The sequence below is a fragment of the Mustelus asterias genome, chromosome 15 (genome assembly GCF_964213995.1).
Source record: "Mustelus asterias chromosome 15, sMusAst1.hap1.1, whole genome shotgun sequence".
NCBI classification, from domain to species: domain Eukaryota; kingdom Metazoa; phylum Chordata; class Chondrichthyes; order Carcharhiniformes; family Triakidae; genus Mustelus; species Mustelus asterias.
The window spans coordinates 101,925,312-102,069,490 of NC_135815.1; the positions used below are offsets into that span (position 1 = coordinate 101,925,312).

Below are 144,179 nucleotides of genomic sequence, written 5' to 3' on the forward strand. Positions count from 1 at the left end.
TACCACATGAAAAGAGAAGCTATGCTGTAAGGCTGAAATAGATGGAATGGGAAACTGCCAAAAACAGGGAGAACGTGCAAACTCCACACAGACGATGATCCAAGCCGGGAATCAAACCCGTGTCCCTGGGGCTGTGAGGCAGAAGTGCTAACCACTGTGCCACCGTGCCAACCAATTACTTCCAACAGTTGACCATTTGAAACCTGCACAAAATTATTTTAACAGGTCATGCATGATTTTAAAAAAGCAATCTGAAATTGGTGTAGAATATTGAGAACTCGTAAGGACTATTAACATTTGCAAGGCGACTGGGAAATGGCAGGGGAGCAGGATAAGGAGATGCTCTTCCAGAGGGCTAGCATGTACATGATGGACCAAATAGTCTCCTGTGCTGGAAGCATAAATATTTTCTCTCTACCACATGAAATGTTCTGTCTTTGATTATTTATAAAGTCCTTATTAGTTTTGTTTTTTGGCCAATTGAAGATTCTTTTGGGTCGAAATAAAAGTTACCAAATACCATCTTGCAGACCAACAACCAGAATAACTTGTATTTATATAGTGCTTTTAGTGTAATGAACCATCCCAGATGATCCCAAATGGAGAGAAGCATCAATAAAACAGATATCCACTCCATCTGACGAAGGAGCTGTGCTCCAAAAGCTTATGGTATTTGCTACCAAATAAACCTGTTGGACTTTAACCTGGTGTTGTGAGACTTCTTACTGTGCTTACCCCAGTCCAACGCCGGCATCTCCACATCATGAGCATCAATAAACCCAGATTTGCAGTTTGAGTGACAGATGATTCTCGTCTGAGGAAGTTTTTAATGAAAGCTGACCCATTGACCAATGCTGTTGATTTGTTTATTTTGTGTTTATTTTAACTGAAATTCATCAATGAGAAATAATTGGCTTTGAAGGAATGTAAAAATAAAATCGCATTGTTCCAAAGGGGTGATCGAGTGTTATAAATAAATAATTAAAAAGTCCAAAACTCATTGGTTGATTCTGGAATGAACAATGGAGAGACTGCGATGCGGCTGAATATGATGTGAAATAATCTTAGAATTGTAAATTGAGGATGATTTGATGAAAGAGTAGAGGTGGAACCAATGGAGGCTTAAAGAGAAAACCAAGAGGTTTTCAGAAAGAATGGAAGAAGCAGAGTATACAGGTCAGACAAAAAGACAAAGAAGAAAAGAACAAAAGTAGTGGAGGCAAATAGTTGGGATTCTACAAAAGGTCGTGAATGAAGCCCAATCCATCACGCAAACCAGCCTCCCATCCATTGACTCTGTCTACACTTCCCGCTGCCTTGGCAAAGCAGCCAGCATAATTAAGGACCCCACGCACCCCGGACATTCCCTCTTCCACGTTCTTCCGTCGGGAAAAAGATACAAAAGTCTGAGGTCACGTACCGACCGACTCAAGAACAGTTTCTTCCCTGCTGCTGTCAGACTTTTGAATGGACTTACTTTGCATTAAGTTGATCTGCCCCTACACCCTATGACTGTAACACTACATTCTGCACTCTCTCGTTTCTTTCTCTATGAACGGTATGCTTTGTATAGCACACAAGAAACAATACTTTTCACTGTATGTTAATACATGACAATAATAAATCAAATCAAATCAAAAATCTTTCAGGAAAGCAGACTGACGTGAGTGAAGATGTGCTGTAAGGCTGAGATGACAGAAATGGAATGGGAAGAGACCCATGTGGAACATAAGCAGCAGCACAGACTAGTTGGGCTGAATGGTCCATTTCTATCACGTACATTCTGTGTAAAGGGAAAGGCTGATAGGAAAATTATTTCCATTAATAGCTGCAAGAATCGGGAGAGAGTGAGAAAATTATCACATTTTTCTGATGCAAGCTATCAACGCATGAGAACACAGAAGCAGAAAATTTAAAACTGCATGTGGCATTAGAGGCTGGAATGTTGTTTTGTCTTTTAAAACTTTGACTTTCAGTACCAATAATTTGTGCAATATTTCTAACTTGTCTGTCAGACATTGCTTCAGTAAATCTGTTTGTGTTGTGTAAGGAGGAAGTACTTCTCGCAGAGGGTGGTGAATTTGTGGAACTTGCTGCCTCAGCGCGGTGGAGTCTGAATCATCGAATGGTTTCAGGAAGGAGACAGATATTTTAAAAAGGGATAAGGGGATATGGGGAACAGTTGGAGAGGTGGATTTGAGACCAGGGAGAGAACTCTTTGCCGCAGAAGGCTGTGGAGGCCAGGTCATTGAGTGTCTTTAAGACAGAGATAGATAGGTTCTGGATTAATAAGGGGATCAGGGGTTATGGGGAAAAGGCAGGAGAATGGGGATGAGAAAAACATCAGCCATAATTGAATGGCAGAACAGACTCGATGGGCTGAGTGGCCTAATTCTGCTCCTATATCTTATGGAATGGTGAAGCAGGCTCTTTCAGCTCCTAATTCCTATATCACTCGTGTTTAAGCTTCTGTGAGACAAACCACAGCAGCTCTATTCATCAAATAAATTGCTCTCCAGAAATGATGAGGGTACATATAAATTAGTGACAGAGTCATCGGCCTTTATCTTTAACTCTCTTTCTCTCCCCGTAGATGTTGTGTGGTCTGCAGAGTATTTCCAGCATTTTCTGTTCTCAAAATGGTTTGCCAAGAACTGTAATGTTTCTGAACTATCTGACAAGGCAGTTTATTTTGTGTCAGTGTCACGTGATGGATGCTAGTTTGAAATATATTTAGAAATGATTGCACATGAATCATTGTTACTCAACATTTGCAATAATTATCACTGCATTACGGTAGATTAATCAGCTTGGTGTTCTGAAAGATATCAGATTAGTGACTTCAGTCTGCTTCAGTCACTGGGGATCAGGTAAAAGTCCCTGTTTGAAATGTCAACAATTTATTACCTTCCACACAAAAGTGATAAACAGGCACAAAGAGCAGTGAGACTTACCCACCTTGCTGGATTCCTGCAAGTACAGTGCATGGACTGCATTTGCACATTGAACCCCAACTCTGAATATCAACAGGAAAATTCACTCAATGTTGAGCCTGTTTATATCTATGGGCAGTGAATGGTACATGTGTGGCACTGATGTTGCATTAATACTGCAAGAGTTTTAACAACACCAGGTTAAAGTCCAACAGGTTTATTTGGTAGCAAATGCCATTAGCTTTCGGAGGGCTGCTCCTTCGTCAGATGGAGTGGAAATCTGCTCTCAAACAGGGCATACAGAGACACAAAATCAAGTTACAGAATACTGATTAGAATGCGAATCTCTACAGCCAACCAGGTCTTAAAGATACAGACAATGTGAGTGGAGGGAGCATTGAGCACAGGTTAAAGAGATGTGTATTGTCTCCAGACAGGACAGCCAGTGAGATTCGACAAGTCCAGGAGGCAAGCTGTGGGGGTTACTGATAGTGTGACATAAATCCAAGATCCTGGTTTAGGCCGTCCTCCTGTGTGCGGAACTTGGCTATCAGTTTCTGCTCAGCGACTCTGCGCTGTTGTGTGTCGTGAAGGCCGCCTTGGAGAACGCTTACCCAAAGATCAGAGGCTGAATGCCCGTGACCACTGAAATGCTCCCCCACAGGAAGAGAACAGTCTTGCCTGGTGATTGTCAAGCGGTGTTCATTCATCCGTTGTCGTAGCGTCTGCATGGTTTCCCCAATGTACCATGCCTCGGGTCATCCTTTCCTGCAGCGTATCAGGTAGACAACGTTGGCCGAGTTGCAAGAGTAGGTACCGTGTACCTGTAGACAGTGTTCTCACGTGAGATGATGGCATCCGTAAAACTCTTACTGTGTTTACTCCAGTCTAACGCCAGCATCTCCACAGCATTAATACTGCACCAGCCCTCGTTAAGCTGGTGCAGTATTAATTACTCGAAGGGGATATTAGGCAGGGATTTATGGAGTTGGGGTGGAAACTAAAGGCCAAGACTGACAGAGTGGTTATCTCTGGACTCTTGCCTGTACCACGGGATAGTTTAGAGAGGAATAGGGAGAGGGAAGGTTTGAATTCATGGCTGAGGGGATGGTGCAGGAGGGAGGGGTTCAGGTACTTAAGCAATTGGGGCTCGTACTGGGGAAGGTGTGACCTCTATGAGAAGGATGGTCTACACCTTAATCAGAAGGGGACCAATATCCTGGGGGGTAAATTTGCTAAGGCCATGCAGGGAGGTTTAAACTGATTCGGGGGGGGGGAGGGATCCTGAGTAGTGGGGCTGAAAGTGAGGGATGCATGGATGGGGACTGCAATGCACGGCATTGCAGAGGTGGGGTGGAGCAGGGTTTGAAATGTGTATACTTCAATGCCAGGAGTATTCGCAATAAAGTGGGTGAACTTGCAGCGTGGATCAGTACCTGGGACTTCGATGTTGTGGCTATTTCAGAGACATGGATAGAGCAGGGGCAGGAATGGATGCTGCAGGTCCCGGGGTTCAAATGTTTTAGTCGAAGTAGGGAAGGGGGTAGAAGAGGGGGAGGGGTAGCATTATTGGTCAGAGATTGTATCACAGTGTCAGAGAGGAGGTTTGATGAGGACTTATCTGTTGAGGTAGTATGGGCGGAGATTAGAAATAGGAGAGGAGAGGTCACCCTGTTGGGAGTCTTTTATAGACCTCCTAAAAGTTCTAGAGAGGTTGAGGAAAGGATTGCGGAGTCAATCCTGCTTAGGAGTGAAAGTAATAGGGCAATTGTTATGGGGGATTTTAACTTGACTAATATTGACTGGAATTGTTATAGCTCTAGCTCGTTAGAGGGGTCAGTTTTTGTTCAAAGCGTGCAGGAAGGTTTTTTAACTCAGTATGTAGACAGGCCAACTAGAGGTGAGGCTATATTGGATCTGGTGCTGGGAAATGAGCCAGACCAGGTGCTAGACTTGGAAGTTGGTGTGCATTTTGGTGATAGTGACCACAATTCGGTTACGTTCACCTTAGTGATGGAAAGGGATAGGCATGAACCTCGGGCCAGTGGTTTTAGCTGGGGGAAGGGTAATTATGAGGCTATTAGGAGAGAACTAGGAAACATAGGTTGGACTAGGAGATTACAGGGACTGGGAACGTCCGACATGTGGAGTTTTTTCAAGGAGCAGCTACTGCGAGTCTGTGATAGGTATGTCCCTGTCAGGCAAGGAGGAATTGGTAGGGCTAGGGAACCGTGGTGCACCAAAAAAGTTTCTTTGTTGGTTAAAAAGAAAAAGGAGGCTTATGTTCGGATGAGACGTGAGCACTCGGGTAGTGCACTAGAAAGCTTTAGATTGGCTAAGAGGGAGTTGAAGAGCGAGCTTAGAAGGGCTAAAAGGGGACATGAGAAGACTTTGGCGGATAGGGTTAAAGAGAATCCTAAGGCGTTCTATAGGTATGTCAAGAACAGAAGGTTGGTTAGGGCAAGTTTAGGGCCAGTTATAGATGGCAGAGGGAAGTTATGTGTGGAACCGGAGGAGATTGGTGAAGCATTGAACCAATATTTCTCTTCGGTGTTCACGCAAGGGGACATGAATATAGCTGAGGAGGACACTGGGTTGCAGGGGAGTAGAATAGACAGTATTACAGTTGATAAGGAGGATGTGCAGGATATTCTGGAGGGTCTGAAAATAGATAAATCCCCTGGTCCGGATGGGATTTATCCAAGGATTCTCTGGGAGGCAAGAGAAGTGATTGCAGAGCCTCTGGCTCTGATCTTCAGGTCGTCGTTGGCCTCTGGTATAGTACCAGAAGATTGGAGGTTAGCGAATGTTGTCCCATTGTTTAAGAAGGGGAACAGAGACTTCCCCGGGAATTATAGACCGGTGAGTCTCACTTCTGTTGTCGGCAAGATGTTGGAAACAATTATAAGGGATAGGATTTATAGTTATTTGGAGAGTAATGAATTGATAGGTGATAGTCAGCATGGTTTTGTGGCAGGTAGGTCGTGCCTTACTAATCTTATTGAGTTTTTTGAGAAAGTGACCAAGGAGGTGGATGGGGGCAAGGCAGTGGACGTGGTATATATGGATTTTAGTAAGGCGTTTGATAAGGTTCACCATGGTAGGCTTCTGCAGAAAATGCAGATGTATGGGATTGGGGGTGATCTAGGAAATTGGATCAGGAATTGGCTAGCGGATAGGAAACAGAGGGTGGTGGTTGATAGTAAATATTCATCATGGAGTGCGGTTACAAGTGGTGTACCTCAGGGATCTGTTTTGGGGCCACTGCTGTTTGTAATATTTATTAATGATCTGGATGAGGGTATAGTTGGGTGGATTAGCAAATTTGCTGATGACACCAAAGTCGGTGGTGTGGTAGACAGTGAGGAAGGGTGTCGTAGTTTGCAGGAAGACTTAGACAGGTTGCAAAGTTGGGCCGAGAGGTGGCGGATGGAGTTTAATGCGGAGAAGTGTGAGGTAATTCACTTTGGTAGGAATAACAGATGTGTTGAGTATAGGGCTAACGGGAGGACTTTGAATAGTGTGGAGGAGCAGAGGGATCTAGGTGTATGTGTGCATAGATCCCTGAAAGTTGGGAATCAAGTAGATAAGGTTGTTAAGAAGGCATATGGTGTCTTGGCGTTTATTGGTAGGGGGATTGAATTTAGGAGTCGTAGCATTATGTTGCAACTGTACACAACTCTGGTGCGGCCGCACTTGGAGTACTGTGTGCAGTTCTGGTCCCCACATTACAGGAAGGATGTGGAGGCTTTGGAGAGGGTGCAGAGGAGGTTTACCAGGATGTTGCCTGGTATGGAGGGGAGATCCTATGAGGAGAGGCTGAGGGATTTGGGATTGTTTTCGCTGGAAAGGCGGCGGCTAAGAGGGGATCTTATTGAAACATATAAGATGATTAGAGGTTTAGATAGGGTGGACAGTGATAGCCTTTTTCCTCTGATGGAGAAATCCAGCACGAGGGGGCATGGCTTTAAATTGAGGGGGGGTAGTTATAGAACCGATGTCAGGGGTAGGTTCTTTACCCAGAGGGTGGTGAGGGATTGGAATGCCCTGCCAGCATCAGTTGTAAATGCGCCTAGTTTGGGGGCGTTTAAGAGATCCGTAGATAGGTTCATGGACGAAAAGAAATTGGTTTAGGTTGGAGGGTCACAGTTTTTTTTTTAACTGGTCGGTGCAACATCGTGGGCCGAAGGGCCTGTTCTGCGCTGTAATGTTCTATGTTCTATGTTCTATGTTCTAAGCCTCCTGCTTCACCAACATCCACTGGCTGGTGAATCCAGACAGGAACCCGGGTACAGGTTCAGAGCAGCAATGAAGCCAGAACCATCCAACAATCAGTTCTCAGAACAAAGGATTAGCGCCTTGAAACAAATCCTACTGCCTCATCAGCTCAGGAAGAATCCTTCAGGAGAGCCCAGAGCCAGTGTCCACACTTGTTTGCCTTTGCTGCATGCTCTACAATGTTGCAATGCAACAGAGAGTTGCCTTGGAGCCTGCAGAGGTGGAAGAGATGGATGAAGATGATGAAGAGATTGTGGAAGAGGAGGATTTTGTGGAAAAGCAAGATTCAATAATAATAGACTGCCACACCGGCAGCAAATTATTGAGGAAATTCTCTCCTGTTCCTACTGAAAGGCAGGGGGGGGAACAGATTTAAAGAAATTGACAAAATAAGCAAAAGCAATATGGGAAAAACTTGGGTTAATGTAAACCTTCTCCAGGAGCTTTCTTGTTGCAATCTTCCTCCTTGTGTGAGGAAGGTCAGGACTCAGAGCCAGGGCTGTTGAGTTGAACAGAGGGTACCGAAGATAAAATGCTTTGTTGTGCTGAGCTGGGTGTCTCCCAAGACTGATGCACAGTACTCTACAGTCGAGTAGGCAACGGCAAAAAATTAGGCCATTAAAATTTGAGCATTTGTACCCCATGAATAGCCAGCAAGTTTGCTGAGGAGGTGATTTCGTGTTTTGATCTTTGCTCATTGACTCTGTCTACACTTCCTGCTGCCTCGGCAAAGCAGTCAGCACAATCAAGGATCCCACGCACCCCGAACATTCTCTCTTCCACCTTCCGTCGGGAAAAAGATACAAAAGTCTGAGGTCACGTACCAACCGACTCTAGAACAGCTTCTTCCCTGCTGCCATCAGACTTTTGAACGGACCGACCTCGCATTAAGTTGATCTTTCTCTACACCCTAGCTATGACTGTAACACTACATTCTGCACTCTCTCCTTCTCGATGTAGGCACAGTAAGTAGTCACAACACCAGGTTAAAGTCCAACAGGTTTATTTGGTACCCCGAGCTTTCGGTGAGTCAGAAAAAAGGATAAGGGGATATGGGGAACAGTTGGAGAGGTGAATTTGAGACCAGGGAGAGATCCCTGGTCTGTGAAACTCTTTGCTGCAGAAGGCTGTGGAGACCAGGTCATTGAGTGTCTTTAAGACAGCGACAGATAGGTTCTTGATTAATAAGGAGATCAGGGGTTATGGGGAAAAGGCAGGAGAATGGGGATGAGAAAAATCTCAACCATGATTGAATGGCGGAGCAGACTCGATGGGCTGAATGGCCTAATTTTGCTCTTATATCTTATGGTCTGATGGAATGGTGGAGTAGGCTTGAAGGGCTGAATTAACCTGGTATGAAATTACTTCCTGTGCCTACCCCAATCCAACGCCAGCAACTCCACATCTTCTCTATGAACGGTATGCTTTGTCTGTATAGTGCACAAGAAACAATACTTCTCACTGCACGTTAATACATGTGACAATAATAAATCAAATCAAATCAAATCAGATGGTTTTTTTGTATGTCGGTATTTGGTCATGTTTGGTAATCACCCCGGCATTATCCATGATCGTAGTAACAGGACAAATGTTGGTGGGAAGATTGGGAATCCTCCTTGATCAGCAGCAAGGGAGAGCCCGGAGCATTTCTGACATCCACCCGCAAGAGTCAAAACATCGAAACCCTACAATGCCCAAGGAGGCCATTCAGCCCATTGAGTCTGCACCGACTCTCCCACCGAGCATCCCGCCCAGGCCCTACCCCAGCAGCCCGGGTGCCAATGGCAGTACAGCACTCCCTCAGCAATCCCTACCCCAGCAGCCTGGGTGCCAATGGCAGTACAGCACTCCCTCACCAATCCCAGCAGCCTGGGTGCCAATGGCAGTGCAGCACTCCCTCAGCAATCCCAGCAGCCCGGGTGCCAATGGCAGTGCAGCACTCCCTCAGCAATCCCAGCAGCCCGGGTGCCAATGGGAGTACAGCACTCCCTCAGCAATCCCAGCAGCCCGGGTGCCAATGGCAGTGCAGCACTCCCTCAGCAATCCCAGCAGCCCAGGTGCCAATGGCAGTGCAGCACTCCCTCAGCAATCCCAGCAGCCCGGGTGCCAATGGCAGTGCAGCACTCCCTCAGCAATCCCAGCAGCCTGGGTGCCAATGGCAGTGCAGCACTCCCTCAGCAGCCCGGGTGCCAATGGCAGTGCAGCACTCCCTCAGCAATCCCAGCAGCCCGGGTGCCAATGGCAGTGCAGCACTCCCTCAGCAATCCCAGCAGCCTGGGTGCCAATGGCAGTGCAGCACTCCCTCAGCAATCCCAGCAGCCTGGGTGCCAATGGCAGTGCAGCACTCCCTCAGCAGCCCGGGTGCCAATGGCAGTGCAGCACTCCCTCAGCAATCCCAGCAGCCCTGGGTGCCAATGGCAGTGCAGCACTCCCTCAGCAATCCCAGCAGCCCGGGTGCCAATGGCAGTGCAGCAGTCCCTCAGCAATCCCAGCAGCCTGGGTGCCAATGGCAGTGCAGCACTCCCTCAGCAATCCCAGCAGCCTGGGTGCCAATGGCAGTGCAGCACTCCCTCAGCAATCCCAGCAGCCCGGGTGCCAATGGCAGTGCAGCAGTCCCTCAGCAATCCCAGCAGCCTGGGTGCCAATGGCAGTGCAGCACTCCCTCAGCAATCCCAGCAGCCCTGGGTGCCAATGGCAGTGCAGCAGTCCCTCAGCAATCCCAGCAGCCTGGGTGCCAATGGCAGTGCAGCAGTCCCTCAGCAATCCCAGCAGCCTGGGTGCCAATGGCAGTGCAGCACTCCCTCAGCAATCCCAGCAGCCTGTGTGCCAATGGCAGGGCAGCACTCCCTCAGCAATCCCAGCAGCCCGGGTGCCAATGGCAGTGCAGCACTCCCTCAGCAATCCCAGCAGCCCGGGTGCCAATGGCAGGGCAGCACTCCCTCAGCAATCCCAGCAGCCTGGGTGCCAATGGCAGTGCAGCACTCCCTCAGCAATCCCAGCAGCCCGGGTGCCAATGGCAGTGCAGCAATCCCAGCAGCCTGGGTGCCAATGGCAGTGCAGCACTCCCTCAGCAATCCCAGCAGCCCGGGTGCCAATGGCAGTGCAGCACTCCCTCAGCAATCCCAGCAGCCTGGGTGCCAATGGCAGTGCAGCACTCCCTCAGCAATCCCAGCAGCCTGGGTGCCAATGGCAGTGCAGCACTCCCTCAGCAATCCCAGCAGCCCGGGTGCCAATGGCAGTGCAGCACTCCCTCAGCAATCCCAGCAGCCTGGGTGCCAATGGCAGTGCAGCACTCCCTCAGCAATCCCAGCAGCCTCATTGTTGTGGTTTCAAATGAAACAAAATCCCACCACCTTTCTGCCCCAGGGGAGAACCTGGATCTCAGGCAGCCCAAGGCTGGATGTACATTGACCTGAATCTCTCTATTCCCGCCGCCATCAGCCCCACATTGGGTTTGTTTTATGTAAATTTCTGAATCTATTTCCCCAATCAGTTCCTCGACAACATGCCTGCGGATCTCTGATTGGCTGGATCCGCCTGTCCATCAGGCGAGAACACGTGATGAGCCCGCCCCCTCGCAGTGCCTGCTGGGCCGGGTCCGGCGGCTGGGAGGACCCACGGTGGCTCTGCGCGGTGCCTGCTGGGCCGGGTCGCGAGGCTGGGAGGACTGATGGCGGCTCTGTGCGGTGCCTGCTGGGCCGGGTCGGGAGGCTGGGAGGACTGATGGTGGCTCCGCGCGGTGCCTGCTGGGCCGGGTCGGGAGGCTGGGAGGACTGATGGTGGCTCCGCGCGGTGCCTGCTGGGCCCGGTCGGGAGGCTGGGAGGACTGATGGTGGCTCCGCGCGGTGCCTGCTGGGCCGGGTCGGGAGGCTGGGAGGACCGATGGTGGCTCCGGGCGGCAGAGCCGGTGTTGAAGCGGCGGCGACAGTGGGTGAGGCGCTCGGTGTCTCCGGGGGGGCGGATGAGCGAGTGACGGAAGCGGGGGCCGGGAAGCCGAGCGGGCTTGGGTTGGGAGCCGGCGTGTGGCGACGGTTTAGTGGCCGCTCCAGGACGGGAAGCCCGGGCTCCGGGCCGGTCTAGGCCGCGGCTTGTTTGTGTTCCTGCGGCTTTAGGGGCAATGTCAGCGGGGCTGGATTCCAGATCCCTGCGGCCTGAGGCAGTGGCCTTCACAATGACCCAGCCGTGCGGCTGCTGGATGTGAGACACACACCAGGGCCACACAATCAGCAGAGAGCGGTCACTCGGCCCATCTTGTCTGTACTAGCCCCCGATGGCAGCCTTCTGTTTATGATTCTCCATGTAGTGCCTTTGTAATCACCCGTCCAGCCAAGCAGCCCCATTCTGTGGGGAGGTTCTGCCTCAGCCAGCCATTCTCTGTTGCTCCTGATTGATGATTTTTTATTTTGGATAATTTAACTTTCAACAATTCATGGAATGCCTCAGTGAAGAAGGATAATCTTTGGCCCATCGTGCCAGTGCTGGTTCTTCTAAAGAGCTATCCAATTAGTCCTACGCCCCCGTGCACCCCATCCCCAGTTCCCCTACAAGTATCTATCCAGTTACTGCTCACACCACCACCTTCATCCGTCAAATTATACATCATGAAACCTCAGGCATTCCGCCCATTGGGCCTGATTGCTTGCCAATTACATTAGCAGAAAAGACCCTGTTACAGATGCACGATAATGGAAGCATTCCTAATGCAGAAGTTTTTAAAAAAGGATTTCCAAGTTCACGCATTAATAACCGTGTGTTGCTCTCATATATAATTCAGTTATTTTGCTTCTAGATTTTAATTTTGCTTTTGAGTAAGGTCCAGAGGCCAATTTAATGTTACATTTGTCCTACCTGCTGCAGAATGCTTAAAGATTTCTGGTTGTATGAATGCAGGTCATCAGTGAATTGACTTTGTGTTTGAGACCTTGTCACAAAATGATTTATTAGGGCAGTGATCAGGAGGAAAGCGAGGGAGAGGTTTAGAGAGGGAATTCCTGAGCTTTGGGCTGAGGCCGTGGCATCAGTCGTGGATTGTTTAAACTTGCGGATGCTCAAGCAGCTAGATTTGGAGGATTGTAGATACCTCAGAGGGTTGTATGGCTGAAGGAGATTGGCGAGATGGAGACAGAGAACTATCGACTGATTTAAACACAAGCAAGAGAACTTGAAAATTACTTCAGTAGGAACCAGTGTAGGTTAGTGAGCATGGGACTGATGGGTAAAAAGGGACTTGGTGCATGTTCGGACATGGGTAACTGAATGCTGGGTAATCTCGGGTTTACAGAGGGTAGAAGGTGGGCGGCTGCCCAGGAGCTTGTTAATACAGTCAAGGCTAGAGGTAAGAAAAGCATTGATAAGGGTTTCAGCAACTGGCGAGCTGTGGCTGGGAGGGAGTTGGGCAATGCTGCAGAGTTGAAAACCAGAGTTGCTGGTTTGGCGATAGTAAAAATATGTGGTTCAAATATTTATTTAATAGTTGATGTATTCTAAGCTTGTGACTATTGAAAATATTGGTGTTTGAGAATGTTTTAGTCGGCATTTAGATTGAAATGGATCTTTTGTGGTTTGAGTTTTGCTAAATATATCCATACCTGGTCTATTTTCCTTTAAATATAATTGGCACAAACACAATGGGCCCAATGGCTTCCCTCTGTTGCATCGTTCAAAAATCACAAGAATACATCTTGGTCCTGTAACAATCCTTTTTTTAATTTTGATTTTTATTTGCTTTATTGTCACATATATTAGCATACAGTGAAAAGTATTGTTTCTTGTGCGCTATACAGACAAAACATACCGTTCAATGTAGCCTTGTGAGGTGAATGTATTCATCAAAATTTATACTGCACATGATGCCACTTCTGATTTTTTTCCATGATATAAATGGGAACAATTGATAATAAATATCAGTGTGCGTATCAGATTAACATTTGCATTTTATGCCCAATTTGAAGTATTAACAACATGAAGAGAAATGGCTATATTTTTGGCGTATGTGCCTGAGAGTTATGATGTGTATGCAGCTTCTCCGTACGGATGTTTTGTGTGGCTCACAATCTGATTTTACCACCTGGGCTTGAGGTGGAATGTTGGTAATCAGTGCAGGAATTCACAAGCGGCACGGTGGCACAGTGGTTAGCACTGCTGCCTCACAGCGCCAGGAACCCGGGTTCGATTCCCGGCTTGGGTCACTGTCTGTGTGGAGTCTGCATGTTCTCCCCGTGTCTGCGTGGGTTTCCTCCGGGTGCTCCAGTTTCCTCCCTCAGTCCGAAAGACGCGCTGGTTAGGTGCAGTGACTGTGCTAAATTCTCCCTCAATGTACCTGAACAGGCACCGGAGTGTGATAACCAGGGGATTTTCACAGTAACTTCATTGCAGTGTTAATGTAAGCCTACTTGTGACAATAAATTAACTTTAAACTTTTTAAAATCACAGTATGAACTGGGCTGGTCCGGGTAGCTCAGTGTGAGGAGACTGCAGTGTAGCAAACCTCCATGGAGCTAGCTTTGATACAATTCTTAATAAGTTATTCATTTATTGAAATTTTGCCAATGTTTTACATAACCTGACTTGTCAAAGGTCCAATGAGAGTTGGAATATGTCCTCAGTCTGCCATTGTGGCTTAGATTTCTTCTGTGTTCTGAAAAAAGAGTCAGTACTTGTGGACTCTCCTCTCAGCCAGTGCTTGTTATCCCTAATATCATCTTGGTGGAATCTCTTCTCCATGGTCCTGACATCCTTCCTCAAGAAAGGCCCCCAAAACTGAACAGCATCTTTGCACTGTGATTAATGAGTGATTTGTTTCAATGCAATATTGTAACTGAGACATAACCAATGATTTTTATAGACTTTGTCTTACTCATTAGTCACATATATACCCTGTGCCCATATTTAACAGCCCATATGCTATTTAAAACAGTTTGACCAATCTGTCATTCCAAGTGAGAAGTTTTGTATTTGAGCTTAATTTGGAGTTTAATTTGGACAAATGCGAGGTGATGCATTTTGGTAGATTGAACCAGGGCAGGACTTACTCAGTTAATGGTAGGGCGTTGGGGAGAGTTACAGAACAAAGAGATCTAGGGGTACAGGTTCATAGCTCCTTGAAAGTGGAGTCACAGGTGGACAGAGTGGTGAAGGAGGCATTCGGCATGCTTGGTTTCATCGGTCAGAACATTGAATACAGGAGTTGGGACGTCTTGTTGAAGTTGTACAAGACATTGGTAAGGCCACATTTGGAATACTGTGTGCAGTTCTGGTCACCCTATTATAGAAAGGATATTGTTAAACCAGAAAGAGTGCAGAAAAGATTTACTAGGATGCTACTGGGACTTGACGGATTGAGTTATAAGGAGAGGCTGGATAGACTGGGACATTTTTCTCTGGAGCGCAGGAGGCTGAGGGGTGACCTTATAGAGGTCTATAAAATAATGAGGGGCATAGACAAGGTAGATAGTCAATATCTTTTCCCAAAGGTAGGGGAGTCTAAAACTAGAGGGCATAGGTTTAAGGTGAGAGGGGAGAGATACAAAAGTGTCCAGAGGGGCAATTTTTTCACACAGAGGGTGGTGAGTGTCTGGAACAAGCTGCCAGAGGTAGTAGTAGAGGCGGGTACAATTTTATCTTTTAAAAAGCATTTAGATAGTCACATGGGTACAATGGGTATAGAGGGATATGGGCCAAATGCGGGCAATTGGGATTAGCTTAGGGGTTTTTTTTTTTAAAAAAGGGTGGCATGGACAAGTTGGGCCGAAGGGCCTGTTTCCGTGCTGTAAACCTCTATGACTCTATGAGCGCTCTGCTGCTTCTAAAGTTTTGTCCTTTAGCGTATATACCATCTCCTTATTCTTCCTCATAAAACATATCACTTCATGTTTTTCTGCATTTAATTTAATCAGATAATTATCTGCCTGATCAGCTGAGGAGTCAATATCTTCACACAATTGATTACAAACCTCTTCAGGCAATCACGTTTCTTACTTGTGTGACGTATGCGCATTTTGATATTCATCACTAAATCCCTGCGTTCAGTTTATTGATATATATGTATGTAGAGAAGAGGAATAGCTCCAATACTGACCCCTGGGATATATCACTGCTTACTTTGATAAAATACTATCATTGTCGCTGTTTACAGCATTCATACTGTGAATTTCAGACAGGCTGATGGTTAAATTACTATTCCTCTGGTTCTGGTTTCAGTTCGGATTGTACTGTTCCATTTTTAGTACACCGGAGAGCTCTGGCTGTATCTTATAACAGCTTAACTTGGCATGGAGGTGGCCTTTGTTCATTATTAATTTACCAACATGCTCAGACCTGGGAATCTTATTATTTATGTTTCTGAATGAAAGATAATTTTTGAAAAAGCAAGTGGAGTTTATGCGGTTTGCTTTTTTGATGTTTGGTGACATCAAGAGATGTGGTTTCCATTGGTCTGTTGTAGAATGTGGTGTTATAAATGTGCTTCTTTAAGATACTAAGTGTGATTTATTGTTTGATATTATTCCTTGTATGATTTATGCACAGACTTGTCAGTGTTTGTTTGAACAGGTAGTGAAAGAACCAACAGGGTTCCTGAATAAGTTATTCTTAAACCTTCTTGGATGCTCACGAAAGCGTTGTCTCAGACACTGGGACAGTTTGGTGTAGCCCCCAAATGTTTGTTTTCTTCTTGTTCTGGGTTGCAAAACAGAAGGGAAAGATCAATAGGCATTAAGATACTTTCAGTGGTTTTTAAGAAGAGGTAAAAGGGAAGGGGCACAGAAGGTTCACCAGGATGATACCCGAATTAGATGATACCCTTTGTACAATATTGACAGCTTGATGCTCTTTTCTCAAGAGGTGGCTGAGGGGTGACCTGACAGAGATTTGAGATTATGAAGGATTTTGATAAGAGTAGGCTTTGAGAAGATGTTTCCATTTGCAGAAAAAAACCAAAATTATGGGTCTTAAATATAAAATGACCACGAATAAATCCAATAGGAACTTCAGGAAAGTGGTGAGAATGTGGAACTCGCTTCCAAAGGGAGTAGTTTAGGCAAATAATATGGATGTATTTAAGGGGAATCTGGAATGAGTGGGAAAGGAATAGAAGAATGATGTAGGGTCAGAGGAAGCACGTGTGGAGCATAAACACCAATAGACACCATTTGGGTCAAATGGTCTTTTGCTGAGCTGTAAATAAGGTAACTCTAAATTTTGTCTATTGGATAAAATAGTTTCACCTGAATTTGATTTGATTTATTATTGTCACATGAATGAACATACAGTGAAAAGTATTGTTTCTTGCGCGCTATACAGACAAAGCATACCATTCATAGAGAAGGAAACAAGAGTGCAGAATGTAGTGTTACAGTCATAGCTAGGGTGTAGAGAAAGATCAGCTTAATGCAAGGTAGGTCCATTGAAAAGCCTGACAGCAGCAGGGAAGAAGCCGTTATCGAGTCGGTTGGTACGTGACCTCGGGCTTTTATATCTTTTTCCCGACAGAAGAAGGTGGAAGTGAGAATGTCTGGGGTGTGTGGGGTCCTTAATTATGCTGACTGCTTTTCTGAGGCAGCGGGAAGTGTAAACAGAGTCAATGGATGGGAGGCTGGTTTGCGTGATGAATCGGGCTACATTCACGACCTTTTGTAGTTTCTTGCCGTCTTGGGCAGAGCAGGAGCCATACCAAGCTGTGATACAACCAGAAAGAATGCTTTCTATGGTGCATCTGTAAAAGTTGGTGAGAGTTGTAGTTGACATGCCAAATTTCCTTAGTCTGAGAAAGTAGAGGCGTTGGTGGGCTTTCTTAACAATAGTGTCGGCATGGGGGGGACCAGGACAGGTTGTTGGTGATCTGGACACCTAAAAACTTGAAGCTCTCGACCCTTTCTACTTCGTCCCCATTGGTGTAGACAGGGGCATGTTCTCCTCTACGCTTCCTGTAGTCGATGACAATCTCTTTTGTTTTGTTGACATTGAGGGAGAGATTATTGTCGCTGCACAAGTTCACCAGTTTCTCTACCTCGTTCCTGTATCTGTCTCGTCATTGTTTGAGATCCGACCCACGACAGTGGTGTCATCAGCAAACTTGAAAATTGAGCTGGAGGGGAATTTGGCTGCAGAGTCATAGCTATGTAAGGAGTATAGTATTGTGTATATATATCCACACTGTACTACACAAAAGAAAGGAAGTGGATGCTAGACAAACATGATTTAAAATTCAGCTGAAGTTGTAATGTTTAAATGTCTATTGGTATTTTACCTGTTGCTGATGGAAGCGTATAGATGTAAAAATAGAATGAGGTTACAATATAATGTACTTGCCTATTGTGTAAATACAAGCTCTGTGAAAACCCTGAGCTAGTATTTTTCTGTTTTTTAATCAATGCTACATTAAGTTTGACTCAGTCTCTGGTTGTTTCAGTTTGCCCGGTGCAGAGACTGCGTACGGCAGCTTGTTTAGAAGATGTGTGCAGTTTTTCAAACTTGTAAACTAGACCCATGAATCACTTACAGCCTCTACAGTTTGCCCTTTCTGTGTGACATTCACTCTCTTTCTCTAGATTTTCATTTATGGTCCATTTTCCTGTGGGATGCTGGTGAAGTTGGGATTCAGCACTTTTTCTCCCTGTCTTTCAACAATAAAACATGAGTTAATGGCAGAGCAGAGTGAGCTGAAATAGCCAGTTGGCAATTCTCTGCTGAAAGACAATTCATATAAATAACTTGATCAGAGACACAAGGGGAATAATGAAGTTTGCTGATGGTAGCAAATGTGAGGACATGGCAAACTGTGGGGAAGAGAGAAGGATTTTTGGAGGGCAGACTGGTTATTGAGATGAATGGGATGTGGTAGATGCAGAGAAATATTAATATATTTTTATATAGTGAAAGAATATATACAAATGGGCAAACCTTGATTTGATTGTAAATACATTGCAATGTAAAGGTGAGAGTCCAACCAGAAAATATCAAATTCATTTGAGGATCTAGATTTTATGTTCACAGCTATTTGACAATAGCAACAAGGGAGTTTTCCAAGACATTGGTTCACCCAGGTAATTATCAGAATAGTATAAGATTAATTGAACATGTAAAGCTTCATAAGAATGATACCCGAAGTGAATGTTGTGGGGAGAAAGGAAACCTAACTGAAACAGAAAGCTAAGGAGGATCGAATGAAATAGTTTCAGAATAATAATGCATTTTGAAGAAAATAGTTTCTGCTGGTTGGTTAATTGAAAGTGAGGGGAAAGAATGAAAAGAAAATCACCACTTTTTAAAAATGGGAAGCCATTATGACATGGAATGCGATAGCTCACAGAAAATATAACACAACTAGAAATGGAATTGGACAAGTATATGGCAAGGATACAAGCCCAATGACATTAGAGTGGACAGCTGCAAGTGAATAGCTGCCTCCTATATACACCTTGGACTAAATGGCTGCCTTTTGCGCTATAATTTGTGATTCTGTTTGAAATCCGGAGCTCACTATGGGGAATGACTGGCTTTATTATTGCTTCCCTCTTTTTAAAATGCATTCATGGGATGTGGGTGTCGCTGGCTGGGCCAGCATTTATTGCCCACCCCGAGGGCGTTTAACATTCAACCAGTTCGCTGTGAGTCTGGAGTCACGTGGGCCAGACCAGGTAGGGATGACAGATTTCCTTCCTGAAAGGACATTATTGACCCAGATGGGTTTTTACGACAATCGACAACATATTCATCAATATTCATTCAGAGGGGCGGCACGGTAGCACAGTGGTTAGCACTGTTGCCTCACAGCTCCAGGGACCTGGGTTCAATTCTCAGCTTGGGTCACTGTCTGTGTGGAGTTTGCACGTTCTCCTCGTGTCTGCGTGGGTTTCCTCCGGGTGCTCCGGTTTCCTCCTACAGTCCAAAGATGTGTGGGTTAGGTTGATTGGCCATGCTAAAATTTCCCCTTAGTGTCCTTAGATGCGTAGGTTAGAGGGATTAGCGGGTAAAATATGTAGGGATATGGGGGTAGGGCCTGGGTAGGATTGTGGTCGGTGCAGACTCGATGGGCCAAATGGCCTCTTTCTGCACTGTAGGGTTTCTATGATTTTATGATTCTATGACTTAGATTTTTAATTCCAGATTTTTATTGATTCAAATTTTGCCATTGTTGTGGTGGGATCCGAGCCTACCGTCTTCACTCCCCCAGCTGGGCATAGAACTATAAAACATTACAGCACAGATGGAGGCCATTCAGCCCATCTTGTCCATCCAGCCCGAGGACAACCAGGTGCCCTTCCTAATCCCATCTACCTGCACCTGGCCCAGAGCCCTGTAGCTTACAGCACTTAAGGTGCGGATTTAGCTATTTTTTAAATAGGGTAGAGCCTCATGTTGGAGTATTTCTGGCAGTGACTCTGAATCAAGCCTCAACTCGCGTTAGAATGATAACAGACTAAATAATGAGAACAAGTTGCACGGTCTTGCCTTGTATTTCCTTAAACAGGTGATTAAAGATGGCCTCGTTTAAGTTTAAGATAATTGTATAATTTAATAGGTGAATGGCAAGAAACTTTTTCTTCTGGTGAGGGAGTCCAGAACAGGAGGGCATCATTTCAGATCAAACAAAGGCTGTTCAGATGAAGTCACAAAGCACTTCTTCACATTAAGGGTAGTGGTAATCTGGCATTTTCTTCATTTTATTAATTATTCTCACCTCCTCCTCTTTCGCTGCGAATCTTCCAAGGAATGGCAGTCATCATTGGATGGCCACTCCGCTCTTATTTTAACCCAAGTCAGAGCTCCGCATTCCTGACCCAGACCTCTGAACCTGTTCAGGAATGATGTGGAGATGCCGGCGTTGGACTGGGGTGAACACAGTAAGAAGTCTCACAACACCAGGTTAAAGTCCAACAGGTTTATTTGGTAGCAAATACCATAAGCTTTCGGAGCGCTGCTCCTTCGTCAGATGGAGTGGAAATGTGCTCTCAAACAGTGCACAGAGACACAGAATCAAGTTACAGAATACTAATTAGAATGCGAATCCCTAAAGCCAGCCAGGTCTTAAAGGTACAGACAATGTGGTGGAGGGAGCATTAAACACAAGTTAAAGAGATGTGTATTGTCTCCACCTAGTGAGATTCTGCAAGCCCAGGAGGCAAGCTGTGGGGGTTACTGATAATGTGACATAAATCCAACACATGAGGACACACACATGAGGACGGCCTAAACCGGGATGTTGGATTTATGTCACATTATCAGTAACCCCCACAGCTTGCCTCCTGGGTTTGCAGAATCTCACTAGCTGTTCTGTCTGGAGACAATACACATCTCTTTAACCTGTGTTTAATGCTCCCTCCACTCACATTGTCTGTACCTTTAAGACCTGGCTGGCTTTAGGGATTCGCATTCTAATCAGTATTCTGTAACTTGATTTTGTGTCTCTGTGCCCTGTTTGAGAGCAGATATCCACTCCATCTGACGAAGGAGCAACGCTCCGAAAGCTTATGGTATTTGCTACCAAATAAACCTGTTGGACTTTAACCTGGTGTTGTGAGACTTCTTACCCTGTTCAGAAATGCAGAGCGTACCTGTTCTGGGAGTCCTTCTGCGTAGTGTAGGATCATCGGAGAAGCTAAGCCATGGCCCCCTTTCCAGCACTAGCTGCAGTATTTTGGTAACTCACTCGCTCATTTGCAGTGAAAAGCTTTGGGACATTTAAATAGCTTTCCCCTGTGTTAGTTAATGAGTGTGAGTGAGGTAAACGGGGTGGCACGGTGATAGGGTGGTAAGGATTGAGGGCGGACTTGGAGTTCTCGGAGGAGAGGGAGGCAGAGGGTCACGGTGGTGGGGAGTCAGGGGTGTCAATTCTCTCGTTACCCAGGAGAAAGTTATGCTTTGATATTTCTTGGGTAATGATTCAGGAAAGTGAGTTGGAGACAATTTTGGACGGTTTTGCACACAAGAATATTGCCCATTGGAATTTGAAACTTGCATTGGGAATTCTGAGGAGCAAGTCCTGGGATTTGACCATCTGGAGATTGGAAAATCAGGGCCTAGATAATAGAATGCTTGTTTTCTCATGTTCGTTCACATTTTCATTCCAACATAAATTACTGTAGGGTTTCTATGAGTCCATTCTTCATTGAAGAAAATTAATGTATTTCATTAACTTGGTCTCTTTATTGGCTGTTTTTATCTTCTGTCCTTTGAATGACTTCCTCTGTGCTATAAATTTCCTGTGTTTCATTCCAAGCATCTTAAAGGAAAACAGACTCTTTTTTTTGCCAATCATGGTATTTTCCTCCGAGTAATTTTTTTTATAATCAGAATTATTTATAGACTTGAGGCTCATTAACAAACTGCAGTTAAATCTCCCCATTTGGATGCCTGACTGGAGGAGCAATACAACGAGAAACCCACGAGTATTTCAAAACCGTGACTTTACATTTTTGAAGTGTGACCAAGTTTGACATCCTATTTCAATCCTTTCAATTCTCGAGGTAGATCTGTGTACAAGTGTGGCAGCAGCATCCTGATACCTGTATGCAGTACTTAGATTCAGAGATTTGACTTTGTGATGGACTCTAACTGGGAACTGAAAAAAAATATTTAATATCCTTGTGTAAGGTATTAAACTTGGAATACAATTAAAAAAAGATGCTGCTGTCAGCTTCCTATTGTGAACTTAAGGACCTTTTTTCCTTGTGCTTCACTAACTTCCTTTGTTTAAACACAATACTGGAAAATACATTTTAGTTATGTCGTTTGGAGAAAATGAAGAGTGTGAGACCCAGCTAGGTTTTATTTTAGGTGTTAGTTAAAGCAAAATTACTACAAAGGGAAAGTTGTAACTGCAAGCTAAGTTTCTGATTGTTAATTGAGTTGCTTTTTCTTTCTATTTGCACAGCTTGGCATCTCCTTGGGATGCCCTTATGCAATGGCTTCAAGCCATAGCTCCCCAGCTGTGCTTCGACCCAGCGGCAGCGATGGAAAGTTCAGAAAAGAAATGGACCCATCTAAAAAACCCTTCAAAACTGTTCGATCATTGCCAGATGTCTGTCCCAAGGAACCAACTGGTAACCCACTTTTAGTTCTGATTTTCTCTTTTGCTGTCTATTTGCAATGAATACTCACTCAGAACTATACAGATAGTTTGGGATACTCTGCTGGGAATTCCAGGCATAAACCTATTATGTTTCACAGAGATTTTTAAAAGTGCATGAGGGAAGGACGGGGGGGGGGGATTGGAATAAGAGGATCTCTCTTTCAGGAGAGCTGGCACGGAGCAGGATCAACCTACCAGGCTGTAACATTTTCAATGTATTGTTAACGCTTTCAAAAGACCAGCACTGGCACAATGGGCTGAGTGGTGGCCTCCTGTGCAGTGCGATTCTATTCTGGTGCAACTTGTAGGTACTGAAAAATACAGCACTGTCCATGGTTGTACAGTAAGCTTTCTCTATGGGGAATTGTACTGAGGGACTATATGTTCTTGAAACTCTGCAGTGCAGAGACCTTGAGAAATTAGACAATTTAGGTGAAGTATACGATTTTTAATCGCAGCCTTGTTGAATCTATTGCTGTGTTTGCCAAGATTGTTCTAAATTATTCCATGTTTGGCCTAATTCAATATAATTGAACTCGAACATGGCACTCGAAACCAACCTGACCTTAACCATGAGTTTATAACCATGGGCTGCCATGCCAGGTCATCTATATTATATTTGCAGTCAGAGGCATTACTTCCTTACTAGCTCCATACTATATGTAGGAACAGTCTGACTGAGAGATCTGACCAGATCACCTCCATCCGAGCATAGTGCCTACCTCTGAAAACTGAAACATATTTCATTCAAAATGATAAAAGTGCCTTGAAATAAAACTAGCTGATGGAACACAAGCATGAATGTTCTCACTGTCACAATGATACTGGTTTAATAATTTATGAATTCATGCTCGTTAGTTTCCAAATATTGGAATGATCCCAGTGAGAGATAAAATGTAGTAATTTCTGATAAAGTAACCTGTATATATTCGTATGGTCTGGTCTTGTTGCCTTCCATTTTAGTATCTCCTAACATCCGATCCAGTGACATTTGCATTCTTCCCAATGGAGAAAACATGCTTTGAAGCATGGCTGTGGCTTTCTTGTTAAAGTGCAATAATGTTGGTGGCTTTATATAGTATTATTCAAATTCTTTATTTGCTCGAATTTGGGTAATGTATTCTGTCTTTACAGGAGATTCCAGCAGTTTATGTGATAGCCCATCAGTAGTGGCAGATCAGCATAGGTGGACTGTTTATCATTCCAAAGTGAACCTTCCAGCAGCGCTGAATGACCCCAGGCTATCCAAAAGGGAATCTGATTTCTTCACTAAGACATGGGGACTGGATTTTATGGAGACCGAAGTTATGCCTTCCTTCTACCTCCCACCAATCACCAAGGAACACTTTGCACCCTACCTACAGGATATAACTTCTGTAAGGATTGGTAACATCATTTCAGCCTTTTGTAACACATTGCAATTTAAACATCACTATATCTTTAATTGTTAGTTATCGGTAATTATACACCCTCCTGAATCAACCTTTCTAACTTTCTAAAAAGCAATATTTTTGAAAAATGTTGTAGGATGTTAATGAAGACCGCTTGCTTGAAAGAATTGAACTCCACAATTCCTTTGAGCAATTCCAGTCTTAAACCAGAAAAACAGCTGAATATTCTTATCACCATCTACAACCATTTACCCTTTTATTAATTTAAGTTTTAAACTTTGTTTCTTGGAATCGGTTCATCTCATTTAATATGATTCTCATTGCTAGCGACAAAAGATTCATGAGAAGTGCAAGAAAACATGCCCACTTAAGGATGGACTAGATCAAACACTTGCACCTGTTGTACACAGCCACGGTAAGAGCATGTCCATTAGCTTTCTTCACTAAATATTTGATTAAAAAATCAGGGCATTTGCTTTTCAAAGCTGTGAACTCACTGTTTCTGCAAGTTAACATTGAGCTGTAGGAAAGAGAGAGATATTTGACTTGCCAGTTGTGTTAGACCAGGGGTTGAAAATCTTTTTCAGGAAACCTGCAGTTTTGGTATAAAAACATCACAACTTAATGATTTTTAGAAACTTGCGAGGCATCCTGGGCATATTATGCAGACTGTGTCTAAATTAATTTGAAAAGTCAGCCTGTGTTTGAATGCAGCACGTTAAAGAGAGGCGTCATCTGGGATAGTGTTTTGATCATTCCTAACACAGTTGACCTTTTGTTTAAGTCTTGGACAGCTGCCTGTGCTACACCCGGCAATCGAGAAGACAGGCTTGTTAGAAACAAGAATGCAAATTGGGTCCTTTGAACTGGTCTGCTGTTTCCAGTTTTTCTGCATGATATTCGTGCAATCCCAGTTAGTATTTGATCTGTTTCAGCTGTTGTCTGAGCCAGTGTCTTTATTTCCATCTTCTCCCAATTATAAGATGCTTCCATTAAACCCAATTTCTCCTTTATTAAACATCCTGCATCAAACACACTTTATGGCCCCCAGTTGACTTGTACTTCTCTCTCATTTAGTTTTAAAACTTATTTCTGTTTCTTTCTTTGACCCGTTTGCCTGAAGTTTGATTTCACTTGGTACTGCTTTCATTATATTTCTTGTTCCATTTGAACTGTTGGTTCCTCAGGATTGATATTAGATAAACTTTCCCTTTATTTAACTTCCCTCCACTTTTCCCTTTGACTTTGATTTGCTTCTATGTTTAAAGCTCTGTGACAGAGATCCATCACTGCCAACCACCTTTCCCCCACACAAGTCCAGTGACATTACCACTACAGCACCAGCTCACCTCAAGGTATACGTTATTTTTGTAAAATAGTGGAGTGAATCTCATTGTTTTGAAAGATCCTTCGGAATTCTGTACCCTAGAAGGGTCCAATCACTGTGTATATTCAAGACAGAACTCAATGGATTTCTGGAGACCAGTAACATCAAGGAATATGGAGATAGTTTGCGAAAGTGATGTTGAGGTAGATGATCAGCCATTCTATGGCAGAGCAGGCTCGACGGGCCGAATGGCCTACTCCTGTTCCAATGGATTTGTACCAGTGAATGGGCATCACACTATTGAGTGACATATCTAACTTTATTTTGATCAATATCTGCATTATTTGAATTTGATTCATGTTTTTATGATTCACCTGAATGATATATTTTGATTTAATGCAGCTTATTCATTTCATTGCAGACAGATCAAGGACCGATTTGGATCAAGTACCGAAGGTAACGCCACAGATCCACAACCTCTTTCCCTAATACAGTTTATCTCACTAATATGTAGAAACTGACACGATCAATGCATTCCATAAATACATTCTATTCCCTCGAAATGACTTTAAAAATTATACCACGTTACTGTCATTAAATCAAATCTAAAGTAGGATGTGGAGGCTTTGGAGAGGGTACAGAAAAGATTTACCAGGATGTTGCCTGGTATGGAGGGCATTAGCTATGAGGAGAGGTTGGAGAAACTTGGTTTGTTCTCACTGTAGCGACGGAGGTTATGGGGCGACCTGATAGAAGGCTACAAGATTATGAGGGGCATGGACAGAGTGGATAGTCAGAAGCTTTTTCCCAGGGTGGAAGTGTCAATTACTAGGGGGCATAGGTTTAAGGTGCGAGGGGCAAGGTTTAAAGGAGATGTACGAGGCAAGTTTTTTTTTACACAGAGGGTGTTGGGTGCCTGGAACTCGTTGCCGGGGGAGGTAGTGGAAGCAGATACGATAGTGACTTTTAAGGGTCATCTTGACAAATACATGAATAGGATGGGAATAGTGGGATATAGTCCCCGGAAGGGTAGGGGGTTTTAGTTAAGTCGGACAGCATGATCGGTGCAGGCTTGGAGGGCCGAAGGACTTGTTCCTGTGCTGTAATTTTCTTTGTTCTTTGTTCTTTGAGTACTTTGAGAGAGCAACTACTCAACATAAGAACATAAGAAATAGGAGCAGGAGTAGGCCATCTAGCCCCTCGAGCCTGCCCCGCCATTCAATAAGATCATGGCTGATCTGAAGTGGATCAGTTCCACTTACCCGCCTGATCCCTATAACCCCTAATTCCCTTACCGATCAGGAATCCATCTATCCGTGATTTAAACATATTCAACGAGGTAGCCTCCACCACTTCAGTGGGCAGAGAATTCCAGAGATTCACCACCCTCTGAGAGAAGAAGTTCCTCCTCAACTCTGTCCTCAACTGACCCCCCTTTATTTTGAGGCTGTGCCCTCTAGTTCGAGCTTCCTTTCTAAGTGGAAAGAATCTCTCCACCTCTACCCTATCCAGCCCCTTCATTATCTTATATGTCTCTATAAGATCCCCCCTCAGCCTTCTAAATTCCAACGAGTACAAACCCAATCTGCTCAGTCTCTCCTCATAATCAACACTCCTCATCTCCGATATCAACCTGGTGAACCTTCTCTGCACTCCCTCCAAGGCCAATATATCATTCCGCAAATAAGGGGACCAATACTGCACACAGTATTCCAGCTGCGGCCTCAAATAGACTGCAGAGTGAGTGCTTTACTGAAAAACAAGTTATAAGGCTGTATTGTGGTGTTTGGAGGGGAAAGGCATGGTCAGTTTTTAAATTCAAGGATATAAGCTGTGTTGCTGTTTAATGTCACCTAATAGTTAATTTACTTGTGGCCTGTAGCTCCCTCACGGCTATCTATTATTTGTTACTTAAACAGAAGTTATTGAATTAAAAGATTTTGAAAATGACGACTTTATTTCTTCTACCTGATACTTTGCAGATATTTCTGAAGTCAGACTTTGCTTTGGAAGATCCTCTAACATTTTCTACTGTCTTGCCCTGGTCACATTTCAGTGGTCAACATGGAGCTGGTGGAAAGGGAGCTCGTGACGGAGCATCGTCAAGGTTATTGCAAGAAAAGGTATCCAAATCAGCAGCTCGTGTGTGTTTTTGGAGAGGTTTCTGCTGTCCTCGTGTTCTGTTTTACTTCAAATATAGAAATCCACGTCAGTGGAAATTGACAGTGATCCCAATCACCCATCCAGTAAATTTAAACGGTTACTGGTCTGAAACGTTAGCACTGTTTCTCTCTCCATAGACGCTGTCTGAACAACTAAGCATTTTCTGTTTTTATTATAGTGGAATTAACATGCTGCTTTTATAAAGAGCTAGTTTAAATAATGCCATAGAATCCTTACAGTGCAGAAAGAGGCCATTCGGCCCATCGAGTCTGCACCGACAACAATCCCACCCAAGCCCTATCCCCGTAACCCCACATATTTACCCCGCTAATCCCTCTAACCTACACATCCCGGGATACTAAGGGGCAATTTAGCATGGCCAATGCATCTAACCCGCACATCTGGACTGTAGGAGGAAACCAGAGCACCCGGAGGAAACCCACGCAGACACAGGGAGAGAGTCCAAACTCCACACAGACAGTGACTCAAGCCAGGAATCGAGCCCGGGTCCCTGGAGCTGTGAGGCAGCAGTGCTAACCACTGTGTCACCGTGTCGTCCTTTAGCTGCATTTCTGTGCGAAGGTTGATGAAGTTCAGTTGTATAATTTCAGCTTGGAATATTACATATTGAATGTAGGCAACTGATAGGTTGCTGATTATTAAGGGTTTGGATGATCAATAAATAAAAGTCCTCCCCAACGTGCAGATTCTGCAATGCTACTAAGGAGTATTTTGAACCTTTTACAAGCTAACGTGCTATCTTATTCAGAAAGTTGAACCAAATGTTATCCAGAAATAGAAGCTGAAAGACTGGATTTATTGGATATTCAGAAATTAATTTGCAGTCAGTTCTGTTGTCTGTGACCATTCTCATTTGGGAACAGGTGCAAGACCAATTCCTGGAAATTCTCTCAAGATCTACACGCAGTCTATTTGACTATAAATTTATAATTTAGGGAACTCTTTGGCTCTTGTTCACCAGTTTTATTTTGCACTAGGATTCCTCAGTATGAACTGACCTGTCTATTTGAAGATCAGGACTTTGGCTCAAAGTTGGAGGAGGTCCATTTTCATCATCGCATTGACTTGTTTTTTAACCCAAGTCTTTCATTGTGAAGTGGAAGATGTTCAATATCTGGGAGACTTATGTTGTACTCATTGATTATCCATTAGCATTGGTGTTAAAAGATTGTCAATTTGCTTTCCACTTCCTTCACTGTGGATCTCAGAATTATTTCCAGCATTCTTGGAAATGAAAAAACTGCATACTAGCCATTCTCCTTAGCAGATGAGAAATCAGTGCTCCTGAACAGAAGTAGTTGGTTTAGTTTTGAGGAAGTCATTTTTGACAAAAGTGGAGAGCGATGCCTAGGCAAGGGAGCTATCTTCACTCAGGCAGGGATGCACCTGGTCAATTTAATGGGAGCGACATTACATAGAACATAGAACATAGAACATTACAGCGCAGAACAGGCCCTTCGGCCCACGATGTTGCACCGACCAGTTAAAAAAAAAAAAAAACTGTGACCCTCCAACCTAAACCAATTTCTTTTCGTCCATGAACCTATCTACGGATCTCTTAAACGCCCCCAAACTAGGCGCATTTACTACTGATGCTGGCAGGGCATTCCAATCCCTCACCACCCTCTGGGTAAAGAACCTACCCCTGACATCGGTTCTATAACTACCCCCCCTCAATTTAAAGCCATGCCCCCTCGTGCTGGATTTCTCCATCAGAGGAAAAAGGCTATCACTATCCACCCTATCTAAACCTCTAATCATCTTATATGTTTCAATAAGATCCCCTCTTAGCCGCCGCCTTTCCAGCGAAAACAATCCCAAATCCCTCAGCCTCTCCTCATAGGATCTCCCCTCCATACCAGGCAACATCCTGGTAAACCTCCTCTGCACCCTCTCCAAAGCCTCCACATCCTTCCTGTAATGTGGGGACCAGAACTGCACACAATACTCCAAGTGCGGCCGCACCAGAGTTGTGTACAGTTGCAACATAACGCTACGACTCCTAAATTCAATCCCCCTACCAATAAACGCCAAGACACCATATGCCTTCTTAACAACCTTATCTACTTGATTCCCAACTTTCAGGGATCTATGCACACATACACCTAGATCCCTCTGCTCCTCCACACTATTCAAAGTCCTCCCGTTAGCCCTATACTCAACACATCTGTTATTCCTACCAAAGTGAATTACCTCACACTTCTCCGCATTAAACTCCATCCGCCACCTCTCGGCCCAACTTTGCAACCTGTCTAAGTCTTCCTGCAAACTACGACACCCTTCCTCACTGTCTACCACACCACCGACTTTGGTGTCATCAGCAAATTTGCTAATCCACCCAACTATACCCTCATCCAGATCATTAATAAATATTACAAACAGCAGTGGCCCCAAAACAGATCCCTGAGGTACACCACTTGTAACCGCACTCCATGATGAATATTTACTATCAACCACCACCCTCTGTTTCCTATCCGCTAGCCAATTCCTGATCCAATTTCCTAGATCACCCCCAATCCCATACATCTGCATTTTCTGCAGAAGCCTACCATGGTGAACCTTATCAAACGCCTTACTAAAATCCATATATACCACGTCCACTGCCTTGCCCCCATCCACCTCCTTGGTCACTTTCTCAAAAAACTCAATAAGGTTAGTAAGGCACGACCTACCTGCCACAAAACCATGCTGACTATCACCTATCAATTCATTACTCTCCAAATAACTATAAATCCTATCCCTTATAATTTTTTCCAACATCTTGCCGACAACAGAAGTGAGACTCACCGGTCTATAATTCCCGGGGAAGTCTCTGTTCCCCTTCTTAAACAATGGGACAACATTCGCTAACCTCCAATCTTCTGGTACTATACCAGAGGCCAACGACGACCTGAAGATCAGAGCCAGAGGCTCTGCAATCACTTCTCTTGCCTCCCAGAGAATCCTTGGATAAATCCCATCCGGACCAGGGGATTTATCTATTTTCAGACCCTCCAGAATATCCTGCACATCCTCCTTATCAACTGTAATACTGTCTATTCTACTCCCTTGCAACCCAGTGTCCTCCTCAGCTATATTCATGTCCCCTTGCGTGAACACCGAAGAGAAATATTGGTTCAATGCTTCACCAATCTCCTCCGGTTCCACACATAACTTCCCTCTGCCATCTATAACTGGCCCTAAACTTGCCCTAACCAACCTTCTGTTCTTGACATACCTATAGAGCGCCTTAGGATTCTCTTTAACCCTATCCGCCAAAGTCTTCTCATGTCCCCTTTTAGCCCTTCTAAGCTCGCTCTTCAACTCCCTCTTAGCCAATCTAAAGCTTTCTAGTGCACTACCCGAGTGCTCACGTCTCATCCGAACATAAGCCTCCTTTTTCTTTTTAACCAACAAAGAAACTTTTTTGGTGCACCACGGTTCCCTAGCCCTACCAATTCCTCCTTGCCTGACAGGGACATACCTATCACAGACTCGCAGTAGCTGCTCCTTGAAAAAACTCCACATGTCGGACGTTCCCAGTCCCTGTAATCTCCTAGTCCAACCTATGTTTCCTAATTCTCTCCTAATAGCCTCATAATTACCCTTCCCCCAGCTAAAACCACTGGCCCGAGGTTCATGCCTATCCCTTTCCATCACTAAGGTGAACGTAACCGAATTGTGGTCACTATCACCAAAATGCACACCAACTTCCAAGTCTAGCACCTGGTCTGGCTCATTTCCCAGCACCAGATCCAATATAGCCTCACCTCTAGTTGGCCTGTCTACATACTGAGTCAAAAAACCTTCCTGCACGCTTTGAACAAAAACTGACCCCTCTAACGAGCTAGAGCTATAACAATTCCAGTCAATATTAGTCAAGTTAAAATCCCCCATAACAATTGCCCTATTATTTTCACTCCTAAGCAGGATTGACTCCGCAATCCTTTCCTCAACCTCTCTAGAACTTTTAGGAGGTCTATAAAAGACTCCCAACAGGGTGACCTCTCCTCTCCTATTTCTAATCTCCGCCCATACTACCTCAACAGATAAGTCCTCATCAAACCTCCTCTCTGACACTGTGATACAATCTCTGACCAATAATGCTACCCCTCCCCCTCTTCTACCTCCTTCCCTACTTCGACTAAAACATTTGAACCCCGGGACCTGCAGCATCCATTCCTGCCCCTGCTCTATCCATGTCTCTGAAATAGCCACAACATCGAAGTCCCAGGTACTGATCCACGCTGCAAGTTCACCCACTTTATTGCGAATACTCCTGGCATTGAAGTATACACATTTCAAACCCTGCTCCACCCCACCTCTGCAATGCCGTGCATTGCAGTCCCCATCCATGCATCCCTCACTTTCAGCCCCACTACTCAGGATCCCTCCCCCCCCCCGAATCAGTTTAAACCTCCCTGCATGGCCTTAGCAAATTTACCCCCCAGGATATTGGTATTACAGCAACAAGTGATGTAAGTCATGGGGCAAGAATGGAAATAAACTTGAAAGAGAAGAAGAAACAAAGGCTACTGAATAGATAGTCTCCCTCTTGGTGAGCAGGAAGTCTATGAGTTCCTCGCGTTTGTGGGAGGTGAATGGGCCCATGAGTTTAACAAGGCACTGGGTAGTGAAAAAAATAAGTACCAGATATTTATCTTTTGTCTCCAGTTTGATTCTACAATAGTGATGGTTGTGGCAAGCAAGCGCACAATATGACCCAACCACAACTAATAGTAGCTCATCTTGTTGTGTGCCAGATCTGCAACTTGCAACTTAGACTGAAAGGAGAACAAGTGGAAGCCCAGTTGTTGGTTAGGGTGTAGCTTGTACATGGCATCCAATTTTGGGTGCTCTGCTTCAGGAAGGAACATAGCTGAGATTCGGTAAAGCTGGGGAATGAAGGTTTTTATTTATTAAGAGAGATTTCACTGGAGCAGAATAGCTTAGCGGAGCTGATAGAGGTATCCAAAATAATAAGAAATTTTCCTAAAGTAAAGCGAGGAAAAACAGATTAACTGTCCAGGTTTGTTGGTTCTTAAGTCATTAACTGGAGAGCAAAAGTTTAAGCAGCACCTTGAAAATGGATCATTAGAAAGAGTATGATAGTATACAAGGAGTTATTTCAGAGTGTGGTTGTGATGGACCAAATGGCCATCTCCATGTTGTAAATGTTATGATTCTAATGGATAATGCATTTTGTTTTGCAGTTAACCCATTATTTGGATGTAGTGGAAGTGAATATAGCACACCAGATTTCTCTGCGTTCTGATGCCTTTTTCCACGCTATGACCTCTCAACATGAATTGCAGGACTACCTCACCAAAACCTCACAAGCTGTGAAAATGCTTCGTGATAAAATTGCCCAGATTGACAAAGTAATGTGCGAAGGATCTTTGCAAATATTAAGACTTGCTGTGACTAGAAATAACTGTGTAAAAATGTATAATAAACTAAAGTTAATGGCCACTGTTCACCAAACACAGCCTACCGTACAGTTATTGCTGTCCACTTCTGAGTTTGTTGGGGCACTGGACTTAATTGCAACGACACAGGAGGTGCTACAACAGGAGCTTCAAGGGATTCATAGTTTCAGGTAGGTCATGATACAAAGCTCACTTTTCGTGAACCCAATTGTGTGTATTTTCTGCACACGCACCCTCTCATTATGTTTAGCTCTATTAAAAAGTAAAAATATGAATGTAGGAACTCTTGTAATAAAAACAGAAAAATGTTGAAAATGCAAAGCAGGGCCATTAGTATTTGAAAGAGAAAGCAGAGCCAGGTGAGACCCTCGCCAGGTGAGACCCTCCCCTGTCCCACCCAGAAACAGTCAGGCTGGAGAAGCTGCTTCATGGAACTGGATTTAAAACTGGAGGGAGGCAACATCAGAGCTTACAAGTTCAGGTAGGCTGATGTTCAGAAAGATGCAGCGAATAGTTGTAACAGTCTATTATGTGTCAATTTTAAAATACAGAAAGGAATGTGGTCACATACAATGTTCATGTATTGAACAGTGACTGCAGACTCCTGCCATGGCTCACATGATTAAAATTCAGAGCGTCCAAGGATTGAATCTGGAGGGGAGGGTAGTTGCCGTCACTTCACAAGGTCTTTGTGTAATCATTTATTTGGTAAATATTGGAAATGATTTGTTTTTAAGCTGTCCTGTCAAGTAATTGTTCAATGTGTAAACACCATATGCAAGTGACCCATAAACTGAGTCCGCTTCAACTATTAAGAAAATACAGGCAAGATTTCTTTTTAGTCCTGCTTCGGGTATTCTTGTGCATACTACTAACTGCCTTCATTGTTACTGCAGTTGAGCATGAATACATTGGTGGTAAGCATCCAAGTGTAGAATTTCAATGCACCGATTTATTTACCGCTGTAGGATAGTTAGTTTGGAATGTGTATCAGAGTGACTAAAACTGGTGAAATTAATGAATTTGCTGTAGATTGAGATGTCTCACTCAACCAAAGTCAGCTGTGTTGTCTAACTTTTTCCCGCTAATAGCTGAAATTTCTACTGGTTAAAATAAGGTTTTGACGATTGGAATGTTTGAAGCACAGAGAGATCAATACACTGGAAGACCTAAAGAGCCTTCCTCTCACTATGACAAAGGGTCATCTGGACCCTAAACCTCAGCTCTTTTCTCTCCTTACAGATGCTGCCAGACCCGCTGAGATTTTCCAGCGTTTTCTCTTTTGGTTTCAGATTCCAGCATCCGCAGTAATTTGCTTTTATTCCTCTCACTATTATCCGGGACTGCAAATTTGCTACATCTCTCACCAACTTAACCCAAACCCCAGGATACCCTCCATGATGTTGCCAAACCAAAAATTTCTCCTCTTCCCCCATGCTGCTAACCCAGCAATCCCACCAAAGGTACTATCAAAGCTCAGAACTGTCACCATTCCCTATATCCTGTACTTCTAACTATGGTCACCTAATTGCACCCAGCACATTTTGCAGACAGTTTTGCTCTGCACGATCTTTGTTGGTATATTTTCTATGCTGAATGAAGCATTGTCTGCCAGGTTTGCCTGTTTGCTGGGCTCACTGCCAAGTCACAGCATTGCAAAGTATAGGATGCACGATAGGAAGCAGTTTAGATTGATGTTCCAGTGGATTACTGAGAACAAAGAACAGTACAGCACAGGAAACAGGCCCTTCGGCCCTCCAAGCCTGTACCGCTCATTGGTCCAACTAGACCATTCGTTTGTATCCCTCCATTCCCAGGCTGCTCATGTGACTATTCAGGTAAGTCTTAAACGATGCCAGCTTGTCTGCCTCCACCACCCTACTTGGCAGCGCATTCCAGGCCCCCACCACTCTCTGCGTAAAAAACGTCCCTCTGATATCTGAGTTATACCTCGCCCCTCTCACCTTAAGCCCGTAACCCCTCGTGATTGTCACCTCCGACCTGGGAAAAAGCTTCCCACTGTTCACCCTATCTATACCCTTCATAATTTTGTACACCTCTATTAGGTCTCCCCTCATTCTCCGTCTTTCCAGGGAGAACAAGCCCAGTTTACCCAATCTCTCCTCATAGCTAAGACCCTCCATACCAGGCAACATCCTGGTAAACCTTCTCTGCACTCTCTCTAAAGCCTCCACGTCCTTCTGGTAGTGCGGCGACCAGAACTGGACGCAGTACTCCAAATGTGGCCTAACCAGCGTTCTATACAGCTGCAACATCAGACTCCAGCTTTTATACTCTATACCCCGGCCTATAAAGGCAAGCATACTATATGCCTTCTTCACCACCTTCTCCACCTGTGCTGCCACCTTCAAGGATTTGTGGACTTGCACACCTCGGTCCCTCTGTGTTTCTATACTCTTGATGGCTCTGCCATTTATTGTATAACTCCCCCCTACATTAGTTCTTCCAAAATGCATCACTTCGCATTTATCTGGATTAAATTCCATCTGCCATTTCTCCGCCCAATTTTCCAGCCTATCTATATCCTGCTGTATTGTCCGATAATATTCATCGCTATCCGCAAGTCCAGCCATCTTCGTGTCATCCGCAAACTTGCTGATAGCACCAGTTACACCTTCTTCCAAATCATTTATATATAATCACAAATAGCAGAGGTCCCAGTACAGAGCCCTGCAGAACACCATTGGTCACAGACCTCCAGCCGGAAAAAGACCCTTCGACTGTTACCCTCTGTCTCCTGTGGCCAAGCCAGTTTTCTACCCATCTAGCCACCTCTCCTTGTATCCCATGAGCCTTAACCTTCTTAACCAACCTGCCATGAGGGACTTTGTCAAATGCCTTACTGAAATCCATATAGACGACACCCACGGCCCTTCCTTTGTCAACCGTTTTTGTCACTTCCTCAAAAAACTCCTCCAAATTTGTAAGGCACGACCTCCCTCTTACAAAACCATGCTGTCTGTCACTAATGAGATTGTTCCGTTCTAAATGCGCATACATCCTGTCTCTAAGAATCCTCTCCAACAACTTCCCTACCACGGACGTCAAGCTCACTGGCCTATAATTACCCGGGGGTTATCCCTGCTACCCTTCTTAAATAGCGGTACCACATTCGCTATCCTCCAATCCTCAGGGACCTCACTTGTGTCCAATGAAGAGACAAAGATTTCCGTCAGAGGCCCAGCAATTACATCTCTTATCTCCCTGAGCAGTCTAGGATAGATGCCATCAGGCACTGGGGATTTGTCAGTTTTAATGTTACCTAAAAAACCTAACACTTCCTCCCTTGTAATGGAGATTCTCTCTAACAGGTCAACACCTCCCTCTGAGACACTCCCAGTCAACAAGTCCCTCTCCTTTGTGAATACCGATGCAAAGTATTCATTTAGGATCTCCCCTATTCCCTTGGGTTCTAAGCATAATTCCCCTCCTTTGTCCCTGAGAGGTCTGACTTTTTCCCTGACAACTTTTGTTCCTAACATATGAATAAAATGCCTTACGATTCTCCTTAATCCTATCTGCCAAGAACATTTCGTGACCTCTTTTTGCCCTTCTAACTCCCCGTTTGAGTTCTTTCCTACTCTCTCTGTATTCCTCCAGAGCTCCATCTGTTTGCAGTTGCCTGGACCTAACATACGCCTCTCTTCTTTTTGATCAGATCCTCAATTTCCCTGGTTATCCACGGTTCTCGAATCCTACCTTTCCTATCCTTTTTACAGGCACATGCCTGTCCTGCAGCCTTATCAACTGTTCCTTAAAAGACTCCCACATGCCAGACGTGGACTTATCCCCGAGCAGCCTCTCCCAATCAACGGCCACCAATTCCTGCCTAATCCGGCTATAGTTAGCCTTCCCCCAATTTAGCACCCTACCCTTAGGGCAACACTCGTCCTTGTCCATTACTATCCTAAAGTTAACAGAGTTGTGGTCACTATTTGCCGCATGTTCCCCTACCGAAACTTTGACGACCTGACCGGGCTCATTTCCCAGAACTAGATCCAGTATAGCCCCCTCTCTAGTTGGGCTATCTACATACTGTTCCAAAGAACCTTCCAGTACGCATTTTACAAATTCCTCCCCGTCCAGACCCCCAGCCCTAAGCACTTTCCAGTCTATACCAGGGAAATTGAAGTCTCCCACTACAACAACCCTATTTTTTCTGCACATATCCAGAATCTCCTGACATATCCGTTCCTCCACTTCCCGTGGGCTGTTGGGTGGCCTGTAGTACACCCCCAGCATAGTGATTGCACCTTTCCTGTTTCTGAGCTCCACCCACAGCGACTCATTACATGACCCCTCTAAATTGTCCACCCTCTGCACCGCTGTAATATGCTCCCTAACTAATACCGCTACTCCCCCACCTTTTTTAGCCCCTCCTCTGTCTCGCCTAAAACACTTATACCCCGGAATATTCAGCTGCCAGTCCTGTCCTTCTTTTAACCATGTCTCCGTCACCGCAACCACATCCAAATTCCGCCTAAGCATTAAGGCCCTAAGTTCGTCTGTCTTGCCCATTACGCTCCTCGCATTGAAGCAGATGCACTCCAGACCTCCAGGCCCACTCAGGTCATCCTGCTCCAGAATGCTCTTCTTATCTAGCCTTGCCCTGGCCCCCAGCTCGGTGCTAGGGGTGCCCTGCCATTAGCCAGATGTTAAACTGAGACTTTTTGTGACCATTCCGGTAGATATTAGCGATGTCATGCTACCACCCGAAATACGGTAAGTTTTCCAGATATCTTCATTAACGTTTCTGCCTCAACTGATTAACTGCTTGGTTGCCACTTTGATGTTGGTGAGATCTTTGTAATGTTTGCTCCCATAATTCACAATTAATTTTTAATGTAAAGTCAGCACCAAATAAAATATCTGACAGGACTTTTGGATCCAATATTTTTTTCCAGTTCATGAAAAGATGATTTAGAGGGGGTGGGTAATATTCCGTGTAAAGTGACTGAAATGGATTTGTGGTTCCTGGCAGCGTTTCAATGCTGCAATTTCATGTTGTTCATTCTCTCCCTAAACCTTGACTTTTTTAAACTTTAAGAATTGTCCCAAAGACCCATTCATTGATCAAGCAGCTCTTCACGCCACCAAATCTCTCGGTGACGCTTTAGTCATTTTTCTTTGCCTCTTGTGTAGTGCTTTGTAATATTTCTTTGCATTAAACATATTCGGGGGAATGTCCTTATATACTAAATAAATAGAAATATTTTTCTTACTGGAGCAACGCCGTGAGTGAATGCTCACCTTTTGATACTTTCTCCCACTCATTTCTAGCGCTACAAACTTGTGCTGGAGGTTGGTCCCACAGGCAATGTGGATTCTTGTATCTTGTCCCGGTGACTATTGTGTTGACTGCCAGTAGATTGTTTGACTGGAAGCATCAGAACCGGGCCTGATAGTTTTCCCACATTCATGCACTTTCCAGCAGGGGCTGGAGAACAGTCAGGATCTGTGGGTGATTTCTGATTTTCTTCCTTTCTGTCAGATGGACTCTAACCAGTTGGTGCACTTAATACACATTAACTCACCACAGATCAGAGACTGAACTTGATGTCTTCCCACATTGTGTGACTCAGTACAATGGAGGGTTGAGTATTTAAGAGTTGAGTAGATGTCTTTTAAGGGAATTATGGTCAGCTGTTTGAAAGAGCTGACGATGTGGTCTTGTGTATGTTTGCATAAGCATTGCTTTCCTCCTCGGATTACATTTTAAAAATTCTTCAATGGGATGTAGGAGTGACTGGGATTGCACACTTACAGAGCTGTGGGTCTGGGGTCACTTGTCGGCCAGACCAGGTAAGGTTGGCAGATTTCCATGGGTTTGCAACAATCAATGGTAGTTTCATTACTGATACTAGTGATTAATTGAATTTGTTGAATTTAAATAAGAAGGATGTGGAAGCGCTGGAAAGAGTGCAAAGGAGATTTACCAGGATGCTGCCCAGTTTGGAGGGTAGGTCTTATGAGGAAAGGTTGAGGGAGCTAGGGCTGTTCTCTCTGGAGCGGAGGAGGTTGAGGGGAGACTTAATAGAGGTTTATAAAATGATGACGGGGATAGATAGAGTGAACGTTCAAAGACTATTTCCTCGGGTGGATGAAGCTATTACACGGGGGCATAACTGTAGGGTTCATGGTGGGAGATATAGGAAGGATGTCCGAGGTAGGTTCTTTACTCAGTGGTTGGGGTATGGAATGGGCTGCCTGCAGTGATCGTGGAGTCAGACACTTTAGGAACATTTAAGCGGTTATTGGATAGGCACATGGAGCACACCAGGATGATAGGGACTGGGATAGCTTGATCTTGGTTTCAGATAAAGCTCGGCACAACATCATGGGCCGAAGGGCCTGTTCTGTGCTGTACTGTTCTATGTTCTAAATTCCACTCGCTGCCGTGGTAGGATTTGAACCCATGTTACTAGGGCTTTAACCTGGGCCTCTGGATCACCAGTCCAGTGACATTACCACAACACCACCGTTGTGAATTTTTTTGGAATAAGTGATGCCCAAAAGCAAGTAAGCTCCTGTAACCTTCTGCATTGTAAATCTTGATCGGGATTGTACAGCTCACTGAGACCTTTTGGTCCTTTATACTGTGCAGATCTCTGAAAGCTGTCCAGTTACATTGCCTGCCTTTCCCATCTGCTATTGATCATTTTTCAAATATTTATGTACTTTCCCTTTAAGATTTTAATTTCATTGGCTATTTTCAATTTCCACAAATCTCCAGTTGTGTTTGTTTTTGCACTATCCAGAGGTTACTGCCAAATCAGACACATCCCTTGCTTCAGTTGCACATTGAGAATTCAGGAATGGGGCTGGAAGGTAAGGGTCCTTGTTTGTGGTCATTGAGGCTGCTTCATGCACATTTATTATGCTGATCGCACCAATAAAACAGAAAACTGGAATTCCAATAAGTTGTCGAATTCTGTATTTATTGTAAAGTTCCTGATTTCTGCCAATGGTTCTCATAATGGAAGTTTGAGAATAATCAGTCTATTCCTTTGGAGTGTGTGGAAAGCTGCTTCACATTAACATAGGGAGGATCAAATCTGGACAGGTTTATTCATGTGAATACCCTGTGTATCCACTTTAGAATAGCCCATTGTGTAATGCTAATAGAAATACATATCAGTAATCATTTGTAAATTAAATGCACTAAATTGTGCATTATCCTGTCCCAAAACACAGATCGCAAACTAAAATTGAAGTTGCAGATCATGTTTTATTGCTTTATTAATAAATGAGTTATAGGGAGGAAGGTTTCTTTTATAAATCTCTGGTGAATTTATTTGTACTTGAGGTACGTTTGTTTCAGAAATATTTTGTATTGATAAGGATGCACTTTCTCCATTTTTCAGACACCTTGGTTCACAGCTGTGCGAGTTGGAAAGACTGATCGATAAAATGATGATAGCAGATTTCTCCACCTATGCTCATAGTGACTTAAATAGACCGTTGGAGGATGATCAGTTGTTAGAAGAGGTATGTGAAAGTACTTAATTTAGTTTTATTTTTAACTATAAGTTCGAGTTGATTTCGGAACCAGCTGCAGAGATTCTTTGATATAATTTCAGTTTAAATATGAAAATAGAGCATCTGTATCGTGAGGCTCGATTGGTTTAAAACTGCTGATGTAAAGTTGAGCATGCAGCTGGATTCATGGCCTCTGATGCTATTGGACAAAAACAGAAGATAATTACAAATGAGGAAGGCCAACTGTCCCTTCTCAATTCATCTATTCAGAGAATTCTAGTGTTTCCCCTTCCTCAACGTTGTAGAATCGGGTTGTTAAATGATTCCAGGGTAGTATCTTACTACCTGTAAATTTGATTGCTGCTTATATAGAGAAGGAGGTCCTGATATCAGTAACATTTCTCTTTTACAAGTTTAAAACTGTAAAGTAACATTCCAAGTTATTGTTGTATTGTGAAGAATGACACTCGGGAGCAATGGAGGATTTAAAACAACAGAGCTTTATTTACAGGTGCATGTGTTCTGTTACCTGGCTGCTGTTTCTCTGCTGTTTCCCCGCACTGGGGACTTGTACCATCACTTCCAGTGAATAAATGAATAGAACAAAGCTTCAGTAAGCTAATAAGAATGAATGCAAATACATAAGTTATCTATTTTTACCCATCATTACAAGGTAATGGTGGCTAAATGATAGGGGTGTCATGGTGGCACAGTGGCTAGCACTGCTGCATCACAGCACCAGGAATCTGGGTTCGATTCCCGGCTTGGGTCAGTGTCTGTGTGGAGTTTGTATGTTCTCCCCGTGTCTGCGTGGGTTTCCTCCAGGTGCTCCGGTTTCCCCCCTCAGTCTGAAAGACATGCTGGTTAGGGGCATTGACCATGCTAAATTCTCCCTCAGTGTACCCAAACAGGCGCCGGAGTATGATGACTAGAGGATTTTCACAGCAACGTCATTGCAGTGTTGATGTAAGCCTACTTGTGACAATAAAGAAACTTTTAACTTTTATCTTTATACCGCTCAAAGCTCACCTCTCCTTTCCATGCTGAAAAGCTCAAGTTTTCCCCGTCTTCTCCGAATCCAGACCCCTGATATTAAGAATTCAGTCGCGTGACATTCACTGCATTGCTTCAACCCTTGAATATCTCCTTTTATTTTCTCAGCGGCCAGGCTGAATGCAGTACTTGGTCGCATTTCACGTCTTCAGTTTTATTTCAGAGATTTGACAACATAAATGCTTCAGTCTGTTGGATTTTATATCCAGCAAGACTGCTGTGAGGTTGATAGAGTTACTGAAATGTTTCACAAGGAGACAGCCAGTAATTTGGTGCTGGATTGACAAATGCCTGTTGGGAAATGGTCAAAACGTCATTGTATTCCGTTATAATCATTGTCTTCAAGAAGTGGATGCAGTAGCAAGGATGTAATTTATCAGAAGTTGTTGATGTGGGGGAGGACAGTTTAAAAGATTCACGATCTTGGCTGTGGACCTTTGTTCACGGGGGGGGGTGGGTGCCCATTATGTGATTTTGGGAGACAATAATTTACAGGTTCTAAAAATAGAATGCCAGAAATATTTTTTAAAAAGCATTGAGCACACTAAGGAAAAGCACTGCAGTGGAGATTTTCTCATCGGATTCGAGGTGTTGTCAGGAATAGAGTAGAGGTGGTTTGATTTATTGTGTAATTTCCTCTCTCTCTGACCTGGGGATGCTTAAAGCTGACACAGGGAAGAGGGCCAGCTGTGTACAGTGGGTACCGGAGCAGGAACTGATGTCCAATGTCCACCTGATTCATTGATGAAATGACTGAATGACATGAGCTGTGTATAACGAGAAGACTTTTTTACCATCGTGATCTGCACAACATTTAAACTTGCATTATTACTGCTTTCCCATTAGAAAGGGTGCAATGGCGATCGTACAACTTCTTACTCGTGTCTGTGTATTAACTTGCCACCTTGATTGCTTTTTCCATTCTTCTCATTTACTTCCTCCCCTCCTGAGTGCTGGGTATAGTCCCAGCATACTGGGTGTACTGGCAGCTCCCCAGTATCTTCTTTGCATGGTTATTCTTTAATTACGTGCTTAGTGCATATTATTTATCTGTTAAACTACCCAATGCACATCGGATGCAATCCAGTTCAACTGTAAGCAGCATTCAGTCTCTAGAATGTTTCATAGAATCCAGAATCCCTACAGTGCAGAAAGAGGCCATTTAGACCATAAGACATGGGAGCAGAATGAGGCCACTCGGCCCATCGAGTCTGCTCCGCCATTCAATCATGGCTGATATTTTTCTCATCCCCATTCTCCTGCCTTTTTCCCATAACCCCTGATCCCCTTATCAATCAAGAACCTATCTATCTCTGTCTTAAAGACACTCAATGACCCGGCCTCCACAGCCTTCTGTGGCAAAGAGTTCCACAGATTCACCACTCTCTGGCTGAAGAAATTCCTCCTCATCTCTGTTTTAAAGGGTCGTTCCTTTAGCTTGAGGTTGTGCCCTCTGGTTCTAGTTTTTCCTACCAGTGGAAACATCCTTTCCATGTCCACTCTATCTCGGCCTCGCAGTATTCTGTAAGTTTCAATAAGATCCCCCCTCATCTTTCTAAACTCCAACGAGTACAGACCCAGAGTCCTCAACCGTTCCTCATATGACAAGCACTTCATTCCAGGGATCATTCTTGTGACCCTCCTCTGGACCCTTTCCAAGGCCAGCACATCCTTCCTTAGATATGAGGCCCAAAATTGCTCTCAATACTCTGACCAGAGCCTTGTACAGCCTCAGAAGTACATCCCTGCTCTTGTATTCTAGCCCTCTCGACATGAATGCTAACATTGCATTTGTCTTCCTAACTGCCAACTGAACCTGCACGATAACCTTAAGAGAATCTTGAACAATGACTCCCAAGTCCCTTTGTTTCTGATTTCCTAAGCATTTTCCCATTTAGAAAATAGTCTATGTCTCCATTCCTCCTTCCAAAGTGCATAACCTCACACTTTTCCACATTGTATTCCATCTGCCACTTCTTTGTCCACTCTCCTAACCTGTCCAAGTCCTTCTGCAGCCCCTCTGCTTCCTCAATACTACCTGCCCCTCTACATATCTTTGTATCATTTGGCCCATCAAGCCTGCACTAACAACAATCCCACTCAGACCCTATTCCCGTAATCCCATGTATTTTCCCAGCTAATCTCCCTGACGCTAAGGAGCAATTTAGCGTGGCCAATCCACCTAACCTGCACAACTTTGGAGTGTGGGAGGAAACTGAAGCACCTGGAGGAAACCCACGCAGACATGGGGAGAACGTGCAAACTCCTTTTATATGTTTCTGACATGTATGGTTTGTTTCAGATGATGTTGTCCACCAACGTGACTTTTAGAAGGTTATGTTTGCAGAGTGGATGACCAGAATAGAACAGTTCCAAATCGAAATGACTTTTCTTTGTAAATGAGTTTAACTTGAGATTTTCCATATTTAATCAAACTGCGTAGTTTTTTTCATGCAGTGAAATTCCAAATATTGTCAGCTGTACTCTCTACCAACGAGAGTCAAAGGTAGAATTAGGGAGTATGCTGGGAACAGCTTGTAAGAAATCGCCTTGCTCTGCCTCCATCTTGGGCAAAAAAACCCCGGCATTCTGCACTCTCTCCTTCCCTATGTACTCTATGAATGGTATGCATGGTCTGTATAGCGCGCAAGAAACAATACTTTTCACTGTATCCCAATACATGTGACAATAAATCAAATCACAACCAATTATTTTTATTTTTCAATCGCAGCTTTTGTTTTTAATACATTTAAGAAAAATTATATCCTATTGAAAGCACGGTGTAAAGATTGAGAAGTTTGACATACAGCCTGGGTGATGTAAGGGAAGATTATATTACTAAGTAAATGTATTTATTATTTTTAAGGAACGATTGGTATCTTTAGTATTTGGATTGCTAAAACAAAGAAAGCTAGATTTTCTGGACATCTATCATGAAGAGATGATTACAGCTGCAAAAAGCATCATTAAACAGGTACACTTTATATACAGTCGTGTCCGATTGAGGAACCGGTGCTATTGTAATGTTTTAAATCTGGCCTTTCGTTTTTACCTCAGGTCATGTATATCTTGTGCATTGTACAAAAAAATTATCTTCCATAAAACAGCAGAATGGGCAGAACATCAAAACGAAACCAGGGAGAGCAATTTTTATAAGAAATAATCATTGGTTTATTGTAAACCACTGAATAAAACTTGGATGCCTCAAGAGCGCCCAATCTGTTGGATTTCTTCATGGCTTTTTATGTCTGCACAATAAAACTACCTCCATAGTGTGTAGTAACATTGCCAGCGACCATAGTATGGTGCTTATGCAGCTGGTTACGAACTGGCCACTGCAGCTCAAGAATCTGGCAGCTTTATTTTGGGCTTGTTCCCGGGCTGTGTGAAATAGTGTGAACCCCTATATGGAGCAATGTTCTGGCAGCTGACATCTCTATTAACACACGCAACAAGAAACTACAAGCCAGTTAGTTATTGGGAAAATGCTGGAATCTATTATTAAGGAAGTAGTAACAGGTTATTTAGAAAATTATAATACAATTGGGTTTTGTGTAAGTGAAATTGTGTTTGGAAAATTTATTAGAATTCTTGAGGATGTAATAAGCAGGGTGGATAAAGGGGAACCTATAGATGTAGTGTACTTGGATTTCCAAAGGTGGCATGTTGGGTTATATAGCTGCCTGGATTGTAGATTTCTAACTGACAGCGAACAGTGTTGGGACAAATGGATCATTTTTAGGTTGGCAAATTAACTAGTGGATTATCACAGGGATCAGTACCTGGGTCTCAACTATTTATGATTTGTATTAATGACTTGGTGGAAAGTACCAACTATATTGTAACCTAATTTGCTGATGGTACAAAGATAGGTAGGAAAGCAAGTTGTGAGGACAGTACAAATAGTGTAAGAAGGGATAAAGATAGGTTAAGTGAGTGGGCAAAAAAAATTGGCAGATAGAATTTAATATGGGAAAATGTGAAGTGTCCACTTGGTGAGAAGAGTAGAAAAGCAGAATCCTATTTGAATGGAGAGAGACTGCAGAATCCTACAGTACAGAGGGATCCAGGTGTCCTTGTATAGGAATTGCAAGAGATTTGCATGCAGGTACAGGAAGTGATTAGGAAGGCCAAGGGAATGTTGGTCTTTATTGCAAATAGGTGGAGTATTAAAGGGGAAAGTCTTGCCATAAATGAACGGGGCACTGCTTTGATGGGGGCTGTGTTTCTCCATGAGTAAAGAACCCACAATGTTCACCCTGAGTGACTGCTGATCTGTGACGATACTTGTTTCTGTAGAGAATGTGAAAATCAGGTGATCAAAGCCATACGGATTTGCTGTGGATACTGAGGACCAAAATCATTTAATATTTGAATGCTGTTTTTTGGGGAAGTGAAATGTGCGTGTTTTTGCTGGTCTGCACAGATGGATTTTCTCCTGAAGTTAACTCCATTTGTTGTACTTTGCATTTGAAGACTTTTACTGCTGCTAGTTTTTGTAAGTTTTAATTGAAATTACTAGCCATTTTGATATTTCTGTGCAATGTGTGTGTGTGTGTACTAAAATTCCATTTCAAAACGCTTGATGTTATTAAATCTCTTTGTTTTAGAGTGTTATTGAAACTATTGCACAAATGGAAGAAATCGACACAGAAGTTGTACTGAAGTGAGTCTATTTGCCAGTTTTTGCAAAATACCATAACCTTGTTTGCAAAGATTTGAAATGAAAGTATGTGTTTAAATGATTTCCCATCTACGCAAGAGCACATTTTTGGAAGTAGTTGAATTTGTGGGGAGAAAAGCTCGAGTGAAGATATCTTTTTATAGTTTGCAATATTAAGTCACGGTTTACCAATGATAACCTGACAAAGTGCTTTTGTTGTGGACTATTGTAACCTTGTAGTAAATAGAAATAGCGATCCGGCTGATTTAGCTTGTTATTTGCTAGAATCTTATAATCTTCACATTATAGCATGTTTCTGCTTTACTTTACCTGGAGTTCTGCAGTCAGCTCTGGAAACTCCCAGAATTTAATCTGTTACTGAAGGTGTGTGAAAGTCTGGCAATGCACATTGATATTCTGTCGGCTGAGATGCTGCCACTCTAAAACTGTGATGTGGAGTTGCCGGCGTTGGACTGGGGTAAGCACAGTAAGTAGTCTCTCAACACCAGGTTAAAGTCCAACAGGTTTATTTGGGAGCAAATGCCATTAGCTTTCGGAGCGCTGCCTCTTCGTCAGATGGAGTGGAAATTTCCACTCCATCTGACGAAGGAGCAGCGCTCTGAAAGCTAATGGCATTTGTTACCAAATAAACCTGTTGGACTTTAACCTGGTGTTGTTAAAACTCTTACAATCTTTACTTGAACAGCCTTTAGGGTAAGTATGTGGCCACGTGTCTTTCTGTCCCCAGTATATGCCTGTGGAAACTCACTGGAATAAAAGAGCTGCTAATTTGCCTTTTTCCATTGATATTTTTTAGGCTTGCTGACCAGATGAGAATGCTGAATTTTCCTCAGTGGCTGGACCTTCTGAAAAACATTTTTGCAAGTTTTATTAACTTTCTGAAGAGGGTTAAGGTAAGTCTTGGCCACGTTCAGGATGTTGCTGAATCCTAAATCTGTCTTAGGGGTGGGGAACATCGGTGAGTGAAGGACGACCTGACTGAGGAGACCTAGTTCCCTCACTAGGCAGACAGCATACATGGTGTTCTTTCGCCAACCTGACCCTGGCAAGATTTAGACAACAAGATGTTTGCATGTGGAGTTTGGTTGGGCTCAAGGAATGAGGGAGATTTTAGTTTAAAAATTAGCATTTTATCCTTTTCTAGTTCTTAATTGTTACTGAAAATGACGGTAATTGGGTAAACTGTATAAAATTGCCCATTATTAATAATGTCCACAATAGCAATCGCATATTGGAATTACAATTTTAGACCCTGAAATTTGAGTACCATCTCTGATTACTTCTATGTGGCACGGTGGCACAGTGGTTAGCACTGCTGCCAAACAGCGCCAGGGACCCAGGTTCGATTCCGATCTCGGGTGACAGTCTATGCGGAATCTGCATGTTCTCCCCGTGTCTGTGTGGGTTTCCTCCGGGTGCTCCGGTTTCCTTCCACAGTCCAAAGATGGGCGGGTAAGGTTGATTGGCCATGGTCAATTGCCCCATAGTGTCGGGGGAAATAGCAGGGTAAATATGTGGGGTTAAGGGGATAGGGCCTGGGTGGGATTGTGGTCGATGCAGACTTGACGGACCAAATGGCCTCCTTCTGCACTGTAGGGATTCTATGATTCTATAAATTAATTATGAATAGACAATAATACAATTGCTCAAAGAGTGTTGATTTCTGTGCTTTTGTCACCAAAACCTTGTGCAGGCAACAGTAAGTACCATTCGTAATGTCGTTTTCCTGGTATTGGATAAAAATCGGGGAAAAAGCAGGGAAATGGAAGCTATCTCTAGTCAGAAGAGCCCTGGGTTGGGTCACACGTTGGATACAGAAGTGGCCTATTTGACGCATGAAGGCATGTTTATCAGTGATGCATACAGCGAGAGAGAACTATCTTCACCCGGAGTAGAAACGGAGCCACAGAGGACAGCTTACCAAAACAATGACCCATGTGGTAGTGACTCTACGTCAGAAGCAGAGTGTGTCACTGATTCCTCCTCCAGTAAGGAGCAAACATTATCTTCAGCCACACCAGGAGGGTTAGAAATCATGTAAGTTCTGCTCTGTAAATGTCACATCTCTGAAAGAGTCAATGCTTGTAACAGTTAACTTTTCCCTCCCTCGTTTTAATTCCTGACATTACTAATATGAGATGCCGTATATGGAAACCGAAATTATGATGAGTTACAAAACTGCCAAAACATTGAATGTATTCAAGAGGCGGCTGGATATAGCACTTGGGGCGAACGGGATCAAAGGTTATGGGGGGAAAGCAGGATTAGGCTATTGAGTTGGACGATCAGCCAGGATCGTGATGAATGGCGGAGCAGGCTCGAAGGGCCGAATGGCCTCCTCCTGCTCCTATCCTCTATGTTTCTATGTTGCTGCACAGAAGGAGAGCATGTGACCCTTCATAGCTGCAGCAGCTCTTTGGAATATCAGTTCAGTTAATCCCACCCTCTGCCTCTGTCCGATAGCCCTACAGAATTTCTCTTCAAATTAATGATTTAATTATTTCATTAGGAATACTTTTAATGCCAACGGTGTGAAACAATATCTGAAATTTATCAACAGAAGCAGTTGGAATTAACAGAAGTCAGTAAACGTTTCCTCCGCACAGAGAAAAGTCTGATCCCTCGCTGAATATTTTCAACTTTTTCTGAGTTTGTCACCAAAATTTCCAGCAGTTGCTTTAACTTGCTTTGAGTTTTGTTCTATGATTGAGTTACATTCCTCAAATGTTCAAGCCTCCAAAAGTGCCGTATATCAATTCTTAAAAAACAAATGAGAGACATGTACTGCTAAATCTCACTCGTGTTAAACAATCAGCAACCTTTTCTTGGCCAATATATGTCGTCATTTTGCTTAAGTAATATATTTCCCAGTGTAAGAAATGGATTGAGCCGGAGGAAGGTGGTGGGGTATCTTAGCTTGAAAGAGCAAGATGTAGAATCAGTTTGGGTGGAGATAAGAAACAGGAAAAGCCACAATCTCATCAAATGACAGTGTTGGTTCAAAGAGCCACTTGGTGGACTCCTACCCCTGAGTTTTATGTTCCTATACAGCTCCTCAAGCCTGCTCCACCATTCTACAAAATCATACATCTACCAGAGAAACATGGAAACATAGAAGGTAGGAGCAGGAGGAGGCCATTTGGCCCTTCGAGCCTGCTTCCCCACTTATTACGATTATGGCTAATCGTCCAACTCCATAACCTAATCCTGCTTTCTCCCCATAATCTTTGATCCCGTTCGCCCCAAGTGCTATATCCAGCCGCCTCTTGAATACATTCAATGCTTTGACATCAACTACTTCCTGTGGTAATGAATTCCACAGGCTCACCACTCTTTGGGTGAAGAAATGTCTCCTCATCTCTGTCCTAAATGGTCTGAATCCTCAGGCTGTGACCCCTGGTTCTGGACTCCCCCACCATCGGGAACATGAAGGAGATATGTGAATAAGAATGCACTTGATAAACAGGCAATTGGTGGTACTTTTTTCAGACCATTTGATTGTAAAGAGAATGCCTTTTACAGAGAAAAGATAATCCACTTACAAGAGTTCAGTGGATTATTCCAGCTTTCCATTAACCAGACTGAAGGGACTCACAATAAGCCCATTATTGCAATCTTCCTTCCCACACCTTTTTCATATTTAACTCTGATGCCTTATTAATTGATCTGCTGCTCCTATGTCGTTTTAGAAGAATTGTTTATCATGCTCCAACTTCATGGATTTTCATGTTCTTGAATTTCAATAAAAAAGTAAGTTTTCTGATATAAAAGCATCACCTTGTTACGGTGGCTAATTTTAATAATGCAGTTAAGAACAATACTCTGCTTTAAATTCATCAAAATGTTACTCATGAAACATGATGCATAGTTCCTTTCTAAATAAAATAATTTCAGATTCTAGAACTAGTGCATGTCGCGTACACATTTTAACAACAGTGATTCTGCAGTGGGGGCAGAGTGTGTCCTGCAGAGGCCCCAGTACATTGGTTTCATTTGGAGACCCAGCATTTTGCAAGACAATGATGCTAAATGCTACCTACTTAACCTGTATAATGTTTATTTATTATTGTCACAAGTCAGCTTACATTAACACTGCAGTGAAGTTACTGTGAAAATCCCCTAGTTGCCCACACTCCGGCACCTGTTCGGGTACACTGAGGGAGAACTTAGCACGGTCAATGCATCTAACCAGTATGTCTTCCAGACTGTGGGAGGGAACCGGAGTACCCGGAGGAAACCCACGCAGACATGGGGAGAACGTGCAGACTCTGCACAGACAGTGACCCAAGCCGGGAATTGAACCCGGGTCCCTGGCGCTGTGAAGCAGCAGTGCTAACCACTGAAACCAAAAGAGAAAATGCTGGAAAATCTCAGCAGTTTCGAGTCCAGATGAGCCCTTGTCAAAGCTCTGACAAAGGGTGATCTGGACTCAAAACGTCAGCTCGTTTCTCTCCTTACAGATGCTGCCAGACCTGCTGAGAATTTCCAGCATTTTCTCTTTTGGTTTCAGATTCCAGCATCCGCAGTAATTTGCTTTTATCCAGTGCTCACCACTGTGCCACTGTATGGGTATGTTTGTGAAAAAGCATGTTAGTAAGAGGTAACGTAAAGAGAGTTGAAAGAATAACAGGGGATCTGTGATTACAAGTGTGTGCGTGACTTTTCACTGGGTCTCCTCGGCAATTGCACGGGATGCATGCCTCTAACAAACACCATGTCACCATGCTTGTTTTATAGCATCAGCATGCAAGATCTGTGCTGACCACTGGGTGGCAGTAGAATCACATTTCTTTATCAGAGAGGACGGATGCTATCCAGACAAGTTTACTCAGCCCTAATCATAGAATTCTGCAGTGCAGAAGGAGGCCATTCAGCCCCTTGAATCTGCATTGACAACAATACCAGCCAGGCCCTATCCCCTTAACCCCAAGTATTTACCCTGCTAGTCCCCCAGACGTTATGGGGCAATTTAGCATGGCCAATCTAACCTGCACATCTTTGGACTGTGGGAGGAAACCGGAGCACCCGGAGGAAACCCACGCAGACACGGGGAGAACATACAGATTCCGCACAGGTAGTGACCCGAGGCTGGAATTGACCCAGTCCTTGGCGCTGTGAGGCAGCAGCGCTAAACACTGTGCCACCGTGCCTTAAAAATATCTGCAGGTTTGTTTACCTTGTGGTTTACTAATGCCCCTTTAGTGATGAATATCTGCCATCCTTACCCGGTCTGGCCTACGTGTGACTACAGGTCCACAGCAATGTGGTTTATTCTGAACTGCCGTCTGAAATGGCCAAGCAAGTCAATCAGGAATGAAACTGGACGGACCACCAGGCATCAACCTGGGCAGCACAGACCCAGTAGAGGTGTCGGTCCAGCGGTATACAGTCAGGAGGGAGTTGCCCTGGGAGTTCTCAACGTTGACTCTGGATCCCATAAAGTCTCATGGCACCAGGTCAAGCATGGGCAAGGAAACCTCCTGATTACCATGTACCGTCCTCCCTCAGCCGATGAATCCGTACTCATAGAATCATAGAAACCCTACAGAGCAGAAGGAGGCCATTCGGCCCATCGAGTCTGCACCGACCACAATCCCACCCAGGCCCTACCCCCACATATTTTACCTACTAATCCCTCTAACCTACGCATCCCAGGACTCTAAGGGGCAATTTTTTTTTTTTAACCTGGCCAATCAACCTAACCCGCACATCTTTGGACTGTGGGAGGAAACCGGAGCACCCGGAGGAAACCCACGCAGACACGAGGAGAATGTGCAAACTCCACACAGACAGTGACCCGAGCCGGGAATCGAACCCGGGACCCTGGAGCTGTGAAGCAGCAGTGCTAGCCACTGTGCTACCGTGCCGCCCCAACTGTGCTACCGTGCCGCCCCTCCTCCATGAACACCATTTGGAGGAAGCACTGAGGGTGGTCAAGGCACAGAATGTACTCTGGGTGAGTGACTTCAACATCCATCACCAAGGCCGGCTCGTTACCGCCCCAGGCTGAGCTGGCTGGGCCCTAATGGACATTGCTTCTAGACTGGGCTCTATAACAAGTGGTGAGGGAAGCAACAAGGGGAGAAAACGTACTTGGCCCTCATCCTCGCTAACCTGCCTGCCACAGACGCATCTGTCCATGAGTCTAATCGGTAGGAGTGACCATCGCGCAGTCCTTATGGAGACGAAGCCCCATCTTCACATTGAGGATACCCTTCATCGTGTTGTGTGGCATTATCACCATACTAAATGGGACAGACTTCAAACAGATTTAGTGACTGATGATTGAGCATCCAGGAGCTCTGTGGGTCATCAGCAGCAGCAGAATTGTACCTGACCACAATCTGTAACCTTGTGGCCCGGCATATCCCCCACTGTAGAGCATAGGACAGAAGGCCATTGAGTGTTTCGAGCCCGTTTCATCATTCACTGAGATCATGGCTGATTGCAGCCTTTCTCCTTATACACAGCATTGGTTAACCCGAATTTAAAATTAGTAACTGATCTGCAAACAGCAATTGGTGCGAGAAGAGGGTTCCAAACTTGCATCACTCTGTGTGTGCGTGTGTGTGTGTGCGTGCGTGTGTGTGTGTGGTTAAAACTGTTTCCTAATTTCACTTCTGCAAGGTCTGGCTCTGATTTTTACGATGTGGAGATGCCAGTGTTGGACTGGGGTAACCACAATAAGAAGTCTCACAACACCAGGTTAAAGTTGGACTTTAACCTGGTGTTGTGAGACTTCTTACTCTGATTTTTACTCCATACCCCCTCGTCCCAGACTCCCCCACCAGTGGATGTAGCTTGTCCCTATTTGCTTTCTCTGTTCTCCTTAATATCTCGATCATTGAGCATATCCGAATGGTACAAAAATTATTGTGATGAAAGGATTGGGCTAATGAAAATATAGTTTGAGTTGCTTCACATTCCGGGTTGGTGTTCGCTACCGGGCAAATGTTTTGAATGGTTGTACCTTGGGATCATGTCTCACCTGCAACTGTTCCTCAGCTGAATTTCATTCCCTCTTGCCCTGGTGTCTGGATAGAATGTGTACAAAAATCGGCTTCTGTGGCCTTTTGTTTCTGGTGGCCAGTTGTGGAAGAGTTAATTTTGTGGACAATTCCACATCTCCAATCCCTGGTCTGAAGGTTGGAGGATGATGTGCGATGGTGGCAAGTTATTCCAGGAAGAGAAATACTTGGGAAATGAGAAACAATCTTCCCAAAACAACAAATCTTGGTGTTTTGTCTCTTTTTCTGAAAGCATGAGTTGAAGAATTTACCCCCAAATTACTTTTTGTTTTTTTAGGGTCAGTGATGACTTGCGACTGACAGAATTGGAACTAGGCAGAGTTGCCAATAATCTTCAAGAACTTCTCTACAGTGCTTCTGACACCTGCCATGACCGGTGTGTTAAGTTTCTAATGGCTCGAGCTAAGGTAAATTAAATTGTGCAGTTCTGCCATGTTACTGTTCTGTTTAAATGTGTAATTTGACTATGTCTATTGTCTTCTGCTCATCATTTGATTGCTGAAGGCTTAATTTACTTTGCAAATTGTGTAAACAGCATTTTCTAACTGGATAAATTTTCATTGTCCGAGCATCAAGCCACGAGTCAGTTTTCTGCATTTACAGGCTCTCAGCCTCTCTTGTTTTCTCCTTTCTAACTGATTACTTTCTGGTGTTGTTCATCAATTATATAAAATCTTTCTGTTCAATTCTAACACATTCTAACTCAGGAATCAGTGCTGGGTCCACTGTTATTTGTCATTTATGTTAATGATTTGGATCAGAATATTGGAGACATGGTTAGTAAGTTTGCAGATGACACGAAGATTAGTGGCATAGTGGACAGTGAAGAAAGTTATCTCCAATTGCAACGGGATCTTGATCAATTGGGCCAGTGGGCTGACGAATGGCAGATGGAGTTTAATTTAGACAAATGCGAGATGATGCATTTTGGTAGATTGAACCAGGGCAGGACTTACTCAGTTAATGGTAGGGCGTTGGGGAGAGTTACAGAACAAAGAGACCTAGGAGTACATGTTCATAGCTCCTTGAAAGTGGAGTCACAGGTGGACAGAGTGGTGAAGAAGGCATTCGGCATGCTTGGTTTCATCGGTCAGAACATTAAATACAGGAGTTGCGAAGTCTTGTTGAAGTTGTACAAGCCATTGGTAAGGCCACACTTGGAATACTGTGTGCAATTCTGGTCACCCTATTATAGAAAGGATATTATTAAACTAGAAAGAGTGCAGAAGAGATTTACTAGGATGCTACTGGGACTTGATGGATTGAGTTATAAGGAGAGGCTGAATAGACTGGGACTTTTTTCTCTGGAGCGTAGGAGGCTGAGGGGTGACCTTATAGAGGTCTATAAAATAATGAGGGGCATAGACAAGGTAGATAGTCAATATCTTTTCCCAAAGGTAGGGGAGTCTAAAACTAGAGGGCATAGGTTTAAGGTGAGAGGGGAGAGATACAAGAGTGTCCAGAGGGGCAATTTTTTCACACAGAGGGTGGTGAGTGTCTGGAACAAGCTGCCAGAGGTAGTAGTAGAGGCGGGTACAATTTTATCTTTTAAAAAGCATTTAGATAGTTACATGGGTATGATGGGTATAGAGGGATATGGGCCAAATGCGGGCAATTGGAATTAGCTTAGGGGTTTTTTTTTAAAAAAGGCGGCATGCTGCTTCCATGCTGTAAACCTCTATGACATTCCACCAAAATGATTCTGCAATTAGTAGCCATAAAAAGATTTCTTGTTGCTATGGCGGTAACAATGCAGATTTCATCTGAGGAGAGAATATTGAGCGTTGTCTTAGTGTGAATTCTCAGCTGATTAGGTAAGTAACCTCCCAGAAACCTGCGTATCCAGTGTAAATGTCTGTGCCTCCGCACGCTTTGCATTCTCTTCCAGGAGCCTGCATCCTGCTACATGCTTGTTTTTGCCTGGGCTTATCTTCTGGCCCTATCCGTGCTGTCTCTCGATTATAGATTACATTGATATCCAGTAGCCAGCCCTGTTGGCTACATGCCCTACACTACAAACCTCAAACTGATTCCTGTGTTAATGCCGAAACCTCGCTGTGCCAACTTCCTTCTAGATCAATCTGACCTATATCTTACCCTGCCAGCTTTTGCCTAAATAAAAGTTTATAAACTTCAGACCTTCTTATTCATAATTTTCCTTCAAACCCGAGTAATAAAATTCTGTTTTATGAATGATCTGTTTCAAATCTTTGTGACCTTAGATAAATGTAAATGCAACTTGTGTAACCACTGGGATATATTGGCAAATAAAGAGACATCTTCACAGGTCATATGACAAGCTGGGACGGCTGCTGAAAAGCACATGTCGCCAGTGTCTCTATAGATAGAGGCAGAGTTCAAAAGTAAGGAAGCTCTGCTAACCCTTTATAAACCTTCATAAAACACTGATTAAATATAAAAGCCCAATTCTGGGCACCACACTTTAGGACGGGTGCCAAAGTTCCATGGAGAGAGGGGCAGAGACGGGTTTACCAGAATGGTCCCAGGGATTAGGGCCTTCAGTCCTGTGGTGAGAAGAGAAACTGGGATTGCTCTCCTTGTAGCGACTGGGGGATTTAATAGAGGTGTCAAAAATAGAGCTTCCAGTGGAGTAAATGAAGAGAAACTGTTTCCGTTGTAAGAGGACGCAGACTTAATGTAATTGGCGGAAGAATTGGAGAGGACGTTATCTGACAGTAAGCTGTTCTGATCTGCAGTGTGATGCCTTAAAGGGCCATGGGAACAAATCCCATGGTAACTGCCAAAAGAGAATTGGATAAATACCTGAAGGGGAAAATATTGCAGGGCTATAGGGAAAGAGTGGGAGAAATGCCAGCACAAACTCATGAGGCCGAATGGCCTGCTGTGCTTCCTGGTTGTGTACATTGTATTATTCTCTGCAGCAGTCATCCATTACTCAGCTGTGTCGGCATTCTGCTCTCTCGGTAAAAGCTGCTGTTGTTTGGGGAGGTGACCATTTTGTTTTGAAAATTACCTTGGAAAAATTTGTTCATGCTTCAACTTGTCCTGGATGTGCCTCTTGTGTGGAAGTCCAAATTCCAATCATATTCCCCAGTCATAAAAATGATTTCCCCAATGGTTACTTTCTGCACTCATTTTCCAGGCAAGCGGTGTGGGGGCGGGGAGTGTATGAGACTTGCAAACGGGAAAGCCTGCCGCTCTGTGACTGCCCAGTTCTGATGTAAATTATAAGATTCTGGCAGTCGTACAAATGTGTATGAGGGAAGTGTGGCACGCTATCTTCCTGTTTCTGTTGAATGAACTGATGGGTTCCTAAGCTGCATGAATTCCAGTTGTAGAATGGAAAAATATTGCTGGAGGCATTTCTAGAACTGTATTGGGAAGCTTAATTTTCCAGTAATTTGTGCAGCTTTTTCAGCATTCTGACAAGCCCATTTATTCCCTTTTCTGATCTCTTAAATTTTATTGTCCCAAGGACATAAGATGCTTTGGAACTGCCAGCATCTGCCCTTGTAATTATCTTGTTAAAGTTATCCCAGAGATTTCTAACAGATTATTGCACAAGTCTACTTTACAGAAGGATAAGTTAACAAACCCGTTCCAAAGCTCATCATGTGCACACTGGTGTCTGTTGTACAAAATCTTCAAAGGGAGATTTTAAAAAATAAAAATGCATTTAAATAAAGTAACAAGGACTGCAATCTGAATATTATAGTTAGGATTCTAAAAACTTCATTCTTTAGTTTCTAACTATTTGACCTTTTCAGATGTTGGTCAAGATTGTATTTTTCAAACTGAACTAGTAATCTAAAGTTTTAAAGTTTGTTTACTAGTGCCACAAGTAGGCTTACATTAACACTGCTATGAAGTTACTGTGAAAATCCCCTAGTCGCCACACTCCAGCGCCTGTTCGGGTACACTGAGGGGGAATTTAGCATGGCCAATACACCCTAACCAGCACGTCTTTCGGACTGTGGGAGGAAATCAGAGCACCCAGAAGAAACCCACTGGGAGAACGTGCAGACTCCACACAGACAGTGACCCAAGCCGGGAATCGAACCTGGTCCCCGGCGCTGTGAGGCAGCAATGTTAACCACTATGCCACCCACTGTCACTTGGAATGCTATATGTGGGCTTTCCTGTAGAGGTCCAGTTTCAAACCAATGTGTTCAAATCTGGTTATGTTCACTGAATTTTTTTGTAAACCGTATTGTAACACAAGGCAATGGACTCTGCAGAATGCTGAATGTCTGGGCTGGTAGAAACTGAAAGTAAGCAGCAGGAATATCACAGAAACATGCTTCTGCTGTCTCTCAATTCTGGAGCACTGATGATCAAAGTCCTGCAGGAAGTCTGATCAAAGCATTACTTCCTTTTAAATGTTGAAACTTTGTGCTCATCTGTTGCTGAGGAGGTGGAAAAAGTTTGTGCGACAGGTGCCTTTTGTCAGAATCAGAATTTTGATGGACCAGATAGATTTCATGGTCTCGAATTTCCTGGAAGGTTTTGGTGCAACTCAGGGGTGACATTACACTGCAACTTTCCTCAATGGATTATCCCTACCTCCATGCAAGAGACCAAGTCATCCAAGTTTTCTGAATCTATGTGACGAATACGCTTGAGTCTTACGTAACTAAAGTGCTGTCAGTCTTGGTGTATCTGAAAATTTTCAGGCATCCACCGGTACATTTCCAGCTGTTCTGAATTGGGTTGAGACACTAAGGTAGCAGCCAGTACCCCACTCCATGTTTACTCTTATCGATGGCCATGTATTTGAACTTGTTTGATTCTATTTATTAACAACCTGGGGTAGGCGCGAGAACTCTGCAACCAATTGCCAATGACCTCATTGATACACAAGCAGGTGTGAACTTGTGCAAGTGGAATCCAAGAAACTTGGGGCCATTAACTTCTCTAAAACTATTGATGTGGTTGTACCCTCGCTGTATGTGCTTGCCTTCTTACCTGTGGTTTGCTTACATATAATAATATCATCAATATGTGCAGAGTGTAGGTTGGGACCTTTTATAATGTGTTAAACTTTTTAGATTATGCTGTATACAGCTACGATAGGTGTGATGATGCTGAAATAATTGCCCTTTTGAAAATTAAATTCAGATTCTTCTTCCTCTCATTTCTTTCCTCTTTAATTGACTTACTGGAACGAACCTCATTTCCTTGAACTGTGTAAGTGCTGCTAATCTTAATTACATAATCTTTATGTATTGATAAGCTACTGTAAACAGTTATAAATGCAAAAATAACAAATGAACATCACTAAGGATTGTTAAATTACTTGCTAGATTTAAGTGACCGGGAAAATAGTGAATTTTTATGAATTTCACCCTCCAAAATAATCCGAATCAAGGTTGTCTTCTCCACAGGACCAGATCATGTTCCATCACTCAGTGGTAGGCTTGTTATAATCAAACATTGAGGGAATTGTATTGAAAATTTAGTGCTTTCCGTTTGAAAAATTCACCAGTTCCTGTGCAGTGTCAGTGACACCGGATGATGGTGTGATAATTAACAGACTCATTCACTCTATAGCTTTTATTGGCAAATGATTAAGTTTAAATTCTCTAATCTGTGATCCCATTGGCAGTGCCATTGTAATGCATTCAATCAGTGGTATTTCTGTTCTCTAGTTCATGTCAGGAATACACAGGAGCAAAGGGAGCTAAATAACATGCTGAGCAGAAAGATAATTATTTATTTATTTTATTTATTAGTGTCACAAGTAGGCTTACATTAACACTGCAATGAAGTTACTGTGAAAATCCCCTAGTCACCACACTCCGGCGCCTGTTCGGGTACACTGAGGGAGAATTTAGCACGGCCAATGCACCCTAACCAGCACGTCTTTCAGACTGTGGGAGGAAACCAGAGCACCCAGAGGACACCCATGCAGACATGGGGAGAACGTGCAGACTCCATACAGACAGTGACCCAAGCCGGGATTCGAATCCGGGTCCCTAGCGCTGTGAGGTCACAGTCCTAACCACTGTGCCACCCCATGGGGCAGGAATAATGGGGAACAAGAAAACAGATGGTAACATTTGATCTATTGTCCTCAGAAGTGAGCCAGTTAAATCTCGCCACATCCCATGTTCAAGGGCAGCACGGTGGCAGAGTGGTTAGCACTACTGCTTCACAACGCCAGGGACCCGGGTTCAATTCCTAGCTTGGGTCACTGTCTGTGTGGAGTTTGCATGTTCTCCCCGTGTCTGCATGGGTTTCCTCCGGGTGCTCCGGTTTCCTCCCACAGTCTGAAAGACGTGCTGGTTAGGGTGCATTGGCCGTGCTAAATTCTCCCTCAGTGTACCCGAACAGACGCCGGAGTGTGGCGACTAGGGGATTTTCACAGCAACTTCATTGCAGTGTTAATGTAAGCCTACTTGTGACACTAATAAATAAACTTTAACTTTTAGTTGGCATTGCTTAATTTGTGCTGAACTGTAGGGCTGCAGTAGGTAGGAACATGGCTGAAAATCTCCAAATTCATTTCATGTGGAGACTTGACTATTGTCAGGAGAAGGGGAGTTTCACTCCCCAGGACTTATCCACTGGCTATTCTACCATAAATTCATATTTACCTGGGTCCTCCCTATTTGTTCCTCCTCCTTAACTGAGTATTATTCATCACTTTTTTTTAGATAATCTACTTTCCATTCATCAATCTTTTTTTTCAGATTGCGAACTGGCAATGCTTGCCTCCTCCCATCCTCCCAGTGACTTGTTGGAATAACTACACTTCCATCTTTCTGGGCCCTTTAGTGTCATAGTAACAATCTTGTTTGTTTCAGTTTTTCCAGGTCACCTGCATGCATAACCAACAGGTAATGTATCACTGGCACCATCTTCAGTCCTTCGTCATCAATCAGCATGTTCTTGCTGATCTTTTCAGCCTTGTTGGTGCCTTGGCACTTGCCTCAGTTTCTTTGTTTAAGAAAACTGGGAAGGATTTAAACACAGCTGGACAGCATACTAACCCACTGCCCCGTGCAGTTCACTGTACAGGTTAGACTAAGCAAAGCAACACTCAGAACCAGGATGGTTGAATGGGAGCTCATTCAAGAGGGAGAGAGATAAATATTCACTTTAATTGTGTGGTAACGTGCTTGTACTTTATTGGTTTTTCATGTTGTTAACTTAGTTTGTTTTTACTCTTTCCTTTTTCAAGGATGGCTTCCTTGAAAAGCTGAACTCCTCGGAGTTTGTGGCACTGTCCCGAACCGTGGAAACCTTTGTCCAAGAAACAGAGAAGATTTGCAGCAGACGAAGTATGTCCCTTCGTGGAGCCCTGCAAAGTCAGGCCAATAAGTTCGTCAACCGGTTCCACGACGAGCGGAAGACAAAACTTGGGTAAACCCACAATCGGGGATGGAAATGCGGCTTGTAGCTGTTTGCTGCAGAGATTAAACTAGTTTTTGGACCTGACAGAAGCTAGGATAGCACTCCCCCCTTACAGTACATTCTTGTGTTTGTGGGAAGAAGGGGTGAACAGGCTAACTTATTGAGGCATGTTAGGTTGGATGGAGCAGGCAGCAGGTCACGAGGGAAAACAGCGGGGCCTCAAAGCATGATGGTCATCGAAAGCAAGAGAGCTTCAGATATTAGGTATCATGGGTAATAAGACAGATCAGGCTAATTTATGTGAAATAATCTGTCAAATTGAAGAATTACATTTCGCGTAAACTTGCACTCAAATTATTATCAAAACTCATTGAGACCTGTTTTAAATCCAAAATCCCAATCTGTATATGATTTTGAGTTTTTGAATTATTACCAATGTAAAAAACTCTCTGTATCCACGAGTATATCTCCTGTGGTGTTTCACAGAGGTGCAGAAACAGTGGCCAGGAGCCAGCAGGGTGAAGGGTTAGTGTCAAATAGCAGGAGGCCATTGAGCAAGTGGAGGTGGGACATGAGTAATGCCAAGGAGCACAGATGGCTGGCAAGTGAAGGAGAGTAACATGACTTGGGGTGTTGGTTATGATTCTGATATTGTGAATAATAACAGGTGACTATCATAAACTAATCCACAATGGAAGCCTTGTGTAATCACATTCTACGCAATCATACATTTGTCATCATTCTCATAAATCCTCATGTCAATTTTAAATGTGAAGAAATCAGATGTAAGGACTGTGATCATAGGCATCGGTCTAAATGTTAAATGAGAAGCTGCTGTGGAATCACAGAACCATACAGTGCAGAAGAGGCCCTTCGGCCCACCGAGTCTGCACAGACACGTGAGAAACACCTGACCTCCTATCTAATCCCACTTGCCAACACTTGGTCCATAGCCTTGAAAGTGCTCACCCAGATACTTTTTAAAGGAAATGGGGCAACCCGCTTCCACCGCCCTCCCAGGCAGCGCATTCCAGACTCATGGGAGTTAAGGTGATCTTATTGAAACATAAAAGGTTCCGAGAGGGCCTTGATAGATTCGATGCTGAGAGGATCTTTTCACTTGATGTAGAATCCAGAACTCGGTGGCACAATTTAAGAATAAGGGGCCTCCCATTTAAGACAGATGAGGAATTTGTTCTCTGAGGGATGTTAGTTTTTTGAATTCTATTTGACACTAACTCCTCATCCTGTCTAAAGCTGCCACCCTGCTGGCCCCTGTGTGATACACCACAGGAATTCTCTTCCCCAGAGAGCTGGAGAGACGGGGTCGGTGAATATATTCAGGGCTGTGTTTCATTTTTTATCGTTAATGAACCCAGGGTTATGGGGGAGCAGGAAGGAAATTGGAATTAGAATCAGATCAGTCATGCTCTTGTTGAATGTTGGAACAGGCCCAATGGGCTGAATGGCCTGTTCCTGCTCCTATTTCTTATGATTCTAAAAGAGGCCTGCGATGAAACCCAGCATTATTGAAGCAAATTACATAAGCTGGATACAAAGAAAGCAAAAAGATCAAAGGGTGTGAAGCAAAACTGGTAAAAGTTTAAAGAAATGGGAAAGGATTTTTTTTTTAAACAGGAAAGAATCATTAATAGAAAGGTGGGACCAATTAAATATATAAAAGGATGTCTTATGAACAATGAAGGAATGGCAGAGATATTAAATTAATACTTCGCCTTGATTTTTCACTGTGAAGCAGCACGGTAGCACAGTGGTTAGCACTGCTGCTTCACAGCTCCAGGGTCCCGGGTTTGATTCCCGGCTCAGGTCACTGTCTGCGTGGAGCTTGCACATTCTCCTCGTGTCTGCGTGGGTTTCCTCCGGGTGCTCCGGTTTCCTCCCACAGTCCAAAGATGTGCGGGTTAGGTTGATTGGCCACGCTAAAATTGCCCCTTAGTGTCCTGGGATGCGTAGGTTGGAGGGATTAGCGGGTAAATATGTGGGGGTAGGGCCTGGGTGGGATTGTGGTCGGTGCAGACTCGATGGGCCGAATGGCCTCCTTCCGCACTGTAGGGTTTCTATGATTTCTATGATTTTAGGAGACGCCTGTAATGGTGGGTGTGAAAGTGAAGAGGAAGTGTCCAGGAATGCTATAGATCAGGAATTTGTGCGGGGGAGGGGGAGAAAGACCGCTGTCACTCGTGGGCAACGCCCTGGAACTTGGTGGCAAACATTCTAAAATTGCAGGAGCTACAGAAGAAAGCAGAGCTTCTGACAACAACCTTTCATATTAAATATTCACAATCATTGTCTGTTGTTGTTTCATGTGAAGGTTATCCTGTGTCACCATGGTTACCACTGCTGCCTCACAGCGCCAGGGTCCCGGGTTCGAGTCCCGGGGCCACGGTGCCACAGTGGGTTAGCGCTGCTGCCTCACAGCGCCAGGGACCCGGGTTCGATTCCCGGGGGCACGGTGCCACCATGGTTAGCACTGCTGCCTCACAGTGCCAGGGACCCGGGTTCGATTCCCGGGGGCACGGTGCCACCATGGTTAGCACTGCTGCTTCACAGCGCCAGGGACCCGGGTTCGATTCCCGGGGGCACGGTGGCACAGTGGTTAGCACTGCTGTCTCACAGCGCCAGGGACCCGGGTTCGATTCCCGGGGGCACGGTGGCACAGTGGTTCGCACTGCTGCCTCACAGCGCCAGGGACCCGGGTTCGATTCCCAGCCTGGTTCACTGTCTGTGTGGAGTTTGCATGTTCTCCCCGTGTCTGCGTGGGTTTCCTCCAGGTGCTCCAGTTTCCTCCCACAGTCCAAAGATGTGCAGGTTAGGTGGATTGGCCATGCTAAATTGCTCCTTAGATGTCAGCGGGATTAGCAGGGTAAATGCATGGGGTTATGGGGATAGGGGCCTGGGTGGGATTGCGGTCAGCAGAGACTCGATGGGAGAATGGCCTCCTTCTGTACTGTAGGAATTGTATGATTATCCAAGGAAGCTATAAAAGTATTTTCTTTCTAAGTAGTCGTATTTGTATATAATTATAAAAATGATATTGCATGTGGACCCTGATGCCAGTTTTTGTTTTGCTGTAGTCTTCTGTTGGATAATGAACGTTGGAAACAAGCTGAGGTTCCAGCTGAGTTTCAGGACTTGGTCAATTCCATTGAGGATGGAGTGATTGCTTTACCCGAGAAAAAGACCTCAGGTCAATTCTTTACACATTTTCAAAAGACTAATAAATAAATCAACTTTTTATCAGATTTTACTTGTTAGAGGAAATGTTTTTATTCCATTACTAAGCATGGAATAAAGTTTTACAATTGGAAAGCAATATGTTTAAACAGTTTAAATGCTGAATGTCTGTTATTCAGCATGTGGAAATCTTCAGAGTCTGAGCCACCCACACTGGAGAAAGATACTAACTCTCTTCCTATCTGATTTCATTCATGCTTTATCGATTTTGCATGATCTTCACTAATCAAGATGTTAATCAAATCGCGAGAATTTAAGATTTGTGAATGCAGCAGAAATGACATTTTCACTGTGTTAAAAGAGATTTGTTTATTCTCTAGTTCCACAAGAACGAAAGCCAGCCGATTTCTTGTCTGTCGATGGACAGAAATACGCTGTAGTTGGGTAAGCTGGTACCTGTTATATAACAGACTTTCTGTCAAATCTCTTGTCTTGGGCTCTGATTTTAATAAGTCGGACAAACTTCACAAGAACCCAAACGTTTGAATATGTTGTGAGTGGGTTAATCTGCTATGATTCAGTTATGATGTGGAGATGCCGGCGTTGGACTGGGGTAAACACAGTAAGAAGTCTAAAACACCAGGTTAAAGTCCAACAGGTTTATTTGGTAGCAAAAGCCACTAGCTTTCGGAACAGGCTGTTCCTTCATCAGGTGGGTGGGAGTTCTGATCACAAACAGGGCACAAAGACACAAACTCAATTTACGTGAATAATGATTGGAATGCGAGTTTTTACAGGTAATCAAGTCTTAAAGGTACAGACAATGTAAGTGGAGAGAGCATTAAGCACAGGTTAAAGAGATGTGTATTGTCTCCAGACAGGACAGCTAGTGAGATTTTGCACATCCAGGCAGGTTGTGGGGGTTACAGATAGTGTGACATGAACCCAATATCCCGGTTGAGGCCGTCCTCATGTGTGCGGAACTTGGCTATCAGTCTCTGCTCAGCGACTCTGTGCTGTCGTGTGTCGTGAAGGCCGCCTTGGAGAACGCTTACCCGAAGATCAGAGGCTGAATGCCCGTGACTGCTGAAGTGCTCCCCAACAGGAAGAGAACAGTCTTGCCTGGTGATTGTCGAGCGGTGTTCATTCATCAGTTGTCCATGTCCTGAGGCATGGTACATTGGGGAGACCATGCAGACGCTACGAAAACGGATGAATGAACACCGCTCGACAATCACCAGGCAAGAGTGTTCTCTTCCTGTTGGGGAGCACTTCAGCGGTCACGGGCATTCAGCCTCTGATCTTCGGGTAAGCGTTCTCCAAGGCGGCCTTCACGACACACGACAGCACAGAGTCGCTGAGCAGAGACTGATAGCCAGGTTCCGCACACACGAGGACGGCCTCAACCGGGATATTGGGTTCACGTCACACTATCTGTAACCCCCACAACTTGCCTGGATGTGCAAAATCTCACTAGCTGTCCTGTCTGGAGACAATACACATCTCTTTAACCTGTGCTTAATGCTCCCTCCACTCATTGTCTGTACCTTTAAGACTTGATTAGCTGTAAAGACTCACATTCCAATCATTATTCATGTAAATTGAGTTTGTGTCTTTGTGCCCCGTTTATGATCAGAACTCCCACCCACCTGACGAAGGAACGGCCTGTTCCGAAAGCTAGTGGCTTTTGCGACCAAATAAACCTGTTGGACTTTAACCTGGTGTTGCTAGACTTCTTACTATGATTCAGTTAGCCAGATGTATTACATAAAGCTTTGGAAAATGGTGCCCAGCCCATTCCCCTGTGTCCTCATACTAAATGGACTGCCAAAAGACTCAAATGAGTTGGTTTATTTGTTAGGATAGTACGCAGAGACGGTGAGCTACAGTAAGGACACGGTTGTGCAGTGCTTAAAACATACAATTAAATCTATCAACAAGTGGTTAAAATACTTCCTTTAGAATATATACAGCTTTGTACACTGGCTGAAGGTCCTTTGAAAACTTTCCAATGTGAGGTCACATTGGGTGATGTAATTCTTATGTCAAGCTTGAATTTGACTTCCTAGTGTAGGGAAAAGAATAAAGATCTTCATTTATTCCAAACTAAAAGCTTTTATTTACAATCAAGTAAAAAGACACAACGGAGCATTCAGTATGACCAGTGACTTATGTAGGTCATGAACATCTATTGTTATACTTGCTAATGTTTGATTAACACTGGGTCATGGCCCCTGCATCGTAACTCATTTACAGATCTAACAACTTGTGTGTTTGATTACGGAGCTGCAGTCTCTGCTTTGAAATTTGATGGCGGAAAAATCAGCGAGCAATATAATATTGATCAATTTACAATTTAACATCATTACATAAAACACAGGTTTTTACATTGGACAGACTGGAAATGTTGCTTCTCCACAGTATTCACTATGGATATCAAAGTATTAAGCAAAACAGTTTTTCACATTAATAAACTGTCAAGGACGTCCACTGCGTACATTCAAGTTGCCTCGAATCATTTTTTCTTAAGTTGTCCACAATGAACCAAGCACAGATGGAGCAAACTCATTTCCAATAACTAAAGATACATGCTGGGTATTAAAGTACTCTGGATGAGAGGCCAGTCACACCAGGTGGAATGAGCTGCTGTAGCTTCCAGGCAGACCAAAGATCCACAAAAAAAAATATGGCATGAGAGGATTACTTTAAATACATAAAAAATATATTTAACTAGGTGAATTAATGCAGCACTAAAATGTATTACTGTATCACCTGATAGGTTCCTACAATCCTTGCATATCATTCAAACTATTGTCATTTTTGTGTTATATAGTAATGGTTGAAGCAGGTAATCCAGTAACTAACTAAGCATTAACAGGGTAGCATTGCACCAAGAATTGATCATATATGAAGGAAAAACTCCCCCAGCAATTCCTTGCTGAGTAACTTTCCAATTTCACCAGAGGTGTTTGTGATGTTACGGTGGGACAATCCAAGGAACAGGTAGGAAGCTGAGAGATCACCAAGCTACTCACTGGCAATGAAATGGGAAACCCGAGAAAGTTGATTGGGAGAAACTTCACAGGGTTTCAGAGTGAACGGAGTGCAGAGCCATGTGCAGAGACAGTCCCATCTTCACATTTCTTCACAATGCTGATTGCAATCTCTTGTGATAGCTAAATCACCCATGGGTGAGGGGGAAGACACTGCATCTCCTCATTGGCTCAGAAGAAGCACAGCATGATGCACACAAGCAAGTGGAATAACTTTGGTGTCAAATAGGGTGTAGAAGGCTGAAAAGTTTAGCTTTAAAAAGAAAATCTTTTGGAAGGGTAGAGTGATATACTTCAACCTCTGGAACCTGGGTTTGACCTGCAACCTCAACTGATAAAGTGAAGACTCCGCTTACATTTGTAGCTTAACCTCGGAAATTGCCATCAGAGTTTTTATGTATTTAAAGTAATCCTCTCATGCCATATTTAATGTGGATCTTTGGTCTGCCTGGAAGCGACAGCAGCTCATTCCACCTGGTGTGACTGACCTCTCATCCAGAGTACTTTAATACCTAGCATGTATCTTTAGTTATTGGAAATGAGTTTGCTCCATCTGTGCTTGGTTCATTGTGGACAACTTGAGAAAAAATGATTCGAGGCAACTTGAATGTACGCAGTGGACGTCCTTGACAGTTTATTAAATCTTATGCTGATGGAATGGTTTGTTTGCTACATTGTTCAATAATATTTAGCCTCCACTAACTATTCCTCTGAGGTTTCGGCGCAGAATTCAAACCATGCGGGAGATTGGGGAAGGCATTTGTTTTTCTGTTTGGACCTATATCCTATTTGGAAGAGAAGGTGTTACAGGCTAATAGGCTGGAGGAAATAGTTGTTCAGAGGGAGGATGTACTGGCAGTTTTGAATAAACTGAAGGTCGATAAGTCCCCTGGGCCTGATGAAATATATCCTAGGATTCTTTGGGAGGCAAGGAATGAGATTGCAGAGCCTTTGGCTTTGATCTTTGGGTCCTCACTGTCCACGGGGATGGTGCCAGAGGACTGGAGAGTGGCGAATGTTGTTCCTGTGTTTAAGAAAGGGAATAGAAATGACCCTGGTAATTATAGACCGATTAGTCTTACTTCGGTGGTTGGTAAATTGATGGTAAAGGTCCTTAGGGATGGGATTTACGACCATTTAGAAAGATGCGGATTAATCCGGGATGGTCAGCACGGATTCGTGAAGGGCAAGTCGTGCCTCACAAATTTGATTGAATTTTTTGAGGAGGTAACTAAGTGTGTTGATGAAGGTAGGGCAGTTGATGTCATATACATGGATTTTAGTAAGGCATTTGATAAGGTCCCCCATGGTCGGCTTATGATGAAAGTAAGGAGGTGTGGGATAGAGGGAAAGTTGGCCGATTGGATAGGTAACTGGCTATCTGATCGAAGACAGAGGGTGGTGGTGGATGGAAAATTTTCGGACTGGAGGCAGGTTGCTAGCGGAGTGCCACAGGGATCGGTGCTTGGTCCTCTGCTCTTTGTGATTTTTATTAATGACTTAGAGGAGGGGGCTGAAGGGTGGATCAGTAAATTTGCTGATGACACCAAGATTGGTGGAGTAGTGGATGAGGTGGAGGGCTGTTGTAGGCTGCAAAGAGACATAGATAGGATGCAAAGCTGGGCTGAAAAATGGCAAATGGAGTTTAACCCTGATAAATGTGAGGTGATTCATTTTGTTAGGACTAATTTAAATGTGGATTACAGGGTCAAAGGTAGGGTTCTGAAGACTGGAGGAACAGAGAGATCTTGGGGTCCATATCCACAGATCTCTAAAGGTTGCCACTCAAGTGGATAGAGCTGTGAAGAAGGCCTATAGTGTGTTAGCTTTTATTAACAGGGGATTGGAGTTTAAGAGCCGTGGGGTTATGCTGCAACTGTACAGGACCTTGGTGAGACCACATTTGGAATATTGCGTGCAGTTCTGGTCACCTCACTATAAGAAGGATGTGGAAGCGCTGGAAAGAGTGCAGAGGAGATTTACCAGGATGCTGCCTGGTTTGGAGGGTAGGTCTTATGAGGAAAGGTTGAGGGAGCTAGGGCTGTTCTCTCTGGAGCGGAGGAGGCTGAGGGGAGACTTAATAGAGGTTTATAAAATGATGAAGGGGATAGATAGAGTGAAAGTTCAAAGACTATTTCCTCGGGTGGATGGAGCTATTACAAGGGGGCATAACTATAGGGTTCATGGTGGGAGATATAGGAAGGATGTCCGAGGTAGGTTCTTTACGCAGAGAGTGGTTGGGGTATGGAATGGACTGCCTGCAGTGATAGTGGAGTCAGACACTTTAGGAACATTTAAGCGGTTATTGGATAGGCACATGGAGCACACCAGGATGATAGGGAGTGGGATAGCTTGATCTTGGTTTCAGACAAAGCTTGGCACAACATCGTGGGCCGAAGGGCCTGTTCTGTGCTGTACTGTTCTATGTTCTATTCCGTTTCATGCATGTTCAGCCCAAAGGCAGCCCCTTGGTTTATTATCTGCTGATGCTCCATCTGGAGCCACATTCCCCAGCAGTTCGTTTCACAGTTGTGGTTTGACATTGCCTTCCGCAGTCAGGGGCAGTGTGGGGAGGAAGGTCCCAAGTCCCCCTGAGCTGGAGTGGAATTGAAGGCAGTGTTAGCATCATTCCAAACCCCACATGAACCATTCAATCAACTGAACTAACCAACCTCTGTCAGGACCTGTAGACGATGCAAATATCTCTTACTAGCATGTTTTTTTCACTTTACCACACTCCAATAGAAATGTTTGCTGCAACAATAGCAATGTCTATTGTGTAGCTCAAACTATCATTTAGAAATTTGTATGCATGTATCAATATTTATTTACCAGGAATCTCCCCCACAGAGAAAACTTTAATGGCCCAAATCCGATCACTGTTCAGTTGAGAGCTTTGACATTAGTTAACTTATTTTGGACCTGTTAAGGTGCCCACAGTCTGTAGAAATAAACTATATAAAAAGCACTTGGCACAATATAAAGATGGGAGTAAGAGTAAGTTTAATTGCAAAAATATTTAATCCTCTGTGCTGATTAGAATATTTCTTTATTTACTAATGTGTTATCAGCTGAGGTCAAGCTCGAGGCTCGATTCTCTTTTTAGGAACTGCAGATTTATTGGTCTTTTAAACTTCTGAGTTCAATGTCCTCAAGTATCACTGTAGCACCTTGTGTGGAATCGTAGAGCAATATATTCAGTATGTTTAATCTGCATGTGTTGTGGTGTATTTGTTTATGAAGCAACACTGTACTGTTCAACCATACCTATTCTTCATGGGGTTTATAATTCTTAATTTCTTTTATCTTGACAGGACTGTTTTGCTGTTAATAAGAATAATATTTGAATACTGTCAGTGTGTAGATGATATCCCTTCAATTACTACTGACATGCTCACTCGCCTCTCAGATTTATTAAAGGTAATTATTTAAAAGCTATTTGTTATAACCATAGAAAAGATGCAGCACAGAACAAGGCCATTCGGCCCATCCTCCCCATGCCAGCCCAATGACACCCAGATGCCCTCTCTAATCCCATCTACCTGCACCCGGCCCATAGCCTTGCAACTCACATCACTGAAGGTGCCGATCCAGGAACTTTTTAAAAGAATTTAAGGTCTCTGCCTCCAGAGCTGTTGGGCATCTTTTCCTTGTTCCCCTCTACACCTGCTGCCACTTATCTTGAATCTATGTCTCCTGGTTCTATAATTCTCTGCCAAGGGAAACAATTATATCCTGTCCACTCTATCTCTTGCCCTCATAATTTTATACACTTCAATCAAGCCACCCCTCGGCCTTCTTTGTTCCGAGGAAAATAACCCCAACCTCTCCACCCTCTCCTCATAACTACACTTTTCCAGCCCTGGCAAAATACTTGTAACTTCCTCTGCACTCTCTCCGGAGCAATTACATCCCTCCTGTAATGCGGTGACCAGAGCTCCACACAGTTTTCCAGTTGTGGTCCCACTATTGTTTTATCTGATTTCTGCATTCTCCTTCGATAATGCCTCTATCCCCCAGAGTTCTGGGATGGACGGGATCTCAAACTGGTTTCAAACATTAGTAAAATCACCTGTTGAATCTTGCAATCTTTCTTGCACAAAGCTGTGTTTGTTACATGTTAAGGTTAAATCTCATGGGATCCAGGGTGAGGTAGCCAAATGGATATAAAATTGGCTTGATGACAGAAACCTTGAGGACAGGTGGTTGTAGAGGGTTGCTTTTCAAACTGGAGGCCTGTGACCAGCAGTGTGTCTCAGGGATCGGTGCTGGGTCCACTGTTGTTTGTGATTTATATTAATGATTTGGATGAGAATTTAGGAGACATGGTTAGTAAGTTTGTAGATGACACCACGATTTATGGCATAGTGGACAGTGAAGAAGGTTATCTTGGATTGCAACGGGATCTTGATCAATTGGGCCAATGGGCTAACGAATGGCAGATGGAGTTTAATTTAGATAAATCCGAGGTGATGCATTTTGGTAGATTGAACCAGGGCAGGACTTACTCAGTTAATGGTAGGGCGTTGGGGAGAGTTATAGAACAAAGAGATCTAGGGGTACATGTTCATAGCTCCTTGAAACTGGAGTCACAGGTGGACAGAGTGGTGAAGAAGGCATTCAGCATGCTTGGTTTCATTGGTCAGAACATTGAATACAGGAGTTGGGACGTCTTGTTGAAGTTGTACAAGACATTGGTAAGGTCACACTTGGAATACTGTGTACAGTTCTGGTCGCCCTCTTATAGAAAGGATATTATTAAACTAGAAAGAGTGCAGTAAAGATTTGCTGGGATGCTACCAGGATTTATTGGTTTGAGTTTTAAGGAGAGGCTGGATAGACCGGGACTTTTTTCCCTGGAGAATAGGAGACTTGGGTGTGATCTTTTTGTGGTCTATAAAATAATCAGGGGCATAGATCGGCTAGATAGTCAACATCTTTTTCCAAAGGTTGGGGATTTTAAAACTAGAGGGCATAGGTTTGAGGTGAGAGGGGAAAGCTACACAAGGGTCCAGAGGGGCAATACTTTCACACAGAGCGGGGTGAGTGTCTGGAACGAGCTGCCAGAGGTAGTAATAGAGGCGGGTACAATTTTGTCTTATAAAAAGTATTTAGACAGTTACATCGGTAAGATGGGTATAGAGGGATATGGGCCAAACGTGGGCAATTGGGACTAGCTTTGGGGTTTAGAAAAAAGAGGCGGCATGGCCAAGTTGGGCAGAAGGGCCTGTTTCCATGCTGTAAACCTCTGATTCTATGGCTGCTCAAGCCAGACAGTGCTTCTATTTACAAGCTTTTTGTATTAATGACGGAGTATCGGTGAATTGATTTCACAGTGAAGCCATTGTTTAACCCTTTTGTGATTTATTAAAATTTGGAATTATAATTAATTTATGTATGATTTATTTATGCTCTAGAATGTTGTTCCAAGCAAGTATGTAAATTCAGAGCATTTTCAAAAAAGCTCTTAATGATATTTTTATTTATTTTGTCTCAGCATTTTAATTCACGCAGCTGTCAGCTAGTACTCGGCGCAGGTGCATTGCAGGTTGTGGGACTGAAAACAATAACTACCAAAAACTTAGGTACATATTCTTCTTGTCCTTTTAAAATAATTAACCCAGCTGATTTTCTGTGTATTTTTCTGTATTTGGTGATCCTGGCTGTCCAGCATTCTAAGTGCAGAATCCATGGAATTGCTTAACGACCATAACGCAATAGGATTATAATGGTCACTGCTTTTGAAAGAGTTTAATGAACAAGTTTAATCTGATTAATGTTTGCTAATTTTATTAAATGTGGAAATTACAGTACTTATACAAAATTCTTCTTTGATTTCCAGTAAATAAACTTCCTCAAAAAAACCTTTCGGGTATTTGATACTTAATTTTTCCCTTTCTGGGAGAGCCCATAACTGTGGCCCATCTCATCGCGGAGCTGCTTAGCTCCCCACAGCTCGGCCAGCAGCAACTCCTGATCCTGGATCCCATTGGGTAAACTGACTTCAGGATCTCCCAGCTTCACCAAGCCTATCTGTATACTAACACAGTGCAGTTTCTCAACTGCTTCCCTGACCAGCACCCGGGGAAATGGAACATGCAGCTCTGTGCTACTATGTACAGCAGAGATCAGTTATTTACCCCACTGTATTTATTTTGTCAGTGTAACTTCCCCATAGCTCTTCATCCCACATGGGGTAGCACGGTGGTTAGCACTGGTGCCTCACAGCACCCCAAAGTGAGTGAAGAGTTGTGGGGAAGTTATACCGATACTATACTATTCGCTACCCCAAAGTACGATGGATGCTGGGACAGTGAGTAAACCTAAGGAGAAGTTAGACAGATCTTTAATTTGTAATGGGTCGACAGGTAATGGGGAGAAAGCAGGAAAATGGGAATTGAGAGCATATCAACTGTGATCGAATGGCGGAGTAGATTCGATGGGCTGAATGGCCTAATTGTGCTCCTATATCTTATGAACAGTGCCAGTGACCCCGGATCAATTTGGGCCGTGGGTCATTGTCTGTGTGGAGTTTGCACGTTCTCCCCGTGTCTGCGTGGGTTTCCTCCAGTTTCCTCCCACAGTCCAAAAGATTTGCAGGTTTGGTGAATTGGCCATGGGAAATGTGTGGGGTTACAGGGATCGAGCGGGGGAGAGGGGCTGGGTAAGATACTCTATCAGAGAGTTGGCGCAGACTGGATGGACTGAATGACCTCTCCTGCACTGTAGGGATTCTATGAATGCAATTTTCATTTTCCCAAGTGCTATTCCTTTGTGAGCAAATATTGAGCCCAGAGCTCCAGCAAATCGATTTAATACTGTGCCCTTTTAGCAGGGCAGGCTCTATATGAGTAAGCACTATTAATAGAACCTTTTAATATCAGTCATCACCATGACATGGAACGCATGTCAATTTTAAATCTATATCCTGGAGTATAAAGGATATGACTTTTAATTCTGGCAATGCAATTGTTTGATTATGAACTTGTTAGATTTCTTTCCATTGTGAATTGTGTGGTACAACGCAATATGATAATCTTGCATAAATTGGATGTGAGTGATATAACTGTTGAAGCATTAAGAGAGAAAGATGATAGCAGGTAAAATTGACTTTGCATCGTACAGGACAAAATGAAATTAAAGCAAAAAGAGAGAATTTCTATCCTGTTAAATAAAACTTGATGTAATTTGGTTGTGCGTATTATGCTTCTAACAAAGTACCACACAAGATTAGTGGCCTCCAGAATTAGGACAAGTATAGTAAATTAGTTAGAAGGAGGTAAACAGTGAGTGTAAGGGAGTTTCTCAGAGTGGTGGGAATTGGGTAGCAGCGTCCCACAGAGTTCTGTTCAGAGACTGTGTCAGTTCGCTATGTACATCAGTGATTTGGATATGGAGCTAGAGAGAGTGCTATCAGAATTTGCAAATGAGAATAAAATGTCTATAAAATCTGAGAACTAAAGGAGGTTTTGGGTGGAAAAACAACGATACTGTGATTGGAAGAATGTTAGGTGACATGGGAGAGCAGAGGAATTCAGGATGTTACAATCACAAGAACTAAAAAGCTGCAGCTTAAGTGAACAAGGCCTTAACATCAGTAATGGAGCACGGAGATTGACGCAATGTGTAGAATAGAAAAGTGGAGATTCAACATCTCATAAATGATAAATCTGTATAAAATCCTGATAAAACATTATAGGAAGGATGTTCGGGCAGTGCAGAGGCTGTAGTGTCGATTTACTAAGGTGCTGCCTGGTCTGACTTTGAATAGTTAGTGCTGTTTTTGTCATAACAGAGGAGATGAAATGGTGTTTTGAGAGAGGTGTTTTAAAAATTGACAGAATAGGACAAAGTATCTGGAAAAATGTTTTCCAGTGATGTAATAGATTTAAGATGAGCTGCATGATGTTTAGGACAGGCTGTTAGAGATACATATTTTTACAGGTTGTAAGACTGAGGAATTAATCTCTACAATTAGTGATTGAAGTATGATCAGTGGGGTTTGCTGAATTTCTTTTATTCTTAGATTTGATTTACGAAAAGCATAAGGAAAATAAAATCGAGGATTTTTTTGTGTTGTTCCTCTAGTACACTCACATTACTATTAAGTATCCAGTTGTATTTTGAATGTAAAGTATGTTTTTGTCTCTATCTGATAGACTGTTACAAACGTTCCCCATGGTAATATTTAAGAATGGGCTGTGTAGGTGATTGAAGAATTATGGAAAGGGAGCAGGTACATGGCATTGAGATTCCGGCTTTTGTAGGGCACAGAATGGTTCGGCTAAATGGTCTGTTTCTGTTTAACAGTTGGGTTTCATTCATTGTCTTTCACCTCTTGATCATTAAAAGATTCAACGCTTCCATTAATAATCTTGTGTTTCTCTGAATTTTGTCTGTCCAGCTCTTGCCTCTCGTTGTTTACAGCTTATTGTACACTACATTCCCAAGATTAGGGTGCACTTTGAAGCTCGGCTACAGCCAAAGCAGTACAATATGCTGAGGCACTTTGACCACATAACTAAGGTAATATTGTTCAGCAACTTCTAAACAGTAAAATGTTGAACATGAAACTTTAAATTAGATTGGAGTCTGTTATACAAAAATGATTTTAAAATTCCTATTTGATGAGCGGGGTTTGTTGAATTTCTTTTATTCTTAGATTTGATTTACACAAAGCATTAGGAAAATAAAATCGAGGATTTTTTTGTGTTGTTCCTCTTACGCTCACATTACTATTAAATATTTATCTAAATATGTATTTTGAATGTATATTATGTTTTTGTCTCTACCCGATAGACTGTTACAAATGTTCCCCACCGTGACATTCTTCCTGATTGTCCAAATTTGGCTTCTACTCATCGACATTATTGTCCTGTAGTCCAACAGAATAACAATCAGGACAAATGCAAGAATATCAAATTTCAAAGGGAACAACAATTTATACAACATGGAAAAGGGCATTGACCGGTCCCCAAGTGGACTCTGGACAAGGTGTTACCATGGAGAATGCACAGGAAACCTCTGTTCCCTTTGAAATGTGGTATTCTTACATCTGACCTGATGAGTGCAAGATAAAAGCTTCAACAGCATGTCTCTTTTTACAGCAATATTCAAGTCTTGTGCTACCAAGTAGCTTGCAGAATAATAATTATTGCAACTTATATACAAACTAATATTTCAGTGAATGAATGTGATCCTTTGTTAATCATTTTAGTTCCGGGCTGGAGAACCGGTTATTCAATCTTTCTCTAAAGAACATAAGAACATAAGAAATAGGAGCAGGAGTAGGCCATCTAGCCCCTCGAGCCTGCCCCGCCATTCAATAAGATCATGGCTGATCTGACGTGGATCAGTACCACTTACCCGCCTGATCCCCATAACCCTTAATTCCCTTACCGATCAGGAATCCATCCATCCGCGCTTTAAACATATTCAGCGAGGTAGCCTCCACCACCTCAGTGGGCAGAGAATTCCACAGATTCACCACCCTCTGGATGAAGAAGTTCCTCCTCAACTCTGTCTTAAACCGACCCCCCTTTATTTTGAGACTGTGTCCTCTAGTTTTATCTTCCTTACTAAGTGGAAAGAATCTCTCCGCCTCCACCCTATCCAGCCCCCGCGTTATCTTATAAGTCTCCATAAGATCCCCCCTCATTCTTCTAAACTCCAACGAGTACAAACCCAATCTCCTCAGCCTCTCCTCATAATCCAAACCCCTCATCTCCGGTATCAACCTGGTGAACCTTCTCTGCACTCCCTCCAATGCCAATATATCCTTCCTCATATAAGGGGACCAATACTGCACACAGTATTCCAGCTGCAGCCTCACCAATGCCCTGTACAGGTGCATCAAGACATCCCTGCTTTTATATTCTATCCCCTTCGCAATATAGGCCAACATCCCATTTGCCTTCTTGATCACCTGTTGTACCTGCAGACTGGGCTTTTGCGTCTCATGCACAAGGACCCCCAGGTCCCTTTGCACGGTAGCATGTTTTAATTTGTTTCCATTGAGATAATAATCCCATTTGTTATTATTTCCTCCAAAGTGTATAACCTCGCATTTCTCAACGTTATACTCCATTTGCCATATCCTCGCCCACTCACTCAGCCTGTCCAAATCTCTCTGCAGATCTTCTCCGTCCTCCACACGATTCACTTTTCCACTTATCTTTGTGTCATCTGCAAACTTTGTTACCCTACACTCCGTCCCCTCCTCCAGATCATCTATATAAATGGTAAACAGTTGCGGCCCGAGTACCGATCCCTGCGGCACGCCACTAGTTACCTTCCTCCAACCGGAAAAACACCCATTTATTCCGACTCTTTGCTTCCTGTCGGATAGCCAGTCCCCAATCCACTTTAACACACTACCCCCAACTCCGTGTGCCCTAATCTTCTTCAGCAGCCTTTTATGGGGCACCTTATCAAACGCCTTTTGGAAATCCAAAAACACCGCATCCACCGGTTCTCCTCCATCAACCGCCCTAGTCACATCTTCATAAAAATCCAACATGTTCGTCAAGCACGACTTTCCCCTCATGAATCCATGCTGCATCTGATTGATCGAACCATTTCTATCCAGATGCCCTGCTATCTCCTCTTTAATAATGGATTCCAGCATTTTCCCTACTACAGACGTTAAGCTGACCGGCCTATAGTTACCCGCCTTTTGTCTCCTTCCTTTTTTAAACAGCGGCGTAACATTAGCCGTTTTCCAATCAACCGGCACTACCCCAGAATGCAACGAGTTTTGATAAATAATCACTAACGCATCCACTATTACCTCTGACATTTCTTTCAATACCCTGGGATGCATTCCATCCGGACCCGGGGACTTGTCCACCTTCAGTCCCATTAGTCTACCCAGCACTGCCTCTCTGGTAACATTAATCGTATTAAGTATTTCTCCTGCTGCCAACCCTCTATCGTTAATATTTGGCAAACTATTTGTGTCCTCCACCGTGAAGACCGACACAAAAAACTTATTTAAAGACTCAGCCATATCCTCATTTCCCACTATTAACTCCCCCCTCTCGTCCTCCAAGGGTCCAACATTCACTCTAGCCACTCTATTCCTTTTTATATATTTATAAAAACTTTTACTATCATTTTTTATATTAATTGCTAGCCTAGCTTCATAGTCTATCCTTCCTTTCTTTATGGCTTTCTTAGTCTCTCTTTGTTGTTTCTTAAATTTTTCCCAATCACTTGTTTCTCCACTATTTTTGGCCACTCTGTACGCAGCTGTTTTTATTTTAATACTCTCCTTTATTTCCTTCGTTATCCACGGCTGGTTCTCCCTTTTCTTACAATCCTTGTTTTTTGCTGGAATATATTTTTGCTGAGAACTGAAAAGGATCTCCTTAAAAATCCTCCACTGTTCCTCAGCTATCCTACCTGCCAGCCTGCTCTCCCAGTCTACCTTAGCCAATTCATCCCTCATCCTATCATATTTCCCTCTGTTCAAACAGAGGACACTGGTTTGGGACCAAACTTTCTCCTCTTCCATCTGAATCAGAAATTCGACCATATTGTGGTCACTAGACCCAAGAGGGTCCTTCACAATAAGATCCTTAATTCTACCTACCTCGTTACACAATACCAGATCCAAAATAGCTCGTTCCCTCGTCGGTTCCGTAACATGCTGTTCAAGGAAACTATCCCGACAGCATTCTAAGAACTCTTCCTCCATTCCACCCTTACCGACTTGAGTCTGCCAGTCAATGTGCATGTTGAAGTCCCCCATGATTATTGCAGTTCCGTTTTTACACGCATCCCTTATCTGCTTGTTTACAGCCCTCCCTACCTCAACATTATTATTTGGGGGCCTATATACCACACCTACTAGTGTCTTTCTCCCTCTACTATTCCTCATCTCTACCCATAACGATTCCACGTTTTGTTCCTCAGAGCCTATGTCATCCCTCAGTACTACCCTGATATCTCTTATTAATAGCGCGACCCCACCACCTTTTCCTTCCTGTCTATTCTTCCTAAACGCCTGATACCCCTGGATATTCATCTCCCAGTCCTGGTCACCTTTCAGCCACGTTTCTGTAATGGCCACCAGATCGTACCCACTTGTGCTGATTTGCACCATCAACTCATTTACCTTGTTCCGAATGCTTCGTGCATTCAGGCAAAGTGTCCTTATTCCAGCTTTTATCTGGACCCGCTTTGATGAGTCGCGAACACCCTCTCCCTCTACTCCCTTATCTAAATTACCGCCTTCATTCACTTGCACCCTCTCCTCTACCATTAATTTTGTAATTCCCCTTACCCCTGCATCCTCCCCCCCATCAATTAGTTCCTTGATCCTAGTCAACTCTTCTAGCTCCCCTCCCCCCAACCTATCTAGTTTAAATTCTCCCCAGTAGCCTTAGCCAACCTACCGGCCAGGATATTGGTCCCCGTGTGATTCAAGTTCCACCCGTTTTTTGTATACAGATCACCCCTGCCCCTAAAGAGGTCCCAATGGTCCAGGAACCTGAATCCCTGCCCCCTGCACCAGTCCCTCAGCCACACATTCATCCTCCACCTCACTCCATTCCTGCCCTCACCTTCGCGTGGCACAGGCAGTAATCCTGAGATTACTACCTTTGCTTTCCTCTTTCTCAGCTGTCTCCCTAATTCCCTGTACTCCCTTTTCATGACCCCTTCTCCCTTCCTACCCACATCAGCGGTACCAATATGTACCACTACCTCAGGCTCCTCTCCCTCCCACCTCAGGATTTCCGGGACGCGACTAGCGACATCCTGGATCCCGGCCCCAGGGAGGCAGACCACCATGTGAGAATCCCGCCTACCTCCGCAGAAACGCCTGTCTGTCCCCTTCACCATCGAGTCCCCGATTAATACCGCCTTCCTCCTCTTTTCCTTAGCCCTCTGAGTTACAGAGGGCTAAGGAAATGATCAGTATGAGTCTTGCCAATACCCACCCGTTCCATTGTCTATATATCAATATACTTGTTACACTTTTGTTGAGAACTGAACTCTGAGCAGAGTGTAATCTGACTAATGCATTTTATGTAAAGCTTTAGCATCACTTTAATCAGCTTGTTCTGGTTAAATAGTTTAGCATTTTATTGGTGTAAATCTCCCGACGCTAATTCAGTGCCTTTCCTTGTGACGCGTATTTAATTGATCTATACACAGTACAGAAGTGTGAAGATTGCATTGGCTGACAGCCTTCTGAGTGAAAATGATGTAGAATTTTCACTTGTTCACCTAGTTGTGTAACAGACTTGAATTATTTTACTAATCTCTAGGTCACATTAAGTTTTAATGGACTAAAATCTCTTAGTACTGCATGGGTTTGGGACTAGATATGATTTCTTTCTAGCAGGACTCTTGATCCCTTGAGGTAGAAGCAACTGTGAACTAAATAACTAGTTCTTACTCTCTCCTCTTGCTTGCAGCAAACCACACCCAGTTTCTAGTTGGTTAACTGAAATTCTTCATCATTACAAAATTACAGACTTTACCTATCTTTTGTTCATCACATGATGCACTTGTATTGTGTGACAGAAATCTTGTTACTAATCCTGGCCTCCAGATATTCTTTATTTCCAACGTGATAGTTTTATTTTAGGTCTTTCCTGCATTACTCACCTTAGTTTGCAGTTTCCCACGAGTGATATATAAAGCCTATTAACCCCCTGCTGCACTCTGCAATGTCCACACAAAATTATTTGCTGAAAGATGGAGAATCAATCCTTTTTTGGTATAGATTTAGGAGTTGGTCAATAAAGTAGAAACTTACAGGGGTCAGGCTGGTGGAAAGTTGTGAAGGTTTGAGAGATACTCTGATATCACTAGAGTTCTCTCTCTTCCACCCTCCCCTCTCCCCAGTTCACCAGAGTAAAGAGCCTCTGGGTTGTTCAGAGATATTCCCTCCTTTGGGATTGAGGTAGAAGAATTAATATGACGTTGGAGTTGTTTACGAGATCAGGTTCTGCAGCTGCAGTTTCTGATAAATGAAGAGAAGCGTCAGTTTATTTTCTTCCGCTGCCTTATTCTCATTTTCCCTTGCACCCTTATTTTAAGGAAGTTAAGACACAGGCGTTGTACCTGCAGTTATTAAAGACACAGGGATATATTAACATTCCACCATTTTAGGTTATCGACCCTAGCCCAGTCTGATCATTTCAGCCTTTCCCAGCAAAGTGTGGAAATTAGGCCAATGTAGCCGGATAAAAGCAAATGACAGCGGATGCTGGAATCTGAAACCAAAAGAGAAAACGCTGGAAAATCTCAGCGGGTCTGGCAGCATCTGTAAGGAGAGGAAAGAGTTGACGTTTCAAGTCCAGATCACCCTTTGTCAAAGCTCATCTGGACTCAAAAACCTCAGCTGTTTTCTCTCCTTACAGATGCTGCCAGACCTGCTGAGATTTTCCAGCGTTTTCTCTTTTAGTCTCAACATTTCTAGTTTCTACATATTCGGTATATTTTTATGTGAAATAAATGTAAAACTTTTTATTTTAAAGGATTATAATGACCATATATCTGAAATCCTGGCAAAGCTTGTTGCAATCATGGATGGTCTCTGCGACAAAACGTTGTCTAAGGTAAAATTAGCAGTTTTGGTTTTCTGGATATATTTTTGTTGTACTCAAGAACCCACTGTCAGTTTCAGTGATTCTAATCCGATATGTTTCAAGCCAATTTACAAGCTTTCGTCTTGTTAAATAGAGTTGTGTTTCAGTTGTCGGGGTGGGTGTAGGGCGGGTGATAATTGGAACTGAATCAGCAATGAAGTTGTAATCAGACTTTCTAATTTGTTTCTTTAGCGGAAAAGGCAAGTTAGCGATCTGCTTCCGATTGTTCCCGTCGCTATTGTTTGGTTGGCTGTTGGGGTCAAGTGAGGGTTTCAACTCCAATTTTTTTTTCCTTGTTTCTCGAGTGGAAGGTAATTTTGAGAAGTTTGGGCTGCCAAGTGTTGTGTAGAAGGTGGGAGATGGGAATGTGGTGTGTGAGTAGCATCAGTGAGAAAGAACTGAAGGTCTTGATGCCTTGTGTGACAATGAGGTTCAGGGGTTGGGTGGGGACATTTACAGCTTGTTAGAGAACATAGAACATAGAAAAGCTACAGCACAAACGGGCCCTTCGGCCCACAAGTTACACCGAACATGTCCCTACCTACTAGGCTTACCTATAACCCTCTATTTCACTAACTTCCATGAACTTATCCAAAAGTCTCTTAAAAGACCCTATTGAATCTGCCTCCACCACCACTACCGGCAGCCGATTCCACGCACCCACCACCCTCTGATTCCATGTTCTTGGAATGTGAGAAACAGCAGCAAGCTCGGATTTATTGACCATCCCAAATTAGTTAGTAAAGCGAGCGGTGAGCTTTCTTAAACTACTGGGAGTCTGCAGGGTGGAAGGTGAGGTTGTGGGAAGTGAGGATAGAATGACAGTGAAACAGAAAATCTCAGCAGGCCTGAGCACTTGTGGAGAGAGAACAGAGCCAGCATTTTGAGTCGAGATGACCCTTCTTCAGAGCTGAAGACAATAGGTCATAGGACGAGATCTCATCCGATTTTCTATAGTCTTCAGCTCTAACAGAGGAGGAGGATGAAGTTGCTGCTCTAACTGGAAGGTTCACAGAATGGATCCACATAGTCTTAAAGCAATACTAGCAATGCTAATTATTTGTTCTTCCCAAAACTGAGTGTTTAAGCTGCAGCTATTTGGATTGTTTTAATTCCATGGTCCTGTATTGTTGTAAAGGGTGAATTTCCAGTGATCTGTGAAAGTTACAGTTTAGTTTTTGTTTTGCTTACAGTATGAAGTGAAAGCACCCGTGCCCTCTGCCTGCTTCCGAAATGTCTGCAAACAAACAGCTAAAATGCATGAAGCTATACACGATATCTTACCCTCAGAGCAAACACAGGTCAGCATTTCTACAAAATAAATGTATCTATTTTACAATGGAAAACTAAATCACAGTAATAGCAAACACAGCAAAATGTTCATTTCCTTTCTTACTAAAAGAAACCAGGTTTATTAATCGGTAAATTATCAATGTGCAAAATTCACAGCGTTACAATGATCCATTAGTTTCTTTTGAATGCCAAAAATAAATTATTTTACTTTTCCTAACTGAACAGGTGAACTGATTTGTTCAGTGGGTAAAGCACTTGCTGCTAATGTGCTGAATCTCACTGGTCAGTTACCGAGATACAGAAATGAGCCAGATTTCGAATCGACCCCAGAGCAGAACCATGAGAAACCAGCCCGGCTCCCTGCAGCTGATTGTATCGAATGATTGAGGCTGGATGATTGGTAGTGAAGGTCATTAGTGACTCTGGGTGTCCCATGTACAACTGGGGGTCTCAGTTTCAGCTGACACCAATTTAAGTACCTGACGATGACCAGTTCACGTGGGACTGTATCCAGTGCCAGTTGTTGCTGTCTGTCAGAGAGACAGGAAAGGGATGTGTGAGTTAGTTGCTGGGGAATGTAACTTGCAGCAGTTGTTGGCATATATATAATTCCATATCTATGTTGTATATGAAATACCAGAATATATGATCATCCTGTAAATGAAAGGTTTTTTAATGGGGGATCCTGCCAGCTAATGATGCAATGTTCTCCCTTCAGCAAACAGTGCTGGAACGTGAATGGTGTTGTGTCTAAAGTTCCGATGTTAGAATTTGATGTATTTATATATTATCAAAATGCTAAAACTAAAATTTACTGGGACACCAAGGATGTGATTGACGATCTGACCTGAGATGGAAAGATATTATCAGGCTATTTGAATAGTGTTGTGGCAGGAAAGTATGTCAATTATTGTTCTAGAAGGAATGCTAATGTATCTGAAAATCAGCCTGTTGTACTGCTTTTACCTATTAGTATCTAGAATGCTGATGGTTTCAGTGACGTGTAGTTTCCAATTCATATTTGTTACCTGGCGCTGTTCTCTAAGCCCTTATGCAGGAAATGCTTGTGGAACTGGTTGTGATTGTTGGAAGTCACGCATCTCAGTCCTCCCCAAGTGTTCCTCAGGGGAGTGTCCGAGGCCCAACCATTTTCAGCTGCTTCATTAATCACCTTCCTTCCATCATAAGGTCAGAATTGGGGATGTCCGATGTTCATTGCTCGGGTACTGAAGCTGCCTAGGTTCAAATGCAGTAAGACCCGGACAATATCCAGGCTTGGGCTGACAAGTGGCAAGTAACATTCACGCCACACAATTGGCAGGCAATGACCTTCTCCAACAGTCATCTCCCCATGACAGTCGATGGCATTACCATCGCTGAATCCTCCACTATTAACACTGAGTGAGTTATCATTGACCAGAAACTGAATTGGACCAGCTATATAAATGCTGTGGTTACAAGAGCACGTTAGAGGCTAGGAATTCTGCAGAAAGTAGCTCACCTCCTGACTCCCCAAAACCTGTCCACCAGCAACACGGCTTGAGTCAGGAGTGTGATGGAATACTCTCCACTTGCCAGAATGACCTTAACTCTAAGATCACTGAACAAACTCAACATTATCCAGGACAAAGAAACCCATTTGATGGGCACCCATCCATCACCTTCAACATTCACTCCCTCCACCAATGGCAAACACTGGCAGTCGTGGGTATCATTTGCAAGGCTCCTTCGACAGCATCGTCCAAACTTGCAACCTCTACGTCCCAGAAGGACAAGAGCAGCACCTGCATGGAAAACCACCTGGAGGTTTCTCTCCAAGCCACTCGCCATCCTGACTTGGAAATATATCGCCGTTCCTTCACTGTCGCTGGGTCAAAATCCTGGAACCCCGTCACTAACAGCACTGTGGGTGTACCTACACCACATGGACTGCAGCGGTTCAAGAAGGCAGCTCACCACCACCTCGAGGGCAATTAGTGATGGGCAATAAATACTGGTCCAACCAGTGACACCCATTTCCAATGAAAGAATAAAATATGCTAGTTATGTTGCACGGTTCAGGAAGTAGCTGATCCGACACCAGCTGGCAAAGTGCCTGTGTTAACAAAACCCAGGCTGTGAACTGGAGGTTGCTGTATCTGGATGTCTGTAAGAGAATACTTCATTTACTGGTAGCAGAAAGTTACAAAACATAATTGGCATTGCTGCCATTTCTATATTTAACAAAAACTGAACAGCAAAGGCTGCTCTTGGTAAAAGCAGAGATTGCAGTCCTGAAAGGGGTCACATTAACTGAGCTACAATTATAAATTACAGCTCTCCATATTATAGTGAACAGCTAGTGAGACCAACAGCAGCACATGTACAGTTTAAATCAAATAAAGTTAAAACAGTAACGTATTTAAGTGCCCTATCAAGACCAGGTTAAATAACTCCAGGACAACTGCTCCTGATTACAAGTACTCTCCAGCTTTTATATTCCACAATGCTCTGCCGATCTTTTTTGATATTTTAGTCCTCTGTTTGCTTTTGTGCAAGGTAACTCGAAGCAATTTGTCACAAACTCCCTATTAAAAGCTGACCAGCCACACAAGTAGAGGAATATGTGGTAAAGCTTTGTGTAAATTGCTAAAGTAAGAAGTCTCACAACACCAGGTTAAAGTCCAACAGGTTTATTTGGTAGCACAAGCTTTCAGAGCGCTGCCCCTTCATCAGGTGTGTGGGAGTTCTGTTCACAAACAGGGCATATAAAGACACGAACTCAATTTACAAAATAATAGTTGGAATGCGAGTCTTTACAGGTAATCAAGTCTCAAAGATACAGACAATGTGAGTGGAGAGAGCATTAAGCACAGGTTAAAGAGATGTGTATTGTCTCCAGCCAAGACAGTTAGTGAGATTTTGCAAGCCCAGGCAAGTCGTGGGGATTACAGATAGTGTGACATGAACCCAAAATCCCGGTTGAGGTTGTGCTCGTGTGTGGAACTTGGCTATCAGTTCCCCAGCGATTCTGCGTTGTGTGTCGATCGACAGTTCCGACGCGCCACAGCGAAAAACTGCACCGACCTCCTCAGAAGACAAACACGGGACATGGTGGACAGAGTACCCTTTGTCATCCAGCACTTCCCCAGAGCGGAGAAGCTACGACATCTTCTCCGGAGCCTTCATAGAAATCATAGAAATCATAGAAACCCTACAGTGCAGAAGGAGGCCATTCGGCCCATCGAGTCTGCACCGACCACAATCCCACCCAGGCCCTACCCGCTAATCCCTTTTTTTTTACCCGCTAATTTACCCGCTAATCCCTCTAACCTACGCATCCCAGGACTCTAAGGGGCAATTTTTAACCTGGCCAATCAACCTAACCCGCACATCTTTGGACTGTGGGAGGAAACCGGAGCACCCGGAGGAAACCCACGCAGACACAAGGAGAATGTGCAAACTCCACACAGACAGTGACCTGAGCCGGGAATCGAACCCAGGACCCTGGAGCTGTGAAGCAGCAGTGCTAACCACTGTGCTACCGTGCCGCCCTGTCAACATGTCATGATGAAGACGAACATCTTGCCAAGGACATCTCCACACCCCCACTTCTTGCCTTCAAACAACCGCACAACCTCAAACAGATCATTGTCCGCAGCAAATTACCTAGCCTTCAGGAGAACAGTGACCACGACACCACACAACCCTGCCACAGCAACCTCTGCAAGATGTGCCAGATTATCGACATGGATGCCATCATCTCACGTGAGAACACCATCCACCAGGTACACAGTACATACACTTGCAACTCGGCCAACGTTGTCTACCTAATACGCTGCAGGAAAGGATGTCCCAAGGCATGGTACATTGGGAAGACCATGCAGAAGCTACGACAACGGATGAATGAACACCGCTCAACAATCACCAGGCACGAGTGTTCTCTTCCTGTTGGGGAACACTTCAGCAGTCACGGACATTCAGCCTCTGATCTTCGGGTAAGCGTTCTCCAAGGCGGCCTTCACGACACACGACAACGCAGAGTCGCTGAGCAGAAACTGATAGCCAAGTTCCGCACACATGAGGACGGCCTCAACCGGGATCTTGGGTTCATGTCACACTATCTGTAACCCCCACGACTTGCCTGGGCTTGCAAAATCTCACTAACTGTCCTGGCTGGAGACAATACACATCTCTTTAACCTGTGCTTAACCCGCTCTCCACTCACATTGTCTGTACCTTTAAGACTTGATTACCTGCAAAGACTCGCATTCCAGCCATTATTTTGTAAATTGAGTTTGTGTCTTTATATGCCCTGTTTGTGAACAGAACTCCCACTTACCTGACGAAGGAGCAGCGCTCCGAAAGCTAGTGGCTTGTGCTACCAAATAAACCTGTTGGACTTTAACCTGGTGTTGTGAGACTTCTTACTGTGCCCACCCCAGTCCAACGCCGGCATCTCCACATCATAAATTGCCAAATACAGAGCATTGAAAAGTTGTGAAGAATTTAATGAACTGCCTAAAATAGTAGGTGTGCTTAATATGTTGCCAGCAGTGTCTTTGTGGTGAGCTTCTGTGCTGCTGAGATCTGGTTAGTGCTGCTTGTGTGATCTGGCCAGTTTTCTGTGTAAAGCTTGCTGAAAGTAGTGGTGACTGTATCACACAACCTTTACTGAGGCTCCAGGTTCAACACAGCCAGTCTCTATCCAACATGGAAGAAGATCATTTCACAATGGGGAAAGTTAGCTGGAGTGGAGTAAAGTTGCCAAACTTTAAACTTTCAGGGTTGTAAATAAGCATAGAGCCTGAAAAGCAGGATATGTTAATGTGTGCTGGTTGGCGGAACAATCCTGAGGCACAGTTCCAGCAACAGAAACCCTTAACGTGGCTGCAGGATAAGTTTGTAATATTTTCCAAAATGTATTCGAGTTCCAACCACCTGGTAAGTTAAAATCATATTTTCTCTTCCGCAAGGAACTACAAAAGGTTGTGAATGTAGTCCAATCCATCACGCAAACTAGTCTCCCATCCATTGACTCTGTCTACACTTCCCGCTGCCTCGGCAAAGCAGCCAGCATAATTAAGGACCCCACGCACCCCGGACATTCTCTCTTCCACCTTCTTCCTTCGGGGAAAAGATACAAAAGTCTGAGGTCACGTACCAACCGACTCAAGAACAGCTTCTTCCCTGCTGCTGTCAGACTTTTGAATGGACTTACCTTGCATTAAGTTGATCTTTCTCTACACCCTAGCTATGACTGTAACACTACATTCTGCACACTCTCTTTTCCTTCTCTATGAACAGTATGTTTTGTCTGTATAGCGTGCAAGAAACAACATTTTTCACTATGTTCATACATGTGACAATAATAAATCAAATTTAAAAATCAGTTTATAGCCATGATAAATACAGTAAATTTTAAAAGTACAATGTCACTTGGTCATTCATTTACATGCAGATGTCGTTCTGTAATAGTTTATCGCTGCATTGTGATTGAACATTTCCACTTTGTGTTTGAAGCCTGTGTTCTCCTAACTGAAGGTTTGCAAACTGACATTTATTTTATTTCCACGGGTAAGTCACCATCCTACAGCTCAGTTTCCTCCTCTCCAATCACCATAATCATTTTTAAAGGTAGCAGTGAGGCACCTGGGATCCTCCAGGCCTTGGCGTTTTGCACTGATCAACGAGAGGACCCTATTGGTCACAAGAAGCTGATTATCAGCCTTCTGCCAGTCTCAATCTCTCCTCCCCCTCCAAAGAAAACCATTCCAGAGGTTGTTGACAATGGTGAAAATGCTGCAGCTCACTATGGACTCAAACTATGATCACATGCAAGCTCTAAACACCTGCTCGATTCACTAGCAAACCATTCTGTAGATTCGACTTGCTGCACTTTGTGTAAATGAGCCCTGTTGCTTATCTCTGCACTGTGCTGGTGTCACCACAGCCCCAGTGTTGAATTCTGTCACCATTCGGAGCTCTGCTGCCTGCCCTCCTGTAGAGATGTGGGGATGCACGGCACTCACTTCACCTAGTTAGACCGATTATACCGAGTGATGTTGGGGAGGGTTTAAACTAACGGGGCAGGGGGATGGGAACCAATGCAGGAAGTCAGAGGGAAGTAAACTGGGGACAGAAACAATAGGCAGGAAGGGGAAAAGTGGAAGGCAGCGAAACCAAAGGCAAAAATCAAAAAGGGCCACATTACATCATAATTCTAAGAGGGCAATAAATGCCAAAAAAACAAGCCTGAAGGCTCTGTGTCTCAGTGCGAGGAGTGTTTGTAATAAGCTGGATCAATTTGATTTGGTTTGTTATTGTCACATTAATTAGTATACAGTGAAAAGTATTGTTTCTTGCGCGCTATACAGACAAAGCATACCATTCATAGAGAAGGAAACGAGAGGGTGCAGAATGTAGTGTTACTGTCATAGCTAAGGTGTAGAGAAAGATCAACTTAATGCAAGGTAGGTCCATTCAAAGGTCTGACGGAAGCTGTTCTTGAGTCGGTTGGTACGTCACCTCAGACTTTTGTATCTTTTTCCCGATGGAAGAAGGTGGAAGAGAGAATGTCCGGGGTGCGTGGGGTCCTTAATTATGCTGGCTGCTTTGCCGAGGCAGCGGGAAGTGTAGACAGAGTCAATGGATGGGAGGCTGGTTTGCGTGATGGATTGGGCTACATTCACGACTCTTTGTAGCTCCTTGCAGTCTTGGGCAGAGCAGGAGCCCATACCAAGCTGTGATACAACCAGAAAGAATGCTTTCTATGGTGCATCTGTAAAAGGTCGTGAGAGTCATAGCTGACATGCCAAATTTCCTTAGTCTTCTGAGAAAGTAGAGGCATTGGTGGGGCTTTCTTAATAATAGTGTCGGCATGGGGGGACCAGGACAGGTTGTTGGTGATCTAGACACCTAAAAACTTGAAGCTCTCGACCCTTTCTACTTCGTCCTCATTGATGTAAACGGGCATGTTCTCCTTTACGCTTCCTGAAGTCGATGATAATCTCCTTTGTTTTGTTGACACTGAGGGAGAGATTATTGTTGCTGCACCAGTTCACCAGATTCTCGATCTCATTCCTGTACTCTGTCTCGTATTGTTTGAGATCCGACCCACTATGGTGTCATCAGCAAACTTGAAAATCAAGTTGGAGGGGAATTTGGCCACACAGTCATAGGTGCATAAGGAGTATAGTAGGGGGCTGAGAACACAGCCTTGTGGGGCACCGGTGTTGAGGATGATCGGGGAGAACGTGTTGTTGCCTATCCTTACTGATTGTGGTCTGTGATTTAGGAAGTTCAGGATCCAGTCACTGAGGGAGGAGCCAAGGCCCAGGCCATGGAGTTTGGTGGTGAGTTTTGTAGGAATATTGGTGTTGAAAGCTGAGCTGTAGTCAGTAAATAGGAGTCTGACATAGGTGTCCTTGTTATCTGGGTGTTCCAGGGTTGAGTGCAGGGCCAGGGAGATGGCATCTGCTGTGGACCTGTTGCGGCAGTAGACAAACTGTAGTGGATCCAGGTAGTCCAGGAGGCTGGAATTGATTCGTGCCATGACTAACCTTTCTAAGCACTTCATAATGATGGCTGTCAGAGCCACCGGCCAATAGTCATTAAGGCACGCTGCCTGGCTTTTCTTTGGTACCAGGATGACGGTCGTCTTCTTGAAGCAGATAGGGACCTCAGAATTAACTGTGCAGTCATTAACGGATATGATGTAATTGGGACCACAGGGACCTGGTTCCAGGGTGACCAGGGATGGGAACTCAACATCCAAGGATATTCAATATTCAGGAAAGGTGGACGGAAAATAAAAGGGGGTGAGGTAGCATTGCTGGTTAAAGAGGAGATTAATGCAATAGTAAGGAAGGACATTAGCCTGGACAATGTGGAATCTGTATGGGTGGAGCTGCGGAACACCAAAGGACAAAAACGCTAGTGGGAGTTGTGTACAGACCGTCAAAGAGTAGTGAAGTTGGGGATGGCAGCAAGCAGGGAATTAGAGGTGTGTGCAGTAAGGGTACAGCAGTTATTATGGGTGACTTCAATCTGCATATTGATTGGGCTCACCAAACTGGTAGCAATGCGATGGAGGAGGATTTCCTAGAACGTATAAAGGATGGTTTTCTCAACCAATATGTCGAGGAACCAACTAGAGAGCAGGCCATCCTGAGAGAGGATTAATTAGCAACCTTGTGGTGCGAGATCCTTTGGGGGAAAACGACCATAGTATGGTAGAATTCTTCATTAAAAATGGAGAGTGGCACAGTTAAGTCTGAGACTAGGGTCCTGAACTTGAGGAAAGCTAACGTTGATGGTATGAGACGTGCGTTGGCTAGGATAAGCTGGTAAAGGATACTTAAGGAGTTGACAGTGGATAGGCAATGGCAGACATGGATGAACTTCAACAACTGCACATCCCTGTCTGGCGTAAGTGTAAAACAGGGAAGGTGGCTCATCCGTGGCTAACAGGGGAAATCAGGAATAGTGTTAAAGCCAAAGAGGAGGCAGATAAACTGGCCTGAAAAAGCAGCAAACCTGAGGACTGGGAGAAATTTACAATCCAGCAGAGGAGGACAGAGGGTTTAATTTGGAAGGGGAAAATAGAATATGAGAGTAGACTTGCAGAAAACACAACTGACTGCAAAAGCTTCTGTTGATATGTGAAGAGAAAAAGACTGGTAAAGACAAATGTAGAATCAACTGAATTCATAATGGGTAACAAAGAGATGGGAGACCAGCTGAAGAAATATTCTGGATCAGTCTTCACTAAGGAGGATACAAATAACCTTCCAGAAATACTAGGGGACAGAGGGTCGAGCATGAAGGAGGAACTAAAAGAAATCCTTATTAGTCAGGAAATTATATTGGGGAAATTGCTGGGATTAAAACCCGATTAAATCCCCAGGGCCTGATGCTCTGCATCCCAGGAAGTGATCCTAGAAATAGTGGATGCATTGGTGATCCTTTTCCAGCATTCTGTAGACTCTGGAAGAGTTCCAGTGGATTGGAGGGTAGCTAATGTAACCCCGCCTTTTAAAAAAGGAGGGAGAGAGAAAACCGGGAATTATAGGCCGGTTAGCCTGACATCGGTGGCGGGGAAAATGCTGGAGTCAATTATTAAGGATGCGATAACTGAGCATTTGGAAAGCGGTGACAGGATCGGTACAAGTCAGTCCAATTCCAAGTAATTGGAATTTACAATAATGAGAGGGGATCTCATGGAAACATACAAAATCCTGATGGGACTGGATGTGGGAAGAATGTTCCCGATGTTGGGGAAATGCAGAACTAGGGGTCACAGTCTAAGAATAAGGGGAAGCCATTCAGGACTGAGATGAGGAAGAACTTCTTCACTCAGAGAGATGTGAACCTGTGGAATTCTCTACCACAGAAAGCAGTTGGGGCCAGTTTGTTAGATATGTTGAAGAGGGAGCTGGACGTGGTCCTTGTGGCTAAAGGGATCAAGGGGTCTGGAGAGAAAGCGGGAGTGGGATACTGACAGTGCATGATCAGCCGTGATCATGTTGAATGGTGGGGCAGGCTCGAAGGGCCGAATGGCCTCCTCCTGCTCCTATTTTTTTATGTTCTATGTTTTACCGGTCGTGTCATCAGTCAGGAGACAGGCAAGAAGGAAGAGGATTAGGTACCAAGGAACATTCTTAATCAGTCACATTCACAGATCTCAGCAGATTTCCATAAATCCTTGTAGTTAATACAGAAACTGCCTGAATCCTTTCCCCAAATGGATATGTCCTAACAGCAGCATGGCAACTTGTTAATTATTTGCAGATGTCTGTGTACTGGTGGGAACAGTGGCTGAGCCGGTTTTATTAGTACAGCTCCATTAAGTTGCCCACAGTATTCCACAGCCCCAGGGAAGAGTTAAATGTTAAATACAATAAAAATAAAATTAAATATTTCTGTAACACAGTAAATGCTGTCATTGTCACTTGTGTTTCCAAGTTTGTATTTTCTTTCTCCGAATCAGCCTTTCAAATCCACTTTATGTAAAATTAGGTCTCAGCGTATTGGCCATTCACATACCGTGGTGAATGTGTGAGGATGTAACTTTCACTATTCCTGTGGAGAGTTTGTAGCAGTGCAAGTTCTGACCTCTAGTTATTCATCTACAAAAGGTTGTGAATGTAGCCCAATCCATCACGCAAACCAGTCTCCCATCCATTGACTCTGTCTACACTTTCCTCTGCCTCGGCAAAGCAGCCAACATGATTAAGGACCCCACGCACCCCGGACATTCTCTTTTCCACCTTCTGTTGGGTAAAAGATACAAAAGTCTGCGGTCACGTACCAACGACTCAAGAACAGCTTCTTCCCTGCTGCCGTCAGACTTTTGAATAGACCTACCTTGCATTAAGTCGATCTTTCTCTACACCCTAGCTGTGACTATAACACTACATTCTGCACTCTCCTTTCCTTCTCTATGAACGGTATGCTTTGTCTGTACAGTGCGCAAGAAACAATACTTTTCACTGTATACTGATACATGTGAGAATAATAAATCAAATCATGTCTTTCTATTCAATGTCTCATTCAGGATAGCGTCTTCCTGTGATATAAGATGCTTATGGCGATTTGGTATGATTGTACGTTTCAATGCACAATTCATATCTGGTATACATCATCATCACCTACAAATAAGCAGGTGATTTCATGTATGGAAAGCTGCAGTGTGGCTTCATTCTTTCTTTCAGACATTGACTTTATATTAGGATACCATCCTGTGGGTGACACCCATATCCTCCAGTACCTGGCTCAGATGGTTAGTAACCTTTGACCAGAAACTGTACAGTAAGGAAACTTTGTAATTTCTTTAAAAGCTATGTGGAATTTGTAATTTTTTAAAGAATATTTGAAAGGGATTTTTAGGAGTTTACATTGATTGAAAGCAGATAAATTGCAGTTTTCTTGGATGTTGAAAAATGCTGGTCTACGTTACCAGGCGACACTTAACCTGGAAACAGTACCAACAGGTGGAAAGTTGGGAAAGAACCTGTGTGGCTGGCAGACACGAAGGAGGGGCTACAAGTCGAGGAGCTGGAGGGTGTGGGCGGTCAGCTTGCAGATGCAAACACAAAGAAAAAGCAAACCAAACACAATTCTTACATGGTGAAGCAACAAATCCAGGAAAAAGAGGTCATTTTTCTCCTTGGCAGAAAATGAAGCAGCAGTTCTTGGAGGTACTTTGTGAGCTGGGTAAGAGAGCCTAAAACCTGGAAAGTTGGGTGACTCAGCTGCAGGCAAGCTAGGAATTTTCCCAGAATGACCAAATGTGAACTGTGGCATTGTTGGTTGAATCGTAGAATCCCTACAGTGCAAAAGGAGGCCACTCGGCCCATTGAGTCTGCACTGACATTTACCCAGGCTTACCCTGTAACCCCACGAGTTTACCCTGCTAACCTACACATCTTGGGGTACTAAGGGGCAATTTAGCATGGCCAATCCACCTAACCGGCACATCTTTGGCATGTGGGAGGAAACTGGAGCACCCGGAGGAAACCCATGCAGACTCGGGAAGAACGTGCAGATTCCGCACAGCCATCACCCAAGCCGGGAATCGAACCTGGGTCCCTGGCGCAGAGGCGGCAGTGATTGAAAAGGAACTCTGGAAACCATCAGGATTGCTGTGACCAGAGGATGAAAGGGTTTGTGGAAATATGCTTTGTTGATACCGTGAAACTTGAATGGCTAGGATTCCTGACATACCCTGCAAGAATGACGATGCGCGCGTGTGGAAGGGTGTAGCTATGTAGTGTCACAATGTGTGGGAAGTGATGCAGGTGCTTGTGGTTGTATAAGATATTTCTTTGTTATCTTGATTATTTAAAGTGAAATTTACCTTAATATTTGACACATCACTGACTTGTTGGTTCATGTGTAATTTGAATTGATTCTGGTTCATGTTAAAGCTGCAAGAAGTGGAATCCTTTCGGCAGTTTCTTCATTTGGAGTCATTCAGTGAATCTGGTTATGTTGGTTAATTGTTGTGACTTGTTAGTGAGTGTCAGCAAACTGTCGGACTGAGATTTCAACTCAATCCATTGCTCACCCACCCATATCCACACACTCCATTCCAGCCGGTGTCACTAATACTGAGAAAGAGTAAAAACTAGGAAATTCTAGGCTAACATTGTTAAAATGATGGATCAGGTCCACATTGTTTTATTGGGAAGAGATGTTGGAGAATAATAGATTAGGAATCTCAGACATGATCCAACTAGTGACCAAGTCAATGTTATTAGTAGTTGAAATAATTTGCGGTTATAGTAATCACCAAATGAATGCAGAATCATTGCCCCTTGCTGGGGTAAGTGTCTGGTTTTCGTGCTGTTAGTATGAATTGCACATCCTTCCTTTGAAAGGCCTTTCAATGACATTCATCGACATGTTGAGCTGAAGACTATGTTACAGGTGTTATCAACGTCACTGTACTTTACTAAACTGCTTTAAGAAAGTTTAACAACAAATCTCAGTTGTGGAGGGGATGGGAGTGGAGTGGGGGGAAATGGGGAAGAGGGAAAAGGGGTGGAGAGGGAAATGGGGAGGGGGGTAACAGTTCACCACAAATATTACTGAGGATTTTCAAACATGTCCCGTGATGTGACTCTGTCTTGTGTCTGAGACTTCACTTTGTAATCTTGACAAAAACCAGCGCTATAACACACGCCTTTCTCTCTCTCCCCCAGATGCTGTTCTTGAGAATCAATTCAAGTTTTAAAATTCACCTGAAGAGGCAGCTGATACGTTTGAATGTTGTAAATGATGGGGGACCTTTGCATGGGTTTGTACAGATAGGTTGGCTCATGATGTGTTTCAATCCCGTGGTGTTATAGTTTCTGGATTGAGTGTAATCAGTGTTTATTTTTACTCACTCTGAAATGTGTCTTTCTTCTCTCTAGCTTCTGCTCAAGCCCATTCGGATTTTGAATTTATTCTACCTGGGGGTGTTACTGTCACTGGTTAATCCAGCGTTTACTGTCCATCTCTAAAGGTAGAGATGGACTGCCACCTTAAACCACAAAAACTGCCACCTTAAACCACAAAAACTGCCACCTTAAGCCACAAATTGCCAAATGCAAAATCTGCCACAAACCAGCACAAAATATAACTAAAATACATTTTTGCCTTTGAAATGTTCTGATAAATTTTGAGTGATCATTTATTGGAGTGAACAGGTCAGTAAACACAACGACAAATGGGTTTACCACAAATCAGAAAACATTTTAATCCGTGTGGAACCCATCCTAGAGTCACCAGATGTTTTAAAACAGTTCAGAACAATTAGCTTTTTTAACTGGGATGCCATCATCAGTTTTTAAATAAGTCAAAGAAGAATTCAAAAAGTTTTTATAATGTGCCCATTAGAATCCTTGGGCCCAAAATTCCTACCTTCATTTCTAATGGGTGGCACAGTGGTTAGCACTGCTGCCTCACAGTGCCAGGGATCTGGGTTCAATTCCAGCCTCGGGTGTGTGGAGTTTGCACATTCTCCCCGTGTCTGCGTGGGTTTCCTCCCACACTCTAAGTGTGTGTGGGTTAGGTTGACTGGCCATGCTAAACTGCTCCTTAATGCTAGGGGGATTAGGAGGGTAAATATGTGGGGTTACAGGGATAGGACAGGGTCTGGGTGAGATTGTTATCGGTGCAGGCTCGATGGGCCAAATGGTCTCCTTCCGCACTGCAGGTTCTATGAACTCCTCAACATTGTAACTTCTTTGGGGGAATGTGTCAGTAATTGGCATTGAAGTCTATTCTTTTGCTGTAAGCCTTTGTGCATAGACACTGGCCACAGAGAAGGTATTACAGGCAGACTGGGTAGTCATTCTAAGGCTTCTTGAATGATGTATTAGCTGTAAGGGTGATGTATATATTTAAGATAATCAAACGTTCCATTTCACCTGCAGGCTTGTTGCATCAGATCTCGCTTTTTACACTGGAAACATACGGGCATTAAAAGGCCTTGAAAATTTGGACGTTAATATGACAGAAATCTGGGAACCAAAGAGGTGACATCATGAAGAATGCTGCTTGACATGCCAAGGTGTTTAATGATGATGCTAGACCTTTGCTATCCTTAATGCCAGTCCTTCATTAACATCTGGAAAGACCAAATCAGCGAGTGATTTACAGCAAATGTCCGTTCGCGGGCACTGATCAGCTGATTGGCCAGCCTCTTTAAAAGCTTTCAAACGAGGCTCGGGTTTCTGTGGACCAAAACCAGGACCTCACGCCGTGACCTCTGGCTTTACTGGAAGACAGACTGTGTAGCACTAAAGGATGCTTTGCATCTGATTATTTGTATGTTAAACCTCATGTGCAATCATAACATGTTGAGAAAAAATAGAAGCATAGCTAATGATGGTACAGTTTATAAAATACCTTTTAAACAATTGTAAATTCTTGCAACATTAACAATTCATAAAAATGGATTGGTTGTTTCTTATCCATGTGGGGGGGGGTTGCTAATAATCTAGGAGCTTTATTTTTTTACAGACCTTTCTATGGATTTTAAAAATCTTTTGGAGTGGTGGTTGCATATCCGATGTACATTTTCCTATTCCCACAGCTTGCTGTTAACCCAGGCTTTAAAATCAAAGTGTTTCAGGTTTATTTTAAATCCTCAATGCACCTTTGGGTTAAAAAAAACAAAAGTCAACAATGGTATATTTGTAATAAAATCATTTTTCCCTAGTTGGGGCACATTAAGAACTCTTATTTTGCCGTATGGCTGTTTCTCTTCTGAAGCACATGCTGAAGGGAAGCACTTTGTTTCAGATGCCTCACTGGGTTTTTATGCAATGCTTTGGTTAAGATATGGCTTTTTAAAAATCAATTTCAAACCTTTTGACAAAATTGTGTTAGATTGAGGTTCCTTTCCATCATTTGTGTGGGAGTTTTGCACCATCAGTAATCAGAATTAGCAGTGAATGTCTACAATACAGTCAAGTGCCTAAGTTCATTTCTCTTACAGTACAAAAAGCTACAGGTTGTGCTGTCAGGAGTGAAGTCCTTATTTACTGAGTGCCTAATGATACATTGGTGGCACTGAAGATTGACCATATCTCCCATTTGTGCTGCTATTCCAATTAATTTAAGTCCAAGCTTGCTGAGGAGTTTACTGATACCTGATAATAAATAGTATCCCTCCAATCCTGATGTTTTTAAATTGAAATCTCAAAATAAAAGTTACATGGAAGTGATTTAAGTTTTGATTTTCTTTTTTGCAGTTTTGTAATGAGATTTCTTTTTGCTCCCTCGCTGTGATTGTACAAGTTATTTGTATCTATAGATCTCTGAACAATTGGGCAATTATTGTTTAAGCAATATTTATATAACAAAAGTTTATTTCTCCTGCTGACAGATCTTTGGTTTGTTACCATTCTGGAAATGTTCACTAGTGTTCTCAACAGTTCTAGTTTGATAAGCCGGCTGATAATTTAGACATCCAGGATAGTAATTTAGTCGAATTTAAACAAATGCCATGGATTATAGAATGCTTCACACAGCAAAGAGTCAATCAACCAATCGAGACTGCACCATATTTTTCCCACAATGTAATCTCACTCTCCTTTACCCGTAATATTCTTTTTCAGGTGATAATCAGAATCTCTTTAATTACTTGTGAACTTTTCTCATTCAGAGAATATTCCATATGGTTCTATTGTAGTAAATCTACAATGTGCCAATGTTTCTATGTCATTATTATGCCAGAGGTCCACAGACGTTGGAAAGGGTTTGGTGCAAAAGTCGTGCTCCAAGGTTATCAAGGGACACAGCGGACAGGGCTAAGAACAAGGTATAAATGTTTCCTGACATAGGCAGAGGAGGTGAATTATGGCACAGCAATCAGACGTTTGACTATAAAGAGAAATTGGACTAATCAGTGTTATGTGTGCATCCTAACTGACTGATGGCAAACACTACCTGCTCCAGAAAGGGTTAAATATTTACTGTTGTCATAATTCATCTGGAGCAATGCAAGGCTGCATCAGATGAAGTGAAAGACATTTCAATGGCATCTCTTGATTACTGTATGAATGTTGAGTTGTTGGAATCAGTGACTTAGAGAGAGACAGTGAACCATTTTAGAGTACCTGGTTCACCCCACTTTCCTGCACCCTCCCTCTCACCCAGTTTTTGAAACAAATAGGTTTGGACTCGGGTAATGTTATAAAAACCTGTTCTTTATTGATGGAGGTGAGTTATTAAAGGGACATAAATCCCTGGAGGAGGTTCAGAAAAGAAAGCTTGAAAACCTTTGCTATGAATGGAGGTCGGTCACCAGTGGAGTGCCCCAGGGATCTGTTCTGGGACCCTTGCTGTTTGACATTTTCATAAATAACCTGGATGAGGAAGTGGAGGGATGGGTTGGTAAGTTTGCCGACGACACGAAGGTTGGTGGTGTTGTGGATAGGTTGGAGGGATGTCAGAAGCTGCAGCGTGACATAGATAGGATGCGAGACTGGGCGGAGAAGTGGCAGATGGACTTCAACCCGGATAAATGTGTAGTGGTCCATTTTGGCAGGTCAAATGGAATGAAGGAGTATAATATCAAGGGTAAGACTTAGCAGTGTAGAGGATCAGAAGGACCTTGGGGTCCGGGTCCATAGGACTCTCAAATCGGCCTCGCAGGTCGAGGAGGTGATTAAGGCGGCGTATGGTGTGCTGGCCTTCATCAATCGAGGGATTCAGTTTAGGAGTCGGGGGATAATGATGCAGCTTTATAAGACCCTCGTCGGACCCCACTTGGAGTACTGTGCTCAGTTCTGGTCGCCTCATTACAGGACGGATGTGGAAATGATTGAAAGGGTGCAGAGAAGATTTACAAGGATGTTGCCTGGATTAGTTGGCATGCCTTATGAGGATAGGTTGAGGGAGCTCGGTCTTTTCTCCCTGGAGAGACGAAGGATGAGAGATGACCTGATAGAGGTGTACAAGATGTTGAGGGGTATAGATCGGGTGGATTCTTGGAGGCTTTTTCCCAGGGCTGAAATGGCTGCTACGAGAGGACACAGGTTTAAGATGCTGGGGAGTAGGTACAGAGGACATGTCAGGGGTAAGTTTTTCACTCAGAGGGTGGTGGGTGAGTGGAATCGGCTGCCGTCAGTGGTGGTGGAGGCCAACTCGATAGGGTCTTTTAAGAGACTTCTGGATGAGTACATGGAACTTAATAGGATTGAGGGTTATAGGTAAGCCTATATATAAGCCTAGGTAGGTAGGGACATGACCGGCGCAACTTGTGGGCCAAAGGGCCTGTTTGTGCTGTATTTTTTCTATGTTCTATGATGGAATGTGTGGAACTGTTTGTGATAATTTTTGCAAGATGTGAAGTCACTTGAGCGTTCCGATGAAAGGCCATTGATGTTAACTCAGTTTTTCTCTCCACAGATACTGCCAAAGCCCACTGCGTATTTGCCGCATTTTATTTTATTATTTCTGGTTTCCTTTTTCTACTACATTACCCAATGTATCTCTAGATAACAATGTTGAACACTCTCTTTGAAATCCTTTCTCTCCATGCTGCAACATTACAACTAACTGTAGCACTGACTTATCAAAATATGCCCTGCTTCACTTAAAGATGCAGCAATAAAGACCATTGTCAACTTTTACTCCTGGTGTCAGACTGATTCTGCACCTTCGAGCCAAAAACTTACAAATCTCTTTCTCCCACACTACCCACAAAACAATCCATTATAGAACTACTAATCTCACACTTGTTTGCTATAAGTCTAAACTGTGCAACCCCCTAAAGCTTAAAGTGTGAACATTGAAAGTGATTTTTGGTTGTAATCTTTGGCTGGTTCTGCACATTCCCAATCTAAATCTTCCATGTACCGTGCTTTGTGTCATTCTAAAAACACATCAGAAATGGCTGGTGAGATTGTAATCATTAATAATATCCAGTTTCATAAATGTTATGGTCTGCAAAGAATTCTAGTTCTATATGTGACATTGAAGTTAGTTTTCCGAAGGATTAGTCTCTGCCATGTAACATTTTTTTACTTGCAGCATAGCACATGATCTGTGCTTCCATCAGCTGTAGATTCAGATTTGGAATATAGGAACAAGGTCATTAGCGTCTTGGACCTCTTGTCATTCAGTAAGATCTCTAACTCCAAGTACACAGATTTGTCTCTCACCCTTTAATACGCTCACCTTGCGTCTGGGCTAAATCCTTAGGATTTCAGAGTTTGTGCTGACATTTGCTTCGCAAACATTGTTCAGTTGTTTTGATCCTTTGCGGCCTCCTCCTCATTGGGATGTGCGTTCCTCGTTTTCCCTTTTCCAGCCTGCAATGCTCCCTAAACAAAGTGGTTCTCCAGAGGATGAATCAAAATGCAAATCAATGGACCACGACACAGGCTATAGGCAAGAACAAACCAGAACAATCATCCTCACCACTTGTGTGACATCCCAACCAGACTGGCTCTCATACTTGCTACGAGTAATCATCAGCAACAAGTGTAGTTCTATAAGCAAGATCTATATAATTGTTATAACGTGCAATTGCAAGATCAGGTTTGTGGGGCTGAAAACAGGCAGTTTCATAAGAACATAAAGACATAAGAATCCCCCCACCCCTTGGAAGGATTCAGCACCTTGATGTAAAGCAGAACTGTTTTCCCCATTAATTGATGTTTTTTGAGGTGGCCAGTGAAAGCGGGAGGGGAAAAGCTGGTAGGTAGTCCATGGAGGATCTTTGCTATGTCTAAGTGGTCCACAGGTAAACATTTTTGAGAACCTCTTGCCCTACTTTTCCTTTTCAGTCTAACCAGGAACAAACTGGTTTCTGAACTCTTGCTTTTTCTAAATGGGGCTGCGGTGATTAATTTACAATGTCTGGGTGACATTTTGATAGAACATAGAACATAGAACATTACAGCGCAGAACAGGCCCTTCGGCCCACGATGTTGCACCGACCAGTTAAAAAAAAACTGTGACCCTCCAACCTAAACCAATTTCTTTTCGTCCATGAACCTATCTACGGATCTCTTAAACGCCCCCAAACTAGGCGCATTTACTACTGATGCTGGCAGGGCATTCCAATCCCTCACCACCCTCTGGGTAAAGAACCTACCCCTGACATCGGTTCTATAACTACCCCCCCTCAATTTAAAGCCATGCCCCCTCGTGCTGGATTTCTCCATCAGAGGAAAAAGGCTATCACTATCCACCCTATCTAAACCTCTAATCATCTTATATGTTTCAATAAGATCCCCTCTTAGCCGCCACCTTTCCAGCGAAAACAATCCCAAATCCCTCAGCCTCTCCTCATAGGATCTCCCCTCCATACCAGGCAACATCCTGGTAAACCTCCTCTGCACCCTCTCCAAAGCCTCCACATCCTTCCTGTAATGTGGGGACCAGAACTGCACACAGTACTCCAAGTGCGGCCGCACCAGAGTTGTGTACAGTTGCAACATAACGCTACGACTCCTAAATTCAATCCCCCTACCAATAAACGCCAAGACACCATATGCCTTCTTAACAACCTTATCTACTTGATTCCCAACTTTCAGGGATCTATGCACACATACACCTAGATCCCTCTGCTCCTCCACACTATTCAAAGTCCTCCCGTTAGCCCTATACTCAACACATCTGTTATTCCTACCAAAGTGAATTACCTCACACTTCTCCGCATTAAACTCCATCCGCCACCTCTCGGCCCAACTTTGCAACCTGTCTAAGTCTTCCTGCAGACTACGACACCCTTCCTCACTGTCTACCACACCACCGACTTTGGTGTCATCAGCAAATTTGCTAATCCACCCAACTATACCCTCATCCAGATCATTAATAAATATTACAAACAGCAGTGGCCCCAAAACAGATCCCTGAGGTACACCACTTGTAACCGCACTCCATGATGAATATTTACTATCAACCACCACCCTCTGTTTCCTATCCGCTAGCCAATTCCTGATCCAATTTCCTAGATCACCCCCAATCCCATACATCTGCATTTTCTGCAGAAGCCTACCATGGTGAACCTTATCAAACGCCTTACTAAAATCCATAGTAAGAGTTTTAACAACAGGTTAAAGTCCAACAGGTTTATTTGATAGCAAATACCATTAGCTTTCAGAGCGCTGCTCCTTCGTCAGATGGAGTGGAGTCCAACACCGGCATCTCCACATCATGACATTTTGATTCCAGTTTTCTATCACTTTTGTTTTTTTGTTTACTGGTATTTTCCATTGACAACAGAAACTCCCTCATCGAAGCTAACTATGTAGAAATATGTACAAATGAAAGAACTTAATTTCTGCTGTTTTTTTCAATTTATATTGCAATTCTGCTCTCTTATAGAGGATAGGTGCCCTTCTTTCAACCTCATTGCATCAGTTGTTTTCCCAGAATTTCAATTCTGCTTCCCCTCCCTGCCTTGGAAAAGCACTTGAGAGACCTGACTAGCACCTAGAGCAATTATTAGAATACAGTCATTAGCTTGGCTGCACTGTAGTTTAAATATTTGCAGTCCAGAAGTCATATAAGAGGAGGCAGTTCAGCCCCTCGAGTCCATTCTCACATTTGTTTAGCTTATAGTTGATTTTTAATAGTCTTTACAACACAGCAAGAGGCCCTTCGGCCCAACGTGTTTGTGCCAGCCATCAAACACCTACCTTAATCTCAGTTTTGACATTTTCACTCCCCATGTGTGAACAATGACACCTCAGTTTTAAGGTTATGTCCCTCCCTTCCCATGATTCTGTGAATCATAGGATGTCAGGTGACCAGCAAATAATTGTTAGATTACACATCTGGACAATTTCATACTTCTGTAAAAAATGGGTTTTTCGATCATACAAAGGATTTTATGGCTGTCATTTTGCAGCTGGTGTTACTTCAAACTTTTATTACGATTTCACTCACTGCACACAACCTGTTTACCTGACAGCAGCACTTCCTGCTTCAGGTAGAGCTGTACCTTAGAACCTTACTCCCTCCCCTCACAATAGTTTGCTGAATGGAAAAGACAGCAAAAACCAGAATTACAAAAGTGGAAAATAAAGCAGAGAAAGACAGCTGTGAATAGGATAATATAAAGTAAAAGCTTGAGGGGGGAGAGTAAAGACAAGAATGTGAAGCAAATGCTTGCCAGCTTGCAGGTTCCTTGTAATGTTTGCCAATAAGGCCATTGATCAAGTTTCAATTTTTCCAATCATCAGAGACACTCCAAAAATGGTGCATTTTGCCTGATTATGCTGTTAATTTTCTGTTCTGGATCACATTTGTTTTGCCATTTGGATTCAAAATTAGCTGGCTAACCTTCAGGTTTGTCTACTGTTTCATAAGCTGTTCCTATAATGCTTTTTCCAAAGTGAAAAGTTTCTGGCAAAAAGCCAGCATCCAACAACTTTAACTTTAAATCATTTATACTGATGTGTAGCTGTTCGCAGCATGTTACTGCAAAGTATTTGCAAGTATTTAAAAAATTCCTTCCTGGAAATCTAATGGGTCTAAGGCAGTCCTGACAAAAGGAAATCAGCTTCTTGATGGATAATTTTTTCAAACTTCCTGAACACTGATTACACATTCACTGTCATGCAAAGTTTATTTATTAATCACAAGTAAGGCTTACATTAACACTGCAATGAAGTTACTGTGAAATTCCCCTAATCAGTGATGGGAATAAAAGTGGGGCCAGTGACCAGGCACAGCTGGGATTAGAGTGGGAGATGAGGATAGTGTAGGAATGTGGAGTTCAGAAAGATAGTACTGCAGGTATCAATATCCAAATGGCCCAGTCTTGCTCCTATTCCCTATGCTAATATTTTTAAAATCCATTATTAGCCAGCTTTATTGTCCTCGAAGGTGGTGCTGAGTTGCCTTTGTGAATTGCTGTAATTCCAATGTTGTAGATACACCCACGGTGCTGTTAGAAAGGGAATTCCAGGTGTTTGACCCAGAGACAATGAAGGAACAGTAATATATTTCCGTCAGTCTTGTTTAAGATGGTGAATGAGATGCTGGTCAAGTGAAGCTGCTTTGTCCTGGATGGTCTTGAACTTCAGGTGTTGCTAAAGCTGCACTCATCCAGGCAAGTGGAGGGTATCCAATAACAGGCTTTGGGGAGTGGAGTTACTTGAGGCACAGTCCCAGTTTCTGTCTAGCTCATTTCACTTTCTATAAAGTCACTTCCCAGGAAAGTTAGCATGAGAGTCGCAGTGCAGAATTGAAGATTGGCTTCTGTGTGGCAGCCTGATCAACTCAGCACAAAGGAGCACATCAACCAGAGCATAAAACCAAAGAGTTTTAAAATCCTCACCATCACCTAACTGAATTATAAAATTAATGGCAGAATAAAAACGTACTGCAACACATTTGTGCCTTTAACTCCACATGCAACCAACACTGACATTCACCAGTCCTGGGGGAAAGTGTTGAAAGAATAATCTATCTGAACATTGCAACAATGCTCTGGCTGAAGAGCACACTTTTATAACTGGTAAAACAGACAACCTCTTTGGTAATCGGCCTTAAAATAACTGAGCAGCAAACTTCAAGCAGAACAGAAAAGACCATTTTTTACATTGCACTTTATTACAGTTCAAAGACTGTGTGAGGCAAGCACTAGCTCTGAACATAAACCTTTAACCATTTGAGTGCTGGAACCAATTCATCACAAGGCTGAATTATTTTTAACTAGGCTGAATTTATAATGTTGCTGAAAGAACAAAATTGTAACCACATTTAAACGTTGGGTATATAAATACATGTATTAATTTTCTGTAGGACATGGTTTTAAAATCTCCACAAAAAACTGGCAACAAGTATAATTTTAACACGGTAAAGAGTGTTGAAAACAGCCACCTGGAAGAGATGAGTCTTACACCCAAAATTAGCATATACTCTAAGCAGCTTAATGCACATAAAATTATGTATGAAGCACGTTACCGTGTTTCATCACATGATAAAATAAAGCACTTTCAACGGGTTAGAATCACAAATCTTCCTTCTAGTGATCCAGGATCCGCAGATTGCCCGAAACAATCTTATTTTCAAGTACAGCTCCTGGAGGAATGTCGATCCTATCCCCATGATTTGCAATAATTATAACCGTTCCCTAGACACAAGAAAAAATATTTAATTGTTGAGGCCCATCCAGATAAAGATCAAGTAATTCCAAGTATCTCAAACGTCGTCATTTAAATTAATATACAAAAGATGCTATTGAAAATGTCCCAAAAATATTTTAGAATCTGCTGAATGTCCCTTTCTCTGCACCTCGTTGCCAGTGAAAGCCGGTATACCAATGTAGCAGGTTGTGAGTTTGTGTCTATGGTGCACAGAAAATTCTCAAAAGATGTGTTACTATACATCTAATAGTCTATACTAAATTGTCATTTTTATATATTGTTCTTTCATAAGAATCGTAAACCGAGACCCCAGCTTACCCCTCGGGTACAGATATAAAAGATCCCATTGCACTATTCAAACAGTGATTATCTCATTGAAAATAATGAAATTATCTCAACATTATTTCATTGATGTTTATGGGATCTTGCTGTGCACAAACTGGCTGCTGCATTTCGTACGCTACAAAAGTGGCCACATTGACTGGGAAATGTTTTTGGATATTTTTAGATTTCGAAGGGGATTTCTAGAAATGTCTAATAAGTGAACAAATTCTACAGAGCACATAAAACCAAAAGGCACAAACAAACATAGTATAGTTTAAGCTTTAGTATAAGCTTTAAGGTACTGATGGATAAAGGAGTGTACTGGCAGGCAGGAAGGTGGTTTGAAGTGTGTATACTTCAATGCCAGGAGCAACCGGAATAAGGTGGGTGAACTTGCAGCATGGGTTGGTACCTGGGACTTTGATGTTGTGGCCATCTCGGAGACTTGGATAGAGCAGGGACAGGAATGGTTGTTGCAGGTTCCGGGGTTTAGATGTTTCAGTAAGAGCAGGGAAGGTGGTAAAAGAGGGGGAGGTGTGGGATTGTTAGTCAAGGACAGTATTACGGTGGCAGAAAGGACTCGTCTACTGAGTTAGTATGGGCTGAGGTTAGAAGCAGGAACGGAGAGGTCACCCTGTTGGGAGTTTTCTATAGGCCTCCGAAAAGTTCCAGAGATGTAGAGGAAAGGATTGCAAAGATGATTCTGGATAGGAGCAAAAGTAACAGGGTAGTTGTTATGGGGGACTTTAACTTTGCAAATATTGACTGGAAAAGCTATAGTTCGAGTACTTTAGATGGGTCAGTTTTTGTCCAATGTGTGCAGGAGGGTTACCTGACACAGTATGTAGATAGACCAACAAGAGGCGAGGCCACATTGGATTTGGTACTGGGTAATGAACCCAACCCGGTGTTAGATTTGGAGGTAGGGGAGCACCTTGGTGACAGTGACCACAATTCGGTTACGTTTACTTTAGTGATGGAAAGGAATAGGTATATACCGAAGGGCAAGAGTTATAGCTGAGGGAAAGGAAATTATGATGCGATTAGGCGAGATTTAGGATGCATAGGTTGGAGAAGGAAACTGCAGGGGATGGGCACAATTGAAATGTGGAGCTTGTTCAAGGAACAGCTACTGGGTGTCCTTGATAAGTATGTACCTGTCAGGCAGGGAGGAAGTGGTCGAGTGAGGGAACTGTGGTTTACTAAAGAAGTTGAATCTCTTGTGAAGAGGAAGAAGGAGACTTATGTAAAGATGAGACGTGAAGGTTCAGTTAGGGCGCTTGAGAGTTACAAGTTAGCCAGGAAGGACCTAAAGAGAGAGTTAAGAAGAGCCAGGAGGGGACATGAGAAGTCTTTGGCAGGTAGGATCAAGGAAAACCCTAAAGCCTTCTATAGGTAGGTCAGGAATAAAAGAATGACTAGGGTAAGATTAGGGCCAGTCAAGGACAGTAGTGGGAAGTTGTGCGTGGAGCCTGAAGAGATAGGAGGGGCGCTAAATGAATATTCTGTGTCAGTATTCACGCAGGATGTTGTCAAGGAGAATACTGAGATACAGGCTATTGGACTAGACAGGATTGAGGTTAATAAGGAGGAGGTGTTAGCAATTCTGGAAAGTATGAAAATAAATAAGTCCCCTGGGCCGGATGGGATTTATCCCAGGATTCTCTGGGAGGCTAGGGAGGAGATTGCAGAGCCTTTGGCTTTGATCTTTATGTCGTCATTGTCTACAGGAATAGTGCCAGAAGACTGGAGGATAGCAAATATTGTCCCCTTGTTCAAGAAGGGGAGTCGAGACAACCCTGGTAATTATAGACCAGTGAACCTCACTTCTGTTGTGGGCAAAGTTTTGGAAAGGATTATAAGAGGTAGGATTTATAATCACCTAGAAAGGAATAATTTGATTAGGGATAGTCAGCACAGTTTTGTGAAGGGTAGGTCGTGCCTCATAAACCTTATTGAGTTCTTTGAGAAGGTGACCAAAGAGGTGGATAAGGGTAAAGCAGTTGATGTGGTGTATATGGATTTCAGTAAAGCGTTTGATAAGGTTCCCCACGGTAAGCTATTGCAGAAGATACGAGCAGTTTGGATCAGGAATTGGCTAGCTGCAAGAAGACAGAGGGTGGTGGTTGATGGGAATTGTTCATCCTGGAGTTCAGTTACTAATGGTGTACCGCACGATCTGTTTTGGGGCCACTGCTATTTGTCATTTTTATAAATGACCTGGATGAGGGCGTAGAAGGATGGGTAAGTAAATTTGCGGATGACACTAAAGTCAGTGGAGTTGTGGACAGTGCGGAAGGTCGTTGCAGGTTACAGAGGGACATAGATAAGCGGCAGTGCTGGGCTGAGAGATGGCAAATGGAGTTTAATGCGGAAAAGTGTGAGGTGATTCACTTTGGAAGAAGTAACAGGATTACAGAGTACTGGGCTAATGATAAGATACTTGGTAGTGTGGATGAACAGAGAGATCTCGGTGTCCATGTGCATAGATCCCTGAAAGTTGGCACCCAGGTTGATAGGGTTGTTAAAAAGGCGTACGGAGTGTTAGCTTTTATTGGTAGAGAGATTGAGTTTCGGAGCCAGGAGGTCATGTTGCAGCTGTACAAAACTCTGGTGCGGCCACACTTGGAGTATTGTGTACAGTTCTGGTCACCGCATTATCGGAAGGATGTGGAAGCATTGGAAAGGGTGCAGAGGAGATTTACTAGGATGTTGCCTGGTATGGTGGGAAGGTCTCATGAAGAAAGGCTGAGGGACTTGAGGTTGTTTTCGTTAGAGAGAAGGTTAAGAGGTGACTTAATAGAGGCATACAAGATGATCGGAGGATTAGATAGGGTGGATAGTGAGAGCCTTTTTCCTCGGATGGTGATGGCTAGCACGAGGGGACATAGCTTTAAATTGAGGGGTGATAGATATAGGACAGATGTCAGAGGTAGGTTCTTCACTCAGAGAGTAGTAAGGGCATGGAATGCCCTGCCTGCAGCAGTAGTGGACTCGTCAACATTAAGGGCAATTAAATGGTCATTGGATAAACATATGGATGATATTGGAATAGTGTAGGTTAGATGGGCTTTAGATTGGTTTCACTGGTCGGCGCAACATCGAGGGCCGAAGGGCCAGTACTGCGCTGTAATGTTCTATAAGTGTAGTCCTCAAGTTAAGGTGCTAACTTGGGGGAAGGCTAATTACAACAATATTAGGCAGGAACTGAAGAATGTAGATTGGGGGCAGATGTTTGAGGGCAAATCAACATCTGGCATGTGGGAGGCTTTCAAGTGTAAGTTGATAGGGATTCAGGACTGGCACATTCCTGTAAGGATGAAGGATAAGTATGGCAAGTTTTGGGAACCTTGGATAATGAGAGATATTGTGAGCCTAGTCAAAGAGAAAAAGGAAACATTTGTCAAAGCTAGGAGGCTGGGAACACACGAAGCAAGTGTGGAATACAAGGAAAGTAGGAAGAAACTTAAGCAAGGAGTAAGAAGAGCTAAAAGAGGTCATGAAAAAGCATTGGCCAGCAGGATTAAGGAAAATCCCAAGGCTTTTTACAGATATATAAAGAGGGAGAGGGTAGCCAGGGAGAGGGTTGGCCCACTCAAGGACAAGGGAGGGAATCTATGTGTGGAGCCAGAGGAAATGGGCAAGGTATTAAATGAGTACTTTGCATCAGTATTCACCAAAGAGAAGGACTTGGTGGATGATGGATCTGGGAAAGGGTGTGTAGATATTTTGAGTCATGTTGAGGTCAAAAAGGAGGAGGTATTGGGGTTCTTGAGAAACCTCAAGGTAGACAAGTCTGCAGGGCCTGATGGGATATACCCCAGAATACTGAGAGGGGCAAGAGAGGAAATTGCTGGGGCCCTGAGAGAAATCTTTGTATCCTCACTGGCTACAGGGGAGGTCCCAGAGGATTGGAGAATAGCCAATGTTGTTCCTTTGTTTAAGAAGGGTAGCAAGGATAATCCAGGTAATTACAGGCCGGTGAGCCTTACATCAGTGGTAAGGAAATTATTGGAGAGGACTCTTCGAGACAGGATTTATTCCCACTTGGAAATAAGTGGACATATTAGTGAGAGGCAACATGGTTTTGTGAAGGGGAGGTCGTGTCTCACTAACTCGATCAAGTTTTTCGAGGAAGTGACGAAGATGATTGATGAGGGTAGGGCATTGGATGTTGTCTACATGGACTTCAGTAAGGCCTTTGACAAGGTCCCTCATGGCAGACTGGTGCAGAAAGTGAAGTCGCATGGGATCAGAGGTGAGCTGGTAAGGGGGATACAAAAATGGCTCAGTCAAAGAAGACAGAGGGTAGCAGTGGAAGGGTGCGTTTCTGAATGGAGGGCTGTGACAAGTGGTGTTCCTCAGGGATCAGTGCTGGGACCGTTGCTGTTTGTAATATATATATAAATGATTTAGAGGAAAATGTAACTGGATTGATTAGTAAGTTTGCGGATGACACAAAGGTTGGTGGATTTGCGGATAGCGATGAGGATCATCAGAGGATACAGCAGGATATAGATCAGTTGGAGACTTGGGCGGAGAGATGGCAGATGGAGTTTAATCCAGACAAATGTGAGGTAATGCATTTTGGAAGGTCTAATACAGATAGGAAATATACAGTAAATGGCAGAACCCTTAGGAGTATTGATAGGCAAAGGGATCTGGGTGTACAGGTACACAGGTCACTGAAAGTGGCAATGCAGGTGGAGAAGGTAGTCAAGAAGGCATACGGCATGCTTGCCTTCATCGGCCGGGGTATTGAGTTTAAAAATTGGCAAGTCATGTTGACACTTTATAGAACCTTAGGCCGCACTTGGAATATAGTGTTCAATTCTGGTCGCCACACTACCAGAAGAATGTGGAGGCTTTGGAGAGGGTACAGAAAAGATTTACCAGGATGTTGCCTGGTATGGAGGGCATTAGCTATGAGAAGTTGGAGAAACTTGGTTTGTTCTCATTGGAGCGACGGAGGTTGAGGGGATAGAAGTCTACAAGATAATGAGGGGCATGGACAGAGTGGATAGTCAGAAGCCTTTTCCCAGGGTGGAAGAGTCAATTACTAGGGGGCATAGGTTTAAGGTGCGAGGGGCAAGTTTTAAAAGGCAGATTTTTTACACAGAGGGTGGTGGGTGCCTGGAACCCGTTGCCAGGGGAGGTAGTGGAAGCGGATACGGTAGTGACTTTTAAGGGGCGTCTTGACAAGTACATGAATGGGATGGGAATAGAGGGATATGGTCCCTGGAAGCGTAGGGGGTTTTAGTTAAGTCAGGCAGCATGGTTAGTGCAGGCTTGGAGGGTCGAAGGGCCTGTTCCTGTGCTGTAATTTTCTTTGTTTGTTCTAAAGCTCTGAGGATGGAGTATTTAAGATTGTGACTGGATGTATTAGTTGTCAGTTTCAATTTTTCACCTGACAAATGTATGTTTTACGTAGCACTAGGTGCAAGGGATCAGTGGGCAATTGCAAAGATGCACGGGAGTTTAAAACACTCACGCTGTGTCAGATGCCAAATGATATTTCAAAGCGCCAATCCACTCATGCCGGTGGTTCAATGTTATACTCGGTGTTTAAATCAATGGCCTTTTTTGAAAGCAGTAAGAAGTCTCACAACACCAGGTTCAAGTCCAACAGGTTTATTTGGGAGCAAATACCATAAGCTTCCTGGGCGCTGCTCCCTCGTCAGATGGAGTGGAAGGACATTGTAAGATTTTGAAAGGACATTGTAAGACTTCTAAAGTCAACTAATACACTGGTATCTACAGTAGTTAACCTGCCTAAAATTCCCCATGCCACTTCTAGCTTTCTAGGGGGTGGCACAATGGCACAGTGGTTAACACTGCTGCCTCTCAGTACTAGGGACTGGGGTTCGATTCCCAGCTTGGGTCACTGTCTATGTGGAGTCTGCACATTCTCCCCATGTCTGAGTGGGTTTCCTCCGGATGCTCCAGTTTCCTCCCACACTCCAAAGATGTGCAGGTTGGGTGGATTGGCCACACTAAATTGTCCCTAGTGTCAGAGGGATTAGCAGGGTAAATGCATGGGGTTATGGGGATAGGGCCTGGGTGGGATTGCGGTCAGTAGAGGCTCGATAGGTCGAATGGCCTCCTTCTGTACTGTCGGAAAGATGTGCATGTTAGGTGGATTGACCCAAACAGGCGTCAGAGTGTGGCGACTAGGGGATTTTCACAGTAATTTCATTGCAGTGTTAATGTAAGACTACACGTCACTAATAAATAAACTTTAAAAAGCTTTTTTTTTTAAGTGGGTGAATTACTTTATCGCTGAATGGAATAAGAATGGATTTGACATTATCCAATCAACTGCAAGACCATGGATATTTCTTTTTAAAGTCAATCCTGGATTACGACGTAGATTCAGTAATTCTGAAACAGTAATTTAAAGGAATGAAGCACATCCTTAACCAGCCTTTACCAACCTTCAATATAACATGCTTCCCAAAAGTAACGTCGCCTGAAACAGTAAGATGATCCAATTCCAGAATATCTGGTATACTCTCCAACCTCTTCAGGTAATCTTGCACCTGGTTTAAAAACAACAGCCTTCGTTTGTCCTGCTTCACGTTTAACATTTTACTTACAATGCAAAATGCAAAACCCAACCTTGTCATTAAATGCAATAATACCTGATACTTTTCAGAATGACCAGGGTGAGGGTAGGGCCGGTCAAGGATAGTCGTGGGAACTTGTGTATGGAGTCAGAAGAGATAGGAGAGGCGATGAATGAATACTTTTCTTCAGTGTTCACCAAGGAGAGGGACCATGTTTTTGAGGATGAGTGGGAGATACAGGCTGATAGGCTGGAGGAGGTAGATGTTCTGAGGGAAGATGTATTAGCAATTTTGAAAAACCTGAGGGTCGATAAGTCCCCTGGGCCAAATGGGATATATCCGAGGATTCTTTGGGAGGCAAGGGATGAGATTGCAGAGCCTTTGGCTTTGATCTTTGGGTCCTCACTGTCCACAGGGATAGTGCCAGAGGACTGGAAAGTGGTGAATGTTGTTCCTCTGTTCAAGAAAGGAAATAGGAATGACCCTGGTAATTATAGGCCGGTTAGTCTTACTTCGGTGGTCGGTAAGTTAATGGAAAAGGTCCTGAGGGATAGGATTTATGACCATTTGGAAAGACGCAGCTTAATCCAGGATAGTCAACATGGATTTGTGAAGGGTAAGTCTTGCCTCACAAATTTGATTGAATTCTTTGAGGAGGTAACTAAGTGTGTAGATGAAGGTAGAGCAGTTGATGTCGTATACATGGATTTTAGTAAGGCGTTTGATAAGGTTCCCCATGGTCGGCTCATGAAGAAAGTAAGGAGGTGTGGGATAGAGGGAAATTTGGCCGATTGGATAAGTAACTGGCTATCTCATAGAAGACAGAGGGTGGTGGTGGATGGAAAATTTTCAAACTGGAGACCAGTTACCAGCGGTGTACCACAGGGATCAGTGCTGGGTCCTCTGCTATTTGTGATTTTTATCAATGACTTGGAGGAGGGGGCTGATGTGGGCTACAAAGAGACATTGATAGGATGCAGAGCTGGGCCGAAAAATGGCAGATGGAGTTTAACACTGATAAGTGCAAGGTGATTCATTTTGGTAGGACAAATTTGAATGCGGATTACAGGGTCAACGGCAGGGTTCTGAGGAATGTGGAGGAACAGAGAGATCTTGGGGTTCATATCCACAGATCTCTGAAGGTTGCCACTCAAGTGGATAGAGCAGTGAAGAAGGCCTATAGTGTGTTAGCATTTATTAACAGGGGGTTTGAGTTCAAGAGCCATGGGGTCATGCTGCAACTGTACAGTTCCTTGGTGAGACCACATTTGGAATATTGTGTGCAGTTCTGGTCACCTCACTATAAGAAGGATGTGGAAGCATTGGAGAGTGCAGAGGAGATTTACCAGGATGCTGCCTGGTTTGGAGGGTAGGTCTCATGAGGAAAGGTTGAGGGAGCTAGGACTTTTCTCTTTAGAGCGGAGGAGGATGAGAGGTGACTTAATAGAGGTTTATAAGACGATGAGGGGGATAGATAGAGTGGACGTTCAGAGACTTTTTCCTCGGGTGAATGTAGCTGTAACTAGGGGGCATAACTATAAGGTTCATGGTGGGAGGGATGTCCGAGGTAGGTTCTTTCCTCAGAGTGGTTGGGGTGTGGAATGGACTGACGGCTGTGATAGTGGAGTCGGACACTTTAGGAACTTTCAAGCGGTTATTGGATAGGCACATGGAGCACACCAGAATGATAGGGAGTGGGATAGCTTGATCTTGATTTTGGACTAAGCTCAGCACAACATCGAGGGCCGAAGGGCCTGTACTGTGCTGTTCTATGATCTATGACTTTTCAACAAATACAAATACAGTGCTTCACCCTTGGAGTTAGGACTAGTCTGCACCCTATAATTCAACTTTATAAACTAAAAATTGAATCTGCTAAGTGAAAAAATATTTTCCGGTTGTGACAAACTCTTCAGTTTCTATCATTTTATGAGATTGTTTAAACTATTCTCAGTTCTCAATCTATAGTTTTACGTCAAATAACATTTCTATCCAAGTGAATGTGAAGGTTCAGTAACCAATCAGTTATGGCCGTGAGCAGGCAGACTATCAACGCCGGGTAATTCCACATGGCTGTGAACACACTTGGATATAAACCTCTGTGAAGCCAGCCTGAGATGAGGAATACACCATTCCCTCAGCAACTTGGCCCAGCACTGGTCTCTGCTGCCTCTAGGACTGGTTTACAACCAGTCCCTGCCACATTCAGTCGCGAATGGTGGTGGACAATTAAACTAACTGGAGGAGGAAGCTCTTCAATCTTGGGGAAGACCAGCACATCAGTGCAAAAAACAAGGCTAAAGCATTTGCAATAAACTGCAGACAGAAATGTCGAGTGGATGATCTGTCTCAACCAACTCGAGCGGTCCCCAATTATTACAATTGCAAGTCTTCAGCCAATTAGATTCACTCCACATGATATCAAGAAACGGCTGAATGCACAGAACACTGCGGACGCTATGGGTCCTGACAATATTCCAGCTGTAAGACTTGTGCTCCAGTACTAGCTACACCCTTAGCCAAGCTGTACAGCTACAACACTGGCACCATGGAAAACGCCGGCATCTCCACATCATGGAAAATTGCCCAGGAATATTTGTCCACAAAAAGCAGATCAAATCCAACCCGACCAATTAATCTCATCTTGATGATGAGTAAAGTGATGGAAGGAGTCATCAACAGCGTTATCAAGTGACACTTGCTTAATAATCACCTGCTCACTGACAGTTTGGGTTTCGCCAGGGTCACTCAGCTCCTGATCTCATTACAGCCTTGGTTCAAACATGGATAAAAGAGCTGAACTCCAGAGGTAAGGTGAGAGTGACTGCCCTTGACATCAAAGCAGCATTTGACCGAGTATGGCATCACGAAGCCCGAGCAAAACTGGAGTCAATGGAAATCAGGGGGAAACTCTCTGCTGGTTGGAGTCATAGCCGGCACAAAGGAAGATGGAAGGTCAATCATTTCAGCTCCAGGACATCACTGCAGGAGTTCCTCGGGGTTAGTGTCCGAGATTCATAGAATCATAGAAACCCTACAGTGCAGAAAGAGGCCATTTGGCACACTGAGTCTGCACCAACCACAATCCCACCCAGGCCCTACCCCATATCCCTACATATTTACCCGCTAATCCCTCTAACTTATGCATCTCAGGACACTAAGGGGCAATTTTAGCATGGCCAATCAACCTAACCTGCACATCTTTGGACTGTGGGAGGAAACCGGAGCACCTGGAGGAAACCCATGCAGACACGAGGAGAATGTGCAAACTCCACACAGACAGTGACCCAAGCCAGGAATCGAACCCAGGTCCATCTTCAGCTGCTTCATCAATGACCTTCCTTCCAATCACAAGGGCCGAGTGGGGATGTTTGCAGGTGATTGCACAATGTTCAGCACCATTCGCGACGACTCAGATTCTGAAGCAGTCCATGTTCACATGCAGCAAGACCTGGATAACATTCAGGTTTGGGGCTGACAAGTGCCAGGCAATGACCAATTCCAACAAAAGAGAATTTAACCACCTCCCCTTGACATTCAATGACATTACCATCACTGAATTCCTCACTATCCTGATTACCATTGACCAGAAACTGAACAGGACTCACCATATAAATACTGTGGCTACAAGAGCAGGTCACAGACTGGGAATTTTGTGGCGGGTTACTCACCTCCTGACTCCCCAAAGCCTGTCCATCCTCTACAAGGTACAAGTCAGGAGTGTGATGGAATACTCCCCACCTGCCTGGATGGGTGCGGCTCCAACAACACAAGAAGCTCAACACCATCCAGGACAAAACAGCCCCGCTTGATTGGCACCTCCTTCACCATCCTCAACATTCATTCCCTCCACCATCGATGCACAGCGGCTGCTGAGTACACCATCTATAAGAAGCACGACAGTAACTCACCAAGCCTCCTTTGACAGCACCTTCCAACCCTGCAGTCTCTAGAAGGTCAAGAGCAGCAGATACATGGGAACACCACCAGCTGCAATTCCCCTCCAAGCCACACACCATCCTGATTTGGAAATATATCAGCCTTCCCTCCACTGTCGTTGGGTCAAAATCCTGGAACTCCCTTCCTAACAGCACAGTGGACCTACCTACACCAGGGACTGCAGCAATTCAAGGCTGCACTCACACCACCTTTAAGGCAATTAGGGATGGGCAAAGAATAGTGGCCTAGCCAGCGACACCCATATCCCACAAACAAATTACAACAACAGACTATTGATAATTTACAAAGTGACAGTTAAACGTTAACAGAGGAATCAGATCACAGCCTTTGATAGCTGTCATACACAGCTCATCAGCAGCTGTGTGGCATGATATGGACTGTCCTCACGTCACAGAATATCCTACAATTTAGGGTTTAAAAGCTACTGGAAGGCAGTCTTGCCAGCAACTTGTTCGAGGCTAACCAGTTGCTAACCAGTTCAATCTGCCAAATGTTATCAGTTGCTACATTGACCTCCAGTTTAAGTGACTGTTCCACGTATCAATGTTTCCTCATTTCAGACTAGATCAAATGACTAGAATATAGGTCAAAGAACACTATGCACCCTCAGCCCTTGTGAAATAAAATCCATCAAGATATGGTTTCTTTTTGTAGACTGTTGCATCCAGGGAATGCAAGAGCGTAAATCTGCTTCTCAGGGTCTGTATAAAGATGTTTGCTGCAGCTTTATATTGGCATTGAAATGCCAATTTGCATCCGTTTCTACCCTTATCAGCAGCTGTGTTTAACTGCACCGTACTGAACCACAGCCAGAGGGAAAGCTCCAAATTTAATCTTTGGCTTTTTGACTGACTCAGTCTGACTTAACCGAAGATATAGAGAGGACACTCCCAGCTCATCCCAGCGTTCTCTATGTTTATGAAAGAGGCGAGGAAATAGAATTCACCAATGACAATCCAGTAACCCCCAATGGAAGGAGTTTGTGCAGAGATATCTGGCAAAGATGGGATCAGAAAGGTCACAGAGCTGAAACATGAACTCTGTTTCTCTCTCCACAGGTGCCGTCTGACCTGCTGAGTATTTGCAGTATTTCCCATGATGACACCATTAACACAGCTGATTAATGAAGCTATTTAATTGAAGACTGTCACAAACAAACCTGGTATTGGGTTAGGGTTAGATCCTCATTAAGATGCTCAGTCAGGATTGTCCATTTGAAAGTCCAATCACGGCACAGGAATGGATACGTTATTTAAAACGCTAAGAAGTTTTTAAAAAGTACTTGGTACTTGTTTAAGATTCTCCAGATTCACGCCTGCTTCCAATGTAGCGAACGAGTAACAGCTGCCACTTCATTTATATAAATCTTCAGGGCATCCAGATTTTAACCAGGTTAAATGTGTAACAGGAGCTGACAGGATGGAGGAACTAAAATGCCCCAAACTAACAGATGATGGACTGTATTTGTTGTCTGCAGAATTCATTACCTTAGTAAAGGAGCTGCCCAACTTGACCAAAGGCACAGTTCGGAACTCTCTTTTGTCACTCATTGTCAGGGATCCTGCATGAAGGCTGTACAGGTTAGACATCACCAGCATTAAGTCAGAGGTGGTCTTGACAGGCAAGAATCGGCTGCGTGGCACATTAATACCCAGGGCATTTTCAAAGCACTTAATGGCAGCACCAACAGCAGTCTCCAGCTGAATCACATTCCGGCCTTCGTCCAATGTCTATTGCAAAGAAAAATCATTTTGTTTATTTAACAATGTTAAAATAACTTCCGACCGCCACTTCACAAGAGCATAATTAGGCTAAATTTAACACTGAATCAAAGGAGGAGCTATTCAGACAGATGATTAAAAGCTTGGTCAAAGGCAAAGCTCTAAGGAAGATCTTAAAGGCACGAGAGCGAGGTACAGAATGCTGGGGCCTAGGGTCAGGAGGTCTGTAATCACAGCAACCAATGGAGCCACAAACAGTGGGAGTAGCACAAGAGGCCAGAGTTGGAACCATGCAGATATCAGAGAGGGATTTAGGACTGGAGAAGGTTAGAGAGAGAGGGAGGGTGGAGGACAGGAAATGAATCGAAGGATGAGAGTTTTAAATGGAAGGCATTGCTGGATTTGAACAATGTTGGTCAATGAGCACAGGGTGAAGGGCAAGTGAGACTTGGTCAGGAGTGTGCTGGGCTGCAAAGATTTAACTGAGCCCAGGTTTAGTGGATGCAATGTAGCAGGTTGACTAGGAGAACATTAGATTAGTCAAATCTGGACATAACAGAAACATAGATAATAGTCCCAGTAGCAACAGGAACATCAGTAAAGATTAGAAATGTTACAAAGCTGGCACGAGGTCGTCTGTGTGTTACACACGACATGGTGTTGGAAACTTAGCTCGGTTCCAATAAGATGGCGAGAGTATGAATAATTTTGTTCAGTCTGTGGCCAAGGAGGTGGTGGAGTCAGAGGAGGAGGAGGCTGACAGGTAGTGTGGAGGGGGGGTTTGCCCCACCCCACTACCAACGACAGTGGTAGCATCAAGAAGACAATGAGGAAAACCTACTCCCACTTGTTCCAGAGGTGTTCCTGTCACCTCCATTAAGAAGCACAGCTAAAGATCAGACCATTGCCTTGGAGTAACATTAGATAAAATTAAAAATCCTACTTTGCAAGAAAGAAATCTAGGTATAAATTTGACTTGTAAACTGAAACTAAACATTAATACTTTGCAACCTTTAGAAGTGCAACATTAATATAGAAAGAAGCTGCATTCATATATCCCATTCCATAGATGGCAGAAATCCTAAAGGATTTCATAGTCAATGAGTTATTTTGTGTTAATCAATATCACAGAAAGAGCAGAGGGATGAATAGTTAATCTGTTACTACTGAGGAATGTAGTAATACCTGGAAAACTACGTTTCTCTTCACCTTTTACATTCTACCAATTTTGCAACTGAAAGACAGCACCTCCAACAATGTGGCACCCACTCAATACTGTTCCAAAGGTTGGCCTGGATCAAATGCTGAAGTCCTGTTGTGGGGGCTTCAATGAGTACAACCAGTCATGTTGGAGGAAAGTGCACTACTGCCAAATTAAAATAAAACACACGCAAGTCAGTCCAACTCAACTGTGTAATTGGAATTCATTCATTAAGTGATTGAAAAATCGGATGATCTCCTACGGGATTGCTTAGAGTCAGTAGACTGGTCAGTATTTAAAAACTCTGCGACCAGCCTGAACGAATACGCCACTACAGTAACTGACTTCATTAGTAAGTGTGTAGTAGACTGTGTGCCAAAGAAGCAAATCCACGTGTTTCCCAACCGGAAACCATGGATGAACAGGGATATCCACTGCTTGCTGAAGTCCAGGTCTGAGGCGTTCAAGTCAGGCGACCCTGACCTATACAAGAAATCCAGATACGATCTATGGAGATCCATGAAAGATACTAAAAGACAATACTGAATCAAGCTAGAGTCTCAGGCTAGACACACGGACCCCCGCAACTAAGGCAAGATCTGCAAGACATAACAGGCTACAAGATGGAGGCATGTAAAATCGCCGGCACCAATGTACTCCTCCCCAATGAGCTCAATGCATTCTATGCCCGTTTTGAGCGAGAGCAGAGCCTCCATCCCAGACAAACCTGTATCCAAGATCACCATCGCAAAGCAGCCTTCTCAAAAGTCAACCCATGAAAAGCAACTGACCCAGATGGGGTAGTGGGATGAGCACTCAGGTCCTGCGCAGACCAGCTGGCCGGGGTATTCGCAGACATCTTCAACCTCTTTTGAGAAAGCCTGATGTCCCTATCTGCGACGACGACCTTCATCCCGGTGCCAAAGAAAAGCCAGGCAGCGTGCCTTAATGACCATCGGCTGGTGGCTCTGACACCCATCATCATGAAGTGCTTTGAAGAGTTGGTCATGGCACAAATCAATTCCAGCCTCCCAGATTGCCTGGATCCACTACAGTTCGCCTATTGCTGCAACAGGTCCACAGCAGACGACATCTCCCTGGCCCTACACTCAACCCTGGAACACCTAGATAACAAAGACATCTATGTCTACAATCAACAAAGACACCTACGACTACAATCAGCCTTCAACACCATTATTCCTACAAGACTCATCTCCAAACTTGGGACTTGGCTCCTCCTTCTGCAAGTGAATCCTAGACTTCCTAACTCACAGACCACAGTCAGTAAGGATAGGCAACAACACCACCTCCACAATCACCCTCAACACCGGTGTCCCACAAGGCTGTGTCCTCAACCCCTTATTCTACTTCAAACACCTATGACTGTGTGGCCAAATTCCCCTCCAATTCGATTTTCAAGTTAGCTGATGACACCACCGTACTGGGTCAGATCTCAAATGACGAGACAGAGTACAGGAATGAGATCGAGAATCTGGTGAACTGGTACGGCAACAATAATCTCTCCCTCAATGTCAACAAAACGAAGGAGATTGTCATCGACTTCAGGAAGCGTAGAGGAGAACATGCCCCTGTCTACATCAATGGGGACGAAATAGAAATGGTCGAGAGCTTCAAGTTTTTAGGTGTCCAGATCAGAACCTGTTCTGGTCCCTCTATGTGGACATTATAGTTATAAGCCCACCAATATCTCTACTTTCTCAGGAGGCTAAGGAAATTTGGCATGTCCACTACGACTCTCACCAGCTTTTACAGATGCACCATAGAAAGCATTCTTTCTGCTTGTATCACAGCTGGGATGGCTCCTGCTCTGTCCAAGACTGCAAGAAACTACAAAGGGTTGTGAATGAAGCTCAATCCATCACTCAAACCAGCCTCCCATCCATTGACTCTGTCTACACTTCCCGCTGCCTCAGCAAAGCAGCCAGCATAATTAAGGACCCCACACACCCCGGTCATTCTCTCTTCCACCTTCTTCCATCAGGAAAAAGATACAAAAGTCTGAGATCACGTACTAACCGACTCAAGGACAGCTTCTTCCCTGCTGCTGTCAGACTTTTGAATGGACCTACCTTGGATCAAGTTGATCTTTCTCTACACCATAGCTATGACTGTAACACTACATTCTGCACTCTCTCTTTTCCTTCTCTATGAATGGTATGCTTTGTCTGTATAGCGTGCAAGAAACAATACTTTTCACTGTATACTAATACATGTGACAATAATAAATCAAATCAAAATGTTACTGCCTTTTTAAATGTTTTAAAATATTTCAAACTAATAGAAAATTCAAAGTAGAAAAGTGGATAAAGATTTACTGTGAGATCTAGTGTTTAGGTAGCACTGCAGGTATATTTTAGAAATATTACCTTTGGGTTTAAAATGATTTCCATGTTAATAGCATTGTTCTTTTGTAGCCTTTCGATTGCAGCTAGACAGATCCACAGGTTATTGGTGTTGAAGATCTTGAACTTGGTGACCGATTTAAACTCATCAACATGTGTTTTTGGCACTTGAGCTATTTCCAACAATCGCAGCTTGCCATCGTACTGAATAAGAGTACCACCCTGCACAACAAACACTTCACTAGAATCAAAGTGTGAAAACATGCTGCCACTTACTCAGGAAGCAGATATTTCTAAACTATCTTATTCACATCCTCCAAGAATACAAAAGTGCAATGAGAACAAGCATGAATCAAATCATCATTGAAGCTGCAGCCACGTCCTGGATAACTGAGAACATGCAATACTACCCCCACTCATTTCTGTACTGTTCAGATTGATTGAATGCTTAGAATTCAGTATTGCTCATGTGGTAGGCAGAGTGAAGAACATGTATGTGGAAACTACAGTTCAATATTTTTAAAAAGAAAAACCCTTTTTAAAATTAAAAACCTTCGCTCAGGATGTACCACTTTTTTGCTAATGAACTCCCAATGAAACATGGGAACACCACCACCTCCAAGCCACTTACCATCCTGATTTTAAACTATGGGGGTGATTCTCCTATCCCGCTGCACTGATGGGATGGGAGATTTCAGCGGGGCTGGATTAGCACGATCCACACTGGCTGCCCGGCCCCAAGCGCGTCTCCCAGCGCCGGATTTCTGGCACCGTCAGCTCTGTGCTGGAAATATGTGCAGGGCTGCATAATTTATGTTAATTTGAATTTCCATGCAATTTAAATGCTTTTAGCAGGCCTGGGACTGAAATCTCCGGGCCCGCTAACCTCGCCCCCCCCACCCGCCAGGAGTATTTCACTCCAGCGCGGTTTACAGTAGCTTCCCAATTTCGGAGAGCTGGCGATCCCACTGGAGAGAAGGGGGGGGTAAGTGAGGCACCCCAGAGGGTCGAGCGTTGGGGGGTGCTGTGCACTGGCACCTTGGCAGTGCCACCCTGGGCCCCTGGCTGGGCCTGGGCATGCTTGGGGAGGCAGTGATCCAGCGTCTTGGGGGAGGGGGGGGGGGGGGGGCGGTATTGCGGGGTCACGGGGCTGGCCAGCGATCGGGAGGTCGGCAGACAGGGGCCACTGCGCATGTGCCGATCTCAACACTGACTGACCGGCAGATTGGCCTGCTCAGCACTATGCTGCCAGCCTCTCCAGCTGGAATAGGCTGCGCCCATTGATTTTTTAGCATGATTTATGCTAGTGCACTCTGCAGTGCACAGAATGTGGGAGATTCTTCTCTGAACTCCCACTGAAAAAACCAATGTTTTGAAAACCAACATTGCGAATTTGACACTTAGAATTTTTTTGGGAGAATCCTGGCCTGTTTCTCTGTTCCTTCACTGTCACTGGGTCAAAATCCTGGAACTCCCTCCCTAACAGCACTGTGGGTGTACCTACACCACATGGACTGCAGCGGTTCAAGGCGGCAGCTCACCACCACCTTCTCAAGGGTAGTTAGGGATGGGCAACAAATGCTGGTCTAGTCAGCGACAGATATCACTTATTATTTGCATCACATTATATTACAACATCAGACTACATTCACAATGCTCAGATCCACTCAATTTTTCAATGTAATTGCTTATTTTCCTGAATGCAGATAAGCTAAATTCTTCTGTTTAACTCCCAGTTCTACAGCACTGTCATCAGGAGGTGACTAAATGGCCAAATGTTGCGTTTATGATGGGGTGCAAGTTAATTGGCAATTAATAACACTCTGGGTCTCGCCTCATCCTTATTCTGGGGAAATTCCTTGTTCGTTAATAGATCAGAAAGACTACAATTAATCAGGAATTTTATTGCATAATTAATATGAAGTAGAGCATCTTGCTAACTTGATTCCAAACAGCCTTTACATTATATTGCCAGCGGATTACCTTAACATCTGCTCTGGTCTTGTCAGTTACTTCCATTAGAAACTCACATTGTTTTCCATTTGGTGGATTCAGAAGATGATGGAGAATGTTCAGATCAACTGTTGCTCCAAGATTATCAATGTTAGATACAAAAATATATTCTTTCCCCTCTTGCAGAAAGGTACGCAATAAACCTGAGTTGTAGAAGCTGGCATAGATGTCTCCATGACCTGGTGGATACCAGGCTTCTGCACTGTCGCCAGAGATAGACAGGTCCTTGGCTATAGGAAGCAGGGACTCTTTATCAATCCGGGGATACCTGAAAAACAATTCAGAACATCAGGGCATTTGCTAAAAGAAAGATTCATCTTTCAGGATCTGAATACTGGGTTATGGCAAGTTTGTTATGGTGTGTCAACCTATGACTACGAGTTATGATGGACAGACATTAAGGTATTCTGGTTGACAATATTGTGTGAAACAATTATTGAATAACAAGAACGCAGAAGCCACAGTAATGCTCACACTGATGTTTATATGTGATAGGTGGATACGTTTTACATGCATGGCTTATTTTCAGATTACTCGTGTCATTTGGACCCACAAGGGGGGGGGGAGGGGTGCTCGGGGGGGGGGGGGGGGGGTCAATAACACCACATTGTAAATATTACCAGAATCTTTCGATATTTTGAAAAAATGTCCAAGGTCGTCCAGTGACTAGCAAAGTACTGTTTTTAAAAAGTAACTGTCTTAACATTGCACTGGAGCTGTATTCATGGTGTTATTTGGAGACCAGTGATGTCATAGCAGATAACCAAACATTTCATAAAAGTGCAGGATTTAAAGAATCTCAAAGCAGGAGAAAGGGGAAGGAATTCCAGAGTTTGGGGCCGAGGCAGCTGATGGAACGGCACTGTGATTGTGTGTAATTCAATGGGCTAGTGGAAGAGAGGAAACAGAGAGAGGCGGATTGGATGATCTCAGTATACTCCTGATTAACCCATTCCACATGAGGACAAATACAAACTGTACAAAATTATCTCACAACATCTTCTATGTTCTATGTTCTATGTGATTACAATCTGGGTGCTCAAGAGGCAGAATCGGAAGAGGGGAGAATGACTGAAGGTGATTACTGAAAGGGGAGGCCGGGGGCACGGGACATGGAAGGATTTGCAAACAAGGACCAGAATTTTAAATTTGAGGCAAACCCAATGGTGATGGATGAACAGACTCGGTGCGAGTAAGGACACGGGAAGCCGAGTTTTTGGATGATCACAAGTTTATTGGAGAGCAGAATATCAGACACCAACCAAGAGTACGTTGGAACAGTGAAGTCTGGTGGTAACAAAAGGAATAAGTGAGGGATTCAGAACTGATGAACTGAGATGGAGGTAGTATCAAGCAACTTTACAGGTAAAATAGGACAAAGTTGCATACGTTCTGATTCAGCGTTGGACAGTTGTTGGGAGATGGATAGAGACTGCGGCTAGAGTGTGGAGTTTGCAGCAGGGATTGAAGACTACGGCGACGATCTTCCCAATGTTTAGTTCAAGGTGGAAATGTCTATTCATCGAGTACTTGATGTCAGAAAAGCAGTGTGATCATTTAAAAATAATGGAGGTTTAGAGAGAGGTGGTGATGAGGTGGAGCTGAGGGTCCCCGTGGGTGATCACAAGATTATGGAGGGCAAAATGTCAGAAACTAACCGGGCGTGCAGCAGATCACATGTTATTTGTATCACTGCAGGAAGCACTGTATTCACAATGTTCACGTGCAAACTCTGACTGTTTTTGGATGGTGTTGAAAGAGGGCAGCATGTACAGGATAACATGAGACAGACAGCCAGGTACAAATCAGAGGGGGTGACAGTGCCGCAAAGCTTCAGAACAGAAAGGAAGGTGATTCTGTTACAATTAGACAGTTAAGAACGGAACCAATAAGTGCAGTCCCACCCTGCTGGAGATATACTGGAGCAGGGTTGTGTGGGTTAATCTAAAGACACAGGAAAAAGAGTGCTATTTACTTTTGTTACAGGCACAGATTTACATTCTAAGAACTGTCTAGGTACTAAGGCAGGAAACCTGATTGGAGGAATTCAAACAAGAGCTCCAGGAAAGATGGGCACAGATTTGGAAGGCAACGCCACTGTCAAGGACTTTGGTGAGAAAAGGCAAGCTGGTGGTGATTTGCAAGGATGGACTGGTCAAGGGTTTTTTCAATGGAAAAAGAACCGTTTAGTAATGTCAGCTAACATGGGAATGTGGGTTTCATGGACATAAGAGCATGGTGTGGACATGAGGAGAGATGAGAGAAAAAGTTCAGGGCTAAGGTGGGATCTGACTTGAGGATTTTTGGCTCAATGGGCTAGTGGAAGAGAGGAAACAGAGAGAGGCGGATTGGATGATCTCAGTATACTCCTGATTAACCCATTCCACATGAGGACAAATACAAACTGTACAAAATTATCTCACACTGCGCAGTGAGTCAGACCAGGAGACTCTAGATTTATGCTGTCCTCATTGCAGATTCATGTGAAAACAGAACTCTAATTAGATGGACTGACTGCCTGTGAGGTTAGTGGTGAAACATGCATTTACCTGCTTTGGTTAAATGTATGAATCTTCACGTGAGACTGTCTGTACTTCTGTAATATCTTCTTAGTATCCTCATCAGTATTGAAAGAGTTCATCAAGACCAAGGGGACATTGGTATGGTAAGTTCTGTTCAAATGCTATCAAATCAAGATTAATGTACATTTTGCTAAGAAATAATTGTTCTGTTTTAATCACCATTTAATACATAATGCTGCGATACTTCACGGTATTAACCCTTCCCCTCCCCCACTCCTGAACACACAAAGCTGGACTAAATTCTATAACTAGAATTAGAGTTACACACCAGACTGTAACGATCTTACTGACAAAGGCCTTTTAGCTATTTACATAGAACATAGAACAGTACAGCACAGAACAGGCCCTTCGGCCCACAATGTTGCGCCGAGCTTTATCTGAAACCAAGATCAAGCTATCCCACTCCCTATCATCCTGGTGTGCTCCATGTGCCTATCCAATAACCGCTTAAATGTTCCTAAAGTGTCTGACTCCACTATCACTGCAGGCAGTCCATTCCACACCCCAACCACTCTCTGCGTAAAGAACCTACCTCTGATATCCTTCCTATATCTCCCACCATGAACCCTATAGTTATGCCCCCTTGTAATAGCTCCATCCGTCCAAGGAAATAGTCTTTGAACGTTCACTCTATCTATCCCCTTCATCATTTTATAAACCTCTATTAAGTCTCCCCTCAACCTCCTCCACTCCAGAGAGAACAGCCCTAGCTCCCTCAACCTTTCCTCATAAGACCTACCCTCCAAACCAGGCAGCATCCTGGTAAATCTCCTCTGCACTCTTTCCAGCGCTTCCACATCCTTCTTATAGTGAGGTGACCAGAACTGCACACAATATTCCAAATGTGGTCTCACCAAGGTCCTGTACAGTTGCAGCATAACCCCACGGCTCTTAGACTCCAACCCCCTGTTAATAAAAGCTAACACACTATAGGACTTCTTCACTGCTCTATCCACTTGAGTGGCAACCTTCAGAGATCTGTGGATATGAACCCCAAGATCTCTCTGTTCCTCCACAGTCTTCAGAACCCTACCTTTGACCCTGTAATCCACATTTAAATTTGTCCTACCAAAATGAATCACCTCACATTTATCAGGGTTAAACTCCATTTGCCATTTTTCAGCCCAGCTTTGCATCCTAGCTACGTCTCTTTGCAGTCTACAACAGCCCTCCACCTCATCCACTACTCCACCAATCTTGGTGTCATCAGCAAATTTACTGATCCACCCTTCAGCCCCCTCCAAGTCATTGATAAAAATCACAAATAGCAGAGGACCAAGCACTGATCCCTGTGGCACTCCGCTAGCAACCTGCCTCCAGTCCGAAAATTTTCCATCCATTTAGTGCTTTTCCTCCAATAATTGTACATTTTATACAGATATCCAAACAGAATATTCCCAGTTACAGCCTCAAAGACCACATTCAAAACAAAGAGCAAAAGGAGGAAATACTAACAAAAAATAAGCTTGGTCTAAGAAGTGAGCTTCTAACAGGAGGTGGTGAGGCGCAGAGAGGATAAAGGAAGGAATTCTACAATATGCCATGGAGCTGGGCAGCTAAAGGCAAAAAACCGTCAGCAACAGCAACAAGATAAAGATGCACTAAAGGCCAGAGTTGGAGAAACAGAAATAGACTCCACCTGCCCTTCGAACAACTCTTTCCAAGGCTATTGCCAAAGCCTGACACCGATGCATGGACATTTCAGCTGACTCAAGAACCATTACGAGTTTAGAACCTTACTTTTCTTACCTTTCAAAACACAGACGGTAGTCAAAATCTGCTGATCATAGTTCAGCAATAGCTCCTATGGTGACTTCACTCTCAAAGATGATCTCAAACATTGAAGGCTGTTCAGGGATCTAGCCAAGGAGCCACAAAGCTTCACATAATATCTGCACATGCAACACCAAGATCAACTGTAATGTCCCACCACAGCTAATAGCCAACTCTGTCTAGTCCATGGCTCAAATATGGGACATTGACTCTCTAGTGTCCCTGATGTGCAGGTTAGATGGATTAGCCATGGTTAATGTGTGGGGCTACAGGGATGCTCGTCAGAGAGTCGGTGCAGTCTCAATGGGCCAATTGGCCTCATTCTGCACTGTAGGGATTCTATGATTATTAGCGACTGAGTACTATTTAATGGCACAGTAAGTAAATGTATCCCATCAACAGAAGTCAATAGCAAAACAATCAACAATATTCAGTTTATTCTGGCTATATTAAACAGTGTAAACTTGTCCTTACCTCGATCTGCAGAACTGTGAGGTCTAGGAAGGTATTCTCATTGCGGACGCTGATCAGACTTTTGGGACCTTTGCAGCCCATACTAGTTCCAAGGCCTCCATTCAACTTGACCACCACCAGTTTGTTTAAAAGTGAAGCCACATCATCTGGTAACCCTCGGGCCTGTATTTTATCGTAAGACTGAATCTGGAAGTAGAACATGTTCTCCATCAACCATCATGATGCTGTACTCAAAGTAACCAGTGTCAAACTCTGCTAGAAATTCAATAAACAACTGATGAATAGCACCTTGGAATAGTTTTTAAAAGTCCTTACTTTTGTCACGTTTTTATACTTTTCTTTAAGTCAGGGTCAGTATCTATTTTTGCATTTCCCTTGAGATAGGTCACCCTTATTCCTTTAATTCAGGAAGTCAGTGTGGCTCATTGGATAGCACTCTCATCTCATTCAGAAGGTTGTGGGTTCAAGTCCTGCTTCAGAGACTTGAGCACAAAAAACCCAGGCAGTGCTGCAGTGTCGGAAGTGCCATCTTTCAGATGGAACATTAAACAGAGGCCCTGCCTGCCCTTGCAAAAAGCCATAAAGGATCACACAACACTATTCGAATAAAGGGCAGGAGAGCTCTCACCTCTGTCCCAGCTATTATTTATCCTTCAAACATCATTGAACACATCATCTGGTCATTATTACGTTGCCGTTTGTGCCATGGTTCTAAGATTAAAACAGTGACCACTCTTCAAATTGTACTTTAATGGCATATTTTAATTTTATTTGTAGAGCATGTTGGGGCTTTACAAGGTTGTGAAATAGAAATCTAATCACTAGACAACAATAAAAAGACATTTTATACCGCATCTTTCACAAACTTGAGGCATCTTGAATTGCTTTCCAGCCAGCCAATTAAGTACTTTCAAAATACTGTGTAATGTAGAAAATATAACAGTAACTTGCACAATCCCACACACAGCAAGGTGATAATGACCAGACCACCTGTCTTATTGATGTTGATTGGGACACTGGGGAGAACTTTCAAATAGTGCATTGGGATTTTTTTTTACAGTCACCCGAGGAACAAATGTGGCCTTTGGTTTAACACGTGATCTGAAAGATGACATCTTTGCCAGAACAGCACTCGCTCAGTACTGCACTGGGAGCGCCAATCTGTAAATAGTGCTCAAGTCTGTAAAAGTAGGACTTGAACACACAATCTTCTGACACAGGGGAGTGCTGCCAAATGTTGTTTCTAGCTTCTGTTTGCTATGCATGGCCAGCTTGCTGCACTGCGAGGTCCATTTCAGATTGATGTCTGGCCATATGTGAATTGTTACAAAGGTGGTTTTAAGAGATTTATATTTGTTGGGGTAAATATCAGAAATAAGATATAGTTTTCAGTGGATTTAATTTAATGTTTCTGTGCCTGGAAGGGACCTATAGTTAGATTTATGCTGGACAAAGGTGTTTGTATGTGTGGGGGTTGGTTAAGTTCCAACTGTGATTCTTTTGTATTTAGAGAGTATAGTGACATGAAGAATAAATATAGTTTCAGGGGTACAGGAGGTGCATTTCCCAGAGAGAGAGAGCTTTGTTAGTTTTAACTGGAAGCTGGAGTAGTTGGAGACAGATCACTGGGGAGTGAGCAGCTCAACTCTGCCAGGAGAAGCTGGAGGACAAGGGAGTGGCACAGATGCAGGCTTCCTATGAAAGAAGATACAGTCCAGACAACCAAGGAACTGGGAGAGAAAGAAGAGTTCAAATGACTGAAGTTAAGTGAACAAAAACTAACGCATTGTTCAGAAGAATTCAAGGAAGAGTGAACAAAGTGCTCTGAGTTAAAGAAACAATTGCATGAACTAGATTTCAAGTGGGGAGCAGACCTCAGAGCTAGCTAAAATATTTGATACAATTTTAATAAGAATCTGGGAATTGAGAGCTCAAGCAATTGTGACCAAGTTGGACAGCATTCAAGACAAAGAAATTCTGAAGCGGTTGGTGTCAAATCCTGGACCATATTCACTGTTAAAAATGAAGCTGAAGCTTTGTTTAAAAGTGTCATTTGGAAAACCTGGACTGGATTTTGGAACAGTAAGAAGTCTCACAACATCAGGTTAAAGTCCAACAGGTTTATTTGGAACCACGAGCTTTCAGAGTGCTGCCCCTTCATCCGGGGAGTGGGGAGCAGCCAGTCCAACGCCAGCATCTCCACATCATGGATTTTGGAATGCAAACCACTAAGTGAAAGCATTATTGAGAGGGAAGATTTGAATGTGTACTTTGGGGGTGCAGTTTGGAAACTCGCATGTGACAATCACTGGAGGAATTCGGGGGATAAATCTACAGATACTAACTTGGGTTCAGAGTGGAGAGTATTTGACCACAACCATCTTGTGTATTTAAAAAGGGATTGTGTGCGTTAGTGAGACCATTGTAGCATCAAAAGTACTTTGTAATCTGTGTTAATCTTAGAACCTGTGTGTATTTGTTAAGCCAAAGGGGTAAAGGAGTATTGTATTATAATCCAATATTTTTCATATTTAATAAATGTTTCTTCTTGCTGTTAAGACTAATTAGCAGCCCTATGACTGCTCCTCCATGTTTGATTTTTAAAAAAGTTATGGTCTTTTGAGACAGGATTCCATTCTGGGATCTTCTCGTCCAGTTATATCAACTCCGATCATAACAGAATCTTAATGGCAGCATTGCTTGCACTAGCTAGTTGTTCGCCCTGCAGCACATTCGCAACTGCTGCACAGCTGTGTAATCATAAAGCTTCGAGCACATGGTACTGCTCCACTCTGAGCCATGAGATACATCAACAATGGCTTTGGTCTTCCCAATGTTTAAATTTGAAGGAAAATTTATGCACCCAGAGTAAAATGTTCCAGATGGATCTTTATGACAACCGATGTGGTTTCATCCTTCTAATTCCAGATGTCTGTTGAATGCAAACTTCACCTGTCATCGTGGACTTTGAACCTGGGTCCCAGAGCATTATCCGGAGTCTCTGGATTCTAGTCCAATGACAATACTGTTGCAAAGTTGGGGACAGTAATTGTCGATTGGAAAGTAGGAAGTTAGAATTTGATGTTTGTGAAATTATAAAAATTGTAAAATGCTAGGGAGGAAAGCATTGCATGATCCTGTTAAAGGGCGGTGCTTTTTCTGTGCTTAGGGATTTTAAAAAATGCAAGTATACAGAGAGCCCAAAATGAAACATTAGTATGGAAAGGCCAAGCAGTGGTGTTACCAAGACAACATGCTTTCAAATTTAGCCAATCAATCTAAATCAGGCACTTAGATACCAGCAAACCATTAAATTTAAATCCAATGGTTTTGACAACTAGAACTAATCCTATTGTGGGAAATATTGATATGTCATCATTTATACACGGGTATAAAAGGGGGCATTGGGACAAAGGAGAGAGAGCAACTGCCACCTGCCAGAGTTAACGACTCCCAGCTCTAGAGAGGGAAAGAATCGCTGGCTCTCATAGCTTCATCTATGTCTTAAAGAAAGCCATCTAGATAGCAACGGTACCAAAGAAGAAAGAAGTTCCAGACAGAAGAATCAACAGAGAAGGCCCAGAATATTCCGCAAGACGCCAAACCTGAGTGACTAAATTCTATTTTTGTTAATGCGTGGGAATTGTATTTATTTGAACAGCGTACCATAAGAATCGTCTTTATCTGGGAATAGTTAATAATTAGAAGCAATTTATTTGGTTTGTTAATAGTTTAATTTGCTCACTGTTAGTTAGATAAATAAATTGTTACGTGTTGATTTCAGAGAGTGTGTCAGGGATTTATTTTGTATTTAACCACTAGTATTGAAGAGCAGGTCGTACCACTTCTCTCACACTTTTTACAGATTATAGGGTAAGGTACTCACCTTTGGGTATTTCGGTGTTAATTCTCAGAGGGGGGGAGGCAATCCACCTCTGCTTTACAACAATGCCACTACACTACCGCCTTCCCCTCTGTAGGATGTCTTCCTGCCTCACCTAATGGAGGGTCTCCAATAAACACAGCATAGGTTTACAAGGAAACATTTCCATTATTAAGAAGCTTACCTCTCTCCACAATTGTACAGCAATGTGACTCTTGGGGATAATGCCAGGCTGATTATTGCACATCCTTTGTCCTAAGCTTTAGGACTATATTACTGTGTTCCTCAACACATTAATCCTAAAGAGTTGTGAATTTGCACTATACCATCTGTAAGTTTGATATACTATTATACAAATTGTATACAATTATAAACTAAGCCAACCAGAGGAAGTGCGCACAGGATTTGGTATAAGACGAGTAGCATTGATAGATTTCTCTTTACACATATATAAAAATAAGAACACAAGCTACTTTTCATAAACCATATTTAAATTGTTCAGCATTTTTCTTCTTCTTCCTGACCTGTCAGCCAGAATTAAACTTGAGGACATTCTTCAGCCCCCACTATAAATCGACCCCTGTTCAGTGGAGCACTCTCAGAATACAGGTCCCTTGTTAATGTACTAAGACTGCAAGTCTCAACATAGGAAGTCTGGTAGTTGAACAAAATTAACTCCTTTGCTCCTGAAATTTTATGACCATAGAACTGGAACAGTGATCCAGACACAAAACAAATCCTAAAGTTAAAAACTTCATGAAAATAATTTTAAAAATAGAATGGGAACAGAAAATGTGCAATAAATTGAACTAGATATATGTTATACAGGTTTATGCTATAGTACATTTAGAATTGTGTGGAATTACACCATTATGAAGACCACAAACACAACCCTTCATTCCACTGATTTTCACAAAACTTGGTGGGAATGGGAATAGTGAGGAGCAAAGGAGTTAATTTTGTCCAACTACCAGGCTTCCTATGTTGAGACTTGTAGCTGTTGGGGGGTCTCGAACAAGAGCTCACAGTCTCAGGGTAAAGAGTAGGCCATTTAGACTGAGGTGAAGAGAAACCTCTGCACTCAGGAGGTGAACCTGTGGAATTTTCTGCCACAGAAGCCTGTGGAGGACAAATCACAGAATATATTTAAGGAAATAGATGGAGTTCTAGACTCTAAAGGTGCCAAGGGGTATGGGGAGAACACAATATGGTGTTGACGTGAAGGATCAGCCATGATGTAACTGAATGGCAGAGCAGGCTCAGAGGGCCACATGGCATACTCCTGCTCCTTTTTTCTATGTTTCTATATTTCTAAAAGAAACACAATATATGGTGACAGACTCCATATTGCAACGGACTTTAACCAATTAAATAGTTATTTAGATAGAATGATTAAAATCTAATTAAATGTTTTAAATTTATAGATAGCTGAATATAAATACTGATACTCTGATAAAGCTACCCAAAAATTAGAGTGAATTGTCATGTGGCTCCAGTTCAACATGGCAAGGCAGTTCTGGCTGCAAACTCACTTTAGCAATAATGATTTATGTATAAAAAGTGTTTCAATTGCATCAGTCAGTTTCAGGGTAGTAGCCATCAACAATAACAATCATTCTTACTGTGCAGAAAAGGTGAGGATCATTCATAGACATTTAAAGTATGTATATGTGGAATGTACTGCGATTCCTAGTAATAATCTGGCTGCTAACTAGAAACTAAACCCTGGAATTTGTCAGGGAGCTGGAGGCCAATACTAATTTGTCTCCGGTATACTTATTTTTTAACCAAATTTTCCAAAGATGATAATAGCTTTTACTTATTCTAAAAGTTGAAATAAAACGAACAATCTTAAGGACACAGCAGTTTCATCCTGAAATATTTTTCTGCCAGTCGCAATGTGATTTTAAAAAAATAGACAGAAGTTCAACAACTCTATCCCAGATGTCTCGAGCTCTCAGAACATGAACACAGCCAGCATTGTCATGCTTTCAAGGCTAGGTAAAAGCAAGGAACACTTTTTCACTTAATCTCATCATCCAGCATCCCCAATGGTTACTCGCAGCAGTAAACAGCAAAAGCACTGTCAGCCAAACCTGTGGAGAACATTTCCATAAAAAATGAGTTGGCTGACCTCCAAAATGTGATACCAGTGACTTTATAATAAATTTATTCCCTCACCCCACTTTCACAACACATTCTATTATTCATTCTCTTCATCTGGGCCATTCCTTTAAATTAATATTGCATCTTATTCCCAAGGACTGGAAAGGAAATTCTCTCAATACCTGGATTTATGAGTAAAGAGAAATACATCATTTTGAAAGTACTTACCATCTGCTATAATTAGTTTGCTTTTAAAAAAAATATAAACTTTGAAGTTCTGTATCATTTGAAGGATTTTAGTTAGTGCTTCTTAGTAACAGAGACAGTGAAACTCAAAACCATTGGCAAATCTACAAGGGTGTTTTCAAACAACTGTAGAAGCCAGCAGGAGTTGACTCCCAATATATCTCTGTTTATCACTGAATGACAGTTGCACTGGTCAGATTGGCACCACTCAATCCTTGCTTCTTGCCAATTCAGATAATCTTTTCCATAAATTCACACTGCGCAGTGTTTCAATGAATCTCACTGCCCATGGGTTTGGAAACCCTGTGTGGATGTTAAACGAGGAGACTGCAATGTCAGAGAACGTAGCAAATTACACTCTCTGGGAGAATGGGTACTGCAGGGTGATCAGTGGTCATGGAATCAGAACAATATCCAAGCAAGGTGTCAACACCAAAATTGAACAGATGACAAGATAGCTGGGATCAATCTGCGAGTTCTGATGGCTTCAATGGTCAACATTCACCAAAGATTTTAATTAGGATTGTCATTTTGCAATGGTAAATTCCAGATAGTCACAATAAAACTGCCAAGTCAAAACAGTCACAAACACTGTGAAAAGGCAAAAAATTGAATAAATGAATGGTACACTACCTGACCCTGCCTATTCCAATCTTGAATAGGTGTCTGAAGACAAAAAAATAATTTAAACTCCCAACAACTTGCAATATACACTTTTGATTACTAAATTTTAGCTTTGCACGTGTAAACCAGGATGAAATGATTTATTCCCTCTATGAAAATAGTATCTATTCCCTAAGAGCAGTGCCGGATTTAGGCATAAGCTAAACAAGCTACAGCTTAGGGCCTCACAAAATTTCAGAAGGTTTACAATGAAGAGAACATTTCAGAGCGGATACCAGAAAAAGCACCAGCTTGAAGAGCAACTCAAATAATTACCAAAATTACCAAAATCTATGAGAGAGATCAAGCCAGCCAAATGATAAATATGTAATCAGTAAATGCATTCATTTGAAAATAATTTGTATTTTTCACTTTAAATACCTTGCTATTAAATAATTAAAAGGCATAATTATGTTTTCAATTTTTTTGTGGCGACCCAAGGTCCTGTTTTGGTACGCACTTTGTGAGACCTTTTGGTGTAACTTTTTAAACAAGGGGCCTCCAAGCTTTATATAGCTTAGGGCCTCACCAAGTCTAAATCCGGCACTGCCTAGGAAGGTCATTCATTTTGTTGCAGAACTTTGTCTAAGTAATCAAAGTCACATTGCATCCCTATTTTAGAAGTGAAAAATATCAGTTTTACTGTGTACATCATTGTTACATATTGATCAGATGCTTGATGTTTCTAAGCTTTGTACTCATTTTAATAGCTATTGTCTATAATCGTGCTACATTCACAGAACTTACAGAATGTTCAGGTGGTTTTTGGATCTTCTCCCATTCTACTGAAGGACCCTTCCTCTGCAGTAAGCTGTGAAACAGTTTCTGGAATCCCTCGATATCTTTCCTGAATTGCTTAAAATACAACAAAATGAATATTTAAAATTTGTAAGCATAATATGACAAATATTGTAGCCACAAAAATACAAATCTAAAGGATAAATTCTATGGCACAGAATTGCTGAATTTTTGGATGTGTTAATCTCTACTGGAGGAGGTCTTGTGGTGCAGTAGGTAGTGTCTCTGCCTCCGACTCAGAAGTTCCGGGTTCAGGTCCCAACCCAGGACTTGATGGCCAAGGAAGGTGCATTCATAATGCAACCAACAGGCTGAGTATCAATTTGCAAATTCCTCCAACACGCCAATGGCAGTCGGTAAGAGTGGGAGACACTTCTGGTCATTCACATTTGATATGGAGCTGCATTCCTCAAGTTGACTTCAGGCTAATGGCCTGTACCAGAAAAACAAGCTATGGAAATCACAAGTGTATCTTTGCCAATCTCACGTGTCTCTAGACACAGGATGTCTTCCAAGTCTAATCTCTACTCTTACTAATTCTGAGTGGAGGGGGTGGGAAAGGGTGGGGTTGAAACTTGTGAACTAAAAGTGTTTAGCATATCACAAGTACTGCAGAATTGGCAAATTCTGTGTCATTATAACCAAGCAATCTGTCAGTTACAAAGGTTTAGAACATCACGATCTGATTCGATAAAGGTACAAACTGACTGAATGGTATCATCCCATTTCAAATCTGAACGATTAAAAAAAAAAGATTTAGAAACAGACTTAGGCCATTTAGGCCTTTCAGTCTGCTTTGGCTATTCAATAAGATCATGGCTGATCTGATTGTGGGCTCAAACTCCACCTTTCTACTTGCCGGGTCATCCTCAACTCATTTTTCACCAAAAATCTAACTCAGCTTTGAATATATTCAGACCTAGTAATCCTCCTCTGAATTCTGGGGGAGAGAATTCTACAGACTAATGATCCTCAAAGAAAAGTTCACATCTTCTGCATCTTAAAAAGACCCCTTATTTTTAAACTGTCCCCCCCCTAATTCTAGTTACCATCCCAGTATCCACCTTGTCAAGTCCTGACAGAACTTTCTATGTTTCAAAAAGATCACCTTTCATTCTTTTAAATTCCAATTGGTACAGGTTCAATCTGTTCACCCTCTGATAAAAGCCCTTCTTTGCGGGCATGAGTCAAGTGAACTTTCTCTGAACTGCTTCAAACACAATTAAATCCTTTTCAAATAAAGAGACTAAAATTGTACATAGTAATCCAGATGTGATCTCACCAAGACCCTGTACAGCTGCAGGAAAACATCCTTATGTTTATATTCCAATCTCCTTTCAATAAACACCAACATTCAATTTACCTTCCTAATCCTTGCTGTACTTGCATACTACCTTTTTGAGATACATGTACCAGGACCTCCAGATCCCTCTGCAATTTTTCTCCAGTTAAATAATACTTTTCTATTCTTCCTACCATGTAGATAAGTTTACATTTTCCACTATTGTATTCCATCTACCAATTTTTTGCCCATTCATTTAACCTGTCCATATCAATTTGTAGACTCTACCTCCTCCTGACAGCTTACTAACCTGGTCTCTCTCTCACACATCAACAAAAGCTTTAGTTACTCTTTTCCTTTTTAAATACTTGCATAAATTCTTACCATCTGTTTTTATATTCCTAGCTTTCTCTCACACGCTTAACTTCTCCTAATATCTCCTTAAAAGTCTGCCACTGCACCTCTACTGTCCTACCTTATAACATAGTTTCCCAGTTCACTTTATCCAACTCTGCATTCATAACCTTATAATTATATTTATTTAGGTTTAAAAAAAGTCTTAGATCCACACTTCTCACCTTCAAACTGAACGTAAAATCCTATAGCCATACATAAATACTTTAATGAAACTCTTAAGAATATTGATAGGCAAAGGGATCTGGGTGTACAGGTACACAGGTCACTGAAAGTGGCAATGCAGGTGGAGAAGGTAGTCAAGAAGGCTTACGGCATGCTTGCCTTCATCGGCCGGGGCATTGAGTTTAAAAATTGACAAGTCATGTTGCCGCTTTATAGAACCTTAGTTAGGCCGCACTTGGAATATAGTGTTCAATTCTGGTCGCCACGCTACCAGAAGGATGTGGAGGTTTGGAGAGGGTACAGAAAAGATTTACCAGGATGTTGCCTGGTATGGAGGGCATTAGCTATGAGGAGAGGTTGGAGAAATTTGGTTTGTTCTCACTGGAATGACGGAGGTTGAGGGGAGACCTGATAGAAGTCTACAAGATTATGAGAGGCATGGACAGAGTGGATAGTCAGAAGATTTTTCCCAGGGTGGAAGAGTCAATTACTAGGGGGCACTAGGGGTTTAAGGTGCGAGGAGCAAGGTCTAAAGGAGATGTACGAGACAGATTTTTTTACACAGAGTAGTAGTAGGTGCCTGGAACTTGCTGCCAGGGAAGGTAGTGGAAGCGGATACGATAGTGAGTTTTAAGGAATGTCTTGACAAATACATGAATAGGATGGGAATAGAGGGATATGGTCCCCGGAAGGGTAGGGGGTTTAAGTTAAGTCGGGCAGCATGGTCGGTGCAGGCTTGGAGGGCCGAAGGGCCTGTTCCTATGCTGTAATTTTCTTTGTTCTTTGTAACACAGAGTCAGAATCATTTACAGCAGAAAAGGAGGCCATCCAGCCCATCTTGTCCATGCCAGCTCTCTGTGAAGCAAGCCTATTAGCTCGTCTCCCCAACTCGATCCCATCGCCCTGCAAATTTATTTCCTTTAGGTATCCATCCAATTTCCAACATACTATTGATTGTTTCCACTTCTACCACCCACAGGGGCACTGAATTCCAGGTCATTACCATTCGCTATGCTAAAAAAGTTTTTCCTCACAGTCCCTCTACATCCCTGCCCAAAACTTAAATCTGTGTCCCTGAGTCATTGTACTATCAGCTAATGGGAACAGCTTGTCCTGGTCTACCTTATCAAAATGTCATAATCTTGCACACCTCTCTCAAAACTCCCACAATCTGCTCTGTTCCAAGAAGAACAACTTCAGCTTCTCCAACCTAAGATTATAACTTCCCCACCCCTAAACCACCTTCAAAGATCAATGCCCATGCACCCCTAGGTCCATCTGTTCCTGCACACTCTTTAGAACCACACCATTTATATATATATATTGTCTCACCCCATCCTGTTTGCCAAAATGCATTATATCACATTTCTCTATATTAAGTTCCATCTGCTATTTCTCTGCCCATTCAGTTACTACTGTATGTGTCATACAGCAAGCTATTCATATCATCCTTGCTCCTCCAAGCTTATTATTGGCAAATTTTGAAACTTCACTCCATATTCCAAGATCCAAGTCATTTATATGTAACAAACAAAGCTGAGGTCCTGGCAATGACCATTGGAGAACATTACTGTATAACCACCTTTCAGTCTGAAGAAAACAGCTATTACAGCTCAATGCTTTCTAATCTTAATCCAATCTTTTTTATTAATTTGGACACTGACCCGTCTATCCCATTTGTAGTCCCAAAATTAAATGTCAGACGATCGGCAGCTTCTAACAAGCTCACTTACGTCCTGATAAAAAGTTCACTGATCTCAAGTATTAACTTGTTTCTCTCTCCACAGATGCTGTCAGACTTGTTAAGCATTTCCTGTTTTTATTTCACTTAAGTGAGCTTTGAACCAAAGGTCAGAATTAAAGGCAGCCAATTTCTTTGTTCAAAAACTTGATGAGGTTTCTTTCAATGTCCGTTTAACATACGGGAACGGTAATAAAAAATTTACAGTACACTCTAAGCTCTTGGCTCCTGACTAGTTTTTGATTAGGAAGGAAAAGGTTTTAATGAGAAAAGGTCCAAAGTCAACCTCTGATTTAAATCAGAAGTGAATGAGTTTGAATTTGTGAAAATGACTTGTCATTTATAAAAGGTACTCTTGTATTAGACTATCTAGAATGAATCTCTAATTACTGTTAGAAATTAATTTCACAGTCACAAACAACTGTTCACTGAAAATGTAATGATGACTAGACTATGTAGTCAGCTGTGAAGTGACAATGCTTGCTATCCACACACTCACATCAGAAAAAAAATTGGTGGGGGTGGGCTGGAGATCACGGCAGGCCGGGAGGAGGGGGTTCAGGATGGGCCCGGAAATGGTCGGGACGGTCAGCAATCGGGCTGTGGGGGGACGGAGAGCTGTCATTGCAGGGCTGGCTAGCAATTGGGAAGCCATCAGTGGAGGGTCACTGCACATGCGCTGATCTCAGCACTAACAGATCAGTGCATGCGCAGTGGCCCGCTCAGCACGCTGATTTCAGCCTCTCCAACGTGAAAACGTCCCATCCCTTGCAATTTAATAATATTCACACTGGTGTCCTCTGCAGTGCAGAGTGTGGGAAATTCTTCTCTGAACTCCCACTGAAAAAACCAGCGTGAATTACTCCTGTTTTCACGCAAATTCGCCACCTAGAATCTTTTTGGGAGAATCCCACCCCATGTCATTAAAATTTCACTTGCACTTAATGCATCGGCCCTACAACTCCAAATCTTTACAATGGCTCAGTTTCAAATCAGTCAGGGAGGCTGTGGTGTGGCAGGGTAATTTTACACAGCAGCCTCTGAGATTTCTCCAGTAACTGTGTACACATGGACTCTGGAATCCACCGTCTAGTTTACCTGCACTGATAACCTCACCATTATCAGCGCAAAATACAGATCAATATTTTACTACTTGGTAAACAAGTAAAATAATTCTATTCATTCATAGGATGTGAGCTTCATTGACAAGGGCAGCATTATTTAATACCCATTTTTCACTGTCCTCCAAATATTATTTAAATTGAACAAGATAGTTTTGGTACAGAAGAATCTGGGTATTCAAGAATCTGGATATCCTGGCACATGAGTCAGAAGAAGTTAGAACGCAGGTCTAGCAAGTTATGAGGAAGGTAAATGGAATGTTGTTGCTTATGGCAAAGGAAATGGAATATAAAAATAGGGATATGCCAACATCACTCAAGAAGCTAGACACCATCCAGGACAAAGCAACCCACTTGACTGGCACCCCATCCACCACCTTAAGCAATCATTCGTGCCACCACAACAGCAGCAGTGCGTGATATCTACAAAATGCACTTTAGCAACTCACCAAGGCTCCTTCAATTGCACCTTCCAAACCCGTGACTTCTACCACCTGGAACAACAAGGGCAGCGGGTACCTGGAAACACGCCACCTATAAGTTCCCCACCAAACCACTCACCATCCTGACTTGGAACTATGACAAAAATGATTGACGAGGGAAGGGCCGTGGATGTCGTCTACATGGATTTTAGTAAAGAATTTGACAAGGTCCCTCATGGCAAGCGGGTGCAAAAGGTTAAATCTCACGGGATCAAAGATGAACTAGCTAGATGGGTACAGAACTGGCTTGGCCATAGAAGACAGGGAGTAACAGTGGAGGGGTCTTTTTCTGATTGGAGGTCTGTGACTAGTGGTGTTCCGCAGGGCTCTGTACTGGGACCTCTGCTGTTTGTGATATATATAAATGATTTGGAAGATGATGTAGCTGGTCCAATTGGTAAGTTTGCGGATGACACAAAGATTGCTGGAGTTGCGGATAGTGATGAACATTGTCAGAGAATACAGCAGGATATAGATAGGCTGGAAAATTGGGCGGAGAAATGGCAGATGGAATTTAATCCAGATAAATGCCAAGTGATGCATTTTGGTAGATCTAATGCAGGGGGGAGCTATACAATAAATGGCAGAACCATCAGGAGTATAGACACACAGAGGGATCTGGGTGTGCAAGTCCACAGATCCTTAAAGGTGGCAGCACAGGTGGAAAAGGTGGTGAAGAAGGCATATGGCATGCTTGCCTTTATTGGACGGGGCATAGAGTACAAAAGTTGGGATATGATGTTGCAGTTATATAGAACGTTGGTTAGGCCACATTTGGAATACTGCATCCAGTTCTGGTCGCCACACTACCAGAAGGACGTGGAGGCTTTGGAGAGAGTGCAGAAAAGGTTTACCAGGATGTTGCCTGGTATGGAGGGTATTAGCTATGAGGTGAGATTGAGTAAACTAGGGTTGTTCTCCCGGGAAAGACGGAGGTTGAGGGGCGACCGAATAGAAGTTTATAAAATTATGAAGGGCATAGATAGGGTGAACAGTTGGAAGCTTTTTCCCAGGTCAGAAATGACAAACACAAGGGGTCACAAGTTCAGGTAAGGGGGGCAACGTTCAATACAGATATGCAGGGGATGTATTTTACACAGAGGGTGGTGGGGGCCTGGAATGCACTACCAAGCAAGGTGGTTGAGGCAGACACACTAGGATCATTTAAGACTCATCTAGGTAGCCACATGAACAGACTGGGAATAGAGGGATACAAACGGATGGTCTAGTTAGGAACACATGATTGGTGCAGGCTTGGAGGGCCGAAGGGCCTGTTCCTGTGCTGTATTATTCTTTGTTCTTTGTATATCACTGTTCCTTCACTGTTGTTGGGTCAAAATCCTGGAACTGCCTTCCTAACAGCGGTGTGTGTACCTACACCACGTGTACTGCAGCAGTTCAGGAAGGCAACTCGCCACAACTTTCTCAAGGACAATAAAAATGCTGGCCTTGCTGGTGGTGCCAGCATCCTGTAAACAACTAATTTTTAAAACACTTTTATAATTGTATAGGGCACTGGTGATCCACATCTGGAGTACTGTGTTTAGTCTTGGTCTCCTTACTCAAGCATAGAATTGCATTAGAAGTTTAGATAAGGTTCACTCGACTCACTCCTGGAAATGAAAGGCTTATTTTCTAAGAAGGATTGGACAGTTTGGGTTTTTATCCATTGAAGTTTAGAAGAGCAAGAGGTGATCTTATCGAAACATACAAGATCCTAAGGGGACTTGATAGAGTGAATGCTGAGCGGATGTTTCCCGTATGGGAGAGACTAGAATGTGGGGGCACAGTTGAAAAATAAGCGGTTGCCCATTCAAGGCAGGGCTGAGAAGTTTTTTTTTCTCCAAGACGGTCATTGGTCTGTGGAAGTCTCTTTCCCAGAGAGCAGTGGAGGCTGGTTCATTGAATATTTTTAAGACCGAGACTCCCTTGCCAGTCAAGAATCTAAGGGTATCAGAGATGTACAGGAAAGTAGCACTGAGGCCACACTCACAGTCATGATCTTATCAAGTAAAGGAGCAGGCTCGAGGAGCTGAATGGCCTATTTCTCCTCCTCCTGATTCATATGTTTGTACGTTCATTTCCAATAACACCTCCAGAAATTACATTGGGCGTTTAATCATTTATTTTAGTAATAGGTATAAATCTTTTCAGCACTTTGATGCCAACAATAAAAAAATATATACAAATGAACTGCATGAGAGTTTAAAATCAATGTAGTATTTACTGTTTTTATTTTCTTTAATACATTTATACCAGCTCATCATTAATCTATCTTTACCGACCTACACTGGCTCCAAGACTGAATGCACCAAATTAAATCTTCATCTACAAAACCTTCCACAGCCTCACCTCAACATCCTACTTCTGTAATCCTTCCCCAACTTTTAGTCCCCTTCAGAACGCCAACTATTAACTTAATGTGTAACAGCCCTCACCCCACCCTCCGCCTCGCCTCCTCCTCACTACTGATGAAACATTTAACTGCCTTAGGCCTACTCCCTGGAACTAGCTCTGAAAGCTTTTTCAACTCCCTACGCTTAACACAAATGCTAAAATTTTATTTTTGTAACAGCCCAGTCAACATTCATTCTTTTCCCCTTCAAGACAAAGTTCCCATGTTAAATTCTACAAAGTGCCAGCTGCTATAAAAACAATACGTACATCTCGCTCACTCATTGTAGCTGTTTCCAGTAACTGAGCAAGCTCCATTGCCATGGTACTTTCCAGCTCCTCGCACTCAAACTGGGCTGTTCCACTTCTTGACATGGTTGCAGCAAAATCTGGAGCTACAGAAACACCTAGAACGTGGGGAGAAACAAAGCAATTCATCCAAATAGAACATAGAACAGTACAGCACAGAACAGGCCCTTCGG

The 144,179-nt window shown here is 43.3% G+C and overlaps 2 protein-coding genes across 7 annotated transcripts in view; one reads left to right on the forward strand and one right to left on the reverse strand.

Moving 5' to 3' along the window:
* Positions 1–11,044: 11,044 nt before the first annotated feature.
* Positions 11,045–97,538, forward strand: vps54 (VPS54 subunit of GARP complex). Of its 3 annotated transcripts, none has more exons than XM_078230433.1 (23): positions 11,045–11,142; positions 22,084–22,252; positions 23,416–23,657; positions 24,000–24,087; positions 25,421–25,455; positions 26,982–27,122; positions 32,376–32,761; positions 39,977–40,100; positions 44,011–44,118; positions 45,755–45,810; positions 46,625–46,721; positions 47,522–47,865; positions 53,134–53,263; positions 60,022–60,203; positions 63,290–63,402; positions 63,770–63,833; positions 69,757–69,862; positions 71,940–72,027; positions 74,847–74,968; positions 80,935–81,015; positions 82,239–82,346; positions 95,025–95,119; positions 96,243–97,538. In XM_078230433.1, exons 2-23 carry the CDS (start codon positions 22,114–22,116, stop codon positions 96,346–96,348), a joined length of 2,955 nt encoding a protein of 984 aa, XP_078086559.1. In that variant the 5' UTR covers positions 11,045–11,142; positions 22,084–22,113; the 3' UTR covers positions 96,349–97,538. The 3 variants fall into 3 exon arrangements, with proteins under 3 accessions (XP_078086559.1, XP_078086560.1, XP_078086561.1); XM_078230434.1 differs by having other exon boundaries at positions 60,040–60,203; XM_078230435.1 differs by lacking the exons at positions 82,239–82,346; positions 95,025–95,119; positions 96,243–97,538 and adding an exon at positions 81,238–81,356.
* Positions 97,539–104,865: 7,327 nt separating this feature from the next.
* The window catches only part of ugp2b (UDP-glucose pyrophosphorylase 2b), a 50,282-nt gene continuing 10,968 nt past the window's right edge, over positions 104,866–144,179 (reverse strand). For all 4 annotated transcript variants that reach the window (XM_078230420.1, XM_078230421.1, XM_078230422.1 and 1 more), the window contains exons 2-10: positions 143,968–144,104; positions 136,048–136,155; positions 128,403–128,588; positions 126,123–126,256; positions 123,544–123,841; positions 121,585–121,782; positions 117,763–118,005; positions 112,184–112,288; positions 104,866–105,412 (exon numbers count right to left, since the gene is read on the reverse strand). In XM_078230420.1, the coding sequence (XP_078086546.1) occupies positions 105,305–105,412; positions 112,184–112,288; positions 117,763–118,005; positions 121,585–121,782; positions 123,544–123,841; positions 126,123–126,256; positions 128,403–128,588; positions 136,048–136,155; positions 143,968–144,072 (1,485 nt within the window). In that variant the 5' untranslated portion in view covers positions 144,073–144,104 and the 3' untranslated portion in view covers positions 104,866–105,304. The remainder of the gene's footprint in view (positions 105,413–112,183; positions 112,289–117,762; positions 118,006–121,584; positions 121,783–123,543; positions 123,842–126,122; positions 126,257–128,402; positions 128,589–136,047; positions 136,156–143,967; positions 144,105–144,179) is intronic.

Bases quoted from the DNA above. Each gene is read 5' to 3' on its own strand.
- vps54 (XM_078230433.1), top strand. From the start codon at position 22,114: ATGGCTTCAAGCCATAGCTCCCCAGCTGTGCTTCGACCCAGCGGCAGC. The intron at 74,969-80,934 runs GTAATATTGTTC...TTTATTTTAAAG, and splicing joins ACTTTGACCACATAACTAAG to GATTATAATGACCATATATC. The intron at 81,016-82,238 runs GTAAAATTAGCA...TTTTGCTTACAG, and splicing joins GCGACAAAACGTTGTCTAAG to TATGAAGTGAAAGCACCCGT.